The sequence below is a fragment of the Rutidosis leptorrhynchoides genome, chromosome 4, assembly GCF_046630445.1.
Source record: "Rutidosis leptorrhynchoides isolate AG116_Rl617_1_P2 chromosome 4, CSIRO_AGI_Rlap_v1, whole genome shotgun sequence".
NCBI classification, from domain to species: Eukaryota; Viridiplantae; Streptophyta; class Magnoliopsida; order Asterales; family Asteraceae; genus Rutidosis; species Rutidosis leptorrhynchoides.
This window is the reverse complement of record NC_092336.1, coordinates 54,893,274-55,037,452: the sequence shown is the minus strand read 5'-3', so window position 1 is coordinate 55,037,452 and position 144,179 is coordinate 54,893,274. Positions and strand designations below refer to the sequence as shown.

Genomic DNA, 144,179 nt, shown 5'->3' with positions numbered 1-144,179 from the left:
TATATTATGCGTAATATATGTTCATGTATGTTAGGTGCTATGTATGTTGTATGATGTTATCATAAAATATGTATGCATGTGATGGTTATTTCTATAACAATCATAACTGTCATGTTATTACTCATAGTGTTAGTTGACTAATATCTTAATGGTTAGTCTTTTCGTGTTTTGATCTATTCCTTTATGACACTAGTATTATTCTTGGTACTAACGATGTGTTATTCTATTTTGAAGATCATGCCTCCAAGAGAGTCCACTGAAGCGCGTATGCAACGCCTGATCAATGAAGGAATTGCTGCTGCTATGGCAGCAAATGCTAATGTTAACGCCAATGTGAACAACAACGTGGGATGCTCCCACAAAACTTTTATGGCTGGTCGACCTCAAGAATTCAGTGGTACGGAAGGACCAATAGGGCTTACTCGTTGGTTCGAGAAAATTGAATCTATTTTCAGGGTCAGTCGGGTCCGTGAAGAGGACAAAGTTAGTTTCGCTAGTTGCACTCTCAAGGATAGTGTCTTGACATGGTGGAACAATCTGGTTAGTAGTTTGGGAAGCGATGTAGCTTATGGTTTGGCCTGGAATGATTTTAAGGAAAGATTGATCACCCGCTATAGACCTCGGGGTGAGCTTAAGAAGCTAGAGGTTGAGCTCAAGAATTTGAAAATGCATGGCACCGAGTTAGATGCCTATGAACGAAGGTTTTTCGAGTTAACTTTGCTGTGTCCTAGGGTTTATGCGGATGAGGACTGCAAAATTGAGGCTTACATTGATGGTTTGTCCGAGAAGATTGAACACGGGGTTGAGTCCAGTGAACCCCAGACTATTGAGGCAGCTATGTCTATGGCCCACAAACTTAATGACAAGGTGTTGAGAAGAAGCAAGACTACAGTTGTTAAAAGTAGTGAGGAGGTTGTCAAGAAGGTTGATAATGGGAAACGAAAGTGGGATAACAACCGCAATCAAAACCAAAATCAGCAGAAGAAACAGGATACCTCAGGTGCTAACAACAGAAATCAGCGTGTGTGTCCTCGTTGCTATAAAGTTCATGATGGTTATTGCACAGTTACTTGTAAGAGGTGCTCTAAGCAAGGGCACATTGCTAAAGATTGTACAGTGCTTTTTCCGGGGTCTGCTACTCCCGCGACTGGTGGTAATAATAATAATGTTGGTAATAGAGGTGGTAATGGTAACGGTAATGGGAAATCGAATAATGGAGGTAATCCAAGGGTTTGTTATGAGTGTGGGAAGCCGGGGCATTTCCGAGATGCTTGTCCCAACAAGAAGACTGCAGAGACTGCACGCGGCCGAGCGTTCAACATTAATGCTAAGGATGCGGAAGAAGATCCTAAGCTTGTTACTGGTACGTTCTCAGTCAACGATTTATCAGTTTATGTTCTATTTGATTCAGGGGCTGATTTAAGTTTCGTGTCGAGTAAATTAAGTCCGAGAATCAAAACGCCGTTAACTCTCTTAGACAATACTTATGTTGTTGAAGTAGCTAATGGTAAGGAACTTACTGCTAAGACTGTACATCGTAAGTGTAACATTAATCTGGGTGGTAGGGATTTCGAGATAGATTTGATACCGATTGAACTCGGTAGTTTTGATATTGTTATTGGTATGGATTGGTTGTCTGCAAACCGTGCTGAGATCGTGTGTTATGATAAGGCTATTCGAATTACTGATGTGATTGGAGAGCCACTGATGGTCTTTGGAGATAAGAAATGCACACAGTTAAACCTTATTAGCTGTATGAAAGTTCGGAAACATCTCCGCAAAGGCTGTCATGCTATTCTTGCTCATGTTGTTGATCCTTGTAAGGAAGTAAAGAACGTTGATGACGTTCATATTGTTAGGGATTTTCCCGAGGTGTTTCCCGATGACTTACCTGGCCTTCCGCCGCAACGCGCGGTAGAATTTCAGATTGATCTTGTTCCCGGCGCTGCTCCTGTAGCACGTGCTCCTTATCGTCTTGCGCCTTCTGAACTTCAAGAATTGTCAAGTCAACTCCATGAGTTGTTAGAAAAAGGTTTTATTCGTCCTAGTTTGTCCCCTTGGGGAGCTCCTGTTCTGTTTGTTAAGAAGAAGGATGGTTCTTTTCGTTTATGCATTGATTATCGTGAACTGAATAAGCTCACTGTTAAAAATCGTTATCCTCTTCCGAGAATTGATGATCTGTTCGATCAGCTTCAGGGTTCTTCTGTTTATTCAAAAATTGATCTTCGTTCTGGCTATCATCAGTTGCGTGTTAAAGAATCTGATGTTTCAAAAACTGCTTTTCGCACCCGTTACGGTCACTTTGAATTTCTTGTTATGCCGTTCGGATTGACAAATGCACCTGCTGTGTTCATGGACCTCATGAACCATGTGTGTAGACCCTATCTGGACAAGTTCGTTATTGTTTTCATCGACGACATCCTTATCTATTCTAAGAGTGATGAAGAGCACGAAGAACACTTGAGGTTAGTGCTTGTTTTGTTAAAGAAAGAAGAGTTGTACGCTAAGTTCTCTAAGTGTGCTTTTTGGTTAAGAGAAGTTCAATTCCTTGGTCACATTGTTAGCAAACAAGGAATACAAGTTGATCCTGCTAAAATTGAGGCGATTGAAAAGTGGGAAACCCCGAAAACTCCTACTCAAATTCGTCAGTTCTTAGGATTGGCAGGTTACTATCGAAGGTTCATCCAGGATTTCTCTCGTATAGCGAAACCTCTGACTGCTTTAACGCATAAAGGGAAAAAGTATGAGTGGAAGGATGAACAGGAGAATGCTTTTCAGATTTTGAAGAAGAAACTGACTACTGCACCGATATTGTCTCTACCGGAGGGTAATGATGATTTTGTTGTTTATTGTGACGCTTCGCGTCAAGGCTTTGGTTGTGTTTTGATGCAACGAAAGAAAGTTATTGCGTACGCATCACGTCAGTTGAAGATTCACGAGCAGAACTATACAACTCATGATTTAGAGTTGGGGGCCGTTGTTTTTGCACTTAAGATTTGGAGACATTATTTGTATGGGGTCAAGAGTACTGTGTACACAGATCACAAAAGTCTTCAACATATCCTCGATCAGAAACAGTTGAACATGAGACAACGAAGATGGATTGAGACATTGAATGATTACGATTGTGACCTTTTGTATCACCCGGGTAAGGCCAATGTTGTGGCTGATGCATTGAGTCGTAAAGAAAGGACTGAACCTCGCAGGGTTAGGGCCTTGAATATGACAGTTAGATCAAACCTCGCAAGGCAGATTCTTGAGGCACAACAAGAAGCCTTAAAGGAAGAGAATTTTGTGAAAGAGAACGTAAGAGGTATGGCTAAGAAATTTGAGATTCGAGCAGATGGTACTAGGTACTTTGTAGGACGTCTTTGGGTTCCGAAGTTTGGTGAACTGCGACAACTTATTTTGGATGAGGCTCATAAGTCTAGGTACTCTATTCATCCTGGTTCAGGAAAGATGTATCATGATCTTAAGGAGCGGTATTGGTGGCCAAATTTGAAAGGTGATGTGGCTACGTATGTGGCTAAGTGTTTGACCTGTTCTAAGGTCAAAGCTGAACATCAAAAACCGTCCGGATTGTTGGTACAACCAGAAATTCCCGAGTGGAAGTGGGAAGGTATCACTATGGATTTTATCACTAAGTTACCAAGAGTTGCGGGTGGTTATGATGCGATTTGGGTGATTGTAGATCGACTCACTAAGTCGGCTCACTTTTTGCCGATTAGGGAAACCGATTCCATGGAGAAAATCACCCGTTTGTATTTGAAAGAGATTGTTTCGAGGCATGGTGTTCCCGTTTCTATAATTTCCGACAGAGATAGTCGATTTGTATCTAGATTTTGGCAATCGTTGCAAGAAGCCTTGGGCACTAGATTGGATATGAGCACCGCTTATCATCCTCAAACGGATGGTCAAAGTGAGAGGACCATTAAGACATTAGAAGATATGTTGCGAGCTTGTGTGATTGATTTTGGGAATGGGTGGGATAAGTATTTGCCGTTAGCTGAGTTTTCTTATAACAACAGTTATCACGCAAGTATTAAAGCCGCACCGTTTGAAGCTTTGTACGGTAGGAAATGTAGATCTCCTATTTGTTGGAATGAGGTTGGGGATGCTCAACTTACAGGTCCAGAGATTATCCACGAGACTACTGAGAAGATTGTTCAAATTAAAGAAAGGTTGAGAACTGCTAGAAGTAGGCAAAAGAGTTATGCCGATAAAGGAAGGAAAGATGTTGAATTTCAAGTTGGTGATCGTGTTATGTTAAAAGTTTCGCCTTGGAAGGGTGTTATTCGTTTTGGTAAAAGAGGGAAGTTAAGTCCTCGTTTTGTGGGACCGTTTGAGATCATTGAAAGAGTTGGACCGGTGGCTTATCGTTTGAAGTTGCCACAAGAACTCAGTGCTGTTCACGATGTTTTCCATATTTCGAACTTAAAGAAGTGTTTGGCTGAATTTGATCAGACTATTCCTTTGGAGGAACTTCAAGTTGACAAGCAATTGCATTTTATTGAGGAGCCAGTTGAGATCATGGACCGAGAGGTTAAGACTCTTAAACAGAGCAGAATTCCTATTGTTCGGGTCCGATGGAACGCTAGACGCGGTCCCGAGTTTACTTGGGAGCGTGAAGACCAAATGAAGCAGAAGTATCCGCATTTGTTCTCAGATGCCGAGTCAACCCCTGCGCCTGCTTAAATTTCGGGACGAAATTTCCGTAACGGGGAGGTACTGTCACGACCCTACTTTTTCCGTTATCTTTTTCCGTTAAATATTTAACGACCGTTAACTGTTAGTGTGCCACGTCATTTCTATGACCTATATTATTATATTTGTAATAATATATATATATTATTATGTGTTATGTGAATATATGTATTCATATTTTAATTTATACGTTTCTACGTCTCGCGGATTTCCATCCGGCGAATCTTTTCGGTTTTTAAACCAACGGTCGAGCTTTCGGGATTTTTAAATCCTAAATATTTTAAATATGATATTTTAAGGTCATATTATTAATAGGTGTATTTATATTTATTTTTCGTCGCGCGTTTGTTATCTTTTCGGATTTTTAATCGCGTAAACGTGTTTTCGCGTTTCGGGCTTCGTTCGGGCTTTCGGGCCACAAGGAAATTAACTTTTAACAAATTTGGACTCATGGGGCCCACCCCCATGCAAAACTCGGCCGAAGCCAGGGGGGGGGTATCCCCTTTACACTTTGTTTTCCATTTTATTTTTCATATTTTTAGATTAATTCCCTAAAACCTAAATTTTATCTTTTTCTCTCCTTCTCCCTCTCCCTTTGCCGTCGCCATCACCAACCCTAGCATCATCATCATCAAAAATTATTGCTTGATTTAAGAATTGAAGATCATAATCGCGTTCCTTGTTTCGTTCTCTACACGATTCCACTCTTTGATTCTCGATTTGGGTATAAACCCTAACCCTAGAACTTTTTATATTTATTTATATTTCTGTATTTTGAGTTTATATTATTAGTATGATGTATATTAGTTGTTGTAATGTTGTTTGGATGCGTAGAATTACTCGTTTGTACATGTTTTCGGTTTGTAAATTTTGGACAGCAGTTTGATTCGTATATTCTGACTTTGTAACTGATATGAATGTTAAAATAAAGTACATAAATGAGTTCCTCTCATCAAGACATTAATTTTAGACTCCGGATTCATGTCGTTTCGATTCCCGGAGCCCTAGATATGCTTAATTTGGTTTTTGTTAAAGATTGAAAGGTGTTCTTGGCATGAACAAGGTTGGGTCCGACTTTGTGACCATCCTTGGTGTCTTTAGGGTGTGTCATTTGGTTAGGACTGATGGTGAGACGAATTTTTATGTTCGGGTCACCTAAATCCGAGCCACGGTTCACCCGTTGTGCCCGAATTACTGTTTTGAGTAAATTGATTTCCCAAATGTTGTCATGGCTGATATCCATGACCTAGGGATGTTCTTGGAGTGTTCTTGAGTTCATAATTGTGTCGGGTGGTTTGAGTAGGTGAAGTTGCATATGTGGCTTGCCCGAAACCGACACCCGGGGCTCAAGATACGACCCGACGAACTTTTAAACTTAAAACTTATGGTTAATAATTAAACTTATGTTAAAATTTATGGACTTCATTATTAATTAATTACTTACGATAAAAGAAGTAATTATTATTATTTAAAACTTATGATATAAATATTTATTATATCATTTAATTATTAATTATAATTTAATTAACATTTTAATTAGACTTATGATTAATAATACTTTTATTATTAAAGGAAAATACTTATGATAAGTATTAAATTTGTTTTTGAGAAATTATTAAAAGACTTATAATAAATATTAAATAATTATTTAATTATTATAAGACTTAATTATTATTTAATTATGATTTAATTATTAAATACTTATGATTTAATAATTTTAATTAGAAACTTATGATATGATTAATAATTCATTATTAATTAATAATACTTATGATATGATTTAAAATTCATTATAAATTAATAATATTTATATTATGATTGATATTTAATTAAGTAATTAAATACTTATGTTATACTAATTATAACATTTCAACTTATATTAACTTTAATAATTCATTTTATTTAATTAAACTTATGTTAAGACATTATTATACACTTTTGACTTTAAATAACATTATAACCTATGTTATTATTATAACTTACACTTTTAAAATTAAGGTTGACTATGTTTGACCAAGGTTGACTTTTGAGTTGACTTTCGGTTGACTTTGACTTTCAGTTGACTTCTGTTGACTTTCTAAATAAGGAAACTTTCCTAACTTCAAAACTTTCTAAAAATAGAACCTTCTAAATTTGGAAACTTTCCAAAAATAGAAACTTTTCAAAAATAGAAACTTTCCAAAAATAGAAACTTTCCAAAAATAGAAACTTTTCTAAAATAGAAAACTTTCCAAAAATGGAAACCTGCTAAAAATAGAAACTTTCTAAAAATAGAAAGTGTGTGTCCTTATGCTGTTCCAATCAAACCGATGCTTGCTGAGTAATGTTCTATGCCTACTTGCAACATGTACAATAGCTATCATACTAAGACTTGGCCTAAGTTAGTTATTTACTTCGACCTGCTTTATTTATAGGTCGGCGTTGTGATCTTTCTTGATCACTTTACTTTACTTGCTGTTCGCTTGTTTGTGAGATTTCTTCAGTTGCTATTTAAGGTGAGTTATAGTCCCGTTTTTACATACTTTTCAAAGTATATTTTTGGGATGTGATTACATGCAGATTTTTATTTACGTTTAGACACAAGTAACAGTTAAATTTAATTATTCATTGTGAGTTGGACAAAAATATTCCCTAGTCTGGTAACTGTAATCATTGGTTTCTACCGGTGAACGCGAATCCTACGGATAGATCTATCGGGTTTGACAACCCCATTTCGAGCTAGTCGCGCTAGCAATTTATAATCGGAATGTTTAGTACTTCGTAATTTGTTGTAGATACACTGTCCAAGTGTATATTTTTATTGTGTTTGGCAAGGGTAAATAAAGGGTTAAGTGGTTACCAGGTGGCTCATTGATAATGGAATAATGTTTAATGTTTTCTAACATTTTTAAATCTTATGGTCTAAAGTTTACTTATTTATTTAAACCTATAATTCACTCAACCTTTGTGTTGACAGTTTACTTGCATGTTTTCACAGGTACTTGAGGTATTTGATGCTTCCGCTGTCGTTAGAAGAGTCTGCATGCATTTGGGCAGATTTTATGAAACTATTTATGAAACTTAAGTTTGCATTCTATTTTGGATAATTTAAATTGTGGGTTTGTTGGCAATGTTTTGTGTCAACTTTTGGTTCATTACTATGGTTGGTTGATTTTAAACTACTTAATTGGGTTTGTTTCCTTTTTGGGCAACATTTTGAAATAAAAGAATGCAACTTTGTTTATTTAATTCATTTAAGTCCGATCAAGCTGTGGGACCAACTGACGGATCCGTTAAGTGTTTTGACGGGGTCGTCACACCGTGCCCTCCGCTTTCTCCAACTTCTTCATGTAGCGACCCGACCAAATCATGTTTGACGGCGCCGACTACTTCGGTCCCGTTGCGTGGTCATAAGTCTTTATTATGACTTTTGACCAAAATATGTCGCATTTATTTTATAAGAAAAAGGATGTTTCAAGTTAACAAATGTAGTTCGAAAGACTAGTTACATTACAATGTTTAACGTACGAATGAAACCTATGCGACACAATTTAAAGTAGTCAAAAGACGCTCCATCTATGCATGTATACTCGACATCCAAGCAAGTATCAAAAAGAGTGCGGAAGCATGTATCAAGTAGCTTTCAAGGACCTGAGAAAACATATAGAAAACTGTCAACGAAAACGTTGGTGAAATCATAGGTGTTTTAGTAAACGTTGCATTTGAACCACAAGATTTAATATAATATGATTATCTAAATCATTTGCATTCCAAAGTTGTTATTTGTTTCGCGGGCACCCAATTATCAAACTTAACTGTTTTGCACCCTTCGCGTAGTGTTAGAACATACACTAGACCCGAAAATATATTTCATCCGCTAACGGTAGCGAACCGTCCGAATGAGGCTCGTCAAGCCCATGTGATCACATAATATAAGTTCACGTTTACACCCTGCAAGTGTAACTAATGATAGTTGAATTGAGGCTTTTTGTTCAAACCCGTACGTGAAATGTTCATTTTCGTACTTGTGTTCAAAGTGTAAAAGTATGATACGTATATGTTTCTCATCCCATAGTTTAAAGCATAAAAGTTGTTTGAAGGATGGGACTATGATCTCACCTTGAGTGCACGTATGAAAAGTACTTCACAAAGTAACGTGTGCGAAGGATAGTGCTAGTCTTGACCTAAACCAATAGGTCGTATCAATAACGGTAAATACGATAGGTCAAAGATGTTTAATTAGTCCTATGGCTCGTTACGACTCGATTATGTAGCATGTGAATCAAATTGTCAAGTTTCATGCAAGATACAAGTACAGAAACAAGTTAGGAAGGTTGCATAATCATTTGGTTAAGTTTGACAAAAAGTCAAACTTTGGTCGGTCAAAGTCAACGAAAGTCAACACGTTCGGGTCGGGTCCCGAACTATTTTTCTGAGGTTTTTATTCATATATAAGCATGTTAGAACAAGTCTCATGTGAATCGGAGGTCCATAGTGTGCCAAACATTTTTCTTATTTTGACCAAAGAGGTCAGAAACTGGACACGGCTTAGGCCGCGCCGCGGCCCCAAATTGTCGCGCCGCGACAATACACGGGAACTGGTACCTGGTCAGTCTCAAATGTCTAAGTCTCAATTCCAAACACTTTCAAGCATAACTCGCAAACCGCTAATACTTAGAACTCGTATCTTATATCGTTAGAAAGGTAATTTGACAAAGAACACATCTAAATATATTTCACCAACCAAAAATGTTATTTGTAACAATCGGCTTTCCAAAGTAAATGATCAATTAATGCACACATTTAATACACAAATTTGATAAGTGCACATTTATGATTCGGGCATTTAATGCATACATATAACATGCCGTTTTGTAGGTAATCGAGTATACAATACAACTAACTACTTACTAACTACAATTCATGTCATTCAATGCATCAAATATTCATTTCAAGCTTATCAAACCCTAACTCGAATTCACCAAAATCACTAATCAAGTTTATGGAGTTTTCTCAAGCAACCTACACATCAATTTGAAGCTAGTGATACTAGGAACACATTTAATACATGCATTTATAACATTTAACAACATTCAAACAACCAAATCACCAAATCAAACACACCAAAGTTCATACTCAAGCTAGTTACTTCAAATAACGAAATCGAGCATATAAATCATATATTCATGTTAGACTTGAGCCATAGACACTAATTAACAACTTTATAAGTTCAAAAATATCAAGAACACAAAATCTAGTGATTTTAGAAAGTTACCCAAACTTGATGAAGTCGGTATGGAATCGAAGAGGAAGTTGCAAGGATTTCAAATATGTAATTTGTTTTGCAAGACACCCGCTAGCTTGGATTTAGATGATGATTCCTTGTTTGAGAAATTGAGAGAAAATATGGAAGTAGAAGAAGAAAAGGGAAAATGAAAAAGAAAAGATGGGGGTGGGGGTGGGGGTTGACTAGTCAAAGGCTAGTCACCTCTTTGGCATTTTGGCGAAACTAGTCCCTCAAGTTCGGTTGCGGGTGCGTGAATTACCTAGACGAGATATTTTTAAAACACGTATTAACGGGAGATGTTATAAACATATAACGGGATTTAAATAGTTAAACGGAAAAGTAAACGGAAAAAGGCGGGATGTTACATTACCTACTCCTTAAAAGAAATTTCGTCCCGAAATTTAAGTAGGCGTAGTAGTCGTTGTTTCTTCCTCGGAATCCTGCGTTTCCGGAATTGGGAATAAATGAGGGTATTTCTTTTGCATTTGATCTTGCCTTTCCCAAGTAAACTCGGGTCCTCTTTTGGCGTTCCAACGGACTTTAACAATCGGGATTCGGCTTTGTTTCAATGTCTTGACGGAGGTGTCCACAATTTCAACCGGCTCCTCCACAAAATGAAGCTTGTCATCAATAGTAAGTTCTTCGAGAGGGATGACGATATCGGGTTCGGCAAGACACTTTTTCAAGTTAGATACATGGAAGGTAGGATGAACGGAGTTCAATTGAGGCGGAAGATCTAAACGATAAGCAACGTTTCCAATACGCTCCAAGATTTCAAAAGGACCAATATACCGCGGATTTAGCTTCCCGCGTTTCCCAAAACGGATTACACCTTTCCAAGGTGCAACTTTTAACATTACTCGGTCACCGACTTGAAATTCGAGGTCGTTGCGTCTTTTGTCGGTGTAGCACTTTTGACGACTCCGGGCCGTCCGGAGCCTATCTCGGATTTGTACGATCTTCTCGGTGGTTTCGTGAATGAGTTCGGGTCCGGTGATTTGCACATCGCCTACCTCGGCCCAACAAAGAGGTGAACGACATTTTCGGCCGTATAGCTCTTCGAAAGGTGCGGCTTTAATACTCGCATGATAACTATTGTTGTAAGAGAACTCGGCGAGAGGTAAGTGCTTGTCCCAAGCTTTTCCAAAATCAACCACGCAAGCTCGTAACATGTCCTCCAAGGTTTGAATTGTACGTTCGCTTTGTCCATCGGTTTGAGGATGATATGCGGTGCTCATGTCTAAACGCGTTCCCAACGCTTCTTGCAAGGTACGCCAAAATCTAGAAACAAAACGGCCATCTCGGTCGGAGATAATCGATAAAGGTACACTGTGTCGGGCTACGATTTCTTTAATGTAAAGTTGCGCAAGTTTCTCCATTTTGTCGGTCTCCTTCATGGCAAGAAAGTGTGCGGATTTGGTGAGACGGTCAACAATAACCCAAATGGTATCATAACTGCCCGTCGTTTTTGGTAGTTTGGTGATAAAATCCATCGTTATCCTTTCCCACTTCCATTGCGGGATCTCGGGTTGTTAAAGTAGTTCGGACGGTCTTTGGTGTTCGGCTTTGACTTTGGAACATGTCAAACACTTGGAAACATAAGTAGCTACGTCCCTTTTGATGTTCGGCCACCAATATTGTTGTTTAAGGTCGTGGTACATCTTATTGGCACCGGGGTGGATCGAGTATCGTGACTTATGGGCTTCATCTAAAATGAGACTTCGTAGGTTCCCATAACTAGGCACCCAAATCCTTCCGGCGAAATATCGGAGTCCGGTTTCCTTAGTTTCGAATCGAGAGACGAGAATGTTCAAGAGCTCGTGTGAAACGTTTTCATCCTTGAGAGCCTCATCTTGGGCTACCCGAATTTGGCTATTAAGGTTGGTGTGGATGGTGATGTTTAAGGCTCGGACACGAAGAGGCACCGCTCTTTCTTTTCGACTTAAGGCATCGGCTACTACGTTTGCCTTCCCGGGATGGTAACGAAGTTCGCAATCGTAATCGTTTAAGGTTTTAATCCACCTTCGTTGTCTCATGTTTAGTTGCTTTTGATCGAAGATGTGTTGGAGACTTTTGTGATCGGTAAAGATAGTACTCTTGGTTCCATAAAGATAGTGTCTCCACATTTTAAGTGCAAAGACAACGGCTCCGAGTTCGAGATCATGTGTCGTGTAGTTTCGTTCATGAATTTTGAGTTGTCGAGAAGCATAAGAAATGACTTTCGTTCGTTGCATCAACACACACCCAAAACCATGTTTCGAGGCGTCGCAATACACAACAAAATCATCGTTGCCTTCGGGAAGTGACAAGATAGGAGCGGTGGTAAGCTTTGTCTTCAAGATTTGGAACGCGGATTCTTGCTCGGTCGCCCAAATGAATTTCTTTCCCTTGTGAGTTAATGCGGTTAGAGGACGTGCAACCAAAGAGAAGTTTTCGATGAATCTACGATAGTACCCGGCGAGACCCAAGAATTGACGAATGTGAGTCGGAGTAGTAGGAGTTTCCCATTTACTAATGGCTTCGATTTTTGATGGATCGACTTTAATACCTTGGTCACTTACAACATGACCAAGAAATTGAACTTCCTTCAACCAAAATTCACACTTGGAGAATTTGGCATAGAGTCTTTCTTGTCTTAAAAGTTCAAGCACAAGTCGGAGGTGTTCCTCGTGTTCTTCTTCGCTTTTTGAATAGACCAAAATATCATCGATGAACACGATAACGAATTTGTCAAGATACGGTTTGCACACGCGGTTCATAAGATCCATGAACACCGCCGGTGCGTTAGTGAGACCAAATGGCATTACAAGAAATTCATAACTACCATAACGAGTTCGGAAAGCGGTTTTGGAGACATCTTCCCCCCTTAACCCTTAATTGATGATAACCCGAGCGGAGATCGATTTTTGAATATACGCAAGACCCTTGTAATTGATCAAAGAGGTCATCGATGCGAGGAAGAGGATATCGGTTCTTAACCATCAATTTGTTTAGTTCACGATAATCAATGCACATTCGTAGGGATCCGTCTTTCTTTTTAACAAACAAAATCGGAGCGCCCCAAGGTGAATGGCTAGGTTGGATAAAACCACGATCAAGTAGTTCTTGGATTTGACTTTGCAATTCTTGCATTTCGGATGGAGCGAGTGTAGTGACCCGAACTTTTCCATGTTTATATATATTAATTGAGATTGATATTTACATGATTAAATGTTTCCAACATGTTAAGCAATCAAACTTGTTAAGACTTGATTAATTGAAATATGTTTCATATAGACAATTGACCACCCAAGTTGACCGGTGATTCACGAACGTTAAAACTTGTAAAAACTATATGATGACATATATATGGATATATATATAGTTAACATGATACTATGATAAGTAAACATATCATGAAGTATATTAACAATGAACTACATATGTAAAAACAAGACTACTAACTTAATGATTTTTAAACGAGACATATATGTAACGATTATCGTTGTAAAGACATTTAATGTATATATATCATATTAAGAGATATTCATACATGATAATATCATGATAATATAATAATTTAAAATCTCATTTGATATTATAAACATTGGTTTAACAACATTTAACAAGATCGTTAACCTAAAGGTTTCAAAACAACACTTACATGTAACGACTAACGATGACTTAACGACTCAGTTAAAATGTATATACATGTAGTGTTTTAATATGTATTTATACACTTTTGAAAGACTTCAATACACTTATCAAAATACTTCTACTTAACAAAAATGCTTACAATTACATCCTCGTTCAGTTTCATCAACAATTCTACTCGTATGCACCCGTATTCGTACTCGTACAATACACAGCTTTTAGATGTATGTACTATTGGTATATACACTCCAATGATCAGCTCTTAGCAGCCCATGTGAGTCACCTAACACATGTGGGAACCATCATTTGGCAACTAGCATGAAATATCTCATAAAATTACAAAAATATGAGTAATCATTCATGACTTATTTACATGAAAACAAAATTACATATCCTTTATATCTAATCCATACACCAACGACCAAAAACACCTACAAACACTTTCATTCTTCAATTTTCTTCTTCTAATTGATCTCTCTCAAGTTCTATCTTCAAGTTCTAAGTGTTCTTCATAAATTCCAAAAGTTCTAGTTTCATAAAATCAAGAATACTTTCAAGTTTGCTAGCTCACTTCCAATCTTGTAAGGTGATCATCCAACCTCAAGAAATCTTTGTTTCTTACAGTAGGTTATCATTCTAATACAAGGTAATAATCATATTCAAACTTTGGTTCAATTTCTATAACTATAACAATCTTATTTCAAGTGATGATCTTACTTGAACTTGTTTTCGTGTCATAATTCTGCTTCAAGAACTTCGAGCCATCCAAGGATCCATTGAAGCTAGATCCATTTTTCTCTTTTCCAGTAGGTTTATCCAAGGAAATTAAGGTAGTAATGATGTTCATAACATCATTCGATTCATACATATAAAGCTATCTTATTCGAAGGTTTAAACTTGTAATCACTAGAACATAGTTTAGTTAATTCTAAACTTGTTCGCAAACAAAAGTTAATCCTTCTAACTTGACTTTTAAAATCAACTAAACACATGTTCTATATCTATATGATATGCTAACTTAATGATTTAAAACCTGGAAACACGAAAAACACCGTAAAACCGGATTTACGCCGTCGTAGTAACACCGCGGGCTGTTTTGGGTTAGTTAATTAAAAACTATGATAAACTTTGATTTAAAAGTTGTTATTCTGAGAAAATGATTTTTATTATGAACATGAAACTATATCCAAAAATTATGGTTAAACTCAAAGTGGAAGTATGTTTTCTAAAATGGTCATCTAGACGTCGTTCTTTCGACTGAAATGACTACCTTTACAAAAACGACTTGTAACTTATTTTTCCGACTATAAACCTATACTTTTTCTGTTTAGATTCATAAAATAGAGTTCAATATGAAATCATAGCAATTTGATTCACTCAAAACGGATTTAAAATGAAGAAGTTATGGGTAAAACAAGATTGGATAATTTTTCTCATTTTAGCTACGTGAAAATTGGTAACAAATCTATTCCAACCATAACTTAGTCAACTTGTATTGTATATTATGTAATCTTGAGATACCATAGACACGTATACAATGTTTCGACCTATCATGTCGACACATCTATATATATTTCGGAACAACCATAGACACTCTATATGTGAATGTTGGAGTTAGCTATACAGGGTTGAGGTTGATTCCAAAATATATATAGTTTGAGTTGTGATCAATACTGAGATACGTATACACTGGGTCGTGGATTGATTCAAGATAATATTTATCGATTTATTTCTGTACATCTAACTGTGGACAACTAGTTATAGGTTACTAACGAGGGCAGCTGACTTAATAAACTTAAAACATCAAAATATATTAAAAGTGTTGTAAATATATTTTGAACATACTTTAATATATATGTATATATTGTTATAGGTTCGTGAATCAACAGTGGCCAAGTCTTACTTCCCGACGAAGTAAAAATCTGTGAAAGTGAGTTATAGTCCCACTTTTAAAATCTAATATTTTTGGGATGAGAATACATGCAGGTTTTATAAAAGATTTACAAAATAGACACAAGTACGTGAAACTACATTCTATGGTTGAATTATCGAAATCGAATATGCCCCTTTTTATTATGTCTGGTAATCTAAGAATTAGGGAACAGACACCCTAATTGACACGAATCCTAAAGATAGATCTAACGGGCCCAACAAGCCCCATCCAAAGTACCGGATGCTTTAGTACTTCGAAATTTATATCATATCCGAAGGGTGTCCCGGAATGATGGGGATATTCTTATATATGCATCTTGTTAATGTCGGTTACCAGGTGTTCACCATATGAATGATTTTTATCTCTATGTATGGGATGTGTATTGAAATATGAAATCTTGTGGTCTATTATTATGATTTGATATATATAGGTTAAACCTATAACTCACCAACATTTTTGTTGACGTTTTAAGCATGTTTATTCTCAGGTGATTATTAAGAGCTTCCGCTGTCGCATACTTAAATAAGGACGAGATTTGGAGTCCATGCTTGTATGATATTGTGTAAAAACTGCATTCAAGAAACTTATTTTGTTGTAACATATTTGTATTGTAAACCATTATGTAATGGTCGTGTGTAAACAGGATATTTTAGATTATCATTATTTGATAATCTACGTAAAGCTTTTTAAACCTTTATTGATGAAATAAAGGTTATGGTTTGTTTTAAAATGAATGCAGTCTTTGAAAAACGTCTCATATAGAGGTCAAAACCTCGCAACGAAATCAATTAATATGGAACGTTTTTAATCAATAAGAACGGGACATTTCAGTTGGTATCCGAGCGTTGGTCTTAGAGAACCAGAAAATTTGCATTAGTGTGTCTTATCGAGTTTGTTAGGATGCATTAGTGAGTCTGGACTTCGACCGTGTTTTCTTTAAAAATGATTGCTTAACATTTTTGTTGGAAACTATATATTTTTAACATATGAATATTATGTGATATATTAATCTCTTAACGTGTTTGATATTATGTGATAGATGTCTACCTCTAGAACAAGTCCCATTGACTCACCTAATAATAATGAAGAGTCAAATGTAAATTGGAATGATTTGTGGACTGATTCACAAGTTCCCGAAGAGGAACCGGAAGAAGAGTCGGAACCGGAAGAAGAATCGGAACCGGAAGAAGAATCGGAACCGGATGAAGAAATAGAACCGGTAGGGGAAATAATAAAACGGTTAAGTAAAAGAAAATCCTCAACCAACCGACCAAAGTTAATTATGGTCAATGGTGTTTCCGCCAAGGAAGCAAAATATTGGGAGGATTACCAATTCTCCGATGAATCGGATTCCGACGAGAATTCCGATGATGTTATAGAAATTACCCCAACTGAATTTAAAAAGGCAAAAGAAAATAATAAGGGAAAGGGCATAAAAATAGAGAAATCTAATTCCAACCCCGATGAACTTTATATGTATCGTCAACCCCCGAAGTCCTTAAGTTGTAACAATGACCCGGAAACCTCTAAACCACCAGGTTTTTCTAAACCAATGTGGACAACGACGGCTCGTATTAGGGGAACATCATATATCCCTAGAAACTTGGCAAAACGAACCAAAACCGAAGAAGAAGAAACGAGCGAGTCGGAATAAGATAGTTGTATTCGTGTGGTGTAATATATGTAATATAGTGTTCTTATGCTTTATGATATATGTAAAAATTGCTTGTATTAATAAGTATTTTTTTTTATGAAACTAACTCTTGTCTATTTTACAGTTTAAAAACACAAAATGGATAGACAACCCAATATTTTAAGAGACCTACCCGGAGACATGATTGATGAAATCTTGTCTAGAGTCGTCCAGAATTCTTCGGCACAACTATTTAAGGCGAGATCAGTTTGTAAGACATTCGAAGAACGTTCCAAGAATGTCTTGGTTTAAAAGAGACTTTCGTTTGAAAGATGGGGGATATCACATTGGGAAACCCATAAGTTACGATGTGTTTACTTTGACGCATATATTGCGGGGAACCCAAATGCTATTTTACGCAACGGGTTAAGAAATTATTTTGACTCAATATATCCGAATATTGGACTTCGTGATTTAGAAAAAGCGGCTAACATGCAACATAAAGAAGCATGTTATGCTTACGGATTAGTAATGTTCGCTTCTCACCAAAGTGAGAACAAGAACATCGGCCTACAACTATTAAACAAAACGTTCCCACAAGTGACAGAGTCGGTAATTGGGGTAAGAAATGAGGTTTTTAGATTGTTACGGGACTGTTGGACATTACGTAACCCTCGTCCCTTTGACGACGTTACAACACACTGTCTTATCAACGGCCATAACGGTTATGTTCCACAAGACCAAGGATGGGAAGTAGTCCTAGTAAAACCAGAATGCATGACTTGTTTCTGGACGTATGAATTACGTGTCTTTATTGCCTTTGCTGAACGACTTGTGTACTAGCTAGAATTATCTTCACAACTATCTTGTATCAAAGTTATTGTGTGCTATATTTCATGCTTTATGTAAAATAAGCGGTATTGTAAGTTTGTAAAATATTGTATAAAAGTTTGAACGCGAAATATTATTATAATCAGTTTTTCATATAGAATTGTAGTAGTTGAATTGTATATTAGCTACTAAGTATGAACTTAACGGGTAGGTACTACCCGAATTTAAACTTATAAAACGCTAATATGAAGAAAAAGCTTTTATAAATGAGTTCATATTATGCTACGAAATACTATTAACTACTCTTAATATTCTGTATGATTAACTTGTTCCATTTGACTATTTTGAAGGAAATGGCACCGACTACTCGACACACCGTGAATATGAATGAAGAGGAATTCCGTACTTTTCTAGCTTCAAACATAGCCGCAGTACAGGCTGCGCTACATACCAACAATAACCTTGGATCTAGCAGTGCAGGAAATCATGTAGGATGCACCTACAAAGAATTCACTGCCTGCAAACCTTTGGAATTTGATGGAACCGAAGGACCGATCGGATTGAAACGGTGGACCGAGAAGGTCGAATCGGTGTTTGCCATAAGTAAGTGTACTGAAGAGGACAAAGTAAAGTACGCTACGCATATCTTCACAGGTTCTGCGTTAACATGGTGGAATACCTATCTAGAGCAAGTGGGACAAGATGATGCGTACGCACTACCGTGGTCAGCATTCAAGCACTTGATGAACGAGAAGTACCGTCCCAGAACCGAGGTCAATAAGCTCAAGACAGAAATTAGAGGGTTACGAACCCAAGGATTTGATATTACCACGTACGAAAGACGATTCACAGAATTGTGCCTATTGTGTCCGGGAGCATTCGAAGATGAGGAAGAGAAGATCGACGCGTTTGTGAAAGGATTACCGGAAAGAATCCAAGAAGATATAAGTTCACACGAACCCGCCTCCATACAACAGGCATGTAGAATGGCTCACAAACTAGTGAACCAGATTGAAGAAAGAATTAAAGAACAGACTGCTGAAGAGGCCAATGTGAAGCAAGTCAAAAGAAAGTGGGAGGAAAACGGTGATAAGAATCACCAATACAACAACAGCAATTACAACAATAATCGCAACAATTATCCCAACAATCGCAACTCCAATCGCAACTACAACAAACGGCCCAACAACAACAACAACAACAACAACAACAGCAACTACAACGATCATCCCAACAACAATAATAACCACAACAACAACAACAATCAGAAGCAGCTATGCCAAAGGTGTGAAAAGTATCACTCGGGGTTCTGCACCAAATTTTGCAACAAGTGTAAAAGAAATGGTCATAGCGCGGTGAAGTGCGAGGTCTACGGACCAGGGGTTAATAGAACGAAAGGAACAAATGGTGTCGGAACGAGTAATGGCGGAGCAAGTAGTGTCGGAGCAAGTTATGCCAATGTAGTTTGTTATAAATGTGGAAAACCGGGCCACATTATTAGAAATTGCCCGAACCAGGAGAACACGAATGGACAAGGCCGCGGAAGAGTTTTCAATATTAATGCGGCAGAGGCACAGGAAGACCCGGAGCTTGTTACGGGTACGTTTCTTATTGACAATAAATCTGCTTACGTTTTATTTGATTCGGGTGCGGATAGAAGCTATATGAGTAGAGATTTTTGTGCTAAATTAAGTTATCCATTGACGCCTTTGGATAGTAAAGTTTTACTCGAATTAGCAAATGGTAAATTAATTTCAGCAGATAATATATGTCGGAATCGAGAAATTAAACTGGTTAGCGAAACATTTAAGATTGATTTGATACCAGTAGAGTTAGGGAGTTTTGATGTGATAATCGGTATGGACTGGTTGAAAGAAGTGAAAGCAGAGATCGTTTGTTACAAAAATACAATTCGCATTATACGAGAAAAAGGAAAACCCTTAATGGTGTACGGAGAAAAGGGCAACACGAAGCTACATCTTATTAGTAATTTGAAGGCACAAAAACTAATAAGAAAAGGTTGCTATGCTGTTCTAGCACACGTCGAGAAAGTACAAACTGAAGAAAAGAGCATCAATGATGTTCCCATTGCAAAAGAATTTCCCGATGTATTTCCGAAAGAATTACCGGGATTACCCCCACATCGATCCGTTGAATTTCAAAAAGATCTTGTACCAGGAGCTGCACCAATAGCTCGTGCTCCTTACAGACTCGCACCCAGCGAGATGAAAGAACTGCAAAGCCAATTACAAGAACTTTTAGAGCGTGGTTTCATTCGACCAAGCACATCACCGTGGGGAGCTCCTGTTTTGTTTGTCAAGAAGAAAGATGGTACATTCAGGTTGTGTATCGACTACCGAGAGTTGAACAAACTTACCATCAAGAACCGCTATCCACTACCGAGAATCGACGACTTATTTGATCAACTACAAGGCTCGTCTGTTTATTCAAAGATTGACTTACGTTCCGGGTATCATCAAATGCGGGTGAAAGAAGATGATATTCCAAAGACTGCTTTCAGAACACGTTACGGTCATTACGAGTTTATGGTCATGCCGTTTGGTTTAACTAATGCACCAGCTGTGTTCATGGACCTTATGAACCGAGTGTGTGGACCATACCTTGACAAGTTTATCATTGTTTTCATTGATGACATACTTATTTACTCAAAGAATGACCAAGAACACAGTGAACATTTGAGAAAGGTGTTAGAAGTATTGAGGAAGGAAGAATTGTACACTAAATTTTCAAAGTGTGCATTTTGGTTGGAAGAAGTTCAATTCCTCGGTCACATAGTGAACAAAGAAGGTATTAAGGTGGATCCGGCAAAGATAGAAACTGTTGAAAAGTGGGAAACCCCGAAAACTCCGAAACACATACGCCAATTTTTAGGACTAGCTGGTTACTATAGAAGGTTCATCCAAGACTTTTCCAGAATAGCAAAACCCTTGACTGCATTAACGCATAAAGGGAAGAAATTTGAATGGAATGATGAACAAGAGAAAGCGTTTCAGTTATTGAAGAAAAAGCTAACTATGGCACCTATATTGTCATTGCCTGAAGGGAATGATGATTTTGTGATTTATTGTGATGCATCAAATCAAGGTCTCGGTTGTGTATTAATGCAACGAACGAAGGTGATTGCTTATGTGTCTAGACAATTGAAGATTCACGAACAAAATTATACGACGCATGATTTGGAATTAGGCGCGGTTGTTTTTGCATTAAAGACTTGGAGGCACTACTTATATGGGGTCAAAAGTATTATATATACCGACCACAAAAGTCTTCAACACATATTTAATCAGAAACAACTGAATATGAGGCAGCGTAGGTGGATTGAATTATTGAATGATTACGACTTTGAGATTCGTTACCACCCGGGGAAGGAAAATGTGGTAGCCGATGCCTTGAGCAGGAAGGACAGAGAACCCATTCGAGTAAAATCTATGAATATAATGATTCATAATAACATTACTACTCAAATAAAGGAGGCGCAACAAGGAGTTTTAAAAGAGGGAAATTTAAAGGATGAAATACCCAAAGGATCGGAGAAGCATCTTAATATTCGGGAAGACGGAACCCGGTATAGGGCTGAAAGGATTTGGGTACCAAAATTTGGAGATATGAGAGAAATGGTACTTAGAGAAGCTCATAAAACCAGATACTCAATACATCCTGGAACGGGGAAGATGTACAAGGATTTCAAGAAACATTTTTGGTGGCCGGGTATGAAAGCCGATGTTGCTAAATACGTAGGAGAATGTTTGACGTGTTCTAAGGTCAAAGCTGAGCATCAGAAACCATCAGGTCTACTTCAACAACCCGAAATCCCAGAATGGAAATGGGAAAATATTACCATGGATTTCATCACTAAATTGCCAAGGACTGCAAGTGGTTTTGATACTATTTGGGTAATAGTTGATCGTCTCACCAAATCAGCACACTTCCTGTCAATAAGAGAAGATGACAAGATGGAGAAGTTAGCACGACTGTATTTGAAGGAAGTCGTCTCCAGACATGGAATACCAATCTCTATTATCTCTGATAGGGATGGCAGATTTATTTCAAGATTCTGGCAGACATTACAGCAAGCATTAGGAACTCGTCTAGACATGAGTACTGCCTATCATCCACAAACTGATGGGCAGAGTGAAAGGATGATACAAACGCTTGAAGACATGCTACGAGCATGTGTTATTGATTTCAGAAACAGTTGGGATCGACATCTACCGTTAGAAGAATTTTCCTACAACAACAGCTACCATTCAAGCATTGAGATGGCGCCGTTTGAAGCACTTTATGGTAGAAAGTGCAGGTCTCCAATTTGTTGGAGTGAAGTGGGGGATAGACAGATTACGGGTCCGGAGATTATACAAGAAACTACCGAGAAGATCATCCAAATTCAACAACGGTTGAAAACCGCCCAAAGTCGACAAAAGAGCTACGCTGACATTAAAAGAAAAGATATAGAAATTGAAATTGGAGAGATGGTCATGCTTAAAGTTGCACCTTGGAAAGGCGTTGTTCGATTTGGTAAACGAGGGAAATTAAATCCAAGGTATATTGGACCATTCAAGATTATTGATCGTGTCGGACCAGTAGCTTACCGACTAGAGTTACCTCAACAACTCGCGGCTGTACATAACACTTTCCACGTCTCGAATTTAAAGAAATGTTTTGCTAAAGAAGATCTCACTATTCCGTTAGATGAAATCCAAATCAACGAAAAACTTCAATTCATCGAAGAACCCGTCGAAATAATGGATCGTGAGGTTAAAAGACTTAAGCAAAACAAGATACCAATTGTTAAGGTTCGATGGAATGCTCGTAGAGGACTCGAGTTCACCTAGGAGCGTGAATATCAGATGAAGAAGAAATACCCGCATCTATTTCCAGAAGATTCGTCAACACCTTCAACAGCTTAAAATTTCGGGACGAAATTTATTTAACGGGTAGGTACTGTAGTGACCCGAACTTTTCCATGTTTATATATATTAATTGAGATTGATATTTACATGATTAAATGTTTCCAACATGTTAAGCAATCAAACTTGTTAAGACTTGATTAATTGAAATATGTTTCATATAGACAATTGACCACCCAAGTTGACCGGTGATTCACGAACGTTAAAACTTGTAAAAACTATATGATGACATATATATGGATATATATATAGTTAACATGATACTATGATAAGTAAACATATCATGAAGTATATTAACAATGAACTACATATGTAAAAACAAGACTACTAACTTAATGATTTTTAAACGAGACATATATGTAACGATTATCGTTGTAAAGACATTTAATGTATATATATCATATTAAGAGATATTCATACATGATAATATCATGATAATATAATAATTTAAAATCTCATTTGATATTATAAACATTGGTTTAACAACATTTAACAAGATCGTTAACCTAAAGGTTTCAAAACAACACTTACATGTAACGACTAACGATGACTTAACGACTCAGTTAAAATGTATATACATGTAGTGTTTTAATATGTATTTATACACTTTTGAAAGACTTCAATACACTTATCAAAATACTTCTACTTAACAAAAATGCTTACAATTACATCCTCGTTCAGTTTCATCAACAATTCTACTCGTATGCACCCGTATTCATACTCGTACAATACACAGCTTTTAGATGTATGTACTATTGGTATATACACTCCAATGATCAGCTCTTAGCAGCCCATGTGAGTCACCTAACACATGTGGGAACCATCATTTGGCAACTAGCATGAAATATCTCATAAAATTACAAAAATATGAGTAATCATTCATGACTTATTTACATGAAAACAAAATTACATATCCTTTATATCTAATCCATACACCAACGACCAAAAACACCTACAAACACTTTCATTCTTCAATTTTCTTCTTCTAATTGATCTCTCTCAAGTTCTATCTTCAAGTTCTAAGTGTTCTTCATAAATTCCAAAAGTTCTAGTTTCATAAAATCAAGAATACTTTCAAGTTTGCTAGCTCACTTCCAATCTTGTAAGGTGATCATCCAACCTCAAGAAATCTTTGTTTCTTACAGTAGGTTATCATTCTAATACAAGGTAATAATCATATTCAAACTTTGGTTCAATTTCTATAACTATAACAATCTTATTTCAAGTGATGATCTTACTTGAACTTGTTTTCGTGTCATGATTCTGCTTCAAGAACTTCGAGCCATCCAAGGATCCATTGAAGCTAGATCCATTTTTCTCTTTTCCAGTAGGTTTATCCAAGGAAATTAAGGTAGTAATGATGTTCATAACATCATTCGATTCATACATATAAAGCTATCTTATTCGAAGGTTTAAACTTGTAATCACTAGAACATAGTTTAGTTAATTCTAAACTTGTTCGCAAACAAAAGTTAATCCTTCTAACTTGACTTTTAAAATCAACTAAACACATGTTCTATATCTATATGATATGCTAACTTAATGATTTAAAACCTGGAAACACGAAAAACACCGTAAAACCGGATTTACGCCGTCGTAGTAACACCGCGGGCTGTTTTGGGTTAGTTAATTAAAAACTATGATAAACTTTGATTTAAAAGTTGTTATTCTGAGAAAATGATTTTTATTATGAACATGAAACTATATCCAAAAATTATGGTTAAACTCAAAGTGGAAGTATGTTTTCTAAAATGGTCATCTAGACGTCGTTCTTTCGACTGAAATGACTACCTTTACAAAAACGACTTGTAACTTATTTTTCCGACTATAAACCTATACTTTTTCTGTTTAGATTCATAAAATAGAGTTCAATATGAAATCATAGCAATTTGATTCACTCAAAACGGATTTAAAATGAAGAAGTTATGGGTAAAACAAGATTGGATAATTTTTCTCATTTTAGCTACGTGAAAATTGGTAACAAATCTATTCCAACCATAACTTAGTCAACTTGTATTGTATATTATGTAATCTTGAGATACCATAGACACGTATACAATGTTTCGACCTATCATGTCGACACATCTATATATATTTCGGAACAACCATAGACACTCTATATGTGAATGTTGGAGTTAGCTATACAGGGTTGAGGTTGATTCCAAAATATATATAGTTTGAGTTGTGATCAATACTGAGATACGTATACACTGGGTCGTGGATTGATTCAAGATAATATTTATCGATTTATTTCTGTACATCTAACTGTGGACAACTAGTTATAGGTTACTAACGAGGGCAGCTGACTTAATAAACTTAAAACATCAAAATATATTAAAAGTGTTGTAAATATATTTTGAACATACTTTAATATATATGTATATATTGTTATAGGTTCGTGAATCAACAGTGGCCAAGTCTTACTTCCCGACGAAGTAAAAATCTGTGAAAGTGAGTTATAGTCCCACTTTTAAAATCTAATATTTTTGGGATGAGAATACATGCAGGTTTTATAAAAGATTTACAAAATAGACACAAGTACGTGAAACTACATTCTATGGTTGAATTATCGAAATCGAATATGCCCCTTTTTATTATGTCTGGTAATCTAAGAATTAGGGAACAGACACCCTAATTGACGCGAATCCTAAAGATAGATCTAACGGGCCCAACAAGCCCCATCCAAAGTACCGGATGCTTTAGTACTTCGAAATTTATATCATATCCGAAGGGTGTCCCGGAATGATGGGGATATTCTTATATATGCATCTTGTTAATGTCGGTTACCAGGTGTTCACCATATGAATGATTTTTATCTCTATGTATGGGATGTGTATTGAAATATGAAATCTTGTGGTCTATTATTATGATTTGATATATATAGGTTAAACCTATAACTCACCAACATTTTTGTTGACGTTTTAAGCATGTTTATTCTCAGGTGATTATTAAGAGCTTCCGCTGTCGCATACTTAAATAAGGACGAGATTTGGAGTCCATGCTTGTATGATATTGTGTAAAAACTGCATTCAAGAAACTTATTTTGTTGTAACATATTTGTATTGTAAACCATTATGTAATGGTCGTGTGTAAACAGGATATTTTAGATTATCATTATTTGATAATCTACGTAAAGCTTTTTAAACCTTTATTGATGAAATAAAGGTTATGGTTTGTTTTAAAATGAATGCAGTCTTTGAAAAACGTCTCATATAGAGGTCAAAACCTCGCAACGAAATCAATTAATATGGAACGTTTTTAATCAATAAGAACGGGACATTTCAGCGAGTCTATATGGTGTACGTGCTACGGGTGCGGCTCCCGAAATAAGATCGATTTGGAATTCAACCGGTCGATGGGGTGGAAGACCCGGCAATTCGTCGGGAAATACATCAAAAAAGTCACTAACAATAGGCACATCATCGATATGCTTCTCATCGGACTCGACTTTCTTAACGTGGGCAAGGATCGCAAAACAACCCTTACGGAGTAGTTTTCTAACTTTTAAGGCACGAAACGAGGTTGAGTCTGGTGCAACTCTTATCGCCATAAACAATCAAAGGTTCACCATTCTCGATAGGAATTCGGATTGCGTTAAGATCACAAAGGATGTGAGATTTCGTTTTGACTAACCAATTCATACCGATTATTACATCAAAGCTTCCTAGTTCCATGGGTATCAAGTCAATTTCAAATTCCTTACCCAAAATGTTTAACGTACACCCCCGGTAATATGTGTCGGCACTTAATAGTTTCCCGTTAGCCACTTCAATGGTATAAGTGGTATCTAGTGGAAGTGGTGGAGTGCTAAAAGAATGAGTCAAAGTCTTGGATACAAAACTCTTATCGGCACCCGAATCGAATAAACAAGTAACATAAGTGTTGTTGAGGAGAAACGTACCCGTGACTAATTCATTGTCATCTCGGGCTTCCTCGGTGTTGATGTTGAAAGCTCGGCCGCGTGTGTTGGGGTTGGCTTTCTTCTTCGGACAGGCATTTCTAAAATGACCCGTTTGGCCACATTCATAACAAGTACCCGATTTTGGTGCATTGGGCACCTTTTGAGCGACGGGGGCGGCACTTCTACAATCGTTGGCCATATGACCACCCCTTTGGCACCGGTGGCAAAATAGATTGCTACATTCACCATAGTGGTGTTTGTGGCATTTGTTGCAAAAGGGTTTATTTCCGCCATAACTTTTCTTGGCGTCGGAGGTGAAAGGCTTTTTGGTGAAGTTGTTGTTGTAGTTGTTGCTTGATTGAGGGGCTTCCCATTTTCTTTTGTTGTTACCCGACTTGTCCTCGGCTTTAGGCGCCGGTACTACGATTTCGTCAACCGTTTCGATCAATTGGCGGGCCATGTTCAAAGCTTGTTGTAGGTTAGCGGGTTTGGATGACATCACCCCTTGTTTGATGCTCTTTGGAAGACCATACATATAAAGTTCGACCCTTTGAGATTCGGGGTTCACGAGGTTTGGGCACATCAAGGATAGTTCGGCGAATCGTTGATTATAGGCATTGAGATCGTTTCCGACCGCCTCCAAGGTTCTTAGCTCTTGTTCGAGCTTTCGGGTTTCTTCGTGAGGGAAATATTCGATGACCATCTTTTCCCTTAAATCGGCCCAAGAGAGGGCGTGAGCTTCATCGGTACCCACCGATTGTACATAAGTATTCCACCATGTAAGAGCGACACCGGCGAAAGTGTGAGTGGAGTATTTGACCTTGTCTTGGTCCCGACAACCACTTATGCTAAAGACGGCTTCCGTTTGCTCAAACCATCGGGTGAGCACAACCGGTCCCCCGGTTCCATCAAAAGTGTGAGGTTTGCACCCCATGAAGGCTTTATAGGAGCATCCCTCGTTTGAGTTACCGGCTCCATTGTTGTTGTTGTTGTTTTGGTTGTTGTTATTATTATTGTTATTGTTGTTGGATGAGTGACTGGCCATGGCCGCATCTACGGCGGTGGCTATCATGCGTTGTAGAGCTTGTTCGGGTGTTTCACGGCGTGGTGCACGACGAGGAGGCATTGTTCCTTCAAAACAAAAGAATACCGTTGGTTAGTATTCTAAGTAATACTAACCGTGATATGGAATAAAGATAGAGAGAAAATTTTCCTTGACTCGCCTTAAATTCTTTATGTCATAATGTCGGAACGTTCATATGAGTCACCGTAATATAATCCCGGAAATTATATTACCCTGATTCATATGTGCATTCGACATTATTTCATATAGTCAAGGTGGCGTGTCAATCAAATTAAACAACGTGAGATTTAGATGAAATAAGAGTAGATATGAGTAGAAGCGTTCGAGTATAAATGCACAAATAGTCAAGTAATTCCTACTTCAAGTCTATATGCCGGTTGTAGTCTAGACTCACCAATGTACCCTATGACTCGGGGTTGACACCAATGAACTCTAAATCCCTACAACCAACGCTCTGATACCATCTGTAGCGACCCGACCAAATCATGTTTGATGGCACCGACTACTTCGGTCCCGTTGCGTGGTCATAAGTCTTTATTATGACTTTTGACCAAAATATGTCGCATTTATTTTATAAGAAAAAGGATGTTTCAAGTTAACAAATGTAGTTCGAAAGACTAGTTACATTACAATGTTTAACGTACGAATGAAACCTATGCGACACAATTTAAAGTAGTCAAAAGACGCTCCATCTATGCATGTATACTCGACATCCAAGCAAGTATCAAAAAGAGTGCGGAAGCATGTATCAAGTAGCTTTCAAGGACCTGAGAAAACATATAGAAAACTGTCAACGAAAACGTTGGTGAAATCATAGGTGTTTTAGTAAACGTTGCATTTGAACCACAAGATTTAATATAATATGATTATCTAAATCATTTGCATTCCAAAGTTGTTATTTGTTTCGCGGGCACCCAATTATCAAAATTAACTGTTTTGCACCCTTCGCGTAGTGTTAGAACATACACTAGACCCGAAAATATATTTCATCCGCTAACGGTAGTGAACCGTCCGAATGAGGCTCGTCAAGCCCATGTGATCACATAATATAAGTTCACGTTTACACCCTGCAAGTGTAACTAATGATAATTGAATTGAGGCTTTTTGTTCAAACCCGTACGTGGAATGTTCGTTTTCGTACTTGTGTTCAAAGTGTAAAAGTATGATACGTATATGTTTCTCATCCCATAGTTTAAAGCATAAAAGTTGTTTGAAGGATGGGACTATGATCTCACCTTGAGTGCACGTATGAAAAGTACTTCACAAAGTAACGTGTGCGAAGGATAGTGCTAGTCTTGACCTAAACCAATAGGTCGTATCAATAACGGTAAATACGATAGGTCAAAGATGTTTAATTAGTCCTATGGCTCGTTACGACTCGATTATGTAGCATGTGAATCAAATTGTCAAGTTTCATGCAAGATACAAGTACAGAAACAAGTTAGGAAGGTTGCATAATCATTTGGTTAAGTTTGACAAAAAGTCAAACTTTGGTCGGTCAAAGTCAACGAAAGTCAACACGTTCGGGTCGGGTCCCGAACTATTTTTCTGAGGTTTTTTATTCATATATAAGCATGTTAGAACAAGTCTCATGTGAATCGGAGGTCCATAGTGTGCCAAACATTTTTCGTATTTTGACCAAAGAGGTCAGAAACTGGACACGGCTTAGGCCGCGCCGCGGCCCCAAATTGTCGCGCCGCGACAATACACGGGAACTGGTACCTGGTCAGTCTCAAATGTCCAAGTCTCAATTCCAAACACTTTCAAGCATAACTCGCAAACCGCTAATACTTAGAACTCGTATCTTATATCGTTAGAAAGGTAATTTGACAAAGAACACATCTAAATACATTTCACCAACCAAAAATGTTATTTGTAACAATCGGCTTTCCAAAGTAAATGATCAATTAATGCACACATTTAATACACAAATTTGATAAGTGCACATTTATGATTCGGGCATTTAATGCATACATATAACATGCCGTTTTGTAGGTAATCGAGCATACAATACAACTAACTACTTACTAACTACAATTCATGTCATTCAATGCATCAAATATTCATTTCAAGCTTATCAAACCCTAACCCGAATTCACCAAAATCACTAATCAAGTTTATGGAGTTTTCTCAAGCAACCTACACATCAATTTGAAGCTAGTGATACTAGGAACACATTTAATACATGCATTTATAACATTTAACAACATTCAAACAACCAAATCACCAAATCAAACACACCAAAGTTCATACTCAAGCTAGTTACTTCAAATAATGAAATCGAGCATATAAATCATATATTCATGTTAGACTTGAGCCATAGACACTAATTAACAACTTTATAAGTTCAAAAATATCAAGAACACAAAATCTAGTGATTTTAGAAAGTTACCCAAACTTGATGAAGTCGGTATGGAATCGAAGAGGAAGTTGCAAGGATTTCAAATATGTAATTTGTTTTGCAAGACACCCGCTAGCTTGGATTTAGATGATGATTCCTTGTTTGAGAAATTGAGAGAAAATATGAAAGTAGAAGAAGAAAAGGGAAAATGAAAAAGAAAAGATGGGGGTGGGGGTGGGGGTTGACTAGTCAAAGGCTAGTCACCTCTTTGGCATTTTGGCGAAACTAGTCCCTCAAGTTCGGTTGCGGGTGCGTGAATTACCTAGACGAGATATTTTTAAAACACGTATTAACGGGAGATGTTATAAACATATAACGGGATTTAAATAGTTAAACGGAAAAGTAAACAGAAAAAGGCGGGATGTTACACTTCACATGATCACCCCGCAACTCGGGACACTCCGACTTCCTATGTCCTTCTTTGTTACAATTAAAACAAGTGAACTTTGTCGTTGCCGGGTTCGTGCAATCACGGGATAGATGACCGTATTGCCCACAATTATAACACCTATGGTTGAACTCTTTAGAACCGCCCTTCTTTACACTACCAACACTCTCGGAGCCCTTCTTGTTCCTCTTGCTTGAAAAGTTCGATTGGCTCGAACCTTCGAATTTTCTCTTAGAAAAGGAGAAATCACTTTGTCTTGGAACTTCCGGTTTGAAGCCCCGGGCTAACTCAAACAATTCGTCAAAAGACTTAACCATACCCCGACTAATCTTATGCTTTAACTCGTCGCTTAGTGTACGATAAAAATCTAGCATCAACTTGTGGTCATCACCAACATACTCCGGACAAAAACGAGTCTTTGCCAAGAAGGTTGACTTGAGAGTAACCAAGTCCATTGAACCTTGTTGCAAATTGTGTAACTCGTCCCGAATTTTATCAAGGTCGGAAGGAGTTCGGTATTCTTGGAAAAATTCCTTCTTAAACTCCTCCCATGTCAAGCTCATGCATTGCTCTTCACCATATAATTTGATTTTATCGTCCCACCACAACTTGCCCTCTTCGCGCAACACGCTAGACCCATACCTCGTCTTCTTCTCGGGAGGACACTCCGCGGTACGGAACGCCCCCTCGATATCGGAAATCCAACAAGTGCTTTTCAATGGATCCCTCACCCCATTAAACATCGGAGGTTGAGTATCCTTGAAATTCTTGTAGTGGAAGTCCCGCCTTCCACCCCCACCATTACCTTCACCCCCTTCGCCTCGAGGATAAATGTTTCTAGCTTCTAAAGCCTCCTCGATCGCGGCTTTCATTTGTTCATTGATCATTTCGGTCACTTGTCCATCAACCGACTCTTCGAAGACCTTTCGAACATCGTCGAGAAAATCCTTTTTAGCCTTTTAAAGATGGCCTCAACCTTGGCCGTGAGTTCAACGTCCTCACTCGTACTTCCGTCATTGGTGTCGTGTCCATTTCTCATCTTCATTCTATAAAACGAAGTAAAATTAAGCAACGAAACGAAAGGACTTAATACATATGTATATACATGTACACTACACTACCCCATCTTGCTCAACAATCGTAGTACATCGCTTGTTTGACACGATTTGAACCCGTAACAATGGTAGCTAATCATTGTTACGCGAGCACGTCGCATTAACTTGCTAGTACAACGTCTATCTCGCTTGATGATTGCTAACACAACACAAAACAATTAGCGCAAGGTTAGTTCACATAAACCTAAGCACTAATCAACTCCCGGTCTGACCCGTCTCCTACAAGTCCCGCATAAAGCGCATATACAAATAAATCTAAGTCTAGGCACCTATCTCAAGTCGCCTAAATCCCTTAGACCATGCTCTGATACCACTTGTAACAACCCAACCCACTATACAATCGAACACGCATAAGAAATTTTTTTTTTTATTACAGGGGAGTGCGCCACGCGCACCACCTCAGGGTGCGCGGCGCGTGCAGGTCTATTTTCAGTTCTGTCCGATTTTTCAATTTTTCAAATAAAGATCTCCCACTTCCCGACATATTTAGACGAAACGCTTTTCACAACATGTTCTAATATGAAAAACTCATACGATTCAAACATAAAATGAGTTTTACAAAACGGGGCCCACATCGGCCTTTTTACGAGTTTCGTTCAAAAGAATAAAAGTTCGACCATAAGAGTTTAATTTCCAAACGACACTATGAGCATGGTGTTTGGGGGTTAAACTACCCAAATCTCGGTCAAACTCCAAAAGCTATAACATCCCAAAAGCGTCCCCTAAGCAACAAGCGGGATCTCTAATCCAAACGAATGCCCTTACCCTTATCAACACCGGAGCCTATAAAAAGATAAACAACGAGAGGGTAAGCAAAGCTTAGTGAATGCAATAATTATACACATACATATATAATATACCTACTTGCAACCACTCAATACACATACCGAATACATGCTAGCAACACAATTAGCTTATCATCAATACGAGGCTACCAACCTCCAACACCACAAGCTAGCATAATAATCGCATAAATATATATAACTCGAACAATATAATATGCTTTCGCTTACAACACAATAACCATTGTTAACCATAACACACACAAGGGAACGGTACTCGCACAATGACCGTTAGTATGCACTAACCCCCTAGGTGGACGTCCGCACTTACCGAACCACCCTTCACGCATATGTGGTCCCCATCGTACAAAAGAGTAGTGAATCCACACGCCCGGATAACACTATAGTGAATCTACACGCCCGGATAACACTAACCACAAGCCCGCAAGCAAATACACTATATACGCACATATATAATTATTCCACTCACCTTAACGCCTTGGTGAGAAATCAAACTCGTAACCTTCAACGCGACGTACCTATTACATTAGGCATACAAATCAATCACCCAATCAAGTTGGTCAACCAACTTACACACCATTCAAGTGTCATTTTGACCCATTTTAAGATCAACACACCCTTTTGGGTCACCCATATACCCAAATAACACCCATTTACCAATTAGCTAGGTGTGCTAGTAATTTACTAACCAATTGGGACTCATAAACATCAATTAACACTTTGAAACCCTAGGTTAGTTACCATTGAGTCTTAATGACTCAATCTTACCCAAGAACACCCAAAATCATCACATATGGGTTTTATGTTCATCATTAATCCAAACCCTAACCCTTAAACCAATTAAAACAAGGAAATCAAGATTAGAGCTTACCACCACAATCACAACGTAGCTAGTGATGAGACGAACAACTTTAAAGCACGCGATTTAACCCGAAAGCAACTTCTTCCTCTTGGATTTAAGCTTTCTCTCACTTAAGGGGTTTTTCACTCTAGAATTGAATGGGAGAGATGATAAGGTTGGTGGAGTGTTGAATATGCCTTCAACCACCATCCAAGCTGGCCTTTACAGCCCTAACTCGTCCCCATGTGAAAAGACAAGATTACCCCTCATTTAATCTTTGAAACAAAAGCTAGAATTCGTCAACAGTAGCAGTGCGCGGCGTGCACCACTACATGTACGCGGCGCGCACAAAGAGCTGGGCAGAATCTGACTTTGGTTTAATTCCACAAAAGTGTCCATACTTTATGTAACATAATTACACTGCTGTACAATACTGATTAGGGTCTTACACAAAGGTTCTATATTTTAATGTTTATAGACTTTTAAGAAGTTTCTAACGTTTGTGAACTCTCATGATATACTTTGTTTATCTTTTTACTATTCATTCTCATCTCATTTATAATGCAAGTAATATAATAACATTTTACGTTTGATAATGAACTTTTTGAATTTTTATTCAACAATTGTGGAATACACGAGCTCTACAAGGAAGTTTTGGAACACTGTTTTAATATATAATCAAAACTTAAGTTTTTGCACAGTTTTTTACCTACTCGTGTAACATACGAGCTCTAAAACATAATATGTATATATATATATATATATATATATATATATATATATATATATATATATATATATATATATATATATATATATACACATGTACACACAGGGCCGGCCTTAGGGTAGAGCGGGAGGTGCGGCCGCACTGGGCATCACGAAATCAGGGGCATCAAATATTTAGGATCAGTTTTTGGAACATGTAGAAGAAAATTTGAAATTTTAAGTTGAGTTTTAATGGAGGTTGAAGGGTTAGAGAAGAAGATGAATTAGGGGAAAATGTCTTTGTTTTCTAAAGCCGTGGACCCTTTAGTTACTATATTCCAGTACTAGTTCAAGTATAACACAAGTGTGAGCCCTTTAGTTAGTGTATTGGTTTTCTTTTGTTACACCCAAATAAATACTGTAATACAGAGTGCTACTATTTAAAAGTTACTGTGTAGTAAAAAAAATACGGATTACAGCTCATAACTTCATGGGCCTACACTTGTAACTATTTTTTTTTTAGTTCGTATCATTTTTTGTTAATTTTATTATTCTATTGCTTACATATACGGAGTATGATAAATATTTTTATTTACTTCTTATTTAACTAAAATAGCAAATACTAAAATAAATGTTATTCCCTCCGTTTTATTTCTATTGTCCAGCATTTCTTTTTCGAATGTTCCAAATTAATTGTCCAATTTCATAAATAAAAGAGAATAATCTGGTAAAGTTCGTTTGTACCCCTATGTAATACATGTAAAACAAAAAGATAAGTAAAAAGTAAGGGGTAAAGCTGGAAAGTAAACAAAAAAGTATATGCGTCAGTCATTTTTTTTAAACTGTGTGTTTTTGTATAAGGACAATAGATATGGAACGGAGGGAGTAATTTATCGAAACATGAAAAAACCGAATAAAGTACTTTCTATCATTTTAAGTGTAACATTATATGAGATTTTAATAAATATGTCAACACTGCATAATCATATATTTTAAGGTCTATTTATTTACTTTTTTTTTTTACTTAAAACACACAAAAATTTAATTTTAAGCGATTTAATTTTGATTATGTAATTTCAAGTTTATCGTTTAAAATATGAAGGGCATATTTTAGTCTTTCCGCACAGGGCATCAATATTTTCAGGACCGGCCCTGTGTACACACACGTAAAGTGTCTTGTTTATTATACATCCGCTAAATATTTAAAACATATTTCACTCCTAAAAAATGTTTTATATTTGGAGCTCATACAAGTTTACTAGTATTTTGTTTTTACAGTCAACACATATTTAAAAATGAATGTGTATGTCACTCTAAATTGTAATTTTTTTTTTTTTTTTTATATATAATGATCCCCTTAAAAAGTCACTGAAAAAATGTAAAAAATAGACAAATACATATAAATCTTAATTTAACTTTATTTGTATTATTTTAGTTTTTTATAACAAATGAGGATTTTTGTTTCTTTACATTTTTTCCATTAGCTTTATGAAAATACATAGGAATTTAAATTTAAATGACATATAAAATAAGGTTAAAAAAAGATAAGATGCAAAATAAAATTCTCTGTATAAAAACAAGAGATGCGTAATACGGAGTATATTAGAGGTGGATTGATCGCATAAAAATTCTGGACCTTGTTAAAAAAAAAAAATTCAGCCTTTTAAGACGTGAAAGGTTGATTGGGCTAAATGAGGATAAGCCCACAACGCATTAGGCTTTCTTTATACTTTGTTTTTTAAAAATTTGGTCAAAATACCTCATTTTTAAAAGAGTTTGGAAAAATGTCCTTAAAAATAGTATTGCAAAAATGCCCCTTATCAAGCATCACCCACCACGCATGATAGTAACTTGGTGCGTGATGCTTGTTTACGAGATAATGATTGAAAAAGACATTTTTTCCCGCGAACACGCACCACGCACCATGCACCACGCACGGTGCGTGGGAGAACTCTGGATTACCGTATCTTTTGACTCGTGGCTCCGATTTAGTCACCGTTTTTTTGAAAGTGGTGTATTTTTTTCTAGATCAATCCGTTGGAGCGCTTCTGCATTGACAAGAATATTTTTGAAATTATACATGATATGCAACTGCATTTTTTTAATTAACCTATAAAATGCTCGATTTGCATCATATGACGTTTACTTAAATTGATTGAGGGGTATCATATACTTTTTGTCAAAATTGGTGATAAATTTAACGGATCACAAATTAGAATATTCTATAGCAAGTTATGAGCTGTCAAAGTATGTTAAAAGGTCAAAATCAACAAAAACATTAAAATTGAAGGTCTTCGAGGCCGAAGCACCACGTACCATGCACCTAGCAGGCTAGCACCACGCATCGTGCGTGATGTGTGTTCGCGAAGAAAAATGCATGTTTTGGTCATTATCTCGTAAACACGCATCATGCACCAAGTTACACACATCATGCTTGATGCATGGTCAGTAGGCTTTTTTCCAATTATAAATTTTATGAGCATTTTGTTTAACGCTTTTGAAAATTGTGGCATTTTGACCAATTTCTCTTATTTTATTTATTTATTGTGATTTCTTATATTGCATATTTTATTATTATTATTATTATTATTATTATTATTATTATTATTATTATTATTATTATTATTATTATTATTATTATTATATTATTATATTATTATTATATTATTATTATTATTATTATTATTATTATTATTATTATTATTATTATTATTATTATTATTATACATATAATTACCGTTATTTTTAATTTTAATTTACAACATGACAAATAAATTTAACACCATTGAAAAAATAACTTAGTTCCGGCATGTAGTAAACAAAATTGACAGCGGAGAATTACAACAATATTATACAACCCAACTCCTCCTTAAACAGATTCAACATCACTACATGGTTTAACACAAGATTTATCAGCATCATCGCGTTGTTGATCTACTTGTGTCTTGTGATCTTCTACATTTTGGTCCTTGCCCTTACCCCATATGACCAGATATAGCCCAGCAACAATAAATATTGCTCCAATAACACTAAAACATAGTTGAAATAACATTAAGATACATACAAAAGTTCATTCATGATACAATTTTTTACACTAATTGAGGTCGCGAATAAAGTTAAGACAAAATGTATAGTACCTTCCCAAGTTCAACTTTTCGGCTAGAACACAAGACGCCACAATTGCAATAATAACCATCCCAAAAGGGTTAAAAGCTGTCACAAAAACCGGTCCTCGTTGTTGCATTACTAGTCCTGATATGTAATATGCGCATCCAGAACACACTATTCCCTGCCATTCCCAAATACATAATATTCATGAAAAAAAAATCAACTTTTTTAACAGGTTGGGGGTTTAAGTCTCGAGTCAAGACATACGTAAATGTTGCCTTCCAAAAAAAAAAAAAAAAGACATACGTAAATGTAATATTCATAACGTATATATCAATTTTAGAATTCAAATCATTTGGGTTATTTTTGCTCACACTATATAGCGCTGCGAATAATTTGATGTCCCAATCAAGTAACCAGATTGACGCATTCCCCTTTTCGGCAATAAGTGATAGTACAGACCCTTCCAATGAGCCCATCAGACACACGAGCGTTGTTAGTGAGAGTTCAGCTGGGTATGATTTTAATGTCACTGCCTTATTTAACCATCCAACACTCATACAAGGTTAGTTGTTGATTTACATATGGTCACTAAAAAGAATGCTATGTACTTAACAAAAATTCTTGGAAAAACTAAAACAATATATTATGAACGGTCCTTGTGGTTTGTATCAGAAATCATCATGTACTTTTTTCCGTCAAGGATGGTCCCTGTGATTTGCATTTGAATCACCGGAAGTCCTTGTGGTTTGCATTTTTTCGTCAAGAATGGTCCGTGTGGATATGCACCACAGGGACCATCGGTGATTCAAAATGAGAACCACAGGGACCATTGGAAAAAAAGTTCAGGGACCATTCATGATATTTTGTCTAAAATCAATCTTACTTGAACTATGATGAAACTTGCCCACGAAAAACAACCGGCCGTGATCATGAGAGATCCTTTAATCTGATCTTGACTACTAACAGTATTAACGGAAGAATGATGATGAATCGTATGGTGATTTTTCGACCATGGAAATTGAATCACGGGGCCTGTTATTAGTGTCATTATCATCGCTCCTCCAACTGTAACTAACGTCCCAATTATCTTCCCTTGGCTATGTAAACTCGTCATCTTGACCTTCTCAAGTCTACAAAAATAAAGAATCTCAACCCACCCATTTTATCACTTCAGATAGCCATTGTTAACTTCCGATTTAATAGACTCCAATAGCAGTTAAAAAAAAAATTTTATTCTGACATAAAGGGTAATACCTGAAAATCCAAGCTAAAACGAAAGTAATGGCAGGAACGATATTGCACATAGCAGCTGCAAATGTTGCCGTTGTATACTTCATTCCAGAAAAGTACAAATTCTGGTCTATTACAGGCCTATAATATATGCACAAAACTACTCACTGAGTATTCATAGTTGAAAATTTATAACGACCGGCTATAATTTACAAATATGAAGATTTTGCACAAACAAAGTTAAGTTTCCAAAGTTTAGTATGGTGTTGCCTGATATTCATTGTTGATATTCATTGTGCAGACATTATCAAGTCTTATGTCTATGCGCCTGCAGATGTTTTTACTGCAGATTGTTTGTTTTTCTGAAGAAATAAGATAAAATAATGATTTTTTGTCTGCTGCAGACACAAAAATAAACAGTCTTTGATGTTCAGCCAAAAGATCTTGAGACTACATCTTCTTCTCTACAGATTTGGTTTATAGATTTTCGCACAAGAACATTTTAAAAAACAAATAGCACCTATATCTTTTTTACATTGTATATTGTATATAAGCATACATTGTAGAATACGTACTCTAGTAGTCCGAGAAGCATAATTTTCAAGAAGATGGAAACTGTCATTTTGGGCCTAACTTTCCTGTTTGGGTCAAAAAAAGCAATGATCAAGAAACTGAGGACGCACAACTGCACAAGAAGTGAGATAAAGAATCATACCTTTCAAAGAAGAAAGCAAAAGGAGCAAAGAAGAGAGCTGCAAACGCATTCCGATAAACAGCAAAAGTGTAATGATTTAAGCCTTTGTTTAGTGCAGACTTGACTATTAAACCATTAACCGCGTACGAAGTTTGCAAGAAAATCATGAAAATGAAAGGCTCGGTACGAACATACACCCCCTTAAGCCACTCTTTTAACATGCTTTTTGATTTTCGAGTTGTTTATATGAGTACAGAGTGGCTTATGGTGGTATATATACACACATAAAATAGTGGTTAATTCTTATATTGTTTAAAAAGTAGTCATCATGGATGCGTACGTTGTGAATTTCTAATTTGTGCGCCAAATGACTAATTTCATATTCATATATATTGTTCAAATATTATCTGTTTTTTAAATAATTTTAGCTTGAAGGAACTGGCAATGGGTATTTTTTTTCCTAAGGATTGTTTGTTTTTAAATTTGGCCTATATTTTAGGGCAATGGGTATTTTTTTTCCTAAGGATCGCTTTTTTTAGATTCGGCCTATATTTTAGGGCAATGGGTACTTTTTTTTCCTAAGGATTGTTTGTTTTAGATTTGGCCTATGTTTTAGTGTCATTTTAATGATCTAAATATCATTTCGCATGTCTCAAAATAAACTTCACTTTTTAAGTCAAATGTCTGGTATCACTTACTCTTATGGAAATATAACGAAAAGCTATAAGTAGTAAAAAAGTAAAATGATAATCTACTTTTGAACCAGACTTTGTTGAGTGCAAACTCATAAATCACGATTATTTTTTTTAAATGGTAATTTTTGTTAGGATGTTTGCAAAAATAGAAAAAGTAAAATTTTTTTTTTTTGACAAATATGGTAAACCGAAGTTTCAAACTTCGGTTTTGCCAAATCCGAAGTTTGAAACTTCGGTTTGTGTGCTTTTTGACCATGTACCCCAAATCCGAAGTTTCAAACTTCGGTTTGTGTGCTTTTTGCCTATATAATTAGTGGGTGATGATATTTCCATTTTTATTTTTTTATAAATCCACTATGATTATAGTGTGGTTTCCATAATACCCTTGTGTAATTATTTTATATTTTATTATTTTATACCCTTGTGGTTGAGGGTGTTTGTGATAGGGCTGTAAACGAGCTTTCTAAATATTTATAACTATTACTCCGTATAATTGTATATTACTCGTAATATGTTAATTAATATGCTAATGTTAATATTTTGGAGTAATATGTTATTATTAATTATTATTATAAATTTAAATTTGAAATTAAATTGGATGACAGCAAAACTTAAATCATCATTCCTTTTCCCAACTTTACTGACGTTTACGTTTCTCAGGAGGCTTAATGCTTAGACTTTTCAATCTTTTATTCAACCCATGCAGAAAATCAAAGACATTCAGTAGTTATTATCCGTCATTCTCTCCATCTTCTAAAACTCTTTTTCATGTGAAATCACAAATTTCATTCCTAACATTCTGAACAATATATACATGTCATCAAAAATCACGGACATCATCTCCTCGTTTCATAAGTCTAATTGTTTGAAAAAAAAAAAACAAATCCGAAGTTTGAAACTTCGGATTTGGGGTACATGGTCAAAAAGCACAAAAACCGAATTTTGAAACTTCGGGTACATCAAAATCGAAGTTTCAAACTTCGGTTTTACCATTTTTGTAAAAAAAAAAATTAGTTTTTCTATTTAAAAAAAAAATATATCCATAAATCACATCAGAAACATAAAAAGTAAAAGAACGTAGGCATATAAGTCCGATTATTTACACTATGACCTCTATCGCAATTGACTTGAGGGTGAAATATTTATTGGGCTTATGCTGATATGTTGTTTTAGAGTATTCGTCCTAACAAGGGGTATCAATCTACGATTGCAAACCCATATGTGTGACGATCGCTCCAAATTCATATGGACGAACACGTCATTCATTGATTTCATTGCGAGGTATTTGACCTCTATATGATACATTTTGTAACATTGCATTCTTTTGAAAAGGCACACCATAAATGAATATTTAAATCAAAGGTTTTCGACATCTGATGATTTCTACATATAGACAATCACCATAAATAATAGTTTACAACAGTATTTCTGTTGACAATGCAGTCAAAATAAGATACATGGTGATGATTTGGTGAATGCAACGTCTCCTTGAAAAATATGTCATGTAAGACTCCATGCACATAGCTTGTTTAACATCTAAGCAAACAGCGGAAGACTTCTATGAAACCTGAGAATAAACATGCTAACAAGTGTCAACACAAAGGTTGGTGAATTCATAGTTTTAATGTTGCGCATAATCTGTATATAAAGGTGGATCACAAGATTTCAGTTGTTTTATCCAGAAACGTTTATCAAAATATTCTACGAAATTGAGCACCCTGGTAACTAAACTTAACGTATATATAATTTGTACCCTTTGTATAATCATCTTAATAATACACGCAAACTAACGTGTACGCTTCTCAAATAGCATACATCCGTTAAAAGCTAAGGGATTTTCGGTTCAAACTCAGTATAGAATTTAGTATGTACTTGTGTCCATTGTTTAAAATAAAGTGCATGTATTCTCAGCCCAAAAATATATATTGCAAAAGCATTTAAAAAGGGAGCAAATGAAACTCACCTTAGCAGCATATAAAGTCGTTCACCAAAATGTGATCGAAACACGGATTACCAAATAACCGTAGATCTCAACTTAGAGAACATATGTTGGTCAATAAATGTCTATCAAGATAGGTCAGGTCATAGTGTATCACAATCCTAATGCTCGATATTGACATACAAAAGTTATCCAATGTTGTTTCAAAAAGTTAATTTTGACAATAGTTTAACAAAACGAGACGTACCTTATATAAGGATTCATTTACTCGGTTGGTAATATTCAAAAATTTAATTTATCAATCTCGTAAACAAGTTGTTTAAATCTTAATTGTAGATTCAAAAGCAATTTCAATTAACTTCGATCATAATTCAGTTGCTCATATCTTTTAATCCGTTCATCGAAATTATTCGATATCTAAATGAAAAGTTATTGATTTTTCGTCAGCTTTCCAAAAACATGTATATCATATATCTTTTACCAGTAATATATGTATTTAATTCGTGGTACATCATAAACTGTTTAACAAGGAAATTTAGCATACAAGCATGTATAAATATATATACTCGAGCACTAGACATGGATACACAATTATTATTTAAAAGATAAAATATAAGTACTTACATATCAATATTGAGATTCAATATTGTAGAAAAGTACGAAGACGTAACGGAGATGATAACACTAGGTTTGACTTGCAAATAATACCCATGAATATTACCCATAACCTCCTTGGCAATAACCGATAATTTCCTTAGCTTTATCCGGCTCATAAAACTATTTTGAAAGTGACACGCTCATGACCTCGTCGTAGTATTTTATGTATAATACTAATAATAATACAAATACTACTAATAATAATAAGATTAATAATAATATTAATCTTAATAATAATAATAATAATAATAATAATAATAATAATAATAATAATAATAATAATAATATAATTAATAAATATAATACGGAGTAATTTTTAAATTAAAACAGAGGCAGATATCTCGAGCTTTATAGGTGTGGCCTGTCCAGGACTGCCATGCGATCGCATGGCCTCCAAGACCATTTCCCATGCGATCGCATGGGATGGATTTCCAGCTCATGATCTTTTAACTTCTAGTTTGTCGACATATTTTTTAATTATTAATATAATATATTTAATTTATATAATTAATTATATGTATTATATTAAATTCACATGCATAGTTGACTTGTAATTTTTGTTCCGATAAGTCGTACGTCGTCACTCGACTTATGTCCCGGTTCCGATTTTTCAAACGTCCTATCGTATACTGAGAAAACTTGTACTTTACGTTTCGTGAATCGTACCTTTGTCAAAATATAGTCTTAAATCATCCATAAACTATACCACTGTAGCAAAGTTACTGTAGCAAATAGTGATTTTCAAAAACACTGTAGTATTTTGGGTACTGTAGCAATTTGAAAATGTTACTATCGTTTACTAAATAACTTGAAATTATATATATGTATATATCTTTTTAATATACATAAATCAGTTTTTAAATACACATTGGAAGTTATTTATAAATAAATTTTAATAATAAATATTTCAACTTATCATATATATTCAAATAGATATTTAAACCAATAAGTTTAATGTACGGTATCAAATAATTAATACATTGTTACCTTTTCAAGTTATAGTATATATGTATCTATTTACATATAATTGTTCGCTAATCGTCGAAAACAACCGAAGGGTATTTAAATATATAAAAGTAGTTCAAAAATTTTGAGATTCAGTTTTACAGACTTTGCTTATCGTGTCAGAAATGTTAATCATACAAAGATTAAGTTTAAATTTGGTCAGAAATTTTCGGGTCATCACAATATGTGAATAGTGCAATATTGCATCACATTGACACCCCTTCCCCTGATTTGACCTTGCGCCGTTTAATAAAGAGTAGGGGTAGGTTAACTTAAACCACCCGTTACAGTGAGTGTGACATGTTGTGAAATTTTGGGGTTTTTTGGATGAGAGTGAAGTTTTTGACTATGACGTGACATTGTTCAATTTTGAAGTTGTGTTGTGAAGAGTCTCAAAATTGAGTGTTAAATTTGAGTGAAAAGGATTTGAATGGTGTGTTGAGATATAATTGGAAGTTGAGTGAAAAAGATAAATAAATAAAGTATAAATCGCTTGTCGGGGTTTAATTGGTTAAAAAAGTTCCGATGCCTCATTTTTTTGCCCGTTGGGAACAAAACGGAGGGAACAGTCTAAAATGAAACTGTGAAAACTTATTTTGGGACAGAGATTTTGACTTTAAAAGTCAAAGTGTAAGTTGTTTGCTTGTTTTGATCAATTTGTTACAATGTGTTTACCTCAAACTTTCACAGATTATTTCTTTTGAAGTAATTAGGTACATCACTTTTCAGATCAAGATTCGTTAGTATTTCCACTTAGACTTCTGCTATCAGAATTTAATGTTAGTTGAATTGAATTTCTATTTAATAAGCTGTATTAATAGATTTCGAATAGTAAGTCTGAATTTTGAAAGGAATGGTATATGAGCTTACATCCATTTTCACGAGTCATTTATTGGTTATTTGTAACTGTAAGTTTAAATACATATAAATTAGGATAGTATAAACTAGGATTAGTTGTCTACTTTTGTCTAAAGGGTAGGTTAGATATGCATAGGCATTTATATATGCCCATCAATCAATATGTACAATTTCCCTTTAGCATATATATTCTTTAGATGAATTGAATAATATGAGACATACATAAATATTTAAATTACAAAGTTTTTTAGGAGTAAAAATGTTACTTACTTTTCAAAACAATGATAAACAAAAGTTAAACCAGTAAATGCATATAAATGTGTAGATGAATTTGCAGGCATAGTCCAACGATTCCCCCCATATCTTTTGAGTCATGGGATAGGGGAGGTGATAGGTCCGATCCTTAGGGATGACATGATTTCTTTAAAACAATTGAACACCAATAATGGTGATATATATTGACCATATATGGAGGTTTTACCAGATGTCGATCGAGTTCGGGTTTCCGCCCGAATGTGTATGTTACATGCAAATGATGAAGGTCGTTGAAATAAATGATCTACTGATGCCAAAAAAATCGTCATTTAAAAAGAAAAAATGTGCAGATGTGAAAAAAATATTTATTAAATTTCAAAACTTTAAAGCGTACGTATGAAAAGGAAAAATATAACATTAATCTATATCAATATTCACTTGATATTGAATTAATTTAAAAATCAGAATTTGATTATCAAAAACAAAGAATGGAACACAAATCATATATTATCCGAAGTCCAAACCTTGTCTTTTGGGTGGTTCTCGAAAAGGGGTAAAAAACTTTCGTTGGAATGACACCATGGGTTCTAAATCCATGTTTCTACGTCCTAGGATCAAATGATAGAACGGGTGTTGGCTAGAATGCAGGGCTGGACTTTGGGCGGGGCTGAAGGTGCAACCGCACCTGGGCAAGACAATTCAAAGGGCATCTTAGTATTGATCCAGTTTCATATATACTAGGTTCATTAAGCCAACATTTTAGCTCATATAAATAATAAATTGTTTTACAAAAACTAAAAAAGTGCTCACTATCATTGGAGTAAAATCAAATACAGAGTAAAATTAAATACGGATTAAAACTGATTCGTCGTATCATTGGGGCATCCAAACGTCCTCTACTCCTCTGTCTCCTCATCAATTCGACAATTCTCAAATCCCAAATCAAGATAATCAATTTCCTTTGTATCTATTTTATACAATACCATAAATAATCTCCATGACTCCACAATGATTTTATATACATGATTCAGTTTTTCCCCAATTCGTCGTGGACGTCACTTGAGATTATGGAGTTTACAAAGAAGATGGATATTTTTCCAAATATTTTACTTGCATACACGATTTTGCTAACCGTCTTGGTCACTGTAGCATCTACTAAACAAAGTTTTTCACAATTGAAATTGTTGAAGAATTATTTACGAAGTACAATGAATCAAGAATGGTTAAACGGGTTAGCAATTATAAGTATTAAAAATAGATTTATATCAAATGTAGATTATGATAAATTGATTGAAGTTTTTGAATTAAAAAATGCACGTAAACATCATTTTAGGTGATTTGTAGTTTCGAACATGTGCATTTGAATCGTATTTGACTATAGATATATATTGAGTTATGTTCTAATATACGAGCACCACCAAAGATATAAACAGCCAAAACTTTTGAATTACATGGTATTTATACACGTAAACACAACAAATTATATTATATACTTGTAATAATAGTACCTAATGCTCACTATCAAAACTCAAAAGTTAAAAGAGCCACAAGAAAAAGAAGTTAAATATAAGTAAGTGTATTAGTAATTAGTCTTCAACTGATTTGATAAGCAAGTTCGAGTAGTTAGTACGGAGTAGTACATATAACTTATTCTCTTGGTTATCAAATTTCTACTCTTAACCAAATTTTTCTCAACTGATTGAAGTCGTATAGTAGGTAAAATTGTGCTGGTATCGAAAACTTTTTTCGCATTTAGGGTTAATATTTTGTCGATTCGAGAATTAGTGGACATAAGCTCGGTAGTTTGTATTGATACTTAGCTAAGTTACTATGACAAAATATGTGGGGTCAAAGAGGTGGCGACCCAAAACAACAATGAGAATTAAGAATGAGAATTAGCAATATAATCTTAAAAATGATAGGTCTAATGACATCCATATCGGACTAGCATAAACATAAACATGATGAGGGACATGCATTCAATTTGGAACCAAGTAATATTTTTACTGCCCAGCTGAGATTATAACTTTAAATGATGTCCACTAATTGTGATTGAGATTGTAACTTAATTGGTTGGTGCATAAAAAAGCTTCATATGTATGCCTGTATGGTACTGTTGTACTCCTTAATTGTACATTACTGTTCCTACCGACCCACTAACTATGGCTATTATAATTATTATAATATGCAAATGCAACAAGTCATCAGATAGTCATGGTTCAAATATATATTTGAGCTTGGTGGACGTAGAGTGCTCAATGTTTCTAGAATATAATACACTATGATATCAACAAAACATACTAAATAAATATTTCTAAGTGGCTCTAAAAAGCTCCATTTTAAATCATACATACATTCTATAAAAGATTTATGTTTGTCAATGAGCTGTGCATATATTTATCTGTGCTTAGTAACTTATAGCAGTCACGAATTCTAAAAATGAGTTAAAACAGCATATGCAGTTATTCGTCCCAATATAACGTGTCATGACTATTGTACCCAAACCCGATTTAGGGATCCTCAACTCTTCTTGCAATAGAGACGATTATGCACTACTGGATTCAAAACGGTATTGAAATTTATGTTGGAATGATTAGTGTCAATGTCGTGCAAGATGTCGTAGAATCTATTAACGATTCATAAACTTCTGGAATGTTGCTTACTAAGTCATCGCGTGGGGGAATCTTGACAATACCCCATCATACAATGTCCCGATAAGACATGTAACATTATGAAACAAAGCATTCGATGTTTATGCCTGGTTCAAAATAGTTTACTTCAACATGAAAACAATAATAGGATAAACAGTTGCAAATTTTTGAAGTTCTACAAAGGCGTAGAAACACACGAAGAAGGAAAACAAAGTAAATGCAAATGGTCAATCCGTAGGTAAAGCATAGCAAAATCCATAAAAGGAAATCAAATTGAAATACAGTACAAATTCATATTACTTCTGTTAAATCACACAAATATCACATAATTTTTACCTTAAACCACAACACTAGTTCTTGAGAAATAAAATCCGCCCGGTACGCGAGTCATTCATCAGTAATCTACATACCAGAGACAATATAAACATTAAACATAAATGAAGAACAGGGGAATCTCATTTATGCAGAGCTTTAACTTGCTCGGCTTTGAATAACATCGAGCCCAACTTCACTAGCATCTGTTGCTTGCAACTCCACCTGAATACCATCAAGCTCTCTCTTAAACCTGTCCTTGGAACTTGCGTAAATCATCTTGCTCCTCACCCTTGCAGTATCCGGAGACCTGTTACGTGATAATTAAAATACTTCAGTCAAACTTCAAAATTTTTAAAGTACAACAATGGAGACAGGTTATTATGAATTAGTACCATGCGATGAAGAAAATCCTGCTCTTTTGAACACCTTCTGGCGTCAAAAAGTCGTAATCAAAGACGGCGTATCGGCATTCATCAGCTGGTAAGCATGCTGAGAAAGCATCATAAGTCTCGGCTGGTTCTCCAAGTTTTTCCACAATCACCTGCTTTTGCTTCTCTTCGATCTTATAAATGATGAAGCGAAAGGTCCTTTTTGCCTTCAATTCCATAAACTTTAGCTTGCACTCATCATGCACAGCCATTCCTGATGCTGCGTTGGCCTGCAAGTTTAATAGACTATTAATAACACATAAACTTTAGCTTGCACTCAATACCTGGTAGACCATTCTTAGCTATATCTTTGGTTAAAAAAAGGACCTTGTACTAAATGAATCACACACATCCCTATCGACAGGTTTTCTGAATATTCTTACATAAATAGGTTACAAGAACAACAAAAGACTGCTATTTCCATGTATTAACTACATGAGTAACGATAGTACATGGATTAAAATCTTATTAAATTCATCTCAAGAAAGCATGCAGCAACTGAATTTGTCAAAAAACAAACCAAATTTAATCACAATGGACCAGCTATATCACCACCCGGACAAACCTAATATACTCACAATCAGTTGAACACCAAACTAAATTCACTTACGCAAGAGAACAATTAGTCTTATAGTGCCTCTACAAACCACATTACCAAACATCAACATGCACCAAACAATTAACCAACCAGAGTTTAGTAATCAGTTAACTCACAAACACAGGAGCCAGGGCTAATACATATCAAACGAAAGAAAATCAATTATTCAGATCAAGCAACATAAACTGCATCCAAAAACTTAAAGGACCAATCATATAGCTCAAAATTCTCCACAAGCAAGTAAATCATACGCATAATCTACAATTTCACACAAACTTGTGATCTAGCTCAGCATCAAGTTATCAGGTTAGAGTTTGCAATTCATAAGCAACACCGACAGGTAAATCACATATAATAGATGATCAATCAACAAAAACAGATCAGTAATATCAACATCGACATATATACAGTAATCATAAGATCGGGTACAGATCGCGGAAATACATCTGAAATTATTAAAAAAGGAAAAAAAACAGAAATGTAAATATATAAATTATAAATACATAATATTATGTATATTTAAGTAAATGAGTCAACAGTATGTGTTTATGTGAAAAAAGAGCAAAAGGTAACCATGATTTCAGGCGGAGAAGAACGAACGATGGGAGAAAATTTAGGGCTCTGATTGAAAAGTATCTGTTGAGTAGGTTTTTGCTGTAAATGATAAGTCGTGTTTAGATTTGGGCATATATTCTATTGTAGTTATTATATCAGTACCAAAATACCAATTGTAGTTTACACCCCTCATGTTTTTCTAATTTACAAAATATCCCTAAAAGAACATCGGACTCTTTTTACTGATGTTAAGAGGAAAATTTTCAATTTCTTGTTTCGTTTATAGGTAGTCAGTCTTTACTTCACTCGACTCAAACAATGCCCTCCAGCATTGATTCTATGATCTTAAGAGCGCTAGCCACCATGACTAAAACAAAAGTCAAAAGAATTCTAGCTCATAGTTCAATTGGCATGTAGGCTATATTCGTATTAGTTTCTCATGTGGAACCATATAAGGGATTCAAGCACTACTAATTGGTATCCTTATTTATGCAAGCAAGACGAGGTCGCTCTGCTTTGTAGACGAGGCTCGTCCTATACTTTACCTTGCTATTTGCATTCATCCATGTAAAATTGAAGCGAGAATCTCATACAATCACTGAACGGCTACCGACTTGCCATACTCAAGTAACCGGTCTAAGCAAAACTTCTTTTCTTCTTTACTTTTCGATCTTCCCATTCATTCATGTTTCCATTAAGAGGACAAATGGTGAAATGACAAATGAGGCCAAAATAGCTAAAGTTTGAGTTTTAGAATATAAGAGTAATGCTAAGTTGCTCGATGAAGCACACCCCCGGGTTCGAATCTTGGCAAAGTCATTTCGTTCAAAAAGGAGTGTGACCAGAGGATGCGCCTTGTACGCAATTCATCCAGTACCAGATCTCGCACTCAGGGGGTTTGATTACCCGAGGTTTACCCTCTATGAGGATGTCAATGTACTCGTTCATAGGATGTTTTTCTCACTAATCCAAAAACGAATATTAGAGAAATTAAAATTGAACTGACTTATAGAGATTATGTATCATGGAGTACTGAATATGCCCATCAATTCTTGGCCCATCTAGTAGTAAAACACTCTGTACTACTTATTGGAAAACATTAGTCTAAGTTTTTAACAACCAAATTCGATATAGGTTTTAAAGGTTTTTAATGTTCGGGTTATTCGGGTGAGCGGGTAATCTAACCTCATACTCACATTGACTGTTTTCATCCCTTCTCTGTTCACCACAAGATTCGAAGCTAAGACCTTTTGCAAGGATGTCAGGGCCTCAACCATTGAGCTACCTTGTGATGGTTTACTAAATTCGATATAGAACCAAGAAAAACAAAATGTAAATATTGTAAAATATATATAAAAAAAAAATGCTACTTATTGCGCAAAAAAGGAGGATCTGGTTATGATCAAAATCACAAATTGTCGATCAATAGAGTCGTTGGTTACCAATTTAAATTCAAATGGATTCTCGATGAAATGAATTTAAGGATGGTTATACGACATCCGTTTGGTTCACTTACTCGAAGATAATATTTTATAATCAGCGAGATCACCATTTGAGGATGTTTACTTTGTGTTTTAGTTAGGATTGCGGTTGCGATTTTGTTTCGTTTAGGTAGTTTGGGTGATTTCTTTTATCGGGGTCAGTGTGGTTTGTGATGGATTTTGTTGTTTGATTTCGATTGGGTTTTGGTTGATTTAAAGAATTCGATTGTTGGAGCTTCGGTCATGGCTGCTGGTAAGTGATTAAGGTTCTTTGATTGGTTGAATCTTAATGGGCTCGCATCGGTTTGTTTGAATCTTCAATAGTTCGTATTTGTGTGTTCGTTGTTGGTAGTGTATTTTTGCAATGATCTTTATTATTTGTAAAATCTTCTAATTTATTTTAAAATAAAATAATGTATATTTGAAAAAGAAAAAAAAAAACATTATTTCAGTTATAAATCTCCAGTTAACAATTTGGCCGATCTAGAGTAGTTATACGTCTTCGATCAACAATTTAGCCGATACACGGTAGTCGTAGGCCATCAAAAAAACAATTTGGTTTTTCAACGGGTGACCTAGTGATTAGACAATTGGAAATTACCAAAAGAAATTCAGGTTCGATCTCCACCAGCTACACTTTAAGGCCTAGGCTTAAAAAAAAAGTAGATACGAGTCATATTGTTAGTGTTTTCCTTTAGGAAAGCTAACTTTTACTAATACATGTAGGTAGGTGTTGTTTGTTTTTCTGTTTGCAGATTTAATTACACCTTATTTGCGCGACCATAGACGTTTACATTACAAAATGTTTAATTTTCTAAAAATATAAGATAAAATAACACCTTATTCTGTAAACAAACTCACTTGAAAATATGTTTCTTAGTGCTGCAGACATAATTAAGTTATTCAACATGCGCACATTTAGGCCACATCTCAAGAGACATGCTCTACAAATCTTTAGACAAAAACATCTTAAAAAAAATAAACAGCACTGAGAAAATGTATGTTTGTAAAACAAAGAATAAAAGTTTAACAACTGAATATTAAATACTTCAACATTAAAACAAATACTACGTATAGGCTAAGCTTTTTCAGGTTCTACAAACACATAGCAACACATGAAGGAAATCAAAGTAAATACAAATGGTCATTCCATGGGCAAGGCCAAGCAAAGCAAAATCCATAAACAGAAATCAAATTGAAATACAGTACAAATTCATATTGCTTCTGTTAGATCACACAAACATTGCACAATTTTTACCTTAAACCACCATACTAGTTCTTGAAGAGTAAAATCCATCCGGTACGCCAGCCATTCATCATTGATCTACATACCAGGGACACTATAGACATTTAACATAAATGAAGAACATGGGCATCACCATTGATATTTACGCAGAGCTTTAACTTGCTCGGCTTTGAATAACATCAAGCCCAACTTCACTAGCATCTGTTGCTTGCAACTCCACCTGAATACCATCAAGCTCTCTCTTAAACTTGTCCTTGGAACTTGCATAAATCATCTTGCTCCTCACCCTTGCAGTATCCGGAGACCTGTTGCATGATGATTATAATATGTCAAACTTCAAAATATAGAAGTGCATGTAAATAAATGAAGACAGGTTATTATGTATTAGTACCATGCGATGAAGAAAATTCTGCTCTTTTGAACACCTTCTGGAGTCAAAAAGTCATAATCAAAGACTGCATACCGACATTCATCAGCAGGTAAGCATGCTGAGAAAGCATCATAAGTCTCAGCTGGTTCGCCAAGCTTTTCTACAATCACCTGCTTCTGCTTCTCTTCAATCTTATAAATGATGAAGCGAAAGGTCCTTTTTGCCTTTAATTCCATAAACTTTAGCTTGCACTCATCATGCACAGCCATTCCTGATGCTGCGTTGGCCTGCAAGTAAAATGGACTACTAGTCAGGCATACTGAGTGTGCAGTTATTAAATGTGGATTAACAGCCTTATATGTGACAAGAGTGTGCATTTACTGTACGAATAGTCTCATCGGTACATGTTGTAAATAAAGAAGACAGAACTATATCCATGCATTAGAGAATACATATCTTGCAGGTAGTATAAGAGATCAAGTTAGATTCCATTGCAAAGTGTAAGGCCGTAAGGGTACCAATCATTACACGGGCCCATATCACTTTTTCATTAACTAACATATAGTGCAGTTTACATTTAACAGGATACCAAAACTAAAAAACAGCACGTAATGTCGTATAGATTTTCATTTCATCACAGATGACTCCAGGTACTCCAGGTTGTTTGGTGCCAACAATCATTCACATGAGGATACACCAATGACATATAGTCAATACCACGTAAACCATTCCCAGCTATATTTTCGGTTAAATTGAAACATTGTACTAAATGAATGATACATCACTATTGACAGGTTTTCTAGAATAACCACGAACTTATAAACATAATAATCCCAGTAGATATCAAATACAGGATATTCTTACACAAACAAGTTGCAAAAAAACAACAGAAGGTTACAATTACCATGAATCTACTTGGATTAAAATTTGATTCAATTCATCTCAAAAAAACATGTAGCTAATGAACTTTTTATAAAAGAAACTAAATTTGATCACAAATGACCTGCCAATCACCACCCCGACATACCTAACTTACTCACAAGCTGTTAGACAACACAATAAATACAATTAGGCAAGATAATAAATAGTCTAATAGAGCCTCCACAAACCACATTACCTAACATCAACATGCACCAAGCTCTCAGATAACCCAAGTTTTGTAATCAGTTTAATCATATGGATTAACTACATAGACAATAAAATGATAGAAAAGCTAGTTAGATACGTTCATGGAGCAAGTAAGCATCCTTTAAAAATGCTTAGAGCTCCACACATAATTCTTTACAACAGCATGACATCAAGCAACAGATATTGGATTCAAATACAAAAATGACCAATCATATAGCTCAAAAATCTCCACAAACAAATAAATCACACAAAATAATATACAATTTCACACAACCTTCTGATCTATCTCAACATCAAGTTATCAGGTTAGAGTTTGCAGCTTTATAATCAACACCGACACGTAAATCACATAGAGTCTATTATGAATCAAATAAAAAGTAGATCAGAGATATCCACATCAACGTATTTACATAACTCGGCAGATTACATAGAGATCTCGTAAAAATATGAACTTAACTACGGAGTAAAATATAAACAAAAATGTAAATATTTATATTTATATGTGCATAATATATGCAGCAACTTAGTCAAAAATGAGTTTATGTGTAAGAGAGCTAGAAGTAACCATGATTTCAGGCGGAGAAGAACGACGGGATAGAATTTAGGGCTCCGATTGACAAGTTTGTGTAGAGTAGGTTTTTGCGGTGAATGAGAAGACCTGTTTCTGCCTTTCCCTTTAGATTTGGGCATATGTTTTACTGTGGAGATTATCGCTGCTAAATGTAGTTTACTTCCCTCAAGTTTTCGTAATTCACAAAATGTACCCTAAAAGAACATTGGGTTCTTTTTACTAGTCAATTTCATTAGCTTTTTTTTTTTTTTTTTTTGTGCAACTAGTTTATTGGTGTATATAATTGATTTTAATTTTATTTAACTATGTAAACTGGTGTCAAACTCATTTTCATATGTTTTACCTACATATTCATGTTCTTAGTCAGAACATAAAAATGTAAGTTTGGTCTCGATAGATTTCCATATTTGACCGTGTGTTTAATTAAGAAACTAAGGTACGTTTAATTACTTATTAATTTAATTTAATGTTGAACTCTTCAGCATTCAATCCGTTATATTCTCTACGCTCATAGGAGTGCATCTATGTTTCAGCTTTACGGATAAGATATTTTTTGGACATTTGTGATAATATCAAGTCTTATTCTTATTTTGGTATTCTTCATTTCGGAATTTTTTAGTACCGAGTAGCGAAGGAACCTTCACTGCGTTACTGACATATGAATGAAAAAAAGGATGTTGAACCATTCAAAAATCTATGTTGAATCATTCAGAATTGAAATATTTTCTTAACCATTCAATGCCTTCAATTCTTTTAATATATTCCTTAAATTATATCCATAACACTTATTATACAATTATGTTATATTATCATTAATTTTACTGTCATTCATAGAGTTAAGCATCAAGCTTGAAGTTTTCTTTTGGGCCACGGGCCACCTATTACAAACTATGTTTTGAGCATCAATTCTACATTTGAGAGCACACCTTTGATGCTAACTAGTGTGTTGGCCCGCGCTATGCTACGGGTTTTTGCCAATTGGAACACTAACCTTTGAAAATACTATACTGTTAAATCTCAAGATGAATAGTGTCTATAATAAAATCATATAGAAAATGGAATGGTAAGTTACTGTAACTGATCATTTGCTTGGTTAGATATGAAATTTACACAATTAATAGCTTACAATATTACAATACTTTGCTTACAATAAAATAATTTAGAGGACATTCAACTAACCACTAACCGTTATGCTTTACATAGTTGACAGCGAGCACCGAAGACAATTTTTCCTGGTGGTGTTGTCAATGTCGCCACCCTTCCGTTACCTAACCTTCAATAAGGAGAATATCCAACTAACAAATAGAAATCAGACTATCAAACTACGACATTGACTTTGATCAGTAAATTGTCAAGATAAGAACATGATATATAGACTCAAATGAAGAACTATATCAATAAAGAAATACATCAATAAATTGTGAACATAAAAACATGATGATTCCAATATATACAATCAACAACCCTAAATAAAACAACCTATTTAAAAATCTTACGATGAACCTAAAAAAATGTCAAAATACCTATGTATATTGTTGCATTCAAAGCCATATGTAGCGATGGTTAAATGGATTGAATTCTTTGTCTTTGTCTTCGTCTTGAGAAAGCTGCAATTCAAAAATTCGAACATTATTATAAGACCATATACTACTAATAAGCAAGTAGAAATGCCATACAATTACATGTACAATGATTTCCATCATCAGATGCGCCTTAGCCTTTTTACATAACACCCTTGAAAGTGTAACCAACTAAAATAATTCAAGCTTTAAACTAATTTAGTTTATTCTCTTATAACTTCAAGAATAAGTAAGACCCCTAAAAACTTCTTAATTTTCTATAATTACAGGGGGGGGGGGGAAAAAGAGTTCAAGATGCATTTCAGGCCCATGTTATTGATTTGTTAAAAGAAAGTAAAAAAAAAATAAAAAATGCATTCATTACATAGTTAACTATACATAGACCACATAACAATACATATTTGCATAATTATAACTTACAATCCATTCAACAAATTTATCATAACAAATAAGGAGTTACTGACATATTAACTGATTTTGGATTATTACACATGTATGTATCATCAAGAAAGAAAATAAGATAAAAAAATAATTAACTAAATGATAGTTTAAATGCCTATTACCTCTGGATCGTCAAAATTTCTGAGTGGATATTCATTGGTGATAAGAGCTTTGGTGGATGAGTTGTAGCAATTTTAAAACAGAAACGACTCGAAGAATGAACCTGAACCCTTGGAGTTAATTTCAGCATCTTCATAGCAGGTGCGCACCTTATTGTGTAGCGACTAAGTACGAATAAAATTTTCCAAAAAACAAACCTACTGCACCAATTCCAAGTTTATTTTACGCCTTCATTCTTAATTATTAAATTCACACACAAGAACGTGTGTTCATATTAATATATGAATTTGCTGAAACATGTAACAGAAATTAAAATGATAAAAATGACACTCATAATCCTAATTTGTAATCAGAATTTAACCAAAACAAAGTTAAAATTTAACTCATATGGATTCCAATACCGCCTTTGGTGGTGATTGCTCTATTTCTGATAGACATGTTGCAGCTTGCTGCATTACCTAAATTTGATGGCACTAAAACTGCTGAAATTATCTCCATCAAAATTACTATCTTGATTGAATTTAGTCTCACAAATTGTCATTGTTTAACTAATTCATCCCCTTTATGTAAAAGTCCATACCATACCTATATGATGACTAAACTCAATCAAACTGAATTCAAATTGGTCCCCAACAAAAAAAAGAAAAAAATAAAAATAAAAATACCAATTCCCAATATCTAAATATTAACTAAAATGGTCCCCAATTAACACAATCTTTACAATACTTCAATATAACCCCAACACAAAATAAAATTTTCAAAACTGTAGACACTAAAAAAAATTGGAAATCAACAAAATACAATACGGGTCATGTAGAAACCTATGAAATAAAGTGAAAAAGTTTCAAGAATTACAAGAACACAAAGAAAGGTTTAGCCTTTTTTTCACTTGCGACTTTTAGAGTCACCCTGATCCAAGGCAATTTATATCAACCTCTTATAATATCAACTGTTACTATCATTATCATTATTCAACTTTCAACAATAAAAATTAACAACTCCTCCAAAATAAGTGTAGTACGGAGTAATATCATCAAACCTGTTAAAGTTTTTTTTTTTAAAGTGTCTTTCTTACTTACCTAATTAAATCTTCACTGATGTAGTTGAAGAAACTTGTTCTTGTTCTTCACAATCTCCATTCTTTTATCTGTCTTCATGATCTTTACAATTTTCTTTCAAGAAACCTAAAAATTTAGAATCTTTCGAGGTAAATGTAATTACACACTTCTTGATTTTGGGATATAGAAAAATTAACAAATAAAAAATGGGTAATGGATATAAGATTGGTATAATAATTGTAAACTTTCTACACGACCACTACCTATATTCCTCATTACTTCGGCCCTAATTCACACCAATTTTTCACATCTTCAACTAATTCATGAATACTCTCCAAAGTAACTACAAATCATAACAACGGATTATACAAAAGAAAAACAGTCCAATTATAAATCCAAATCTTCAAAACCTTCATTACCATAAATAATACACCGAAATTCAAACGACAACATGACAACCTTTCAAAATTAAAAAAGGTACAATCTCTGTTCACAGTATCAATTAAAACATCTAAAAAACTTTCTAGCAGCATATGAATAAACTTATCATAAAAGAGGCTAAACTATATCTGTACTATCAAGGTCAGATGCTAAAAAAACCATGCCCACGTTAGCCAAAACATATATTCGAATTCTACAAACCTCTAACATCATCATTAAATAATGTTTCAACTTAATTCAAAAACCATTACTAAAAGCAACACTTTTTATTATCCGATGTAGAAAATTTATAGAATTAACAACTATAAAAACCCTTACTGTATAATCACAATCATATAGCTCAACAATCATATAGCTCAAATGTGTAACACATAATAATAAATAAATTAAATTTAAACTTACATTCTGGGAAATCGGCCCTATCAACAATCTTCTCAAGAGTATCATAAACCAATTTACTATCAACCAAAAACTTCAAATAACCCTCGACAGATTTTGTGCTTCTTTTTCACCCTCTTTTGCTAATAAAGCCCGCCAAAAATTAAGGTGACATTTAAGGGGGTTTTATAAAAATATGGAAGTTACCGTTTAGTCCCCTATGAAGTTTCATTTTTTCCCCAAGAAATTTATGATTTTTCCCCTCATTTTAGCCTTGTTGGTAGTAAGTTAGTTAAAGAGTTTGATACGTGTGTTGTTCATATAAAGAGAGTTGGAAAAATGATCCACTTATTTCATCTATACATAAAAAAGATAAATAAACTTTAAAATCAAACCAACACCTGGTAGGTCAACTGGATATAGTTAGCTAAATTCAACAAAATACCTAATCTAGCTCTGAAAAGAATTACCTTAATACTTTAATGAAGATGAGATTTTGCTGACGTTTTCCCTTGTATGCGGGTGAATCTGTCTTGGATAACTCTAATAGCCTTGTTCTTTAAACCATGCTAAACCTTTCGCCAAACATTGTGCCCTTTTTGATATAGTATTTTTAAACTTGGTCACCTGCAATGAAGACGATATTGGCTTTCATGTATCAAACTGGGCGGATTATTGTTTGTGATGATTAGGATTTCGGCGGATATAATATTCTCACTAAAATGGTTTCAAAAGAAGTCATGCACACGTATTCTTTGAACATGATCATAGCACTTAATGGTAGACATGGAACATTTCTAGCAGTATATGAATAACTAATCTCAGGAAATGTTGAACTAAATTTGCGTGAACATCAGATGCTAAAAGCACCATCACTACATTATCCAAAACATCTGTCTTATTTCTACTAGCCACCATCATCACGTTAACACAATGTCACCATTAATTTATAATCCAACTTAAGAACCATTACCAAGATAAAAGGTAACAGAATGGTTTCAGTTGGTACAATAGTTAACAAATATACATTTCCAACATCTAAAATAATACAGTAACCATGCTTACAGTTCACACATATGCAAAAACAAGTGACAAAAACATAATATGTGCTTAAATTCAATTTGAATATTAACTATTAACTAAAAAAATTAAAATACCATTTATTAACAAATAGATGCAGTAAGTATGTACCTGGGTGCCTAAGAATCACGGGTTGAAGTAAAGTCTCCCCATAGAAAACCAAATTCCACAACAACTGGGCTTATCTTTCATTTCTTTACCTTTTGCCTTTCATCAACACACACATACTCAAAACATTAATAAACCACAAATTAATTCTATTTTGACAGCCAAATTAGGTGAAAAGTAACCATTATTACCTAAACTTACGTTTTCAATTATACATACAAACATTCACCCATATACAAACATATAACACGAATCGAAGCCCATGAGAAACTAAAACAACAAATGAACCATATCGTTGATGGCAGACTCCGTATACAAGTTCGTTAAGTCATTTTGTGTCATCATATTGTAATTTAACTTGCAATTCAATACTCTGTATATGTATATGAGGCACCTATTTTTTATGAACTCAAAATACCTAAAAGTGGCCCAAACACCAACAATCAACTCTGTATATGTATATGAGGCACCTATTTTTTCATTTTTTTTATGACCATGACAAAGCTAAACAGCCGTTGTTATTGCCACAATTTAATATACGACGACATCTCATAAATCTGTAAGCCAATGAAAAATTGAATCAATTAACTAACAGACACCAACTTGTACCATAAACCTTATAAATTAAACTCTTAAAAATTTGGAATAGGAAAGTTACCAGCAATAGAAATCTGATGTTGCGGTTGGTAAGCAGTTGTGGGATTCAAACAATCCTTACCATTAGTTGCAACAGATGAAACCCTAACCGTGGAAATCATCGAATACTTATCCATCGAATATAGAACGCAAACCGTCGGTTAAAACCATCGAATAAAACCACCACAAATCGACGATTTTTAAACCACACCATCGAATATTTGGCCATGGAATCCTTTCTTTTTTTTTCTTTACCCTGGAGGCCTAATTTTTGCTGTGACCACAAAATGTTCTTTTTTTTTATGTGTGGTTTTTGTTTGCGAATGGAGGAGATGATTTGGAAGAAGCAGGTGCGGAAGAAGTGGATGGCAAAGTAGAAGAGTGTAGAAGGGGCGAAGAAGTGTGGGTGAAAAAAGGGGAGGGAAAAAAGCGCTTGCGTGAATAGTGTTTATGGATAGTGTTTGTGGAGGTGGAGGACCAATAGGAGAGTGACATAGTTTACCACAATTTATATATATATAAATATGGAGTAGTTACTTGTATTAACTAGGTTCGCATTGTTCTTCAATGTAATTCTCTTACGTTTGTCGGTCCTTTTTGGCCTTACTGTAATTGTTTTTGCCTCCATTGTTTTGATGAAGAAAGGTTTATTTATTTTTCTTTTTTGAAAATCAATATGGATCCCTTGGACTTAACCACTCACGCGTTCATCTCCCGTAGTTGCATAACTCACTCCCAACTACTGCTTTGAAGAAAACTCGGACCAATCCGAGGGCATGACCGGTAAACACACCCCCTCCTCGCTGTCCTAATTCAGGTCAGACCCCTCCTCGCTGCCTCCACACTAAGCAAAAGGCGACCTGAGTGTATATTTCAAGTCAGGGATAACATTGAGTGAAATGTTGCAGTCCAGCGGAGTCGACCTCTCGCTAAGAGAGGCATGCCACTACTAGTTGAGCTACAACTCAATGTTGTTTATTTATTTTTCTGGCTTTTTCGCCGGAAATGTTTTTTCTTTTTTCAAGAAACAAGATATTGTCGTTCATAATTAAATTCATTATAGGGCATTCGATTTTTTATACATGCAACTGATTCAACAACTGCATACTTCAACATGAAAATAGTTATAGGCTAAACGCTAAAGCAACACGTGAAGGAAATCAAAGTAAATGCAAATGATCATTCCTGGGTAAATAATCGCAAATCGATGAACATAAATCATATTGAAATACATTACAAATTAATATTGCTTCTGTTAATTCACACAAGCATCACACAATTTTTACCTTAAACCACCAAACTAGTTCTTGGAAAGTAAAACCCATCAGGTAAGCCAGTCAATCATCATTAATCTACATACCAGGGACACTATAGACTAAACATAATAGAAGTACATGGGCATCTCATTAATGCAGAGCTTTAACTTGCTCGGCTTTGAATAACATCAAGCCCAACTTCACTAGCATCTGTTGCTTGCAACTCCACTTGAATACCATCAAGCTCTCTCTTGAACCTGTCCTTGGAACTGGCGTAAATCATCTTGCTCCTCACCCTTGCAGTATCCGGAGACCTGTTACATGATTAAAATATGGCAGTCCAACTTCAAAATACCAAAGTACTTATAAAACAATGGAGACGGGTTATTATGAATTACTACCACGCGATGAAGAAAATTCTGCTCTTTTGAACACCTTCTGGAGTCAAAAAGTCATAATCAAAGACAGCATACCGGCACTCATCAGCAGGTAGGCATGCTGCAAAAGCATCATAAGTCTCAACTGGTTCTCCAAGCTTTTCCACAATCACCTGCTTCTGCTTCTCTTCGATCTTATAAATGATGAAGCGAAATGTTCTTTTTGCCTTTAATTCCATAAATTTTAGCTTGCACTCGTCATGCACCGCCATCCCTGATGCTGCATTGGCCTGCAATTTTTTAATGGGCTAGTCAAGCATACAGACATTTTATCAAATGTGGACAAACAGCCTGATAAGTAAATAAATATCTAGCAGGTCATATAAAAGATCCAGTTAGACATCATTACAAAGTGTACGGGTACCAATAATTCCACGGACCCACATCACTTGTTCATTAACTCATAGATAGTGTAGTCTACATTTAACTAGATACCAAAATTTCATAAAGAATAAAAACTAAAAACACCAAATGTCATAGATATTTTCATTGCATCACAGAAGACTCCAGGTAATACAAGATATTTGGTGCAAAAAATAGTTACACATTAGGGGTACCAAATATCTCTACTCAATACCACTTAAACCAGTCCCAGCTATGTTTCCGTTTAAATTGAAAAGTTCTGCTAATTGAATCATACATCACCATTGACAGGATTTCTAGAATAACCACGACCTTGTAATCAAAAAAATCCCACTAGATATAAAACACTGGATATTCTTACACAAATAGGTTACAACAACAAAAGACTGCTATTATCGTGAATCAACTACATGAGTAACCATAGTAGTTGGATTAAAATATGATTTAGTTCATCTCAAAAAATCCCGTAGCTATTGAATTTGTCAAAAAAATAATGATAAAATAAAATCAACCACAAAGGACCTGCCAATTCACCACCCTGACATACCTAACTTCCTCGCTATATGTTGAACAACGCATAAAATTCACTTACGCAAGATAACAAATAGTCTAATAGTGCCTCAACAAACCACATTACCTACCATCAACAATTCAATATGCACCAAGCGATCAACTAACCCAGGTTTAGTAACCAGTTAACTCATAAATCCAGGAGCCAGACGCTATACATAATAATGAGTTGACTACATAGACAGTAATATCATTGAAAAGCTAGTTAGATACGTTCATGAGCATGTTAGCATAGCATCCTTCAAAAAAACATAGAGCTCCACAAATAATTCTTACAGCAAAAATGACCTCAGGCTAATACATATCAAAAGGCAGCAAATCAAATAATCAAATCAAGCAACATAAATTGCATTCAATACTCAAATGACCAATCATATAGCTCAAAAATCACCACAAACAAGTAAATCAAACACATAATCTACAATTCACACAAATCTCAGATCTAAAAACAGATCATCGATATCAGCATCAACATATTACAGTAATCAGCAGATTGCGTAGAGATCACAGAGAATATATATTATATTAATTAAATAATAAACAAAAATGTAAATATATTAATTTATATGTGCTTAATATATGTATTCTTAAGCAATTGAGTAAACGGTGTGTGTTTATGAGTAAGAGAGCTAGAGATGACCATGATTTCAGCCGGAGAAGAACGACGGAAGAGAATTTAGGGCTCCGATTGAGAAGTTTTCTGATGAATGATGAGTAGGTTTTTGGGGTGAATGAGAAGACTTGCTTCTTGCTTTAGATGTGGGCATATATTTTACTGTAGTAATTATCACTGCCAATTGTACCTTACACCCCTCATCTTTTCTTAATCTACAAAATTTACCCCATATAATTATGTCCAATTCATTTCATATATTTTTTTTTTTACGGCGATTTTTTGACATCTGTAGATCATTTATTTCAACGACCTTCATAATTTACACGTAACACACACGTTCGGTGGAAACCCGAACCTGATCGACGGTACCCGGGAACACATCCATTCGGGCAGTGTTCCGGCTAGAGGTCCGTGAACGAATCCGGTAAAACCTCCCTATAGGGTCAATTGGTTTAAAGAATATCATGCCATCCCTAAGGATCTAACCCATGACCTCTCTATAGGGTCAATTGGTTTAACGAATCCGGTAAAACCTCTCTATCCCATGACTCAAAGTACATGGGGGGAACCGTTGGGCTATTTCACGTTCTCATTAGGGATATCCCCGAACTCGATTAAGAAACTTCATCCCAAACTCAGACTCATACCCAACGGGGGTTCATTACTTATTAACTATCGGGTAAAGGGTTTTTCTTACGAGTATCTATGTCCCATTTGCTTACTAAATATCGAGTAAACGAATTTGTCCACGGATATATGTGTCTCCATTTATAGTCAATATACATATTGGTTGTTATAAAGAAATAAAAAGGTAAAACCGACCCTCTAGCGGTTCCACACCGACCTGACCCAGCCAACATGTGATAATAAAATCGTGTAATTCATGTTTAAAGGGACATGGGGTGGGTTTGGACCCATGACCTCCCTTTTATATTGCATGTCCCCAACCACTAAGCTACCATCGCGAGGAGAAATTATTATAAAGAAACATGTCATATTTGAGACTGGTCTTATAAGGTGCTATAATTCATGAGTGTATAGTTATTAGTGATCCAGATTTTCTAAGCTATATATGATGTTGGTCCAGAAAACAAATCCACGTGGCAAAAGTCAATTTGTCACGGCTAGTGATAAATCTAACATAAAAATTGATAGATGTATCATTCCTATGCATTGATGAGTTGTACCGTATAACTCATTGATAAATAAAACGGTAGATCTATCAATTTTTATGTTGAATTTATCAACACCCCATCGCCAACAAAGATTATATTTTTCCCTAAAAAAACGTTATAACACTAATAAGGATCAGAAGATCAAAAAGGAAGGAAATCCATATAAAGCCAAAGCAAGCGACAAATGGCAAACGGCATAAATCTAATCAAGCGGTCCCACCAACAGAACAGAATACACGTTTACAAGGACACTAAACCAAGCTAACATTAGATAATCTAATAAGCGAATGCACTAAACAAAGATAAACAAATAAAACTTCAACGGTCGGGATAATGTTGACCGTTCCCGAAAAAAAACACAACAAAAGACTAAAAGATCGTCATCGACCCGCCGAAGAAGCTGCTTGAGATACTGATAAAACAAAAACCAACTCCCTTCAAGAATACCCAAGACCAACACCTCAAAGCGAGAGAACGCCACAAAGCAAATACATCCATCCATCCAGGGAAGCAAACCTGAAGAAAAAGCCAAAACAACAAACTCCAAACTCTAATTAACCCTACAATTTCATTTATGGCTTTATATCTAGAATTTGGTTAACTAATTTGTAAATAAATATAAATGCTGCATATATAACTCTCTACAATTTAATACTACATATATAGAGCTCTCTGTGTATGATAGTTATGGTTTGCACGAATTCATCTTAATTACCTGCAACGTATTACTAGAATTGTGAATTTGAAAATCCATACTTGACCGAATAACACCATTAGAAGTCGATTAGTTAAGACCACTGCCATTGTTCACGTCGTCATGACGTCTCGTGGATCTTCAACACGATCCCATTGGAACACTCCCTTCTTCATGTGCAACATTCATTCACTTATTTTTCTTTTTTAAATATTACATTTTTTGTATGATAACAAAAGTATTGGTGGTAAGTATGATGTTAAAAAAAAGTTCAATTCTTCATCATTCGATATCAGCGTCAAGTCTTTATTCATTAAGTTGAGAGAATGTTGATGTGACGCTAAACTGATGGTCTAGATCTTCGGATGGAAGTCATTTAAAATCAGCTAAAATCATATTCAAATACTTTGAAAATACAATCAACCATTCGATTTATTGAGTTCTTAAATATGTTTGGTTCATGGGTTATGCTTGGTTTTAACGTCACCTAGTTAATAGGTAAGACTCATGATATGCAAAATCAACCATTCCATGGATAGATTCATTCGAGATCGTGATCGAGGACATAGCTTATGATCATCGGCTTTGATCGCATTTGATTAGGACATTGCACAATGATCCGAACACTGTCACATATCACTATTTAGATACGGAGCTTGAATTTGTTCATTGGAGATCGAGAACACAGATTGAACTTGTTCTTTGGAACCAAGATCACTATTACATTTAATTAAGTTTGTTTTTAAAATTTATTAAATATGAATATAAAAGCACTTTTAAGTTACGAACATTTTGAGTTTCGAATCAACTAAATCAGGGTCCGTATGAAAAAGAGAAGACTCACTGAATCTACGAGTTGTCACAGTTTTCATTATATCTTCTTCAAAAGGACTCCAATTTAGTTGATTCAAAAACCTAAACGCTCGTAATTCAAAGGACAATAAATTTCACTTTTGTTCGGGGGAGCAAAGCCCCGTTGTCACAGTTTTCATTATATCTTCTTCAAAAGGACTCCAATTTAGTTGATTCAAAAACCTAAACGCTCGTAATTCAAAGGACAATAAATTTCACTTTTGTTCGGGGGAGAAAAGCCCCTCCCTGTTCTCACTAAGCTTCGTCCACTATTAACAAAACCCATAAACTGATAACAGATCATTCATTTCCCATATAAGAAACAAGAATGCAATGTAAAATCTAGGACACATACATGATGAAATCGCAGAAAAGGAGCACTTGTATTACAATGACTCGTAAAGTAGTCGTAAATCAGGTATTAAACTATAAGTCTCATGCAGTTTTAGGGATTCCAAGCCTCTTACGGAAGTCTTCCTCCATACGCGGAAGGCCATCACGTAACGTGATAGTCGGTTCCCACCCAAGCTCCTCCTTTGCCTTTGTGATAACTGGCTTTCTTTGGCGAGGATCGTCAGGTGTGTTTTCCACATGTATAATTTTCACTTCAGGGTTTATCAACTGCAAATTACATATATTCAGCACCTTAAAAACACATAATTTAATCTAATGTAACCTGAAGAACATATTTCAAGGGAAAAGTAACTACTGAACTGACCTCTTTCACATTCTCTGCAAGTTCAAGCATGGTGAATTCACCTGAGTGCAATAATGAAGAGTTAGCATTCGCTTGTAATAGCTATGAAGCAGTACATAAAAGACAGAATATTATTGAAGTAATCTTGTTTCTGTAATCAGTACTGTCACACTAATTGTTTATAAAAATATAATTATTTGGGAGAGAAGTGTTTCGGGTAAACCCAACCTCTCATTTCAAGTCTGTCCAGTTTCCACTCATTATCTTACTCAACCCACCCATTTGGCACCCTATAGTTTATTCGAATACATCTAGTGACATTAACCTGGATTTCCAATGTTGATTGGGCCTGTGTTGTTTCCTTCCATAAGACGAATAAGACCATCAACCTGATAAAAAGGCAAACAAGCGACACATAGTAAATCAATAGGTCATGGAGAAATTGAAAATACCCGTGATATCTTAGATAAGTGGCTACCATGTCAGAAACATAACAAAAGCTTCGAGTCTGAGTTCCAGGTGATTGAACAGTTAGGGGTTCATTGCTGCATTATAGCGCAATAACTCAAAACATAATTGGTGACCAATAACGAAATAATACTGAGTAATTATAGACAGGAAATATCCTATAACAGCTTAAATCTCAAACAGCTAAAGAAAACATCTTAATTTTCGAATTTTAGAAGTTTGGCACTATAATAATAAACTGTGAGAGACTTTTATCCCATTTGACTTTTAACCCAAAATTGTAAAAGTATCGGGTAAAAATTGCCACCACTACAAGGGAATATGAAGCTATTAATAATCAATCAATACAAAGCAAGCACTGTTGTATTAACAAGTTACCGAATTGCTTGAGCAATAAAATTGCTGACCACACGGCCATCATCAATGTTCATTCTAGGTCCATATGTGTTGAAGATCCTAGCAATCCTTATTTCTGTTACAGACAACGATACGATATTAAAGTTCATCAGTACACATTTGATTTGCACATGATGTGTTGTATGTCTTTGAGTATAACAAAAGGGAGACACCACTCACCGATTCCATGCTGCCTATGATAGTCAAACATCAAAGTCTCAGCTACTCGCTTTCCCTCATCATAACAACTCCTAACTCCTTCAATAGCGCAATACATAAAACAGAATATCCGGGTGTCATCATTTCATAATATCTCACATTCAACTATAACAAGACCTTATAGTTAATATTTCGGATATGGCAGGCCCGTTATTTTTGTGGTCCGTTGCCAAATCAAAAATTAGGGTCCCAAACACGAGAACGTTGCCATTAGATATCATATACGTGTTAATTGAAAACTTCTATATATCTACTATTAATTACAATACGTCTTAATTTTGTTTTAAAAGGGAGATTGTGTTTCAAAACTTGTAACTTCCGCTATTTCAAGATTTCGTATTATTTGTATCCAAAGAACCAGTCGAGATATGGTATATTTAACAGAATCTTTTAAGTTTTATATATAATATATATATTACTCTGTATATATATAAAGTGCACGTGGTAGTTTTACAAAATGTAGTTTTGTAGTTCATAATTCGTATTCTAATAAAATATGATGCAACTACATTTTAGAAAGTGGTGTTGCAATAACTACACTATACAGTTGAGGGGTTTGTAGGATCGATTTTAGGTCCACCACCATGCCATGCATAAAAACTTAAGAGTTCCCTAGTACTCTAAAACCAATTGGTGATAGAAGGAGGTTCTCCTAAGCTTATATACAAGCATTTGTTTCTTTCTCATTCCTATGTGGGACACTCTAACCGATTAGCTCCAACAATCACCCCCTAATCGGTTTGTCCATGCACTCGTATCATATAACGTGGCTTTTTACTCCGGACCCGTTCATTTACATCTCGACTTTTCGAGGACACCCGACCTTTTCCCCTGGTCACGTCCACAGTCACCCCGATATGAACCGCCGCTGCCACAATGATTACACCCGTGCTACCCGCTCTGATACCATTTGTAGGATCGATTTTAGGTCCACCACCATGCCATGCATAAAAGCTTAAGAGTTCCCTAGTACTCTAAAACCAATTGGTGATAGAGGGAGGTTCTCCTAAGCTTATATACAAGCATTTGTTTCTTTCTCATTCCTATGTGGGACACTCTAACCGATTAGCTCCAACAGGGTTAAACTCTAACTATAAATTTTGAAATAAGCAAATAAAGTATTAAAATACGGGTGTAGATTTTAGATGGAAGTAGATATCCAGAGCTCCATTTTATATGTTTGCTTCAAAAATTACTTTACTATACTATATATAACCTATAACCTATATAAGATATTAGATACTAGATATTGTAATTATCGTTTAGGTAGCGGCCCTGTGCGGTCACACAGTTCACACGTGCTCAAATCCGGGCCTGATTTCGAATATACTCAACATATATACAAGACACAAGCGCTCAAATAAAAATCAAGAGAAAATTGGTTGCCATAAAGTTACCAATAGGGTTGACATTTCCCCAATAGCTCTCATCCTGAGGATGCACAAGAGGATCTCCATAAACTTCAGAAGTTGAAGTCAGCAAAATTCTGTATGGTGAAGGAGAAAGAGTTAAAAAAGCTTGAAATACTAAAAAAAAAAAAAAAAAAAAAAAAAAAAAAAAATATTATAAAATGAAGGTTTCGAACCTTGCTCCAACTCGCTTGGCTAATCCCAACATGTTCAAAGTTCCAATCACATTTGTCTTGATTGTCTTTTTGAGATTCATAGGATAGAAAAATAAATGGTAATTAGTTCACATGAAATTAACTACATCATGCCATACAAGAATAAGATATAGCACGATCAAAACCAAGAAAGATAACGGAGAAACACACATTTACACAACTACCTTGATAGTAACTAAAGTTGAGTAATGATAAAAAGCAAAATACCTTGACAGGATTATGTTTGTAGAAAATTGGGGAAGCAGGACAAGCAAGATGGTATATTTGATCGACCTCAACTAACAATGGCTCTGTGACATCTGTATCCAAATAAGATAAATTAAATTACAACAAAGACAGTGTTCATAGTGACATAATGACATGATTTCATACTTGCAATAATATGATAATCAACAGCTGTACAAAGATCACATACCATGACGAATAAGCTCGAATCTTGGGTGACCAATCCATTGTCTTAGATTGTCCTTTGATCCAGTGAAGTAATTGTCTACAACCACCACCTAAGATAAATTGCAAGATGCTCAAATACAAACAAACAATATAATAACACAAATTCTCTATACCTCAAATAGATCATTCAATTAACCAAATAACAAAACTGTGTACCTCATTTTTTTCATTTTGCATCAATCTGTCCACTAGATGAGAGCCAATGAATCCAGCTCCTCCAGTCACAAGTATCCTCATATTCGCCTATCCATGTTACAAGATTTATCTCACTACTGAAAAAAATACATCAAGATCATACACAATTTTCGATCAATGTCAACACTGTACCTGAAAAAACTTTGCGGAACGTAGCGGAGACGGAGTTGGAGGTGGTTTACTAGTAGCATTATTTGTTCCCTGTGTAGCCATTTTCTTCAGATCACTTGCTGTATATAACAAAAAACATAAACCATTAACATATATCATATCAATACGCCTAATTTTCAACACACAGGATAAAATCACCATTTCAGATTACCTAATTAAGTATTAATGCACAACTTAAACCCTAACTGCTTCTTCAACAGCTTACTGAATTTTAGCATGCTAAAACTTCTAATTAAATAGGCGATCACATAAAGTAAATAATCATTATTTAAATTCAGCTACCTAACTAATTGATTAATCTTAAGAACTACGCAAACTCAGATTAATGAAAGCTATGTTGTAGGGAACTCATGAAGCATCATTCACACCAAACATTTTACAGATCTGAATCTAATCAATTCAAATCAATCATTAATATGCATAATTAACATATACAACTATTAATTTAAGCAAAAATGTAAACTAACCAGTTAATTTTAGGCAGAATTGTTTGAGTTTTTATTGAAAGATTGTGAAATGTTCCTCGACCTATATATACACATGCATTTGATGTATTTGTATGTATATGCAGATCCGAGTGTGATTGTGTTCGGCTACGTGATGGTCCATGGTAAGGGTGCAAGGAGAGACGTCATTTATATCCCTGAATATTAGGGATGGCAATGGATACCCATCCATGGATCAACCCGCTTTCACCCGAAATAACTAAATACAGAAATTTATCACTCAAATTAGTATAATTAATGTAGTGATATTTCATTAATTATATTCATATTCATCTTTCTTTATATTTTCTCTAAAAATATAACTTTCTTCTTATATTTTGGTTTGTTTAAATAAGCAAATGCATTTATCGTACTTTGGTGGTTCAAATGTGATTTCATATAACTAAAAGTAAGCAACTTACATGTCGATATCTTTACACATTTAATAGGTTATCTATTGAATATTTGTTATATAGATTAGTAAAATGTGACTTTCGGTCTCATAAACTATTAAAAATATTACTTTTGATCGTATATAGTGAACCACCGCTTATAATTGTTAAAAATAAAATAAATTTAAACGGATATGGATAATTATCCATTAACCCGCTTCATCCGACGGATATGGATATGGATGGATGAAAAGTAAAAAAATAAATGGATATGGATATGGATACGGCCTCACCCGATCCATATCCGATCCATTGCCATCCTAGACGTCAATTAAAAATTCATCGTGGGCCCATATAATTTAAATCGATAAGGTGAGAAGGTTGTATGTTAAGTCATGATGCATGTGATTAATTTTAATTCTGAAAAGTAAAAATAAGGATATATTTGCCACGTCAAGGAATCATCAAGTATTATTGAATTATGAAGCACGCAAGCGGAAAGATCGTGAAAGAGTAATAAAGGCCACGTTTTTTATTTTAGGATAGTTACTTAATCATCATCATCATCCGGGATGAGCTTAACCAACTTTGTGGTCATATGTCATCAGTAGCGGATCCGGGAATTTTTTTTACCGGTGGCAAAAAAAAATTTTAAACGTAGAGATTTTTTGGGGGCAAAATATGGAGATTTTGGGGCAAAATATGGAGGTTTTTGAGCAAAATTTAGAGATTTTTGGGCAAAATACTAGGGTTTTGGAGCAAAATATGAAGGTTTGGGGACAAAATATGAAGGGTTTGGGGCAAAAAAAAATTCCACCGGGGTCAAAATCGAAAAACTGAAAAAATTTACACAAAAAATTGCAAATCCACTGGGGGCGGGCGACCCACCCTGACCCTTCATAGGTCCGCCCCTGTATGTCATTCAATACGTTTGGAGGAAACTCAAATAGCAACAAACTTGCCAGTACGGTTGAATGTTGGAGAAACCCCATCCGAGAAGCTAATTGCCGGCAGTACCAATGTAACAGACTGAAACCCGGACTAGTTGTAAGGGGACTATTTTTGCCCTTAGGGTTTGTGCTTAGTTTTAAGTGCTTTTATTTTTATTACTTTATTAGTGTTTTAATATAATTGTGTTGTGACCAGTTTGTGACAAGGGTCCCAGAACATGTTTGTTTATTTCTATTGGACCTCGTTTGGGTTACCTAATCTTGTGCGAAAGATATCAGATAACTGGTAAATACCCGTGTGTTGTACAGTGTGGGAATTAATCCCAATTATGTGACTAGTGTGCTGTATTTTCCTCCCCATTTCTAGAAAATTCACCATATACACCGTACCTTCATCCCTCCCACCTAACCAAACCTTAATTCTCCATTGTTGATCTTGAGCTCGAATTGATCTTGAAATCATGTTCTTTACACTCTACTGATTCTTTTAAGGTATGAATCATGAGCTTTCATGATCAATTTAGTGTTAAAATGGTGTTTTTAAGTGTATTTGTTCAAAAGCTTGATTTTGTGTCAAAATCCATGAATTTGATGTTGTTATGGTTAAAACTTTGTGGGTTTATATTCTATAACATGTAGTAATTGAGTTGTGGTAAGTTTTGGTGTCGAAAACGAGCTCTATATCGAGTTTTGGTGAATTTAGCTTGAAGTCCGTAGGTTGTGTTCAGAATCTGCAGATGATGAACATAGTCGGTCGACAGTCGACCGACTGGCTAGTGAACCGACCGATTGAGTTTGACTTTCGGCCGATTGTGGAAATACCAAATAAGTCGACCAATTGAGAAAGTCAGTCGACCGGTTGTGTCTACAGTCGACCGACTGTCTATGTCAGTCGACCGATTGAGGAGACAGTCGACCGACTGTGTCCAGGGCAGAAAGTTTTACCAAAGTGCCTTTTTCTAGCCGTTATGCTGCCCGTTTGTATTTTGGTGTTCAGGATGTAAATTTTGAAAGTGCATAAGTGTTGAGCATGAAAATTTTAGCGGACGCATTTTTTTTTACTAATTTTGCTATAATTCGCTGTCAGTGTGTCTAATCTTGATGGGAACACTATTCTAACTTGGTTTTTGCTGTTCTCAGGAGATAAGGACAACGAGGAAGCTCAGAAATAATAATAACTGAGCAGTTGCTGGTAATTGGTGAGTGGGTCTATCTACGGATAGAGTTTAAGTAGCATATCATGCTACTGTGGTTGACTTTTTTACCATGCTTAGTGTAGAAATTGCCATGTTAGAATAATAATATCGTTTGCCTGATGTTGTATGTGAATTTTGTGTACACTGTGTGAATGGCACCAGTCGGGCCTAGGGAGACTGGGGACTCGAGACCGTGCCTAGGAGAGGTTAGAGTCTGTATGAGGTCAACCGTGCCTAGGGGAGGTTGGGTCCATAGGCTACTAATTGTGGAGTATAGTGTGAACGATGCACCCCCTGCATCTGGAGAACTATACTGTGAATTGAGTAGCAGGGACTATCGGTAGACTCAGGCCCGATCAGCTGGGAGTCGTGTGCTCGTACAAGCCGCCGATCCTCGTATTGTCTTATTGTATGCTAGTTGGTGGTTAGCATGTATTGTTGTTCGTATATAGCTTGTGTGTGGCTTAAGCTATATCTGTTAGATAGATTCCATTCACTTAGCGGTGCGCTAATCCCCCACATATTCTCCCCTTGCAGGTTTAGGTACTGCTAGTCGGGATGGGTGCTGTTGCAGAAGACATGTTTGACAACCCAACTCTGATGTGAACTTTTGTATAAATAATGTTTTGTAATAACTTAACACCGTTGTGTAAACTTAAACATAATTGCACGGATTAATGTAATGACGTGACTTATATTGTGTTTATTATTAAAGTCTTCCGCTGTGTATTAAAAAAAAAAAAAAAAAAAAAAAGGCCGGTGTTACAACCAATTAGATCATGGCCCTTGAAATTAAACATGCACCTACTCGTTGAGGACAAATATGTCGCCCCCTCGTATACCACTCAGGCAATGCCTCGGTTGTAGTTTCTTATTCCTTTCTCCAGCAATCTCATTACTTTGACGAACTTTAAGGGTCCTCACGAAGTTGCTCAATATTCGTCGTTAGCCCCTCTGTAATCCCATAGAATTTTCTTCATTGATGATTCGGATAAAGAAACTAGACTAGAATGCCTCAAACAAGTTCTGGGGGATTAAACCCCACATCCACATCACATCTAGTATCAGTCTCCAAGACCTAAGATTCCATAATAATCCACGAGGCACTATCTCACAGTAACATCCTTACATGAAGCATCCTTTCGTGAAGCAGGTGGGGCTTCATCGAGTGATGCTACCCTATTTTGTGGGTATGATTATGAATTAGTTACAAAGATGTTAAGTTAATGTGAGAAAAGCAGTGTGTTAGATCATTCCCATCGGCAAGTGATGGGGAATGTCATGAAGAATGTCATGCGAGGGCACAATTGGCATTATCTTGTCATAGCTTTGCCCTCCACCGCCCTCACCTCTGTCGCCCTCCTTTTTTTCTTCCACAAGCACATTTCAGGACGAGTTGTTTTCTCTTTCTTCTTTATTTTGCATAATAAACTTGTACATATTGCTATTAAAGTTGTAAATTTATTTATTTAATTAATTTTATGGGGTATGTAATGAGATAAAGTTATAAATTTATTTATATAATTAATTTTATGGGGTATGTAATGAGAAGAAGTATGTCATGATTGGTAGTGGTGTGTTACGGGAGTGTTATGAGAGGAAGTGTTGAGTAAGGTGGAAAGAGAAAGCTGATGTGGCGCTGAGGAAATGCTCATGACGGCATCATGGTTGGGATTGGTCTTGTATGACTATTAGACGAAAAGTCTAAAGGTTCTACGGTTCTACCTTAGAAAATGACATATGATTATCACAGGAGTCTTATTAATTTTGAGGTAATAAGTTCAAGTCCCGTCATAAACGAAAATGTGTGTGTGTGTGTGTGTTTGCCGCTAAAAAAATTCACAATATATCATTTAGTAACAGTTTGCCTTTATATAAAGCCACATAATGAACAAAATGAGGAAGCACATTTTGTGACAAAAATCACACATAAAATTGATGACTTGCTTATGTAGGACTTTCATTGTTTAGTTGTCGAAAGATAACAGAACAGAACACAGGTACACAGTATGCGAAAAACCATCTCAGGCCATTGTACGATCCTTTAAGAATGACATTTATGTGTCAAAAGTACAACTTTCAGTCTTTCACTAACAATCTTGCATAAGTTCAAAAAACTGGTGCAGGTCCCTTGAACAAAGCACAAACAGAGTCCATTTTATACCACTCCATAATAACAAGCTCGTCGACTTTTAACAGCGTCTTGAGTCAAAAGATTCACGAGCTAACCAAACAGGATCATAAAAAAATGTCCGAATAATGACATTTTTTAGAACTCTGTTTCACAAGTCATCATAACATACGTAAACAAAAGCAAAACAAGAGTGTAAAACGAATATATGAAATAAGATGCGTAACATGGCAAATCCACAAGGGCCAGATCCGCGATAAGGACTCGCCAGTTCGGTTTCACATAAGTTCTTGTGATTTTCTCACACATCGGCCAACTTTCTTCCTGAACTCGTCTCTTCTGTCTCTCCATTCTTTCTGAAACCCGCAACATTGTATGTGATGAATTTAGGCAGAAATTAGCTTATTTGATGCATCATGGAGTTAGAACAACAATGCATACAAAAGTTTATTACATAAAGAAACATGTATAGTTTAGTAATTTTCTGCAGTATTTCTATCTTCAAAAAAAAGGAATTCTCAAAAGGCATTCACTTCAGATCTTGTAATTTAGATGGTTTTCATGTACGAAGACATCAACATCACATGAGGAAAAAAGTCCACATATTAGTAATGACCGACACATCAGCAGCCACATCATTCAAGCTAGCCAATCTTAAGACCGCGTAACTATGGTTAGATTCCTCTTAAGACCAGTCCCAATGCAGCTCACCAAAAGCTCGCCTTCAAGCTAGCCAATATTGACGCTGTTGACACGGGCTAGCCAATCTTGGCCCGTGGTTGATTTCGTCAATATTTGGCATTTTTGAAGACGACTCTTTGCATTTTTGTTGCACATTTAACTTTAGTACTTATACTTTGTATTATTTAGTTAATTTAATTAGACCAGGCAGATAAGGCCTAAAGCCTCAAAAAGAGGCCCATTGGGTTTACTTGAAGACCCAAATGGGTCCAAGCATATAATAGAAAAAGAAAAAGAAGAGGTCCATTACAAAAACTCATCAAAGCTCAACTTCTTTTAAAAGATTGATGGGCCCTAGGCTTGACCCAATTGGGTCCTACTAAAATTAAATTGAGGCTCGTTATTCGACGCATGTTTTAGACGCGCGTTTTCGACCCGCGTTTTTCGACCCTAATTTATGTGATAGGGTATGTCATGGTTGAGAGGGAAATGTCTTGGACTAGTGATGGGAAGAAAATGGTGAGATGGCGTTGATGTGGCAACGTGTTAATATTAACATGGGTGTCATTGTTGGGAGTGGTCTGAGTAGAAAACTACAAAGGTTGCACCTTTCTATCAAAATATTGAAATTTGGATCCTTCTTGGGATTGAGGTAACTCTATGTTCCTCTACAAAGAAATATGACCCTGCGTTTATGCAATTTGCCAATGAAAAACATATATCTTACCGCGGCCTCCACATTAGCAGGTGATTCGTCGTTAGGGCTAGAAAGCATTGATATAATGCTCAAGACTATGCTCTCTACCTGAAAATAGTGTATATTTAATCAACTAATGAAAAGTCCACAACAATACATCGAAAGACAGATCAAACAAACTGCAGATAACTTAATAGAGTGGTAAGACTTTGTCACTTCGTTAAGAATTTAAACAAAAAATTAAGCATAGGAGGCAATTAGGCACGATGATTGGTTACAGAATGTTTGATAACGGGTCAAATGGGATTGTGTTGACCCGACAATCTTTATTAATATAAAACTCAAATAAAGGTTATAGCTTGTAACCATTTGAATCTACTTTGATCCGCCCAAAGTGACGTGTGTTCTTATAAGGAAACAATTGCATCAAAACAGCAAAAATTTCGGATTGAACCATCGAAAACGTACCGTATGAACTGGTGTCCAGCGCTCACTTGAAAGCTCATAGCCATTAGGATCATCACCAGGTGGATGAAGAATCGATATACAGACCTTGCCATCAGAGTAAACTGTACAACCCAAAGAAACCATCTTTTTAAATAGACTCGATGAGATCTTAGGAATTTATACACGATGAATATAAAAACAAATTGATAATAAAAAATGTGTCACGTATACACCCTACTAACCATTTGGATGCCAAACCTCTGAGGTAAATCTTACAGTTGGAGGGCTGTTTGGATAATTTTGTGGGAAGGTCATTATAGCATTAAAAAATCCACCATCACTAAAACAATAACATTCAGAAATTAATAGTCAGAAACATATCCTACATTACATAATCTTGAAAGTTTCAAATACTATCCTCCAATCACATGATCTGTCACCGGTTAAACATAGAAATCCATTAAATGTAGACACCGCGTCAATGCAAAGAAGCCTGTAATTTGATAATTGATAAACAAACTCCATAATATGTAAGATAGATGTTTGTGATCAAGCTTCGGTGCCCACAAGACATAACATGATGTGCACAGAACAACACCAAATACAGTCATCGTCATATTCATGATTGTTAAAACTCTCACTCAATGCCTTCAATCGATGTCCTGAACTTTATTGGTGATATTCATATTCATGGCAATTGTAGCATAAACATTTCTTGTATGTTTTTTTAGCGATATGCTCTTATGATGTACTATAAAACATTGATTTTACATACAGATTTGAACCTTTTCGAAAATGAAAAAATTCAGATTAAAAAAAAAAAAAAAAAATCAAAGCCAAGAAACATGAACATGATCATGAAGAACTAATTTTACCTATAATACATGGTCATGTAACATCAAGCTTCAATCTTTGTACATATTAAAGAAAAAAATATTCTGAAACTTTTATACAAAACAGTGAATTTGACATTAAAAGAAAGAAATCCAAGTAATAAGCTAAACTAACTAAAAACCCTAACTTTACAACAACTAATCATTCAAAACCCTAATTAACCTAAACCCACAAAATCAATTTCCTAATTGAAGGGCACCACAACACAAAGATTCAATCTTTATAACAAAATATATAAAAAATACTCACTATAATGTATCAGGCGGTCCGATAATAGTGACACTCCATTCAAATAAATTACTTTCATCAACAAGACCAGCGGAGAATCCATCAACAGGGTTTTTACAAAGCTCTGTATTTAAACAAACAAATAACTGGATCAACATCATTGATTAAAATATTAAATATACATAACATAATGTATATTACTATATTTAAATTTATATTATTAAACTATAATATTTATATATTTATATGTATTATGTATTATGTATAATATATAATATAAGAAAAATAAAAGAACTGAAATGATAAGAATATAACCTTTGAGTTGTTTCTGAAGAAGGAGACTTGCTTGAGATGGAGATGCCATGGAAGATAGAAGATAAAAGAATGGAGGCCGATGTGAGGAAATTGAAAGGGCAAAATTCAACGAAAATGAATGTTAGCGTAAGCCCTTGTTTGATTGATTGATTTACAATACATACAATACAATACAATAATGGTTGCAATTTAAAGTGTTTGGGTTGGGAATGGAATATCATTTACATTTACATGATTTATTATTACGGTGTTTCTTTCAATCAAAACAATGAAAAGAGCATAATACAAAGAGAATACAAATAAAGAAACTTTCGAAATACAAATAAAGAAACTTTTGAAACATTGGAGCAATAAAATTAATATCATTTCATGCTAACCATATAGCCCAAATCGTAGTCGGCCAGATTAATCTCCAAAATTTAGTATTGCCAATCCCCATCCCAAAATACTAATCGGCCGAAAACTTAAAATTGTTCCAGAATTACCCACCTTTATTACCCTAGTTCGGTTAGTGGCGCAAACAAACGAAGATTCCACCCTAATTGTTCCTCGCCTAAATTGCCCCGAAAATGATTAACTGAGGCTGATTGATACGAGCACCGTCTAAATAAGCTAGGGAAACGCTACCGAAGTGAATAGTTTCCGACCCCATAATCATTCCAAAACGAGATTTGAGACTTGTCTCCTATTTTCCATTTCCAAGAGTTAACCCCAACAACATTGTGCAAGCTTTCTTCACTCAACATACTTGTAATCTAATCCAAAAATTATTGCTCCAATGTTTCAAAAGAAATTGAGAGAAGTCCATCGGATCAACCACTTGAACTCACTTGTACTCGTTAAAAAACGTATTGTCTCCAATACGAGGATGGTAGTTGATAATAACATAACAAATGTATTGAAAAATTGAGAAATGATGGGATGATGTGTTAAAATATAATTGGAAGTTAGATGAAAATGATATAAAAAATATTAAAATTAGTCCGTACATATAAAGTATAAATAAATAGAAGCACATCACATTTTTTGTCGTGAAGCTACTCAGCACGCCTCAATAATTTGCCGCCAACACGTTGCGTTATGGCGTGTTGAGAGGCGTGTTCTTGAGCTCTAGCACGTGCTTTACAAGTGGTCCAATACTATATAGAATTATTATACGTATATAATAATAACCTATGTGCATATGTGTGTTTTATGTAAAATAAATATAGGGTTGTTATAATAATAATAATAATATAGATATGGATAGTCAATTTTGGTGTATACATATAGTCAATTTTGGTACACAAAGTATGTATTTTTATATTGAGATTTTAGGCTATAAATACTCATGAATGCAAGCATTAAACTTGCACCATTTCTCACACTTACAAAGTGTTTCTTTCTTTCTCTCCATTATCATCTTTGTTCTTACACTTCATTATTAGTATTCTAAATCAAGAATCAAATCACTAAAGGTAGTTATAAGCCTACTGAATTATAACATCAAGAATCAAACCACTAAAGGTAGTTATAAGCCTACTGAATTATAACATCAAGAATCAAACCACTAAAGGTAGTTATAAGCCTACTGAATTATAACACGTTATCAGCACGATAATCTTAATACTAAATATGGTTGGCTCTGCCACCAAAATGATATATGGTCGGTTATACCACCAAAATGATATATGGTCGGTTATACCACCAGAATGATATAGGTCGGTTATACCACCTGAAAAAATATATGGTCGACACTGTCGCCAAATTTTCATTTATGTTTACTAATATTTATATTTTTGTTATATAACATTTATTTATGATTGCTTACACATGGTCGACACTGTCACCTACTTATCATCTATGTTATATTAAATTTATGTTTAATGTTTATATACTTATGAATATAAATTGACTCTAATTTATCATGATGTTTGTTTTAATTTTTGATAATAAAAAATGTCGAATCTGGAAAAGCTTAAATTTACTCCTTTAGAATCAACTGGAAACAACTACATGCCATGGGTTATAAAAGTAAAAATGCATCTTAAATCAATGGGCATTCTTGAAACCATAAATGAAAACAACACTTGTTCTGAAAAAGAACAAGCTACGGCATGTTGCTTTATTCATCAACATATTGATGAATGCTTACAAAATAATTATGTGACTGTAGAAGATCCCCATGTTTTATGGGAAGGTCTCAAAAGCAGATTCAATAATCAAAGAGAAATTTTACTTCCAGCTGCAATGGAACAATGGAGAACATTAAGGTTCCAAGACTTTAAGAAAGTAAATGAATACAGCTCAGCTCTGTATAATACATGTTCACAACTTAAATTCTGTGGACATGAAATTAGTGATGCAGACATGATGGAGAAAACTTTCTCCACAATGAATGCTGCAAACATCACAGTGCAAAGAAATTTGAGAATGCTAAAGTTCAAAACATATCCTGAACTTAATTCATATCTCTTAGTTGCAGAGCAAAATGATGAGCTATTAATGAAAAATCAGCAATCCCGTCCTACTGGTACACTTGCAATCCCTGAAGCAAATACTGCAAATAATTATAAACAGGGACAAGGACGCGGGCAAGGTCGTGGTTATAATAACCATCACCATCATCATGCCAAAAGCCATAACTATGGTAGAAACCATCCTTATGGTAATGGTAATGGGCGTGGACGTGGTCGTGGCCGTGGTGGTCAAAGAAATAGTAATCCACGAAAATATAAATATCAACCACAAAACAAGCCCATTAAACAAGATGTTGAAGAAAATTCTTCTAAAAATTCTGAAGAATCTTGCTACAGATGTGGTAGAATGGGCCACTGGGCTAATACTTGCCGAACATCTAAACATCTTGTTAAGATGTATCAGGATTCGCTGAAAGGTAAAGAAAAGGAAGTAAATTTTGTGGATAATATTGATCCAACAGTCACTGAGAAACCATCTGATTTATATGAAGATTTCTTGAATGTTTAAGTTGTGTGTCTTTTGAAAAATAAACGATTTAATATCGTCTGTCTTTGTCATTATGTTTGCTAAATGTTTCAGTACTATCTATTTGCGTTTAAAATATTGTGTAATATTAATGTACTCACTATTTATTTCTTATATATGAAGTTCAATATGAATTTTGCTGGAATACAACATCAATCAAGTGGTGGAGATCTCTGTATAGCAGACAGTGGAACTACACACACTATACTTAAATCCGAGAAATATTTTATTGATCTAAAACCAACGGAAGGAACTATACATACAATATCAGGACCTGCTAACTTGATAAAAGGGATAGGAAAGGCAAATTTCATACTACCAAATGGTACAAAATTTTTAATAAATGATGCCTTATTTTCTCCCAAGTCAAGCAGAAATTTATTGAGTTTCTCCGACATATACCTTAACGGGTATGATTATCAGTCAGTGACAACAGAAAATGAGAAATATTTAAGTATCACTGACAAGAGTCATGTGGTTGAAAAACTGCCAAGACTTAGTTCTGGATTACATTATACACATATAAATGTACCAGAAATACATATGGTAGTTAACGAAAAATATATTGATCCTGGTGTATTCAGTTTATGGCATAACAGATTAGGCCATCCAGGATCAACAATGATGAAAAGGATTATTGAATGTACTCATGGACATCCACTAAAGGATAGAAAAATCCATCATGATACAATGGTTCCATGTACATCTTGCTCTCTTGGAAAATTGATAACTAGACCCTCACCACTTAAGGTTGAGAAAGAATCACCAATGTTTCTTGAAAGAATTCAAGGTGATATATGTGGACCAATTCATCCACCATGTGGACCATTTAGATATTTCATGGTTCTAATAGACGCATCTAGCAGATGGTCTCATGTTTGTCTGTTATCAAGCCGTAATGTGGCATTTGCAAAATTTCTTGCCCAAATTATTAAATTGAGAGCTCATTTTCCTGATTACACCATTAAAAGGGTGAGACTTGATAATGCTGGTGAATTTACATCTCAAGCATTTAATGACTATTGCATGTCTATAGGAATTGTTGTTGAACATTCTGTTGCTCATGTGCATACACAAAATGGTTTAGCCGAGTCATTGATTAAACGTTTACAGTTAATCGCTAGACCATTGATAATGAGAACAAAACTCCCTGTATCTATATGGGGTCATGCAATTTTACATGCTGCTGCATTGATTCGCATCAGACCAAGTGCAAGTCATAAATATTCCCCCCTACAACTTGCTTTTGGTCAAGAGCCAAATATTTCCCATCTTAGAACATTTGGTTGTGCAGTGTATGTTCCAATTGCGACACCACAACGTACAAAAATGGGTCCTCAAAGGAGGTTGGGAATATATGTTGGATATGAAACATCTTCAATATTAAGGTATATTGAACCTATGACAGGTGACGTTTTTACAGCACGTTTTGCTGATTGTCATTTTAATGAAACATTGTTCCCTAGATTAGGGGGAGAAATGAAAAATAAAGAAAATGATGTTTCATGGTGTGAACCTCAATTAAAGTATCTTGATCCTCGCACAAAAGAATGCGAGACAGAAGTTCAAAAGATAATGCATATACAAGAACTTGCAAATCAATTGCCTGATGCATTTACAGATACAAAAACGGTGACAAAATCATATATACCAGCAGTAAATACTCCAGCTCGAATTGAAATTCCAAAAGCTGGCAATAACGTCACTCATGAATCTTTGCCACGTCAGAAACGTGGAAGACCAATCGGTTCAAAGGATAAAAATCCTCGAAAAAGAAAATCAGCTGATAATGAAGTAAAAGAAAGTGTTCAAGAAGAACCACAAATCAGTACTCCTACTGCAGAGGAGATTGATGATGTCAATACAGAAATTGCAATCAATTATGCATATTCAATAATATTATGGAACCGAAATGAAATGAAAAATCTTGATGAGAAATTTTCATTTAATGTTGCATATGACATCATGAATAATGATGATGATCCAGAACCAACATCTATGGTTGAATGTCAAAATAGACATGATTGGGCTCAATGGAAAGAAGCAATACGAGCTGAATTAGAATCACTCAATAAAAGAAAAGTTTTCGGATCCATCATTCTCACTCCTAAAGATGTGAAACCTGTAGGATACAGATGGATTTTTGTCCGAAAAAGAAATGAGAAAAATGAAGTTACAAGGTATAAAGCTAGACTTGTAGCTCAAGGTTTTTCTCAAAGACCGGGAATTGATTATGAAGAAACTTATTCTCCTGTTATGGATGCAATTACTTTTAGGTACTTAATCAGTCTGGCAGTTTCTAAAAATTTAGAAATGCATCTCATGGATGTTGTGACTGCTTATCTATATGGATCACTTGATAGTGATATATATATGAAGATACCTGAAGGATTTAAGGTACCAGAAGCATCAAATGAAAAACCTAAAGAAATGTATTCGATTAAATTACAAAGATCTTTATATGGGTTAAAACAATCGGGACGTATGTGGTATAACCGATTAAGTGATTACTTGATAAGCAAAGGGTATACAAATAATCTTACTTGCCCTTGTGTTTTCATTAAGAAAACAACATCCGGATATGTGATCATAGCTGTTTATGTTGATGATCTTAACATCATAGGTACAAATAAAGAGATCCATGAAGCCATTCAACTTCTAAAGAAAGAATTTGAAATGAAAGATCTCGGAAAAACCAAGTATTGCCTTGGTTTACAAATTGAGCATATGCCTAATGGTTTACTTGTACATCAAACAACATATACTGAAAAGATTTTGAAACGTTTCAATATGGACAAGGCAAAACCATTAAGTACTCCTATGGTTGTTAGATCACTCAATGTTGAAGCTGATCCATTTCGTCCATGTGAAGATCAAGAAGACATTCTTGGACCAGAAGTACCATATCTTAGTGCAATTGGAGCTCTTATGTATCTTACAAATTGTACAAGACCTGACATTTCTTTTGCAGTTAATTTGTTGGCAAGGTTCAGCTCTGCTCCTACCAAAAGACACTGGAATGGGATCAAACACATATTTCGATACCTTCGAGGAACTACTGATTTAGGATTATTTTATTCTAACGAATCAAAACAAGATTTGGTTGGTTATGCAGATGCAGGTTATTTATCTGATCCACATAAAGCTAAATCTCAAACTGGATATGTATTCCTAAATGGAGGTACTGCAATATCATGGCGTTCTCAAAAACAAACACTTGTTGCTACATCGTCAAATCATGCCGAAGTGATTGCATTACATGAAGCTACTCGAGAATGTTTTTGGTTGAGATCAATGACACAACTCATTACTGATTCTTGTGGACTAGAACGCGATAAAAGTCCAACAACTATCTATGAAGATAATGCAGCTTGCATAGCACAGATGAAAGAAGGGTATATCAAAAGTGACCGAACAAAACACATACCACCTAGATTCTTCTCATACACTCAAAATCTCATTAAGGACAACCAGATTGAAATGAGATATGTGCAATCTAGCAAAAACTCTGCTGATCTTTTCACGAAAGCACTTCCAACTGCTATTTTCAGAACACACGTTCATAACATTGGCATGAGACATGTTCAAAAGATGTAACAGCTGAAGCGATGTCTACTTGAGGGGGAGTCAACTCCATGCTGCACTCTTTTTCCCTTAGCTAAAGTTTTTTCCCACTGGGTTTTCTTTAGCAAGGTTTTTAACGAGGCAGTAATTTATAGTTGATCTTCAACAAAATAAAATTGCTATCCAAGGGGGAGTGTTATAATAATAATAATAATAATATAGATATGGATAGTCAATTTTGGTGTATACATATAGTCAATTTTGGTACACAAAGTATGTATTTTTATATTGAGATTTTAGGCTATAAATACTCATGAATGCAAGCATTAAACTTGCACCATTTCTCACACTTACAAAGTGTTTCTTTCTTTCTCTCCATTATCATCTTTGTTCTTACACTTCATTATTAGTATTCTAAATCAAGAATCAAATCACTAAAGGTAGTTATAAGCCTACTGAATTATAACATCAAGAATCAAACCACTAAAGGTAGTTATAAGCCTACTGAATTATAACATCAAGAATCAAACCACTAAAGGTAGTTATAAGCCTACTGAATTATAACAAGGGTAATAATCCTTACACCAATAACTCTTATTTATATGATTATTACCCTATATTTGGTGGTGTAATTTTTACTTTTCAATTTTATAATCTGATATTCTATATTGTCATGTTTGAAATTAAATATTCATTTACGTAAATATTTAATAATAATGATGTAGAGTTATTTTATAGATTTAATTTATATACAATAAATGATAAAACTGTAAAGTTAATAAAAGTATTGTTTAATAATAATATTTTTAAAACTAATTATTTGTTTGAAAACAATTAAAAATGAGACATAAAGGGTGTATTTTGTACAAGGATATAATAGTTTGTGGAGGAAAAATCTACATCAACATATATTATATATATATTATATTATTAGAGGTGTCCCAACGGTTCGCCCAGCCCACCCGCCCACACCCGTCCAGCCTGGGCGCCGATGGCACGGAGGCCGCCCAGCCCCTCGCCCAGCTACTTCTGCTTCGATTTCGTCCGTTTTCAGCATATTTGAGGACGATCAAAATGATCGTTGCAAAAAAAAAAAAAAAAAAAAAAAAAAAAAGCCAACGGCTATTTTAACTGCTATATGCCATTTTCTTTTTTTTTTTATTTTTCTTTTTTACTCTATTTAAACACAATCCATTTACTTCATTTTACACACACAAATTTCATATTACTTCTCTCATTCCCATCTTTTTTTTATAAACTTTTCTCACCTTTTTACCACAAAAATGAGTTCCAAAAAAACACCAAACAAAGAAAAAGCGAAACAACGTCCGGTAGTTCATGATCCAAATGCGGTGAGTCGAGATATGATGCAAAATTTACTCGATAACTCGTAACAAACTACCAGGTTTTCTCGATTTGCAAATACTAATCCCTTTTCCGGTATATTCGGAAATATCCCACAAGAAAGTCAACAATCTCAACATATTCCATACTACCCGAACCAACAAACTCAACAACTTCCATACTACCCGAATCAACATTCTCAACAACGTCCATACTACCCGAACCAACAATCTCAACATTCTCAACAACTTCCTTCATACCCGAACCAAAAACAAACTCAACAAACACCTTATTATCAAAGTCTACGTGACGAATCGTTCGACGAAGAAGTTCCCGAAACACCACTCCAAAATGAACCCGAATCCGATCCCGAGCCCGAACCCGAACCCGAACGTGATACGGAAAAAGGAAAAGGAAAGAAAGTGAGGTGTCCAAAGGTTCCTTGGACGGACTTGGAGACAAAAATTTTAGCCGAGCGTTTTGTGTATGTTTTCGAACATCTGAGTGTGGGAAACGACCAAAATCATAATTCATTTTGGGGTGAAGTCTGAAGACAATATAATTCGATTGTTACGGAGAAAAGACATGCGGATCAAATAAGTGGAAAATGGTCTAAAATGCAAAGGAATGTCAAGATATGGATTGCGCTTTACAATAAATACGAAAAAATGTGGCAAAGTGGTTGTAATAACGAAGACATTATGAACGCGACCCGAACCGCTTTCAAAGCGCAAACAAAGGGCCGCACTTTGCGTTTGAGGATGCGTGGCGAGTGTTAAGGATTGCCAGAAGTTTTTAGAAGGTGAAAGTATATCGAGTAGCAACAAACGAAAACAAACCGATGATATACCAATCAATGTTCCAACCAAGGGAAGTTCCAACCCGAACACAAGCACGCTCCCCGACCCAATCCAAATGGAAAATTTGTTAAAGGATACCGACTCATTCCGACGTCCTCCAAGTCGAGCTAAAAGTCAAAGAGTCTCTTACTCATCCGATGCCGCGAGCCGTATGTCTTCCGATGAAGTCCGCTTTAAAATTGCTCAATCGACCCAAGCTTCACAAGAAATGGCGAATCAAACAATGAAAAAGCTACAACAAGACATCGACATGCGGACTATGTTTAAAGGGTTGAAGCTTCTTTCCAAACCGGTTTCACGAGATTTGCCTCCCGATGACTACGATATGTTAATGCGGGCTCGAGAAAAAATTAAGAAAAAATATGCGAAGCAATTGGAAAACATGGACGAGGAGGAAGAGTAGTTTGATTATTTAGTTTTCTAGTATTTTATTTTAATTGTCGTAATGTTTTAATTTTTAATTATTGTAATTTTTTTAATTTTAATGAAATGGTAGTTTTATGTTGTTTTTTTAAATTTATAATATAAAAAATAATAATTATTTGATAATATAAAAAATTAAAAAAGAAAATAAAAATATGGAAGGAGGATTGTCATTGTTGGGAGTGTTTAGTCCTGAGTTTAGTCCTGGAAAGGAAGTAAGATGAAAGTACTGATGTGGCATTGAATGGTTGGTTAGTCCTGGAGAAAATTCTGTCATGGTTGGGACATCTCTTATAGATCACACAATACATTTTTTCTTCTGAAAATACATTAAATAAAAGTAGAGTGATTCAAAGGTCTCATGAATTACAATTAATGGAGACTATACAATTCTTGTTAAAGTGATCCGACTATCACCCACTCAAAACAACCACAATTGAACTAACATAATTCAAACAAACTACAAAACCAACCACAAAGCGATTAAACTAACTTAAACAAGATTTAGCACAAACAAAAAACAAATAGCATTAAAGTCACCGAACCCTACATTTTCTTGCATATGTAAATTAGCAATAATTTACTATTCATTTTGACATTGTAAACCATCCCAATACTTTATGTATGGCAAGAAAAAAGGCCAGATAGATCACAAGATACTCGGATAGATTGTATATAGGGATTTTATCACATATCTCCCTCTTAAGGACCAAAATCACATATAAATCCACTTAAATTGGATAATATCATATAAGCCCATATTAAATGTTTAAATCCATCAAATATATCTTCTTAGATCACATATTTACCCACCTAAACTATATAATTTTAAATAAGCCCATTCTAAACCCTAAATCCATCGTACGTATCCATTCAATCCATCCTAACCTAAAAACCTATTACGTCGTATGTCATGTAGATGGCGCCAAATAATCCCGCCATTTATTTTCTCAACAGAGTGGAAACTATATTAGGCGATGATAACTTTGATGATCACTACTCTGTATCATTCATCTATTTTTCCTTGCATCCAGAAGGTAACGATTCTTATTCTTTTTTATTTCTTCTGTTGAAACATATTGTAGTCATGAATTCTAATCTATTTGTTAATTAAATAAAAAGGTACCAGATGATGATAATGCTCTTCGTAGCTTGAAAATTGTATCTTACTCCGTATTAATTATGTGGTCTGATTTATGTGACTTATTTGAGTTTTAAACTATGGCCTAATGTATCGAATTTTAAGCCATATGCACTTTAAGTTTACATACATTACAATCTGTTTGTATATCCATTATTTATTTTTATTTTTATTTTTGTAGAACTTGGGTGAATATGAGGTTCATAGAAGTAGCGATAATCGAGCTGAAGTGAAATTCAAGGGAAGACAATGGGAGGTTGTATTAAATGAGCGAACATGCACTTGTCGAGTTTGGCAAATTAAAGGCCTTCCATGTAAACATGCAGCAGCTTTCATTGGTAGCATAAGTGTAACAGACTGTAACCGGGGTTAGAAGTAAGATTACTTAATTACCCTTAGGTTTATAATTGTGGTTAAAATATGCTTTTATTTTATTAATATGTTTATTATTATTTGATTAGTTGGTTAAGACCAGTTTGTGACAAGGGTCACAGAAATGGTTTGTTTGTTTAATTTGGACTCCGTTAGGGCCTCCTAACGAGGTACGAAAGATATTAGATAACTGGTAAATACCCGTGTGTTGTGGGGTATGGGTTTTAATACCCACTTAAGAGTGTAAACTGCTTCTTTCTATCCATTTCTAGACTTTTCTCAAAAGCAAGTACGTACCAAACTTCTTTTCCTCTCAAACCCTAAATTAATCCAAGCTAGAAATTGGATTGTAAGGCTTTAAGGATTAATTCATATCATCCTTGTGATCATTAATCCAGGTTTGTTTGCTTAGATTCGTGGCTTAATTCATAGATATTGGGTTTGAGGTGTAAAATGGGTTTTAGGCATTTTTGAGCTTGAATCTTCATGTTTTGTGCTTGTTATGCTTAATTGATGTTAGAAATAGTTGTTATATGGTTTATATGATGTTTTTCAAGTGGTTTTGAGGTTAGAACTTGCAAAAATCGAGTTTTTGGGCCAAAAATGCGAAAATCAGCGTGTAGGAGTTGTTCTTCAGCTCCCACACGAGTGACAGGTCACTCGTACGAGTGACCACACTTTTGAGGGTCAACCGCGCGTGTGAGGCTCACTCGCACAAGTGAGGCCTCAGTCACTCGTGAGAGCCCTGGTCAGATTTTGTGGAAACTTGTTTTGGTCATAACTTTCTAACCGTAACTCCGTTTTTGATGAATCAAGTATCGTTGGAATCGTAATGAAAAATTATTTCCAATGGTAAACTTTTTATATGCTATATCAGAATGTATTTGGGTCATAAATAGAGATATTAGCGTGTGTGTCTAGTGTGCATGCGTTAATATGTTATTATGGGTTGAATTCTTGATATAGGCTTATGAATGATTGAATATATGATGAATATAGGTTGGGAAAATGTTATTACATGTTGTTATTGATGTTCCTTATCACTCGTATAAGTGAGCCTTGACTCGCACGAGTGAGCTTTCACTCGTACGATTGAGGCGGTCAACCGCATGGTGAACCGCACGAGTGAGTGACTACTTAAACTAGTACATTTGAAAGTCGGATCGTACGGTTGAGATGTGACTCGTACGAGTCATATGTCACTCGTGTGGTCAACCGTACGGATCCACTGTTGTTTAATTAGATATTTGGCCAAGGACCAAATGTACGAGTGAGGTGTCAACTGCACGGTTGAGGTTCCTCAAACGTGCAGGTGATTGTCACTCGTACGGTTGACTGGTCACGTGGTTAAGTGTTCAAGTGTTTATATATTGATGTTATTGTCTTGTTGTTGGGATTATATCAAGACATGATTACTGACTTGATTATGTTTATTCTCAGGTGGAAAGGATAAAGAGAAAGCTCAGTAGTTAGAATCTGAGCCGTTGCTGGTAATTGGTGAGTGGGTCTATCTTCGGATAGAGTTTAAGTAGCAAATCATGCTACTGTGGATTACTCTGGTTACCTTGTGTAGTGTAGTGATTGCCATTCTAGATAGATAGTTGCATGCTATGTGAGCTATATATGCTGTATATGTGCACTGTATTTGACACCAGCCATGCCTAGGGCGGTTGGGGGCTTTCAACCATGCCTAGGGCTGTTGAAGTTCGTGTGAGGTCAACCATTCCAAGGGAGGTTGAGTCCAAGTCCTACAGTATGTTAGTATAGCATAGAAGAATTCATGTGTTGCGTTTGGATAGTTATGCAGAGACTTGGTAGGAAGGACTATCGGTAGACTCTAGTTCGATCGGCTAGGAGTCGTGTGCCCGTACAAGCCGTCGAGCCTCATATTGTCATTGTTTGTATGCTTGATGGTTGTAAGCATGTTAGTTGACTGTTGTATGATGGATTGCTTAAGCTTAATCTGTAGATAGATTCCATTCACTTAGCGGTGCGCTAATCCCCCACATTCCTCCCCCTGCAGGTTTAGGTACTGTTGATGGGATCGGAACTTGATGTAGAAGACATGTTTGACTAGCAACTCTGATGTGGACATTTGTAACCGTGTTTGTAATAAAGTAACACCGTTTGTGAAAGTTAAACTTAAGCTTTTGTACTAATGTAATTAATGTGGTGTTTTATTAAGTAAGACTTCCGCTGTGTTAAAAAAAAAATGGCCGGTGTTACAAGTTGGTATCAGAGCGTAGGTTTGACAGGAAGTACATGCGTGTATCTTGTTCTCAAACCTTGAGTGAAGTAAAACATGTTCGTGGGTAGGGCTAAGTGAATGCATGGATACATGTACGTTAGTTGTGTTGAGCTAACCCGTTATCCACTAAGCTTTTGTGTGAGTTGTTTTGTAGCACAGGTATGGCTTACAGAGATGCAAACGCTACTGGCCCGACTGAAATGTCCCGTTCTTATTGATTAAAAACGTTCCATATTAATTGATTTCGTTGCGAGGTTTTGACCTCTATATGAGACGTTTTTCAAAGACTGCATTCATTTTAAAACAAACCATAACCTTTATTTCATCAATAAAGGTTTAAAAAGCTTTACGTAGATTATCAAATAATGATAATCTAAAATATCCTGTTTACACACGACGATTACATAATGGTTTACAATACAAATATGTTACAACAAAATAAGTTTCTTGAATGCAGTTTTTACACAATATCATACAAGCATGGACTCCAAATCTCGTCCTTATTTAAGTATGCGACAGCGGAAGCTCTTAATAATCACCCGAGAATAAACATGCTAAAAACGTCAACAAAAATGTTGGTGAGTTATAGGTTTAACCTATATATATCAAATCATAATAATAGACCACAAGATTTCATATTTCAATACACATCCCATACATAGAGATAAAAATCATTCATATGGTGAACACCTGGTAACCGACATTAACAAGATGCATATATAAGAATATCCCCATCATTCCGGGACACCCTTCGGATATGATATAAATTTCAAAGTACTAAAGCATCCGGTACTTTGGATGGGGTTTGTTAGGCCCAATAGATCTATCTTTAGGATTCGCGTCAATTAGGGTGTCTGTTCCCTAATTCTTAGATTACCAGACTTAATAAAAAGGGGCATATTCGATTTCGATAATTCAACCATAGAATGTAGTTTCACGTACTTGTGTCTATTTTGTAAATCATTTATAAAACCTACATGTATTCTCATCCCAAAAATATTAGATTTTAAAAGTGGGACTATAACTCACTTTCACAGATTTTTACTTCGTCGGGAAGTAAGACTTGGCCACTGGTTGATTCACGAACCTATAACAATATATACATATATATCAAAGTATGTTCAAAATATATTTACAACACTTTTAATATATTTTGATGTTTTAAGTTTATTAAGTCAGCTGTCCTCGTTAGTAACCTACAACTAGTTGTCCACAGTTAGATGTACAGAAATAAATCGATAAATATTATCTTGAATCAATCTACGACCCAGTGTATACGTATCTCAGTATTGATCACAACTCAAACTATATATATTTTGGAATCAACCTCAACCCTGTATAGCTAACTCCAACATTCACATATAGAGTGTCTATGGTTGTTCCGAAAAATATATAGATGTGTCGACATGATAGGTCGAAACATTGTATACGTGTCTATGGTATCTCAAGATTACATAATATACAATACAAGTTGATTAAGTTATGGTTGGAATAGATTTGTTACCAATTTTCACGTAGGTAAAATGAGAAAAATTATCCAATCTTGTTTTACCCATAACTTCTTCATTTTAAATCCGTTTTGAGTGAATCAAATTGCTATGGTTTCATATTGAACTCTATTTTATGAATCTAAATAGAAAAATTATAGGTTTATAGTCGGAAAAATAAGTTACAAGTCGTTTTGGTAAAGGTAGTCATTTCAGTCGAAAGAACGACGTCTAGATGACCATTTTAGAAAACATACTTCCACTTTGAGTTTAACCATAATTTTTGGATATAGTTTCATGTTCATAATAAAAATCATTTTCTCAGAATAACAACTTTTAAATCAAAGTTTATCATAGTTTTTAATTAACTAACCCAAAACAGCCCGCGATGTTACTACGACGGCGTAAATCCGGTTTTACGGTGTTTTTCGTGTTTCCAGGTTTTAAATCATTAAGTTAGCATATCATATAGATATAGAACATGTGTTTAGTTGATTTTAAAAGTCAAGTTAGAAGGATTAACTTTTGTTTGCGAACAAGTTTAGAATTAACTAAACTATGTTCTAGTGATTACAAGTTTAAACCTTCGAATAAGATAGCTTTATATGTATGAATCGAATGATGTTATGAACATCATTACTACCTTAAGTTCCTTGGATAAACCTACTGGAAAAGAGAAAAATGGATCTAGCTTCAACGGATCCTTGGATGGCTCGAAGTTCTTGAAGCAGAATCATGACACGAAAACAAGTTCAAGTAAGATCATCACTTGAAATAAGATTGTTATAGTTATAGAAATTGAACCAAAGTTTGAATATGATTATTACCTTGTATTAGAATGATAACCTACTGTAAGAAACAAAGATTTCTTTAGGTTGGATGATCACCTTACAAGATTGGAAGTGAGCTAGCAAACTTGAAAGTATTCTTGATTTTATGTAATTAGAACTTGTAGAATTTATGAAGAACACTTAGAACTTGAAGATAGAACTTGAGAGAGATCAATTAGATGAATAAAATTGAAGAATGAAAGTGTTTGTAGGTATTTTTGGTCGTTGGTGTATGAATTAGATATAAAGGATATGTAATTTTGTTTTCATGTAAATAAGTCATGAATGATTACTCATATTTTTGTAATTTTATGAGATATTTCATGCTAGTTTCCAAATGATGGTTCCCACATGTGTTAGGTGACTCACATGGGCTGCTAAGAGCTAATCATTGGAGTGTATATACCAATAGTACATACATCTAAAAGCTTTGTATTGTACGAGTACGAATAAGGGTGCATACGAGTATAATTGTTGATGAAACTGAACGAGGATGTAATTGTAAGTATTTTTATTAAGTAGAAGTATTTTGATAAGTGTATTGAAGTCTTTCAAAAGTGTATAAATACATATTAAAACACTACATGTATATACATTTTAACTGAGTCGCTAAGTCATCGTTAGTCGTTACATGTAAGTGTTGTTTTGAAACCTTTAGGTTAACGATCTTGTTAAATGTTGTTAACCCAATGTTTATAATATCAAATGAGATTTTAAATTATTATATTATCATGTATGAATATCTCTTAATATGATATATATACATTAAATGTCTTTACAATGATAATCGTTACATATATGTCTCGTTTAAAAATCATTAAGTTAGTAGTCTTATTTTTACATATGTAGTTCATTGTTAATATACTTAATGATATGTTTACTTATCATAGTATCATGTTAACTATATATATATATATCCATATATATGTCATCATATAGTTTTTACAAGTTTTAACGTTCGTGAATCACCGGTCAACTTGGGTGGTCAATTGTCTATATGAAACATATTTCAATTAATCAAGTGTTAACAAGTTTGATTGCTTAACATGTTGGAAACATTTAATCATGTAAATATCAATCTCAATTAATATATATAAACATGGAAAAGTTCGGGTCACTACACCGACAAACCCCGGAACATACAGAGCACCAGACGAGGGTGTAGAGACTGACGATGATGATCAACAGAGTTATATTCATGAGTTAGAAAGTAAACTGAAAGAAGCTCAGGATAAGATTATTGAGCTTGAGTTGGTAAATCCTGCAGGAAATGATGATACGCCACCTGGGTTTCCGATAGCACAATCTCAAACTGTACCCAACATGAACCAGACTCAATTCCAATACCCATTGCAAAATCAACCACCTCAACAGTACTACATGCCACCACAAAATACTTTTCCATTTCAAAATCCAATGTTAATGAACCCGTACCAAACACAGATGTTCCAACAATCCTTTGTTCAGCCCCATAAGAAATGTACTTATAAACAGTTCTTAGATTGTAAACCCCCAGAGTATTCGGGAAGTTCTGATCCGACAGAAACTATGAATTGGTTGATGGAGGTTGAAAGGGCTTTGGAAGCCTGTCAATGTGAACCGGAGTTGCGGGTTATGTATGCTTGTAGATTGTTAAAGGGTGGAGCAATGGTTTGGTGGAATGCATTGACGTCAAGTATCCCGAAGGAGTATGTTAATCAGATTACTTGGGAACAGTTCCAAGGGAAAGTTTGTGAACAATATTGTTCTTCGTTTGATCTTAACCGAATGAAGGCTGAGTTTTTAGAAATGAGAATGACGCCTCAGATGTCAATTGATGAAGTGATTGGTCAGTTTATGGATAAGTTGAGATTTGTCTCTCAGTGGGTACCAGATGAAGCATCAAGGATTCAACATTTTGTTAATGTGATCTTGCCAGAATACAGAATGTCAGTGAGGATGGCAGCTAGTTTGTCTCAGGCCTTTGTTATAGCCAGAATGGTGGAAAGTGATTTGAAAGCGGCAAGAGGAATGATGACAGGGAGTATGATGAATCCGAGTGGTCAAACGGGTGGTCAATCCAGTGGTAAGTCAAAGAAATCGTTTGGGTTTAGACAGAAAGGTAAGAGTCGACAGAGTGGTTCAGGGTCTGGAGCAGGTAGAGGGAATTGGTGCCACACTTGTAAGTCTACACACAGTGGTCAATGTTCAGAAGCAACAAGATGGTGTTTGAGGTGTGGTGTTACCGGGCATGAGTCCCAAGCGTGCTCATTTCCAGGAAATGTATGTTGGAGTTGTCATCAATCTGGGCATCGTGCTATAAATTGTCCGTCCAAGAGTGTGAATTCTGAGGTAGGGTCAGGTGTGCGTTCGGCATCAGTTGGAGGGTCTACTACCTCGAGTGGGCAGAAGAGGAAGAACCTTCCCACAGCAGAGGCCAGAGCTTTTCAGATGTCAGTTGAGAAGGCTACAGAAACTGACGAAGTGATCACTGGTATGTTTTTAATCAACTCAATACCTGCTCGTGTATTGTTTGATTGTAGTGCAAATAAGTCGTTTATGTCATTAGACTTTTGTGCTAAGTTGAATTTACCTGCTACTGTGTTGCCTGAACCTGTTAGAGTATGTGAAGACCTCGACCTTATCCTCCCGGAAGAAGTCTTCAACAGTTGGTCCCATTGCGATGATCAACTCCAAGTAGTATCCTTAATTTGAGCTAATGCACAGCGGAAGTCTTAATTCGTACCTGAGAATAACATGCTTTAAAAGGTCAACATAAAGTTGGTGAGATATATAGGTTTGATGCTAGCAGCGTAATAACAATGGACCACAAGATTTCATATATAAACATTTTAATAAAAATATTCTAAGTGGTTGAGCACTTGGTAACCATACTTAACATTTAATCACGTCGCATATTCCCTTTATTATGAAATCTTACTACACTGTACCAAGTGTAGTCACGAAACGAAGTACTGTGCAACCGTTGAATACTGGCCGTCCAGTCCGGTTGGGGTTGTCAGGCCCGATAGATCTATCAACAGGATTCGCGTTTACAATACCGCTGTAAATATTAGTTACCAAGCTACAGGGAAGTATGCCAGTGGTACAACTCAACGTAGAATATATTTTTCAGTTACTTGTGTCCATAACGTAAAATATAAAATACATGTATTCTCATCCCGAAATATTTAGAGTTTAAAAGTGGGACTATATACTCACCATACTGTATTTTGTAGCAAAAATACATATAACACCATTGATAACTTATAAGGTTGGCCTTCGATTCACGAACCTATATCATTTGTTTATATATTAATACGCATAATCATAATCAAATAAGCTTATAACTTATTAATTATCATTTTTTTATAATAATATATTTATGTTAATAATAATAATCCTTATTATTTATAAAATGATAATAAATCTAATATTTATGAGAGTACAAGTAAATTGTATCATTTTTATAATATTGTTAATAATACCAATCATAATCAAAATACAAAAATGGTAAGATTTATAATATTAATATTACTTTTAATAATACAAATGATAATATTAATAATAATATTATTTAATAATGTTACTAATAATGATAATAATATTAATTATAATAATAATAATAATAATAATAATAATAATAATAATAATAATAATAATCAAAAATTGTAGTTTTTACTTGTGTTAATAATAATAATAATAATAATAACTGGTAACTTTTATTAGTAATAATGTTAATAATAATGATAATAATTATAATACAAAAGATAGTAAAATGTATACCCTTTAATGTGTTTTCTAAAAAAAAATTTGCCCGCAACGGGACTCGAACCCACGACCTCTTGTTAATCATAAACACTGCTAACCACCCTTCTGAAATTTCATTTCTGATGTTACCACACGAATTAATTTGTTTAAACCGTTTCTGTTTCCTAATTCTCATCGTGTTACCCATTTTTCCACCGCAAGCACAACTGGGTCTCGGCCCAAGGTTCCAAAATATTAACGGCCCAAGTTGATGTATCATGGTTACGGCCCAACAGATAATTATGGACCAAGACTCCATTAGCAAGTTATCAGCCCAAAAGAAGTTTAAACAAAAATCGAATAATCGTTTTAATAGGAAAGTGAGTCACGGTTTCATTAAACCGACAATCTCAATAGGGTTTGGGAAAAAAAGGAAACAAAACAACCCCACATCTTTATCATCTTCCAATTATCTTTATCATTATCGTTATAAAAAAAAATATGTATCCTGCAATCATCGTTTTCGATCATTATCATCTCTGTATTCTCAATCATCACAAGTTACCATCTTCATCATCTGTATTATTGCTAATTAACAGAAAGAATATAGAGTCGAAACAACAATTAATTGTAGCTGCATAGGTTGGAGTTTTCGAACAGGAATTGGATTGAACCGGTGCAGTGGTCTGTGATGGTGTTCGAATAGAAAGAAACAGGAAAATACATGTTGCAGTACAGCAGCCTGGTTGTCGTCTTCGTACAATAATCAAGAGACTAGTAGCAGGGTTCGTGGTTGGTTTGTTTATGGTGTTGAACAAGAAGAATAGTGGTGGTTATACATGGTGATTGATGTGAGGGTGAAGATGACGGTTTAATCGTAGAAGAAAATATTCAAGTGTGGTGGATTGAGGTTCATTCGTTTAGCAACTTCTATGGTGATGGAAGGTGGTGATATTTGATCATAGTGGTATTGATTTGGTCATCGAAACCGATACAGATAAATGGTGTTGGTCGTTCCGGTTAAAATCAGAAAAAGAAAAAGATAAGCATGACGGCGGTTCAAGGTGGTTGTGCGATGGTGTTTGGTTTCCGATGCAAAAGAAGAAAAGAATTAGAAATAGAATCATATCGAGCTGTGGTGGTATTAAGGTGATAATTGAAGATTTGTTAAACCAAAGTGCCTTGAGGGTGATAAGGGTTTTATGGGTTTCACTAGGTGTAAGAATCCGTTTTCTTTAAAATTTCGCAGAGGTAGGTTGATAATTGATATCAATGTTTGAAGAATCAAATTATTGGGTGTAGAGGTTATGAGATAATCGATTGATGTATTGTAGTGAAAGAGGAGATGAATTTGTTTCACGGGTTTAATAGAAAAGGAATAAAATATAGCAGATAGTGATAGGTAGATATCTGATCTATTTTAATATATTCATATATACCAGTACAAATATATCCGTTTCTATTAATCTTTATCTATCTGTGTTTTATAGCGAGACAGAGGAGGACAGAAATAATCACGAGCAGTTGGGAGGACAAAAGAAAAAAAAATCAGATAAAGAACTGATATTACGCGCACATATATATTTATATCTTATATTTATTTGATATGGATAATTAATAAATATCATTGTATTAATAAAATTACTATTAATATTAATAATTAATATTCACCATTACATTAAGGATAACTATAACAAGTTGTATTATAAGGTTAACAATTTTTATGATAATGTTAATAATTTTAGTAATAATGATATTGCTATTATATTAATAATTATAATTATATTAGAAATAATATCGGTAATAATTATTAATAATAATATTATTAATAATAATAATAATGATAATTATTATTGATAATAATTATTAATGATATCAATAATAATAATAATAATACCAATATAACAATCTAAGATTAATACATAATGAAATATTATAAATCTCTATATATAATATTTATAATTTGTTTTATATTACAATATGCATATGAATAACTTAGGTATACAATTTATATATATATATATATATATATATATATATATATATATATATATATATATATATATATATATATATATATATATATATATATATATATATCTACATTTATATATATATGTGTCTATTTAGAAGTAATTGTTCGTGAATCGTCGGAAATGGTTAAAGGGTAATTGATTATCCGGATATAGATTTCAACTTTCTAAACTTGAAATTAAGGTTTTTTGCTTATCGTGTCGGAAACATATAGAGTTAAAGGTTTAAATTTGGTCGGAAATTTCCGGGTCGTTACAGTACCCACCCGTTAAAGAAATTTCGTCCCCGAAATTTGATAGAGGTTGTCATAAATAACAATAGGAATGTTTTCATGACGAATATGAGGTAATAATAGAGTTTTATCATTATTGGAAGATATGGATAAAACGATTCGATCATATGAAGCGTACGAGTGAAGCTATCATAAAAGATTGAAATGAGTAAATATGGAGTCGTTTTAACCGGTGACGTGGTTAGGATAGATTTCCGGGTTTTAAGGGATTTAAAGAAAATCTTACGTAATAAGATTTGGTTCTTCGGCGATCAGGATCTTCTTTGATTTAATACGGCAAATCTGTTTTGATTTCATTGTCGGATATTTCCTTATAAAACTACTCCCTTCGTTTCTTCTTTCTGTCCTCGAGTCAAGCGAGCAATAATCCGGAATTCGTAGGTATGAAATTTGGAATGAACATAGCTAATGCTCCTAGAAAGAAATGGTAATGACACGATTTTGATTTGTCAAATTACCAGTATATCCAGAAAGATAGAATTATCAAGATGATATCTTCTTGATATATTTGGAGATTGGATAGAATGTAAGAGCCGTGTAACATGGCACATGATGATGGTACTGTGAATCATCACATTCTATTAGAAACTCAACATGACTTATTGTAATATAATGAAGTTGATCAAGTTTCATTATATTATACTAATTCATGCATCAGTTCCCAACACTACTTCAAAACATTCATATTTTAACTTCAGAGGTTTCAGAATTTAGAAACTAACACAGTTTCTTTTATGTTGTAACACAGATATTACGGAAGGATGAATGATTTCAGATAAAGATAATTGTGAAAATATCTCCAGAATTATGGAGAATATATATAACGGAAGATTTGAAGATATCTTATAATATCTAAGATAAGATGATGATGAAGAATATTTGTCTGTGAAGGTTTAGAATAAGAAGTGGGGTTCCTACTGACGGTTTCAGCAGATACTGAATCATTTGGATTCTTTAAAAGCAGATTCAGTCCTTGTGATTTATCCACAGCCTCCTTCATACTTTGCTCAATCCGTTTTTCAGTTCCAAACCTCCTCTGTTCTGAGCTTTATCAATACATTATACTTTATCGTCAACTTTTGACTGCTAAATTCATTTACAGTTTTTGCTACTTCATCAGCATTTCAAGGACTACTTCATAGTTTAGGGTGTTTTTCAGAAATTTCACATTCGAAATATGAAATTCTTAGGATAGATGTTATAGATATAACTGGAGAGGTTCTGCGAATTTTCAAAATATTGATTGCAGGTTCCGCCAAAGAGATAACAAGCTGCTGGTTCATCTGTTGATGATGTCGCGGAATATGAAAGGTTCTCCGGTAACAACGGTGAAAGGACAAGGTATAAATATCGAGATTATAATAGGTGTAGTCTCACTGAGAAGTCGAAGTGGAGCTGTGACAAAATTAGCTTCCTAAGAAGAAATTGTAGGGTTGTTTTTGCTAATAGATGACAAAGGATTCAACACGATATGTGTTAAACTATGAATTTGGATTCGAGAGTTTTTCAGGTGCATAAATCTTTTCTTCCATAGATGAAGTGCGGTTGGTTCATCTTTCCGATCGAGGTGTTTTCAAGAATCATGAAAAGTTGTGAATGCGAATTATAATTCGTTAAGAGACGAATGAGATTTAAGATAGAATCAAGTGGCAACTTGAAGATTAGTTTAGTTTCATATATTATAATCATCATTTTTACTCAGTTTACTTGTCCATAGTTAGCAGTCTATTAGTCCGATTGTCCAATGATCCAATAGTTCAACAGTTCAATATATTCATATATAATTTAATATATAATATTCGAATTAAATAATACGTATCGTGACCCGTGTACCGGTCTCGGTGTCGATCACAACTCAAAGTATATATATATTTTGGAATCAACTCCGACCCTGTATAGCCAACTCCCGCCTTCACATATAGAGTGTCTACGGTTGTTCCGAAATATATATATAGATGGGTCGATATGATAAGTCGAAACCTTGCATACGTGTCCCGTTATTTAAAGTGCGTAAAATAAATAACAGAAATTAAATGACGATAAATAAAATTGTGAGAATGTAAATTGCGATAAATTAAATGTTAATCAGTTAGCTGGGAACAGTTAGCCGGAACAGTTAGCGTGGATTCCTAACAATATTTCAATTTAGTTAATTCGTCTGTTTCTAACAAATTTTTATTTTGTTCAATGTTTTCTTCTTTATGCCACTTGTTGGATTCGGATAGGTAAAAATCCAAATATGAAATTTGAATAGAACTGATTGTTCTGTGGTGAACGGATACGTATATCGGTAGTTGTAAGTAGGATAGTAAATGATCGTTGAATCAAATTCGAAGAATGTACAGTGTAACTTATTAATGTGACTTCTAAATATTCCTCGGGTACTACCCACCCGTTAAAATATTTTTATCATTAATAGTTTGTACAAAAGAATTTTTAATTACAATCTTTATGAAAATATACTTGCATATATATTTTCATCGGATGAAATCATGGATTTTAATGAGTCAAAATCTCCTCTGATTTATCGTTAATACTAGATTACATAATCTCTAAAACTTTAGAAATTACATAATCACCATGTCGAACGAGGAAAAATGAGGTAGAATGATACTCAAAGCGAAGATAGTCGATGTTGATCGATGTGTAGAACGAAGTTCATATTCAAAGTACAGATGGTGATATTGAGGCGTATAATGTTGATATTCGAGGTACAGATTGTGATGTCGAAAGTTACGGCGCGGTTATGGTTTAGGGATGATAAGGGTACTGTCAGCGTTGATGATGGTGGTCCTGATTATGCTGCTGGTGCTGCTGCTGATGTTTGTAACCTTCGCACCAGGTTCCCCAAAGCCGTCACGCGAGCACGAAGTTTGTTAACTTCTGCTAGTACACCGGAATGATTGGCGGTTGGAACGATCGAATGAACAAGATTCGAAATATGGGATAGTATGTAATCGTGACGAGATACTTTAGAAACGAGAGAGAAAATGGTTTTCCGAACAGGTTCGCCGGTAAATGCTTCAGGTTCAACGCCAAGGGGCAATTTGATGGATGAAAAGAATCTTTGAGATGAAACGATTTCCGAATATAGGATGATATTCTATCTTCATAGAATACCTATATATATAGTACTAAAGATTCCGTAGACTACAGAGGAATTTACGACATGTGTCAGGCAATTCTATAGTAATAGATACGCTAAAATATGAACTTTGTCTATACACTATCGATGCACTAAATGCAGTAGAGCGTGTCTAGACTTGAGAATGATAGGCAGGCAATTTCCTAAGGATGATAAGCAGATGATTTCCGACTAGAAATGATAAGCAAAACTTTGGACAGGCAGACACGGTCAAAGTCCAGACTCACTAATGTATCCTAACAACTACCAGTTAGACACACTAATGCAAGGCCTGGTTCGCTAAGACCAACGCTCTGATACCACCTGTGAAGACCTCGACCTTATCCTCCCGGACGAAGTCTTCAACAGTTGGTCCCATTGCGATGATCGACTCCAAGTAGTATCCTTAATTTGAGCTAATGCACAGCGGAAGTCTTAATTCGTACCTGAAAATAACATGCTTTAAAAGGTCAACATAAAGTTGGTGAGATATATAGGTTTGATGCTAGCAGCGTAATAACAATGGACCACAAGATTTCATATATAAACATTTTAATAAAAATATTCTAAGTGGTTGAGCACTTGGTAACCATACTTAACATTTAATCACGTCGCATATTCCCTTTATTATGAAATCTTACTACACTGTACCAAGTGTAGTCACGAAACGAAGTACTGTGCAACCGTTGAATACTGGTCGTCCAGTCCGGTTGGGGTTGTCAGGCCCTATAGATCTATCAACAGGATTCGCGTTTACAATACCGCTGTAAATATTAGTTACCAAGCTACAGGGAAGTATGCCAGTGGTACAACTCAACGTAGAATATATTTTTCAGTTACTTGTGTCCATAACGTAAAATATAAAATACATGTATTCTCATCCCGAAATATTTAGAGTTTAAAAGTGGGACTATATACTCACCATACTGTATTTTGTAGCAAAAATACATATAACACCATTGATAACTTATAAGGTTGGCCTTCGATTCACGAACCTATATCATTTGTTTATATATTAATACGCATAATCATAATCAAATAAGCTTATAACTTATTAATTATCATTTTTTTTATAATAATATATTTATGTTAATAATAATAATCCTTATTATTTATAAAATGATAATAAATCTAATATTTATGAGAGTACAAGTAAATTGTATTATTTTTATAATATTGTTAATAATACCAATCATAATCAAAATACAAAAATGGTAAGATTTATAATATTAATATTACTTTTAATAATACAAATGATAATATTAATAATAATATTATTTAATAATGTTACTAATAATGATAATAATATTAATTATAATAATAATAATAATAATAATAATAATAATAATAATAATAATAATCAAAAATTGTAGTTTTTACTTGTGTTAATAATAATAATAATAATAATAACTGGTAACTTTTATTAGTAATAATGTTAATAATAATGATAATAATTATAATACAAAAGATAGTAAAATGTATACCCTTTAATGTGTTTTCTAAAAAAAAATTTGCCCGCAACGGGACTCGAACCCACGACCTCTTGTTAATCATAAACACTGCTAACCACCCTTCTGAAATTTCATTTCTGATGTTACCACACGAATTAATTTGTTTAAACCGTTTCTGTTTCCTAATTCTCATCGTGTTACCCATTTTTCCACCGCAAGCACAACTGGGTCTCGGCCCAAGGTTCCAAAATATTAACGGCCCAAGTTGATGTATCATGGTTACGGCCCAACAGATAATTATGGACCAAGACTCCATTAGCAAGTTATCAGCCCAAAAGAAGTTTAAACAAAAATCGAATAATCGTTTTAATAGGAAAGTGAGTCACGGTTTCATTAAACCGACAATCTCAATAGGGTTTGGGAAAAAAAGGAAACAAAACAACCCCACATCTTTATCATCTTCCAATTATCTTTATCATTATCGTTATAAAAAAAAATATGTATCCTGCAATCATCGTTTTCGATCATTATCATCTCTGTATTCTCAATCATCACAAGTTACCATCTTCATCATCTGTATTATTGCTAATTAACAGAAAGAATATAGAGTCGAAACAACAATTAATTGTAGCTGCATAGGTTGGAGTTTTCGAACAGGAATTGGATTGAACCGGTGCAGTGGTCTGTGATGGTGTTCGAATAGAAAGAAACAGGAAAATACATGTTGCAGTACGGCAGCCTGGTTGTCGTCTTTTTACAATAATCAAGAGACTAGTAGCAGGGTTCGTGGTTGGTTTGTTTATGGTGTTGAACAAGAAGAATAGTGGTGGTTATACATGGTGATTGATGTGAGGGTGAAGATGACGGTTTAATCGTAGAAGAAAATATTCAAGTGTGGTGGATTGAGGTTCATTCGTTTAGCAACTTCTATGGTGATGGAAGGTGGTGATATTTGATCATAGTGGTATTGATTTGGTCATCGAAACCGATACAGATAAATGGTGTTGGTCGTTCCGGTTAAAATCAGAAAAAGAAAAAGATAAGCATGACGGCGGTTCAAGGTGGTTGTGCGATGGTGTTTGGTTTCCGATGCAAAAGAAGAAAAGAATTAGAAATAGAATCATATCGAGCTGTGGTGGTATTAAGGTGATAATTGAAGATTTGTTAAACCAAAGTGCCTTGAGGGTGATAAGGGTTTTATGGGTTTCACTAGGTGTAAGAATCCGTTTTCTTTAAAATTTCGCAGAGGTAGGTTGATAATTGATATCAATGTTTGAAGAATCAAATTATTGGGTGTAGAGGTTATGAGATAATCGATTGATGTATTGTAGTGAAAGAGGAGATGAATTTGTTTCACGGGTTTAATAGAAAAGGAATAAAATATAGCAGATAGTGATAGGTAGATATCTGATCTATTTTAATATATTCATATATACCAGTACAAATATATCCGTTTCTATTAATCTTTATCTATCTGTGTTTTATAGCGAGACAGAGGAGGACAGAAATAATCACGAGCAGTTGGGAGGACAAAAGAAAAAAAAAATCAGATAAAGAACTGATATTACGCGCACATATATATTTATATCTTATATTTATTTGATATGGATAATTAATAAATATCATTGTATTAATAAAATTACTATTAATATTAATAATTAATATTCACCATTACATTAAGGATAACTATAACAAGTTGTATTATAAGGTTAACAATTTTTATGATAATGTTAATAATTTTAGTAATAATGATATTGCTATTATATTAATAATTATAATTATATTAGAAATAATATCGGTAATAATTATTAATAATAATATTATTAATAATAATAATAATGATAATTATTATTGATAATAATTATTAATGATATCAATAATAATAATAATAATACCAATATAACAATCTAAGATTAATACATAATGAAATATTATAAATCTCTATATATAATATTTATAATTTGTTTTATATTACAATATGCATATGAATAACTTAGGTATACAATTATATATATATATATATATATATATATATATATATATATATATATATATATATATATATATATATATCTACATTTATATATATATGTATCTATTTACAAGTAATTGTTCGTGAATCGTCGGAAATGGTTAAAGGGTAATTGATTATCCGGATATAGATTTCAACTTTCTAAACTTGAAATTAAGGTTTTTTGCTTATCGTGTCGGAAACATATAGAGTTAAAGGTTTAAATTTGGTCGGAAATTTCCGGGTCGTTACAGAGTAGAGGTAGGTGATGGAAAGATCACACCCGTCACAACATTTGTGACTGGGGTTAGTATTGATATTGAAGGAAAGTCATTTCCTATGACTTGTTTAGTATTACCCATTCCTAGTTTTGATTTAGTATTAGGAATGGATTGGCTAAGCCCACTTAGAGCTAGTATTAAGTGCGATAGGAAAATGATTTCCTTTTGTTTAGCTGATGGAACCCGTGTTATAGCCCGAGGGGAACGGGGTGGGTATAATTTTCCGTGGATATCAATGATGAAAGCCAGGAAATCGTTATCTAAAGGGTGTGAGTCATTCCTAGCTTATGTAGTAGATGGTAAGAAAGAAAAGAAAGCGATAACCGATATTCCGGTAGTTTCAGAAATTCCGGAAGTGTTTCCAGACGAGTTACCAGGGTTACCGCCGGTAAGAGAAGTAGAGTATAAGATTGAATTGGTGTCGGGAGCCACTCCAGTTGCCAAAGCCCCGTATCGTTTAGCGCCGTCAGAAATTCGTGAGATGATGTTACAAATTCAGGAGCTATTGGATCGTGGGTTTATTAGACCGAGTTCTTCTCCTTGGGGTGCACCAGTATTATTTGTTAAAAAGAAAGATGGTACCATGCGTATGTGTATAGATTATCGGGAGTTGAATAAGAGAACAATAAAGAATAAGTATCCGTTACCTAGAATAGATGATTTATTCGATCAGTTGCAGGGTGCTTCATACTTCTCGAAGATAGATTTACGATCTGGGTATCATCAGGTTAGAGTTGCAGAATCTGACATCCCAAAGACAGCGTTTAAAACTAGGTATGGTCATTATGAGTTTTTGGTCATGCCGTTTGGGTTAACGAACGCGCCAACAGTCTTCATGGATATGATGAATAGGGTGTGTCGTCCATTCCTAGATAAATTCGTGATTGTGTTTATAGACGACATATTAGTGTATTCAAAGACAGAGGCCGAGCACGTTGTACATTTAAGACAGGTGTTGAATGTGTTGAAACATGAGCAGTTATTTGCAAAATTTTCTAAGTGTGAATTCTGGTTAAGAGAAGTGCAGTTTCTGGGTCATGTAATTTGTGCCGAGGGTATATAAGTTGATCCATCAAAGATTGATGCAGTTATGAATTGGAAATCGCCAAGAAATCCGACATAAATTAAGAGTTTTCTGGGATTAGCTGGTTACTATCGAAGGTTCATAAAAGATTTCTCGAAAATAGCAGGTCTGTTGACTAAGTTGACTCGAAAAGACATAGCCTTTCGATGGGGTGATGATCAAGAAAAGGCTTTTCAGACTTTAAAACAGTTATTGTGTCAGGCTCCAGTATTAGCATTACCAGAAGGTTTAGATGACTTCGTGATCTATTATGATGCGTCCTATGCCGGGTTGGGTTGTGTATTGATGCAGAGAGATAAAGTGATCGCGTACGCCTCTAGACAGTTGAAAGTTCATGAAAGAAATTATCCTGTACATGATTTAGAAATGGCTGCTGTAGTGTTTACTCTAAAACTATGGAGACATTATTTGTATGGGACACATTGTGTAATATGTACAGATCACAAAAGTTTGCAGTATATTTTCTCTCAGAAAGAACTAAATATGCGTCAGAGACGGTGGCAAGAGCTGATTAAAGACTACGATTGTGAAATCAAGTACCATCCGGGTAAAGCAAATGTCGTAGCAGATGCGTTAATTCGTAAAAAGTCAGATGAGAATGTGAAATTTCTGCGTTTGAGTATAACTTCAGATTTGATCGATCAATTACGAACTGTTCAAGCCTGTGCTTTGGAGGATGAACATATTAAATCTGAACTTATGACTAAACGAAAATTTTACCTAATTGATGATTCTCGTGGACTTAAGACTTTAAATAACCGTATTTGGGTGCCTATGCTTGGAGAATTGAGGGATTTGATCATGACTGAAGCTCACAAATCCAGATTGACAGTACATCCATGCAGTAATAAGATGTATCATGATTTGAAATCAGTGTATTGGTGGCCGACTATGAAAACAGATATCGCTCGTTTTGTTAAAAAGTGCCATGTTTGTGCGCAAGTAAAGGCAGAACACCAGAAACCGTATGGTTCGTTGCATCAGTTACAGATTCTAGAGTGGAAATGGGAGCATATCACGATGGATTTTGTGACAAAATTACCTAGAACTCAGAGAAAACACGATATGATTTGGGTAATAGTTGATCGTTTGACCAAGAGTGCTCATTTTCTTGCTACTCGTGAGACAGCGTCATTAAGTGAACTTGCTGATTTATATGTGAAATAGATAATTAGTCGTCATGGTGTGCCATTATCGATTGTGTCAGACAGGAATTCTAGATTTGTATCGAACTTCTGGAACAGTCTATAACAGAATTTGGGTACACGTGTGAATCTGAGTACAGCTTATCATCCTCAGACAGATGGTCAGAGTGAACGAACGATACAGACACTAGAGGATATGTTGAGAGCATGTGTATTAGAATATGGTGGTTCGTGGGATACACATTTGCCGTTGGTTGAATTCGCGTATAACAATTCTTATCATTCGAGCATAGGAATGCCGCCTTACGAAATGTTGTATGGTCGTCGTTGCAGAACTCCGACTTATTGGTTAGAAGCTGGAGAGAAACAGTTTGCTGGTCCAGAAATTGTTCAAATGACAGCCGAAAAGGTTGCTATTGCGCGAGAAAAGTTGAAAGCTGCCAGAGATAGACAAAAGATGTATGCAGATCCACGTAGACGTCCAATAACTTTTAATGTGGGTGATCGTGTGTATCTTAAGGTTTCACCGTGGAAAGCGGTTATCAGATTTGGTAAACGTGGTAAGCTTGCACCAAGGTATATTGGACCGTTTCCAATTAGTGAGATTCTGAATGAACAAACAGTGGTACTGGATCTTCCGCCAGAGTTAGCTGGTATTCATAATACCTTCAATGTGTGTTACTTACGTAAGTGTAAGGTGGACGATGAAACACAAATTTTGTCAATTAAGGATCTTAAAGTTGATTTGAGTAACAAGTTGGTCGAGGAACCAATTCGAGTGGTCGATAGAAAGGTTACTGAGTTAAGAAAGAAAGAGATCCCGATGGTTCTAGTAGAATGGAAACACAGCTTAGGGTCTAACTTGGCATGGGAGACAGAAGAATTGATGAAGACCCGTTACCCTCATCTGTTTGACCAAGACCAGATTCCGAGGACGGAATCTATTTAAGGGGGGTGGATTTGTAACAGACTGTAACCGGGGTTAGAAGTAAGATTACTTAATTACCCTTAGGTTTATAATTGTGGTTAAAATATGCTTTTATTTTATTAATATATTTATTATTATTTGATTAGTTGGTTAAGACCAGTTTGTGACAAGGGTCACAGAAATGGTTTGTTTGTTTAATTTGGACTCCGTTAGGGCCTCCTAACGAGGTATGAAAGATATTAGATAACTGGTAAATACCCGTGTGTTGTGGGGTATGGGTTTTAATACCCACTTAAGAGTGTAAACTGCTTCTTTCTATCCATTTCTAGACTTTTCTCAAAAGCAAGTACGTACCAAACTTCTTTTCCTCTCAAACCCTAAATTAATCCAAGCTAGAAATTGGATTGTAAGGCTTTAAGGATTAATTCATATTATCCTTGTGATCATTAATCCAGGTTTGTTTGCTTAGATTCGTAGCTTAATTCATAGATATTAGGTTTGAGGTGTAAAATGGGTTTTAGGCATTTTTGAGCTTGAATATTCATGTTTTGTGTTTGTTATGCTTAATTGATGTTAGAAATAGTTGTCATATGGTTTATATGATGTTTTTCAAGTGGTTTTGAGGTTAGAACTTGCAAAAATCGAGCTTTTGGGCCAAAAATGCGAAAATCAGCGCGCAGGAGCTGTTCTTCAGCTCTCACACGAGTGACAGGTCACTCGTACGAGTGACCACACTTTTGAGGGTCAAATGCGCGTGTGAGGGCTCACTCGCACGAGTGAGGCCTCAGTCACTCATGTGAGCCCTGGTCAGATTTTGTGGAAACTTGTTTTGGTCATAACTTTCTAACCGTAACTCCGTTTTTGATGAATCAAGTATCGTTGGATTTGTAATGAAAAATTCTTTCCAATGGTAAACTTTTTATAAACTATATCAGAATGTATTTGGGTCAGAAATAGAGATATTAGCTTGTGTGTCTAGTGTGCATGCGTTAATATGTTATTATGGGTTGAATTCTTGATATAGGCTTATGAATGATTGAACATATGATGAATATAGGTTGGGAAAATATTATTATATGTTGTTATTGATGTTCCTTGTCACTCATATAAGTGAGCCTTCACTCGCACGAGTGAGCTTTCACTCGTACGGTTGAGGCGGTCAACCGCATGGTGAACCGCACGAGTGAGTGACTACTTAAATTAGTATATTTGAAAGTTGGATCGTACGGTTGAGATGTGACTCGTACGAGTCATATGTGTCATAACCCGTCCTTAACCATAAGAACGAGTTAGATAACGTATGATTTCATTGCGAGGTATTGACCTCTATATGCGATATTTTTAAAAGAACAGCTGCATTTATTTTACATTACAAACCATAACTCTTATTTTAATACAAGCTTTAGACAATATAAAGATGATTATCGTTTAGCGATAATCTTAGACTTACAAACTTTACATGTGATGATAACAGTACGATTTCTAGCATATTTTACATTACAATTCCTCGGATATGCAGTTTTATTTTTGACACAAATATGCATACTCAAGATCTTGCTTAAATTCAACATGTTGCAGCGGAAGCTTTTAGTTATCACCTGAGAATAAACATGCTTAAAACGTCAACATAAAGTTGGTGAGATATAGGTTTAATGCCGGCAGCAATATATATATATATAGACCACAAGATTTCATATATAAACATTTTAATAAAAATATTCTAAGTGGTTGAGCACTTGGTAACCATACTTAACATTTAATCACGTCGCATATTCCCTTTATTATGAAATCTTACTACACCGTACCAAGTATAGTCACGAAACGAAGTACTGTGCAACCGTTGAATACTGGTCGTCCAGTCCGGTTGGGGTTGTCAGGCCCGATAGATCTATCAACAGGATTCGCGTTTACATTACCGCTGTAAATAATAGTTACCAAGCTACAGGGAAGTATGCCAGTGGTACAACTCAACGTAGAATATATTTTTCAGTTACTTGTGTCCATATCGTAAAACATAAAATACATGTATTCTCATCCCGAAATATTTAGAGTTTAAAAGTGGGACTATATACTCACTTTTGTCTTGAAGATATGTAATTTCGACTTGGTCTCCGATTGATATCACGAACCTATCCATATATAATATATCAATACCTTTTCTTTTTAAAACAATCGTCACATATATATACTTATTATACTTTTAATACTTTTAATAATTTCTTAGTCCGTAGTTAGCAGTCCGATGTTAGTAATTCAATTTTAATGGTTCATTTTTAGGTGTTTAATAAACCCCCAATGAAATAAATAAAACCCCCATCGTATATGTATTGGTCGAGATTAATCTTGACCCACGGTACCGGTGTTGTCAAATGACGTGTTGCGTACATAAAGTACCGGTGTTGTCAAATGACGTGTTGCGTACAATCATGGGATCTTATGATTAATCTTCTCGTATTGTTTACGGGTGATCCTGAACCATATAAAATTAAATTATGAGTACATATATATAAAATATCATGTTATTTTAAAAAGATGTGATTTATTTAATTTTCTCCAATTATTTTCGTAGCTAAACTAGTCTTAGATATCCGATCTCGTTTTGGTCATAGTTTCTTCGTTACAACTCCGTTTTCGTTGATTCAACTTGCCACTTCCTTGGATCGAGTCCCTCTTTAAGACTATGAACTGTAAATACCTTAGTTTGTATTCGAAATCACAGGTCATAGGTCAAACTTTAGTGAAACTTATGAAGTTAATCATTTTCCATCATGTAAACAACCTTAAATGATTATTTTTCTAAAAATACTTATACTTTGAGTTAAATCATGAAATTTTTATGTGTTATCATATTCATAGTAAAAATCATTTTTCCAGAAAATAAACCTCCAATTCAAAGTTTAAGATGGTTTTTAATTATCCAACCCAAAACAGCCCCCGGTTATACTCCGACGTCGTAAATTCAGTTTTTAAGGTGTTCTTTGAAAAACCAAGTTATACCTTGTTAAATTAGCATATATTTATGTTATATTACAGGTCTTGAAGTATTTTAAAAGTTAAGTTAGAAGGATCTATTTAGTTTGCAAACAAGTTTGAAAACATTCAAACTATGTTCTTGTTGTTAAAATTTTATACCACAAAATAAGATAGCTATATATATATGAATCAAATAAGGTTAAGAACAAAGTTACTACCTCAAGTTACTTGGACAAGATTTCTGTAAAAGAGGAGTAAGAACCTAGAACCAAAAGGGTGATGGAATTGGATGAAAGATTGGAAGTAAACTTGTGTTCTTGGAAGGATTCTTGAAGTGTTTTTGTAAGAGTTTTCTTATGGTGATTAAGTAATGTTTTTATGGCTAGATCTTCATGGATATTAGCTGAATGGTTATGGAGGTTAAGGCTCTTAAAAGTGTGTGTGTTTTAGCTAAAGGAAATGTGTAGTAAAATGAAAATGGAATGGAGTATAAATGGTGGTGTAAAAGGTGTATAAGTTTGTAATTTTGTGAAAAAATCTTTTAATCATGTGAAATTGTCATACTAGATAACAAAAGTAGTTACCTTATACATAAGGCATTGAACAAGGGCTGGTTGGTGGTGATTTGATGTGTATATACCAATAGTAAATACGTATAGAGGTTAGGTATGATACGAGTACATGTACTCTAGATATACGTATAGAAATCTTGTGAAAAATGGAATGAGAATTCAAATATAGCTATCTTTTGTGAATATACTTATATTGTTTTATGTATTTAAGTCCTTAAAAGTGATTAAATACATTACTTATACGATATATGTATAAACATTATAGGTCATAAGTATTTATGTCAAATAACGTTACGTATGGTTATCGTTTTGAAAACTTAAGTTAGTAGCTTCAAAATATACTTGTAACTTATTGTTATTAATACAAAATGAGGTATTAAAACATTCTTAGATCATGTTAAATATGTATATATATATATATACACAAACGTATAATTATCATATATTGTATAGTTCGTGATATCATCGGTCAAACTAGACGGTCAAACGTTGTGTAAAACTCATTTCAAAAACATAAGTCTCAACAATTTGGATTGCTTATCATGTTGGTAAGGTTTAATTTATGTAAATATTAATCTTATAAGTATAGAACGATCGAAAAAGTGCGGGTCATTACAGTACCTACCCGTTAAATAAATTTCGTCCCGAAATTTTAAAATTGTACCTATTTTGCGTCATCGGGAAACAAGTGTGGATACTTTTGTTTCATTTGATCCTCTCGTTCCCAAGTAAACTTGGGACCTCTTCGAGCATTCCAACGAACCTTAACGATCGATATGTTGCTCTGCTTAAGCCGTTTAACTTCACGATCCATGATTTCGATTGGTTGTTCGATGAATTGTAGTTTCTCGTCGACATGGATTTCTTCAAGAGGAATGGTGAGATCTTCCTTTGCAAGACACTTCTTAAGGTTTGAGACGTGAAATGTATTATGTACTCCAGCGAGTTGTTGTGGTAACTCGAGTCGATAAGCTACCAGTCCAATGCGTTCGATAATCTTGAACGGGCCTACATATCTTGGGTTCAGTTTACCCCTTTTTCCGAAGCGTATTACACCTTTCCACGGTGACACCTTTAACATAACCATGTCCCCAATCTGAAATTTTAATGGTTTTCTTCGGACATCGGCGTAGCTCTTTTGGCGACTACGGGCCGTTTTCAATCTCTCCTTGATTTGTACTATCTTTTCAGTAGTTTCATGTATGATCTCGGGACCAGTTAATTGTCGATCTCCTACTTCATTCCAACAGATAGGAGATCTACACTTCCTTCCATACAGTGCTTCGAATGGTGCAGCTTTAATGCTCGCATGATAACTATTATTATACGAGAATTCTGCTAATGGTAAATACTTATCCCATCCGTTTCCAAAATCGATCACACATGCCCTGAGCATGTCTTCAAGAGTCTGAATTGTTCTTTCACTCTGCCCGTCAGTTTGCGGATGATATGCGGTGCTCATATCTAAACGAGTTCCTAGGGCCTCTTGTAGTGATTGCCAGAACTTTGAGGTAAATCTACTATCACGATCAGATATAATGGAAATAGGTATTCCATGCCTTGAAACAATTTCCTTTATATACAATCGTAATAGTTTCTCCATTCTATCCATTTCCTTTATAGGCAAGAAATGTGCAGACTTGGTGAGACGATCAACAATCACCCAAATGGTGTCGTATCCCCAGGCAGTCTTTGGTAACTTCGTGATGAAATCCATGGTAATACCATCCCATTTCCATTCTGGGATTTCTGGTTGTTGAAGTAACCCTGACGGCTTCTGGTGTTCTGCTTTGACCTTGGAACAAGTTAAACACTCCCCAACATATGTTGCAACGTCCGTCTTTAAATTAGGCCACCAATAACGTGTCTTAAGATCTTGGTACATCTTTCCAACTCCAGGATGTATCGAGTATCTTGTCTTATGTGCCTCATTCAATACCAACTTCCTTAATCCACCCAACTTCGGTACCCAAATACGGTTTGCAAAATATCGAATTCCGTCTTCCCGTATAACGAGTTGCTTCTCATACTTCTTCATTATTTCATTTCTTATGTTTTCTTTAGTAAGTGCTTCTCGTTGAACTTCTTTGATTTGTGAGTTGAGATTCATACGAATTTTTATGTTCATCGCTCGTACTCGAATTGGTTCTCGTTCCTTTCTGCTTAGTGCGTCAGCCACCACATTCGCTTTCCCTGGATGATAACGAATTTCACAATCATAGTCGTTTATTAACTCGACCCACCTACGTTGCCTCATGTTCAGCTGTTTCTGATCAAAAATATGTTGAAGGCTTTTATGATCAGTAAACACAGTGCATTTAACCCCATACAAGTAGTGTCTCCATATCTTCAATGCAAACACGACTGCTCCCAATTCTAGATCACGCGTCGTATAATTCCGCTCATGAATCTTCAATTGTCGGGATGCGTATGCAATAACTTTCTTTCGTTGCATAAGAACACAACCAAAACCTTGTCGCGAAGCGTCACAATATATTTCAAAATCATCGTTCCCTTCAGGTAACGATAAAATAGGCGCCGTAGTTAACTTCTTCTTCAGTAATTGAAATGCGTTCTCCTGCTCCGAGGTCCATTCGTATTTCTTCCCTTTTTACGTTAATGCTGTCAACGGATTAGCTATTCGGGAAAAATCTTGAATAAACCTTCTATAATAACCGGCTAAACCCAAAAATTGGCGTATCTGCATTGGTGTTTTAGGAGTTTCCCATTTTTCAATGGCTTCAATTTTTGCTGGATCAACCTGAATTCCTTTGCTACTAACAACGTGGCCAAGAAATTGCACTTCTTTCAACCAGAAAGCACATTTAGAAAATTTAGCATATAGCTGTTCTTTTCTCAACAACTCTAATATCAACCTTAAATGTTGCTCATGCTCTTGCTCACTCTTGGAATAGATAAGAATATCATCAATGAAAACGATAACAAACTTATCTAAATATGGACTACAAACTCGATTCATGAGGTCCATGAATACAGCTGGCGCATTTGTCAACCCAAACGGCATGACCAAAAATTCGTAATGACCATAACGTGTCCGAAAAGCAGTTTTCGGAATGTCCTCTTCTTTGACACGTAATTGATGATAACCCGATCTTAGGTCGATTTTCGAATAAACACATGATCCTTGGAGTTGATCAAATAAGTCGTCAATTCTCGGTAGTGGATACCGATTCTTGATAGTTAACTTATTTAATTCACGGTAATCTATACACATCCTAAAAGATCCATCTTTCTTTTTAACAAATAGAATCGGAGCTCCCCACGGTGAAGTACTTGGTCGTATGAATCCACGATCCAGTAATTCTTTTAACTGACTCTGAAGTTCTTTTAACTCGGACGGTGCAAGTCTATATGGAGCACGGGCAACTGGTGCAGCTCCTGGTACTAAATCTATTTGAAATTCTACAGATCTAAATGGAGGTAATCCCGGCAACTCTTCCGGAAATACTTCAGGAAAATCTCTTGCCACAGGCACGTCATTGATGCACTTCTCTTTTTCTTTCTTTTCGACTTTATTAACATGTGCTAAGATAGCATAGCACCCTTTCTTCAAGCACTTTTGAGCTTTCAAATAACTAATGAGTTTTAGCTTTGAGTTACCCTTCTCTCCATAAATCATTACTGGCGTTTTATTCTTACGAGGAATGCGAATTGCCTTCTTGGCGCACACAACTTCAGCTCCTATTTTGGACATCCAGTCCATGCCGACTATTACATCAAAACTTCCTAATTCTACGGGTATCAAGTCAATTTTAAACGTTTCTCCGGCTAAATTTATTTTACAATCACGGCAAATTTTATCGGCTTTAATTAGTTTACCATTAGCTAACTCAATCATGTACTTAGCATCTAGAGGTAATGATGAACAATTCAATTTAGCGTGAAAGTCTCTACACACGTAACTTCTATCAGCACCAGTATCAAATATAATAGATGCGGATAAGTTATTAATGGTAAACGTACCCGTAACAAGCTCCGGGTCTTCACACGCCTCTCTAGCATTAATAACAAATGCTCTCCCTCGTGCAGGTCCGATATTCTTCTCTGGATTCGGACACTGGCTCTTATAATGACCCCGTTTTCCACACCCATAACAAGTAATGGTAGCCAAAGCAGTTCTATTTGCATTGGTGGCAGGAGTCTTGGTACCATTTGCATTTGTAACGAGAGCCCTACAATCTTCAGCAAGATGACCCTTTCGATTACATTTGTTGCATACCACATTACAGTAACCAGAGTGATGTTTGTGGCATCGGTTGCATAAAGGATTTTGTCCTTTGTAACCAAAGCCTGAACCACTACCCGCACCTTGCGTGGTTTCTTGTTTCTTAAAAGATTGTTGTTGATTACCTCGATCATAACTTCCATTCCACTTTCTTTTGTTACCTGATACCTTCACATTAGTATTGGATGCTTTCTTATCCAAGATGACCTGATCCATTAGCTCGTTTGCCATGGTTATAGCTTCATGAATTGTCTTAGGTTTCGATGCTGTAACATTTGCCTTGACCTTTTTGGGCAAACCATCTTTGTACATTTCAATCTTCCGTTCTTCGGTTGGAACCAATTCAGGACATAGCAAAACTAATTCCATGAATCGCTGATTGTAGTTGGTGATTTCAGTACCAACAACCTTCAGACTTCGTAATTCATCTTCCAACTTCCTAACCTCGTTCCTTGGACAATATTCGTTGATTAACATTGTTTTGAATTCTTCCCATGGAGTATCATAAGCTACATCTCCTCCTACAGCCTTCACATAATTTTTCCACCACGTGAGTGCACTATCTTGTAAAGTGCACGATGCATACTTGGTCATGTCCTTTTCAACACAACCACTGATTTTAAACACAGTCTCCATCTTTTCTATCCACCGGGTTAAACCGATCGGTCCTTCCGTTCCACTGAATGATGAGGGCTTGCAAGCTTGAAAAGTTTTGTAAGTGCACCCCACACGAGGATTTGGGTTAACTGCAGCACCTCTTGCAGCCTCGACCCATAACATTCTGTCGTTCACTCGCTGATTGATGAGTTCCTGGATTTCTTGTTCCGTCATTCGGTTCAATCGCGCCATAATCTTCAATAAGAATGAAAAAAAAAAAAATAATTATTCACATGGAATATTATAGATTTAGTATGTATTTACAGTACATCGTAGCTTATTAATAATATGAACCAGTTATTATTATAAAAGCCTTTTCTTCTTATTAGCATTTTATAATTATATCTAGGGTAGTACCTACCCGTTAAAGTTCATACTTAATAGCTTAGTACGAAAATCATTTACTACCACCCAAATAATACTTAACCATGGAAAATTATTGCATTTCACACTTCACTATTTTACATATGCTTATCTTACATCGAACATTAAGCAAACCACACTAATAATATTATACAAAACATTATATGATCCCATGGTTTAATACGGCAGCGCATCGTTTGGTCTATTTTCTAGGACGTTTAGGTTCAAAGAATCGCTTAACGGTTATCCTGGCTGTCTGCCTATATTTTGGCTGTGGGGCTGAAGAACTGGATGCCGGGATAGAACGAATAGGAATATCGGGAATAGGGGTGGTAGTGTCTAGTGGAGTTGGTGCCACATCATCCTTACTAAACTCGGGATTTGAATTTTCTAATTCATTAGCCTTTCGTTTCTTTCCTAGTTCGAACTTGTCTTTTGTAATTTCCTGTATTTCTTCCTCGGGTTCACTTTCCTCCTCGGGTTCACTTTCCGGGTTCTCTATAGTTGGTTCATCCGGAATTTGTGAGTCTTCCCCAAAGATATTATTTTCTTCATCGGATAGGTTAATGACTGAAACACCATCTGAAGATTCTGATTCGGAGTCGCTGAATGTGATAATAAGTTTCGAGCCCGACATCTATCACATAACAACTAACCCATTAGTACTACATAATATTTACATATAAATTTTAACCAACAATGATAAGCAATGGTTTTTAAATCAGACCCGGTCAAAGTCCAGACTTACTAATGTATCCTAACGACTTATCAGTTAGACACACTAATGCAAACCTGGTTCGCTAAGACCACCGCTCTGATACCACATGTCATAACCCGTCCTTAACCATAAGAACGAGTTAGATAACGTATGATTTCATTGCGAGGTATTGACCTCTATATGCGATATTTTTAAAAGAACAACTGCATTTATTTTACATTACAAACCATAACTCTTATTTTAATACAAGCTTTAGACAATATAAAGATGATTATCGTTTAGCGATAATCTTAGACTTACAAACTTTACATGTGATGATAACAGTACGATTTCTAGCATATTTTACATTACAATTCCTCGGATATGCAGTTTTATTTTTGACACAAATATGCATACTCAAGATCTTGCTTAAATTCAACATGTTGCAGCGGAAGCTTTTAGTTATCACCTGAGAATAAACATGCTTAAAACGTCAACATAAAGTTGGTGAGATATAGGTTTAATGCCGGCAGCAATATATATATATATAGACCACAAGATTTCATATATAAACATTTTAATAAAAATATTCTAAGTGGTTGAGCACTTGGTAACCATACTTAACATTTAATCACGTCGCATATTCCCTTTATTATGAAATCTTACTACACCGTACCAAGTATAGTCACGAAACGAAGTACTGTGCAACCGTTGAATACTGGTCGTCCAGTCCGGTTGGGGTTGTCAGACCCGATAGATCTATCAACAGGATTCGCGTTTACAATACCGCTGTAAATAATAGTTACCAAGCTACAGGGAAGTATGCCAGTGGTACAACTTGTAACGACCCGGATTTTTCCGATCGTTTTACACTTATAAGATTAATATTTACATAAATTAAACCTTACCAACATGATAAGCAATCTAAATTGTTGAGATTTATGATTTTGAAAAGAATTTTACACAACGTTTGACCGTCTAATTTGACCGATGATATCACGAACTATACAATATATGATAATTATACGTTTGTGTATATATGTATTTATTTATATTTAACATGATTTATGGATGTTTTAATATCTCATTTTGTATTAATAACAATAAGTTATAAGTATATTTTGAAACTACTAACTTAAGTTTTCAAAACGATAACTATACGTAACGTTATTTGACATAAATACTTATAACCTATAATGTTTATACATATATCGTATATGTAATGTATTTAATCACTTTTTAAGGATTTAAATACATAAAACAATATAAGTGTATTCACAAAAGATAGCTATATTTGAATCCTCATTCCATTTTTCACAAGATTTCTATACGTATATCTAGAGTATATATACTCGTATCATACCTAGCTTCTATACGTATTTACTATTGGTATATACACATCAAATCACCACCAACCAGCCCTTGTTCATGCCTTATGTATAAGGTAACTACTTTTGTTATCTAGTATGACAATTTCACATGATTAAAAGATTTTTTCACAAAATTACAAACTTATACACCTTTTACACCACCATTTATACTCCATCCATTTTCAATTTTTGATTCATTTTTTACCTCAAACCTCTAGCAAAAAACACACACACTTTTAAGAGCCTTAAACTCCATAACCATTCAGCTAATATCCATGAGGATCTAGCCATAAAAACATCACTTAATCACCATAAGAAAACTCTTACAAAAACACTTCAAGAATCCTTCCAAGAACACAAACTTACTTCCAATCTTTCATCCAATTCCATCACTCTTTTTGTTCTAGGTTTTTACTCCTCTTTTAAAGCAATCTTGTCCAAGTAACTTGAGGTAGTAACTTTGTTCATAACCTTATTCGATTCATATATATATATATAGCTATCTTATTTTGTGGTATAAAATTTTAACAACAAGAACATAGTTTGAATGTTTTCAAACTTGTTTGCAAAATAAATAGATCCTTCTAACTTAACTTTTAAAATACTTCAAGACCTATAATATAACATAAATATATTCTAATTTAACAAGGTATAACTTGGTTTTTCAAAGAACACCTTAAAAACTGAATTTACGACGTCGGAGTGTAACCGGGGGCTGTTTTGGGTTGGATAATTAAAAACTATCTTGAACTTTGAATTGGAGGTTTATTTTCTGGAAAAATGATATTTACTATGAATATGATAACACATAAAAATTTCATGATTTAATTCAAAGTATAAGTATTTTTAGAAAAATGGTCATTAAATGATGTTTTGTAACAAAAATGATTAACTTCATAAGTTTCACTAAAGTTTGACCTATGACCTGTGATTTTGAATACAAACTAAGGTATTTACATTTAATATTCTTAAAGAGGGACTCGATCCAAGGAAGTGGTAAGTTGAACCAACAAAAACGGAGTTGTAACGAAGAAACTATGACCGAAACAAAATCGGATATCCAAGACTAGTTTAGCTACGAAAATAATTGGAGAAAAATTAAATAAATCACATCTTTTTCAAATAACATGATATTTTATATATATGTACTCATAATTTAATTTTATATGGTTCAGAATCACCCGTAAACAATACGAGAAGATTAATCATAAGATTCCATGATTGTACGCAACACGTCATTTGATAACACCGGTACTTTATGTACGCAACACGTCATTTGACAACACCGGTACCGTGGGTCAAGATTAATCTCGACCAATTCAAATACATCGGGGGTTTTATTTATTTCGATGGGGGTTAAACACCTAAATATGAACCATTAAAAATTGAATTACTAACATCGGACTGCTAACTACGGACTAAGGAATTATTAAAAGTATTATAAGTATATATATGTAACGATTGTTTAAAAAGAAAAGGTATTGATATATTATATATGGATAGGTTTGTGATATCAATCGGAGACCAAGTCGAAATTACATATCTTCAAGACAAAAGTGAGTATATAGTCCCAATTTTAAACTCTAAATATTTCGGGATGAGAATACATGTATTTTATGTTTTACGTTATGGACACAAGTAACTGAAAAATATATTCTACGTTGAGTTGTACCACTGGCATACTTCCCTGTAGCTTGGTAACTATTATTTACAGCGGTATTGTAAACGCGAATCCTGTTGATAGATCTATCGGGCCTGACAACCCCAACCGGACTGGACGACCAGTATTCAACGGTTGCACAGTACTTCGTTTTGCGACTACACTTGGTACGGTGTAGTAAGATTTCATAATAAAGGGAATATGCGACGTGATTAAATGTTAAGTATGGTTACCAAGTGCTCAACCACTTAGAATATTTTTATTAAAATGTTTATATATGAAATCTTGTGTTCCATTGTTATAACGCTGCTAGCATCAAACCTATATATCTCACCAACTTTATGTTGACGTTTTAAAGCATGTTATTCTCAGGTATGAATTAAGTCTTCCGCTGTGCATTAGCTCATGTTAAGGATACTACTTGGGACCTTTTAAGCCATGATACAAAGACGTTGCATTCGAGTCATTGGAGTTCAATAGAGAATATTAATAAGTAAATGACAGATTAGGTCATTTGGATATTATGAAATGTTAGACGAAAATGTCAAATATTGATGTAATGATAGTTTTCCTTTTAAGAATAAATGCAACGTTTGTAAAATGTATCATATAGAGGTCAAGTACCTCGCAATGTTATCATATGTTATTTTATTCTTCCCTATGGATTGGGTCGGGTCATCTCATGTGGTATCAGAGCGTTGGTCTTAGCGAACCAGGCCTTGCATTAGTGTGTCTAACTGGTAGTTGTTAGGATGCATTAGTGAGTCTGGACTTTGACCGTGTGTACATGTCAAAAGTTTTGCTTATCATATCTAGTCGAAAATCATCTGCTTATCATCCTTAGGAATTGCCTGCTTAGTATTCTTAAGTCTAGACACGTCTTACTGCATTTAGTGCATCGATAGTGTATAGACAAAATTCGTATCCTAGCGTATCTGTTGCTATAGACATTGCCTGACGAATTTCAAAGATTCTCCGTAATTCACGGGATTTTGAGTATTATAAATACATATGTAAATTATGTATTGAAGAATACCAAACCCAACTCCTATAATCTATTCCAAACCAAAAATCCATTTCCCCGACTATACAAGATGAACTCCGCGTCCAGTTCGAATTCTTCCGACTCCGACAGCTACGCTGATATGGATTTCCATTCGGGCTCCGAAGGCAGCGTCACTGGAATGGATCAACCAATTTCTCATCATCTATTCTGGATGAATTGGGGATGGGTTCGTAGTATACTAAATTATTGGAGACAAGAAGAAGGTGATCCCTTTCACCCACCGAATTGCCCCATTGGCGACGAACCTGAAGCACTTACCGGCGAACCTGTTCGAGAAACCATTTTCTCTCTCATTTCTCGAGTATCTCGTCACGATTATATCCTATCCCATATTTCGGATCTTGTTCATTCACTCACTCCAACCGCCAATCATCCTGGTGTACTAGCAGAAATTAACGAACTTCACGCTCGTGTGACGGCTTTGGAGAACACGGTGCGAAGGTTACAAACACCAGCAGCAGCACCAGCAGCATAACCAATACCGTTAACAACATCAACCTCGCAATCTGTAGTACCAGTAGCATCATCGACGTCAACGGCATCATCAGCATCAACACCAACCGTATCATTACCACCACCAACAATCACATCCGCACCACGTACCTCAACATCATCATCTGAACTTCGAATATGATCTTTGTTCTACATATCATTCTACACCGATTACCTCTTCTTTACGTATCGTTCTTCGTTCGACATGACGATTATGTAATCTCTAATGTTTTGGAGATTATGTAATCTAGTAATAACGATAAATCAAATGAGTTGAATATTTTATTGACTCATTAAATTCATAGTTACATCCGAAGAAAATATATATGCAAATATATTTTCATAAAGATTGTAATTAAAAATTTCTTTCGTACAAACTGTTAATGATGAAAATATTTTAACGGGTGGGTAGTACCCAAGGAATATTTAGAATTCACATTAACAAGTTACACTGTACATTCTTCGAATCTGATTCAACGATCATTTATTATCCTACTTACAATTACCGATATACGTATCCGTTCACCCCAGATTAACCATTTCCATTTAAATTTCATATTTGGATTTTTACCTATCGGAATCCAACAAGTGGCATAATGAAGAAACATTGGCAAAATAAAAATTGTTAGAAACAGATTGTGATAGGATTACACGCTAACTGTTCCGGCTAACTGTTCCCAGCTAACTGATTAATATTTAATTTATCGCAATTTACATTCTTGCAATTTTAATTTCTGTACTTTACATACCGTCGGGACACATGTACAACAACACGTCGGATTAATTCTGAGACAACACGTTGTATAATGGGTCATGATATATATTTATTTATTTTACGCATTTTAAATAACGGGACACGTATACAAGGTTTCGACTTATCATATTGACCCATCTGTATATATATTTTGGAACAACCATAGACACTCTATATGTGAAGGTGGGAGTTGTCTATACAGGGTCGGAGTTGATTCCAAAATATATATATACTTTGAGTTGTGATCGACACCAAGACCGGTACACGGGTCACGATACGTATTAAGTAATTCGAATATTATATATTTAGTTCATATATGAATTTATTGAACCATTGGACAATCGGACTATTGGACTGCTAACTTTGGACAATTAAAAATGAGTTAAAATGATGATTATTACATATGAAACTAAACAATCCTTCAAGTATGCCACTTGATTCTATTTTAAACCTCATTTATATCTTGACGATTACAATTCGCATTCATAACTTTTCATGATTCTTGAAAACATCTCGATCGAGAAGTTGAACCAGCCGCACCTCGTCTACGGAAGATAGATTTATGCATACAATTATGCACCTGAAAATTTTCGAACTCGAAGTTATAGTTAAAACGTATCCGCATCGAATTCCTTGTCATCCATTAGCAAAAAAAATCACGCGATTCCTTTTCAATTAACTAATTTTGTCACAGCTCCACTTCGATATCTCAGTAAGACTACTCTTATTACAATCTCGATATATATACGTTGTTCTTTAGCCATCGTTACCGGAGAACCTTTTATATTCCATCATATTACCATCAGCGTTTAATCATCTAAAAATACAATTCTCCTTAAACCATCTTGGTTTGATAACCAATGACCCAGATCCGATAACTTTAAAAATACTGACGAAGCAGCATGTTGTAGAAGGTCTTAATGACCAAAAGTTGATGATAAAAGAAGGAAGTGTTAGGAACGCTCGATAGAAAATTAGTACTTAAAACCGGATTGAGCAAACCATGAAGGAGACTCTGAACAAGTTACAAGGACTAAACTTGTACATAAAGAATTATGACGATTCTATAGCAAACACCTTGCTTCTGAATCTAAACTCTTACGGGTCAATCTTCATCATCATCCTTCGACATTAGAAATTCCAAGATATTATCATATCTTTCATTATAAATATCCTCAATATTTCTGAAGATATTTTCACCACTATCCTTATCTGAAATCATTTATCTCTCTGTAATATCTGCGTTACAATATAAAGGAAACTGTGTTAGTTTCTAAATCCTTCAAGTTTAAAATAGGAATGTTCTGAAGCAGTGTTGGGAACTGATGCATGAATTAGTATAATATAATGAAACTTGATCAACTTCATTATATTACAGTAAGTCATGTTAAGTTTCTAATGGAATGTGATGATTCACAGTACCGTCATCATGTGCCATGTTACACGGCTTTTACATTCTATCCAATTCCGAAACGTATTAAGAACAAATCATCTTGATAGTTCTATTTTCCTGGATATTCTGGTAATTTGACAAATCAAAATTGTGCCATTACCATTCCTTTCTTAGAGCATTAGCTATGTTCATTCCGAATTTTATACCTACGAATTTCGAACTATTGATCGCTTGACTCAAGGACGGGAAGAAGAAACGAAGGGACAAAGTCCCAAAATAGAAAGTGGGGTATAGATCACAGCAAATAGAAGAGAGTATTAACTTTGAATGACAATGATTATGGAAAACAGAAGCAGGAGCATTGAAATATAAGGAAAGATATCAAACCTAATAACCACCCAGAAACTACAAACCGTGTATATCAATACGTATGGCGACGTAGAGACACGGGAGAATTAGAAACATTATAATTCCAAGAAAATCATAAAAGTGAATAGATTCTTCTAGCGGTAGATGAAAGAGAAGAATGAAAGATATGAAAGTTAAAAGTATAATAAAAATCAGAACGGGATGAAGCATTTTAAAGGATACTTTAAGGTATGAATTAGAGGAGGAAGAGTAAGAGATGTGAGGTATGGAAGTAAGAAAGGGAAGGAGGTGGATTTATAGTGAAATATCCGACAAAGAAATCGAAACAGATTATCGCATTAAATCAAAGGAGATCCTGTTTTCTAAATCATCGAAGAACCAAATCTTATTACATAAGATTTTCTTTAAATCCCTTAAATTCTGGAAATCAATCCTAATCTCGACATCGGTTAAAACAATTCCATATTCACTCATTTCATTCTTTTGTGATAGCTTCACTCGTGCGTTTCACATGATCGAATCGTTTTATCCATATCTTCCAATAATGATAAAACTCTATTAATACCTCATATTCGTCATGAAAACATTCCTATTGTTATTTATGACAACCTCTACCAAATTTCGGGACGAAATTTCATTAACGGGTGGGTACTGTAACGACCCGGATTTTTCCGATCGTTTTACACTTATAAGATTAATATTTACATAAATTAAACCTTACCAACATGATAAGCAATCTAAATTGTTGAGATTTATGATTTTGAAAAGAATTTTACACAACGTTTGACCGTCTAATTTGACCGATGATATCACGAACTATACAATATATGATAATTATACGTTTGTGTATATATGTATTTATTTATATTTAACATGATTTATGGATGTTTTAATATCTCATTTTGTATTAATAACAATAAGTTATAAGTATATTTTGAAACTACTAACTTAAGTTTTCAAAACGATAACTATACGTAACGTTATTTGACATAAATACTTATAACCTATAATGTTTATACATATATCGTATATGTAATGTATTTAATCACTTTTTAAGGATTTAAATACATAAAACAATATAAGTGTATTCACAAAAGATAGCTATATTTGAATCCTCATTCCATTTTTCACAAGATTTCTATACGTATATCTAGAGTATATATACTCGTATCATACCTAGCTTCTATACGTATTTACTATTGGTATATACACATCAAATCACCACCAACCAGCCCTTGTTCATGCCTTATGTATAAGGTAACTACTTTTGTTATCTAGTATGACAATTTCACATGATTAAAAGATTTTTTCACAAAATTACAAACTTATACACCTTTTACACCACCATTTATACTCCATCCATTTTCAATTTTTGATTCATTTTTTACCTCAAACCTCTAGCTAAAAACACACACACTTTTAAGAGCCTTAAACTCCATAACCATTCAGCTAATATCCATGAGGATCTAGCCATAAAAACATCACTTAATCACCATAAGAAAACTCTTACAAAAACACTTCAAGAATCCTTCCAAGAACACAAACTTACTTCCAATCTTTCATCCAATTCCATCACTCTTTTTGTTCTAGGTTTTTACTCCTCTTTTACAGCAATCTTGTCCAAGTAACTTGAGGTAGTAACTTTGTTCATAACCTTATTCGATTCATATATATATATAGCTATCTTATTTTGTGGTATAAAATTTTAACAACAAGAACATAGTTTGAATGTTTTCAAACTTGTTTGCAAAATAAATAGATCCTTCTAACTTAACTTTTAAAATACTTCAAGACCTATAATATAACATAAATATATTCTAATTTAACAAGGTATAACTTGGTTTTTCAAAGAACACCTTAAAAACTGAATTTACGACGTCGGAGTGTAACCGGGGGCTGTTTTGGGTTGGATAATTAAAAACTATCTTGAACTTTGAATTGGAGGTTTATTTTCTGGAAAAATGATATTTACTATGAATATGATAACACATAAAAATTTCATGATTTAATTCAAAGTATAAGTATTTTTAGAAAAATGGTCATTAAATGATGTTTTGTAACAAAAATGATTAACTTCATAAGTTTCACTAAAGTTTGACCTATGACCTGTGATTTTGAATACAAACTAAGGTATTTACATTTAATATTCTTAAAGAGGGACTCGATCCAAGGAAGTGGTAAGTTGAACCAACAAAAACGGAGTTGTAACGAAGAAACTATGACCGAAACAAAATCGGATATCCAAGACTAGTTTAGCTACGAAAATAATTGGAGAAAAATTAAATAAATCACATCTTTTTCAAATAACATGATATTTTATATATATGTACTCATAATTTAATTTTATATGGTTCAGAATCACCCGTAAACAATACGAGAAGATTAATCATAAGATTCCATGATTGTACGCAACACGTCATTTGATAACACCGGTACTTTATGTACGCAACACGTCATTTGACAACACCGGTACCGTGGGTCAAGATTAATCTCGACCAATTCAAATACATCGGGGGTTTTATTTATTTCGATGGGGGTTAAACACCTAAATATGAACCATTAAAAATTGAATTACTAACATCGGACTGCTAACTACGGACTAAGGAATTATTAAAAGTATTATAAGTATATATATGTAACGATTGTTTAAAAAGAAAAGGTATTGATATATTATATATGGATAGGTTTGTGATATCAATCGGAGACCAAGTCGAAATTACATATCTTCAAGACAAAAGTGAGTATATAGTCCCAATTTTAAACTCTAAATATTTCGGGATGAGAATACATGTATTTTATGTTTTACGTTATGGACACAAGTAACTGAAAAATATATTCTACATTGAGTTGTACCACTGGCATACTTCCCTGTAGCTTGGTAACTATTATTTACAGCGGTATTGTAAACGCGAATCCTGTTGATAGATCTATCGGGCCTGACAACCCCAACCGGACTGGACGACCAGTATTCAACGGTTGCACAGTACTTCGTTTTGCGACTACACTTGGTACGGTGTAGTAAGATTTCATAATAAAGGGAATATGCGACGTGATTAAATGTTAAGTATGGTTACCAAGTGCTCAACCACTTAGAATATTTTTATTAAAATGTTTATATATGAAATCTTGTGTTCCATTGTTATAACGCTGCTAGCATCAAACCTATATATCTCACCAACTTTATGTTGACGTTTTAAAGCATGTTATTCTCAGGTATGAATTAAGTCTTCCGCTGTGCATTAGCTCATGTTAAGGATACTACTTGGGACCTTTTAAGCCATGATACAAAGACGTTGCATTCGAGTCATTGGAGTTCAATAGAGAATATTAATAAGTAAATGACAGATTAGGTCATTTGGATATTATGAAATGTTAGACGAAAATGTCAAATATTGATGTAATGATAGTTTTCCTTTTAAGAATAAATGCAACGTTTGTAAAATGTATCATATAGAGGTCAAGTACCTCGCAATGTTATCATATGTTATTGTATTCTTCCCTATGGATTGGGTCGGGTCATCTCACAACTCAACGTAGAATATATTTTTCAGTTACTTGTGTCCATATCGTAAAACATAAAATACATGTATTCTCATCCCGAAATATTTAGAGTTTAAAAGTGGGACTATATACTCACTTTTGTCTTGAAGATATGTAATTTCGACTTGGTCTCCAATTGATATCACGAACCTATCCATATATAATATATCAATACCTTTTCTTTTTAAAACAATCGTCACATATATATACTTATTATACTTTTAATACTTTTAATAATTTCTTAGTCCGTAGTTAGCAGTCCGATGTTAGTAATTCAATTTTAATGGTTCATTTTTAGGTGTTTAATAAACCCCCAATGAAATAAATAAAACCCCCATCGTATATGTATTGGTCGAGATTAATCTTGACCCACGGTACCGGTATTGTCAAATGACGTGTTGCGTACATAAAGTACCGGTGTTGTCAAATGACGTGTTGCGTACAATCATGGGATCTTATGATTAATCTTCTCGTATTGTTTACGGGTGATCCTGAACCATATAAAATTAAATTATGAGTACATATATATAAAATATCATGTTATTTTAAAAAGATGTGATTTATTTAATTTTCTCCAATTATTTTCGTAGCTAAACTAGTCTTAGATATCCGATCTCGTTTTGGTCATAGTTTTTTCGTTACAACTCCGTTTTCGTTGATTCAACTTGCCACTTCCTTGGATCGAGTCCCTCTTTAAGACTATGAACTGTAAATACCTTAGTTTGTATTCGAAATCACAGGTCATAGGTCAAACTTTAGTGAAACTTATGAAGTTAATCATTTTCCATCATGTAAACAACCTTAAATGATTATTTTTCTAAAAATACTTATACTTTGAGTTAAATCATGAAATTTTTATGTGTTATCATATTCATAGTAAAAATCATTTTTCCAGAAAATAAACCTCCAATTCAAAGTTTAAGATGGTTTTTAATTATCCAACCCAAAACAGCCCCCGGTTATACTCCGACGTCGTAAATTCAGTTTTTAAGGTGTTCTTTGAAAAACCAAGTTATACCTTGTTAAATTAGCATATATTTATGTTATATTACAGGTCTTGAAGTATTTTAAAAGTTAAGTTAGAAGGATCTATTTAGTTTGCAAACAAGTTTGAAAACATTCAAACTATGTTCTTGTTGTTAAAATTTTATACCACAAAATAAGATAGCTATATATATATGAATCGAATAAGGTTATGAACAAAGTTACTACCTCAAGTTACTTGGACAAGATTGCTGTAAAATAGGAGTAAGAACCTAGAACCAAAAGGGTGATGGAATTGGATGAAAGATTGGAAGTAAACTTGTGTTCTTGGAAGGATTCTTGAAGTGTTTTTGTAAGAGTTTTCTTATGGTGATTAAGTGATGTTTTTATGGCTAGATCTTCATGGATATTAGCTGAATGGTTATGGAGGTTAAGGCTCTTAAAAGTGTGTGTGTTTTAGCTAAAGGAAATGTGTAGTAAAATGAAAATGGAATGGAGTATAAATGGTGGTGTAAAAGGTGTATAAGTTTGTAATTTTGTGAAAAAATCTTTTAATCATGTGAAATTGTCATACTAGATAACAAAAGTAGTTACCTTATACATAAGGCATTGAACAAGGGCTGGTTGGTGGTGATTTGATGTGTATATACCAATAGTAAATACGTATAGAGGTTAGGTATGATACGAGTACATGTACTCTAGATATACGTATAGAAATCTTGTGAAAAATGGAATGAGAATTCAAATATAGCTATCTTTTGTGAATATACTTATATTGTTTTATGTATTTAAGTCCTTAAAAGTGATTAAATACATTACTTATACGATATATGTATAAACATTATAGGTCATAAGTATTTATGTCAAATAACGTTACGTATGGTTATCGTTTTGAAAACTTAAGTTAGTAGCTTCAAAATATACTTGTAACTTATTGTTATTAATACAAAATGAGGTATTAAAACATTCTTAGATCATGTTAAATATGTATATATATATATATACACAAACGTATAATTATCATATATTGTATAGTTCGTGATATCATCGGTCAAACTAGACGGTCAAACGTTGTGTAAAACTCATTTCAAAAACATAAGTCTCAACAATTTGGATTGCTTATCATGTTGGTAAGGTTTAATTTATGTAAATATTAATCTTATAAGTATAGAACGATCGAAAAAGTGCGGGTCATTACAATATGTCACTGGTGTGGTCAACCGTACGGATCCACTGTTGTTTAATTAGATATTTGGCCAAGGACCAAATGTACGAGTGAGGTGTCAACCGCACGGTTGAGGTTCCTCAAACGTGTGGGTGATTGTCACTCGTACAGTTGACTGGTCAGGTGGTTAAGTGTTCAAGTGTTTATATATTGATGTTATTGTCTTGTTGTTGGGATTATATCAAGACATGATTACTGACTTGGTTATGTTTATTCTCAGGTGGAAAGGATAAAGAGAAAGCTCAGTAGTTAGAATATGAGCCATTGCTGGTAATTGGTGAGTGGGTCTATCTTCGGATAGAGTTTAAGTAGCAAATCATGCTACTGTGGATTGCTCTGGTTACCTTGTGTAGTGTAGTGATTGTCATGCTAGATAGATAGTTGCATGCTATGTGAGCTATATATGCTGTATATGTGCACTGTGTTTGACACCAGCCATGCCTAGGGCGGTTGGGGGCTTTCAACCATGCCTAGGGCGGTTGAAGTTCGTGTGAGGTCAACCATTCCAAGGGAGGTTGAGTCCAAGTCCTACAGTCTGTTAGTATAGCATAGAAGAACGCATGTTTTGCGTTTGGATAGTTATGCAGAGACTTGGTAGGAAGGACTATCGGTAGACTCTAGTTCGATCGGCTAGGAGTCGTGTGCCCGTACAAGTCGCCGAGCCTCATATTGTCGTTGTTTGTATGCTTGATGGTTGTAAGCATGTTAGTTGACTGTTGTATGATGGATTGCTTAAGCTTAATCTGTAGATAGATTCCATTCACTTAGCGGTGCGCTAATCCCCCACATTCCTCCCCCTGCAGGTTTAGGTACTGTTGATGGGATCAGAACTTGCTGTAGAAGACATGTTTGACTAGCAACTCTGATGTGGACATTTGTAACCGTGTTTGTAATAAAGTAACACCGTTTGTGAAAGTTAAACTTAAGCTTTTGTGCTAATGTAATTAATGTGGTGTTTTATTAAGTAAGACTTCCGCTGTGTTTAAAAAAAAAAAAATGGCCGGTGTTACAATAAGGGGTAATAACTGGGATAAATATGTTGATCAATATTTCACAATTGAGAAATTCAAGAAGCCTGTGAATTAGAAATTGCTTCGATGCAGGGAAAAGATCACTGGGTGCGCAAAACAACATTGGAGAAGATATACCCACCAATAATAAAACGTCCACCCGGTCGACAAAAAAAAAAGAGAATTGTAGCATCTAACGAGCCTAAAAGAAGACAACGATGTGCACGATGTGGTGAATATGGCCATCGTGATAAGACATGCAAAAATACCCCCCAAGAAGGATATGATCCATATCAATCATCAACGAGTAAAAGGTTTGTCAATTTCTCATATCTTTTTATTTACATTTCGAAAAACCAAACATTCAAGTTATATGTAATTCTAATATGGATTTCATTGTTTTAGGAGATGTAGAAAGAATACAACTCATTAAAGTTGGCGAGAATGAAGTATGAAGAGGAGAAGGGTTATAGTTTGATTAATTTTTGTTTTTGTTTTTTTTAGTGATGGTCATTAGTATTTGAACATTTGATTGTGTTGAATTAGAATAAATGAGAATTTGGATGTAATCGTCTACAAATATTAGTGTAAAATGAGATTTTAATTGTGTGAAATTGCTTTTATTAAATATTTTATTAATATGGGTAAATATGGAAGTTTTACTATTTAAATTGATTGTATTTGATATTATGGTATTTAGATGCTATATTCGATTTTTTAAGTGTTAAAATGGACGTATGTGATATTATTCTCTTTAAATGGATAAATATGTGAGTTTAAGTGTTTAAAAAGGGTTTATATGATATTATCATTTTTAAGTGGATAAATACGTAATATTAGAAGTTAAGAGGGGGATATATTTTAAAACCCCTTGTATATATGAGTAAAAATTATTAAAGGAATCTTATCTATATCTATTGTAGTTAGTAAAACATTTTAAGAAGAGCTATAGCTCTTTAATATTATGTGTAAAACTAAATAAAATAAAAGAGCAATCATAATTAAAGGAAACCTAACGTTTTAAGGATGTTTTCTCCTAATATATTTAATTTTAATATAGATAAATTTCAAATGTGAAGAATAAAAAGTCGTTAAAATTTGCCATCAAATATTTTCAAGTTTCTTTTAATGAAATAATTGTTGGGTTATTGGTTTTCAATTAATGTGAAAGGCCCAAGCCCAACAAAATAGGTCCAAGATGAAGTTTGACTTGGTCAACATCTGGGTGCATTATTTGAATCAGTTGTGTGCAGCTGTTCTTTGATCTATCAAGAGGGAGAGAGATCAAAAAGTAATCAAGAAAAAGAGAGAAACCTCAAATTCTTGTTTTTATGTACAGCAGCTCAGAAAAGAGACGATCCCCGGAGATCCGACCGTTGAATCTTCTCCAATTTTGGACTGTGTCTTCTTGACATCAGTGCCAAGGTTTTCAACCGTTGAATTCATCTAAAAAGGTCTGTAGCTCGTATTTTCGCTGCTGGAACATTAGCAGTTTTTGGGGTAGTGTTGTTCATCTTTTGTCTTTAATTTCTTCATATACTTGTTGATTATTGTTGTTCAAGAGTATGATGATGTTGTATACCTCTAGTTGAGCTAGAGAAGGATTATTGTATTGCTCTCTTGTTGATGATAGTGGAACATTAAGTGGCTTACGAGTCCCGTGGTTTTTACTCTCGATTTTGAGAGGTTTTCCACGTAAAAAGTCTCGTGTGTATTGTGTGTGCTCAATTATTTTGTATTTGCTGATTTGGGACAGAATTGGGGCTGATTTGTGGTGATTGTGGTATACCTTATTTGTTAGTTTTCTCACAGGTTCATATGGGTCGGGAAATGCTTGTCAAACGGATGTTTGTTTCTGTTTTGTAGATTGCCCGTTGTGACCATTTTCCCATCAAATTGGTATCTAGAGCTAGGTTATTTGATTTGACTTGTGTGAAAGATGGAAGCTAATACAAGTAAAATGATTAGTTTAAATGGTTCAAATTATCATGTTTGGAAAGGTAAAATGGAGGATCTTCTTTATGTGAAAGATTATTATTTGCCTGTTTTTACTGAGGATAAACCTGAGGAAAAATCTGATGCTCAATGGAAAATATTGCATAGACAAGTATGTGGGTATATTCGGTAGTGGGTTGATGATAATGTTGTGAATCATATTACTGGGGAGACTGATGCTAAAGCCTTATGGAAAAAGCTTGAGCAGTTATATGAACGAAAGACTGGGAATAACAAGTTGTTCTTAATTAAGCAGATGATGGCTTTGAAGTATCATGATGGGACTCCTATTACAGATCACCTAAATGCATATCAGGGTATTATAAATCAGCTTGCAGGTATGGGTATCAAGTTTGAGGATGAGATTCAGGGTCTCTGGTTACTTGGTACATTACCGGACTCTTGGGAGACTTTTAGGACATCTTTGTCCAACTCTGCACCGAATGGTACTATCACCATGGAATTGGCTAAGGGTAGTATTTTGAATGAAGAGATGAGAAGAAAGTCACAAGGTTCCTCTTCACAGTCAGATATCTTGGTCACAGAAACGCGGGGGAGAAGTCATAGTAGAGGTCAGGGTAAAAGAGGCAATCATCGTAGCAGCTCACGCAAAGGAAAATTTGCTAACGTTGAGTGTTATAATTGTCATGAAAAGGGGCACACAAAGTGGTATTGTCCAAAGTTGAAGAATGAGAAGAAAAAGGCATATGACAAGAATAAACAAAAGAAAAGTGATGGTGGTGATGATGATAAGGTTGAAGTTAACGCTATCACAGATGAGTTCTTTGTTTGTATTGATTATGATATGATCAATCTTACTCATGATGACACGAGTTGGATTGTTGATAGTGGTGCTACATGTCATGTTGCAATTTGTAGAGATCACTTCTCATCTTACACTCCAGGTGACTATGGATTTGCTAGGATGGGTAATGCCGGGTTATCAAAGATCGTTGGTATTGGAGATGTTTGTTTGAAATTTGACACGAGAATGGAGTTAGTTTTGCATAATGTAAAACATGTTCCGGATATGAGACTTAATGTTATTTCAACAGGCATTCTTGATGATGATGGTTATTATAACGGTTTTGGTAATGGTATTTGGAAACTAACTCTTGGTTCTATGATAGTGGGAAGAGGCAAGAAAGACTCAAGATTATACATCACGCGTCCGAAGATCATCCAGAACATTGTTAACGCAGTGGACAATGTTGATTCTACTGAGTTGTGGCATAAAAGACTTGGCCACATGAGTGAAAAGGGGATGTCTATCTTGTTCAAGAAGAATGTGTTGTCGGGTGTTAGTGGTATTGATTTGAGTAAGTGTTCTCACTGTTTGGCAGGGAAACAGACCAGAGTTACGTTTAAGAGTCATTCTCCTTTTCGAATGGAGAACATACTTGATCTAGTTCATTCGGATGTTTGTGGGCCTATGAAGACTAGGACACTTGGTGGATGTTCCTACTTTGTTACATTCATCGATGATCATTCCAGGAAGGTGTGGGTTTATACCTTAAAGTCAAAGGATCAAGTATTTGAAAAGTTTAAGGAATTTCATACACTAGTTGAAAGGCAAACGGGGAAGAAACTCAAGTGTATTCGGACTGATAATGGCGGTGAATACATTGGCAGATTTGATGCTTATTGTAAGGAGAATGGTATTCGGCATCAAAAGACTCCACCAAAGACACCTCAGTTGAATGGCTTAGCAGAGAGGATGAACAGAACTTTGGTTGAGAGAGTTAGATGTTTGCTTTCACATGCAGGGTTGTCCGATTCCTTTTGGGGTGAGGCTTTAAATACGACAGTTCATATTATTAATCTAACCCCTTGTGTTCCTTTGCATTTTGATGTTCCTAACAGGGTTTGGAGCGGCAAAGATGTTTCTTACCGTCATTTATGAGTTTTTGGATGTAAAGCTTTTGTTCATGTTCCCAAAGATGAGAGGTCAAAGCTTGATATGAAGACTAAGCCATGTGTATTCCTCAGCTATGGTGAAGATGATTTTGGGTACAGGTTATATGATCCAGTTCAGAAGAAACTCGTACGAAGCCGAGATGTTGTATTTACAGAAGATCAGATGTTAAAAGATGTTGATAAGACAGATTCAGTTCCTCAACCTAGTGCTGATCTTGTTGATTTGGATCCAGTTACTCCACAACATGTTAGAGATGATGTTCATAATGATGAACATGGTACTGATGATGATTATGCTCCGGAGCAGGTAGAGATTTCAGTACCAGATGTGCCCCCATTTGTCCCACTTAGGCGGTCTACCCGAGACCGTCATCCTTCTGTTAGATATTCTGCTGATGAGTATGTATTAGTTACTGATGGGGGAGAGCCAGAATGTTATTCAGAAGCAATGAAAGATGAGCATAAGAAAGAGTGGGGTGAAGCTATGCAAGATGAAATGAATTCCTTGCATGAGAACAATACTTATGAGCTGGTGAAGTTACCTAAAGGCAAGAGAGCTTTGAGAAACAAATGGGTATTCAAAGTGAAGACAGATGAGCTTACTTCACAACCAAGGTACAAAGCTAGGTTAGTCGTTAAAGGATTCAGCCAGAAAAAGGGTATTGATTTTGATGAGATTTTCTCACCGGTTGTGAAGATGGGATCTATTCGAGTGGTTCTTGGATTAGCTGCTAGTCTTGATCTTGAGGTTGAATAGATGGATGTCAAGACTGCTTTTCTTCACAGTGATTTGGATAAGGAAATCTACATGATGCAACCTGAAGGTTTTCGGGTTAAGGGTAAAGAAAATTATGTTTGTAGACTTCAGAAAAGTTTATATGGGTTGAAGCAAGCACCGAGACAGTGGTATAAGAAGTTTGAGTCGGTTATAGGAAAGCAAGGCTACCGAAAGACAACTTCAGATCATTGTGTTTTCTTTCAGAGGTTTGGTGATGATGATTTCATCATATTGTTGTTATACGTTGATGATATGTTGATTGTTGGTAAAAATATTAAAAGAATTGCGCAGTTGAAGCGAGAATTGAGCAAGTCTTTTGCTATGAAAGACTTGGGGCCAACAAAACAGATTCTTGGCATTCGAATTTCTAGAGATAGAGGTGCTAAGACGTTACATATATCACAAGAGCAATACATTGAAAAGGTGCTAAGTAGATTCAACATGAAGAATGCTAAAGTGGTTAGTTCCCCTCTTACAAACAACTTTAAGCTAACAGAAAGAGATTGTCCTACTTCAAAGGAGGATGTTGAGGAGATGGATATAGTTCCATATGCGTCAGCAGTTGGTAGCTTGATGTATGCTATGGTGTGTATTAGGCCAGATATAGCTCATGCGGTAAGTGTTGTTAGTCGATTTATATCAAATCCGGGTAAGAAGCATTGGGAAGCGGTTAAATGGATTATGAGATACTTACGAGGTACTTCAAAGTTAGGTATCACATTCGGAAATGGAGAGCCGGTGCTTGTTGGTTATACAAACTCAGATATGGCAGGAAACAAAGATAACATGAAATCCACTTCTGGATATTTGATGACTTTCGCAGGGGGAGCAGTTTCATGGCAATCAAGGTTACAAAAGTGTGTTGCATTGTCTACAACCGAGGCTGAGTATATGGCAGCAACAGAAGCGTGCAAAGAACTATTGTGGATGAAAAGGTTTCTACAAGATCTTGGGTTTAAGAAATCACGATATGTGGTTCTTTGTGATAATGAGAGTGCGATTCATTTAGCTAGAAATTCTATGTACCATAAGCGGACAAAACATATTGATGTGAGGTATCATTGGATTAGAGAACGTCTTGAAGATGGTTCGTTTGAACTTGATAAAGTTCATACCGATGATAATGGTTCCGACATGTTCACAAAGGCTTTAGCAAGTGAGAAGCTCAAGGTATGTTGCTCGATCGCCGGGATGGCGATTCCTTCCTCATAATTGGAAAGGGGGAGATTTGTTGGGTTATTGGTTTCCAATTAATGTGAAAGGCCCAAGCCCAACAAAATAGGCCCAAGATGAAGTTTGACTTGGTCAACATCTGGGTGCATTATTTGAATCAGTTGTGTGCAGCTGTTCTTTGATCTATCAAGAGGGAGAGAGATCAAAAAGTAATCAAGAAAAAGAGAGAAACCTCAAATTCTCGTTTTTATGTACAGCAGCTCAGAAAAGAGACGATCCCCGGAGATCCGACCGTTGAATCTTCTCCAATTTTGGACTGTGTCTTCTTGACATCAGTGCCAAGGTTTTCAACCGTTGAATTCATCTAAAAAGGTCTGTAGCTCATATTTTCGCTGCTGGAACAGTAGCAGTTTTTGGGGTAGTGTTGTTCATCTTTTGTCTTTAATTTCTTCATATACTTGTTGATTATTGTTGTTCAAGAGTATGATGATGTTGTATACCTCTAGTTGAGCTAGAGAAGGATTATTGTATTGCTCTCTTGTTGATGATAGTGGAACATTAAGTGGCTTACGAGTCCCGTGGTTTTTACTCTCGATTTTGAGAGGTTTTCCACGTAAAAAGTCTCGTGTGTATTGTGTGTGCTCAATTATTTTGTATTTGCTGATTTGGGACAGAATTGGGGCTGATTTGTGGTGATTGTGGTATACCTTATTTGTTAGTTTTCTCACAAGTTCATATGGGTCGGGAAATGCTTGTCAAACGGATGTTTGTTTCCGTTTTGTCGATTGCACGTTGTGACCATTTTCCCATCAATAATTATAACAACGTTTTTAGTAATAAAAAAAAAATAAATGCATATTTGTACATTATGTTTTCATACACGTTAAATTTATATATAAAAGAAAATATGATTAATAGATAGACACATGTCATATCGATACGTAGATAGATTATTAATGTAATTTAATTTACATATTTTTTTTAGCTAAAACGATAAAACTTTCATAGAATGGAATCCTTCATAAAAAATGGAATAACTCTTAAAAAGAACATGCAACAAAACCAACCCAAAAGACATATCTCGCAACTAAACAAGCAACAACCAATAAACCTAAACGAGAACATACTACTAGCTATGAGGAACAACTACCAACAACCAAACTACCAAAACTGAAGTAACCTAAATAGACGGCTAAAGAAACTAATACAAATCAAAAAGGCCAACATAACCGCAAACATGACCAAAAAAGCATGAACAACACAAAATCAACGTAAAACAAACATTGAACAGATCCACGAGCTAGACATGTGTCTTATCCATTGCCTTGGACGATTTTCTACCCTTCTTTTCTGGATTTTCTAACTTAAACGACATATGTAGATTATATAATACAACATTGCCTAAAAAAAGAACTTTAATGAAAAATAAATAAATTATGGGTATTAACTACGTACTCTTGAATCTTGATACAATTTGTTTACCTATTAAAAAATTTTATGTTACACACAAAGACAATTTGGCTAATCTTTGCACTAATCGCCCATTTCCATATATTCTTAATTAGCATTGTTTCTCTCAAGTTGATTTAAGCATATTTGTTGTTTCCCACATTTTAACCTAGCTCATATCACACGCATAACCATTTGATGGCTAACGATAGCAGAACTTTTATCGAAATATATATTCTTCTCCTTCTTATCGCATCGGGGGCTCTCATAATCGCGTTATACCATTGTATCTCGATGTTATGGTGGGATTTGCAACGATATAGGAGAAGACGAGGGCCTAGAGAGATACAATCACAAGGTAACGATGTAAGCATTGATAACTCGGTGGTTGGACTCATTCCAGCCCATAGACATAAAAAGGTCACGGGCTTGGAAGACTATGAGCCCATGTGCGCGGTGTGTCTAAGTGAATTTGAGGAAGGTGAAGAGCTACGCACTTTGCCTGATTGTATGCACTCTTTTCATGTCGCGTGCATTGACATGTGGTTGTACTCGCATCGTAATTGTCCCATTTGTCGAATGGATACAACACCTATAGGTACACCTTTGGTTGAAGTTATTTATATAGTTGAGCCACAATCACAACATGATGATGTAACAAGACCACGAATTCACGATGTGCCACAAGAGTTAGTGCCAAGTATGGCATAACCAATTAAGTTATTAATTTTAGAATACTCGATGTAATTAGTTTTCGTTTTTTGACTTTTTTGGTAGTTTTGAGTTTGTTTTGTTCATTATCGGTCGTTCCCAAATCCTTTTAACCAACAACTGTGTATTTTGGGTTTGATCGAAAGTTACATCTTGTAAGTGGTTTGATCGATTTTGAGTTGGATGTGTTTAATTAACGATGTTTAGTGTGCGACATGAAATGTTAATTAATAAATGCGTTGACCTTTTCTTCTTATATTCGTGTTGTTAGACTCCTGAGTCCAAGATCCTTTGTGGGTATGGTTCGAGCCACGGGTACTTCGTTATTTCGGTAGTAAGACTAATGCTTGAAAACGGGTTTACATGATGGATAATAAGCTAACGGCGGAGCTTAATAAGAGCAAGGAGTCTTGCCCCTCCTAAAAATTGAGTACTTAAATAATAAAATTAATAGTTATATGAGTTAGGTTTAAACTTTCCAATTTACTAAATCAATATCTATTCAAAAGATACGATTAAAATGGTGAACGATTGCAAAAAGTTGCATTATCAACACTTCACAAAAATTCTTAGTATCCAAATTTCACTAACAACATATCTTGCAATGTTCGAAAAAATGGTCAACAATAATCATGGAATAATTCAGTTAAGTCGTATACATCAGAATAATCATACTCCTACCACTGGAGTAGTCTTAAACAATAAAAAAATCTAATTTATTTACTCATATATTGATTTGAATTTTACACTGATAATATATGCCTCCAAAAAATTATTAAAAACTATGCTTGTGATAAAATAAATTTAAAAAAGCGAGTAATATTATTTTGGAGGCTTTTACTCAGTTATAATATATAATTTATTTAAATTATGATAGCATTATTTTAAATCTTTATTATTAATGAAATAAAATTATAATTTTTATTAAATAGTTAAATAAGAAGTTGCATTATATCTTAAGATAATAATGTTTATTTAATTTATGTTAATGTTAATAATACGAATTTTTCTAATGACAGCTCTAAGAGTTGTCATTAAGAATTAAAATGTTGCACAAAATGATGGTACATGAATGGTTATTTTTTCATAAAGTGATTGAATTTTATATGTACTAGTAATTCTATCATGTCTTAATCTTTTAATGACAATGTAACACCCTAATTTTAAGGTAATATTATATTAATATTTTGTATGAATAATCAAAGGTAAAAAGGACTAATCATGCAATGTTAGAATAAGTAAATGTTAGGACCATCTTAGATAAGTTTTGGTGGGGAGGGACCATTGTTGACAACATGTAATTGTTGTTATATTATAATAAAGATATATAAGAGTGCTAGTTGATTCTAGATTTCATTAGAAGAGTGGAGAAAAGAAAAGAAGGAACGGTTTTGGAAGCAAAGGAGAATTAGGGTTTTCAAATTAAGTGATCCAAACTCAAGTGGGTTATGAATTGAAGCAATCAAGAGCTTTAATAGGCTGAGGGAAGTAATGTAGCGACCCGACCAAATCATGTTTGACGGCGCCGTCTACTTAGGTCCCGTTACGTGGTCATAAGTCTTTAAGACAAAGTTTGACCAAAATATGTCGCCTTCATTTCAAAATAAAGATTGTTCCCAAAGTTTACAAGAATTGTTCAACCAATAGTTAAGTTACAACGTTATAATACGAATGAAATCTAGGCGACACGGTTTAAAGTAAAGTCAAAAGACGCTCCATGAAATGCACATATACTCGACATCCAATGCAAGTATCAAATAATGAGCGGAAGCATGTATCATGTATCGTTCAAGGACCTGAGAAAAACATAGAAATCTGTCAACGAAAACGTTGGTGAAATCATAGGTTTAAGTAAGTAAGTACAAGTGAACCACAAGATTTGCATCAATGAAATAATAGTAATACATTCCAAAAGTTTGTTTCACGAGCACCCAATTATCAATGCTTAACATTTCCTTCCATTGAACCCCATCACTTAGTGCTAGAACATACACTGTTTCTCGAAAATATATTTCATTCGTAAACGGTAGCGAACCGTTTGAATGAGGGTTTGTCAAACCCATATGGATCCATACAACATAAGTTCTCGCTTACACCCGGCAAGTGTAACTAATGATAATCGAATTGAGGATTTTGTTCTAAACTCGTATGTAGAATGTTTGTTTTCCTGTACTTGTGTTCACTTAGTAAAGAAATGTTTATGTTTTCTCATCCCAAATGTAAGTTCAAAAAGAGTAAAAGTGGGACTATGATCTCACCTTGAGTGCACGGGTAGTAAAGTACTTCAACAAGTAAACGTGTGCAAAGAACAATGCTAGTCTTGACCTAAACAATAGGTTTGTATCAATAACGGTAAACACGATAGGTCAAAGATGTTCAATTAGTCCTATGGCTCGTTAAGACTCGATCCTAATAGCATGTGAATCAAATTGTCATGTTTCATGCAAGGTACAAGTATAAAAACATGTTAGAACGATTGCACAATTATTTGGTTAAGTTTGATTAAAAGTCAACTTGGTCGGGTCAAAGTCAACAGAAAAGTCAACGGGGTCGGGTTGGATATCCGACAATTTTTCTAAGTTATATAATCATATATGAGCATGTTGGCCAAGTTTCATGTTAATCGGAGGTCCGTAGCATAGCAAACATTTTCATGTCAAATGACCAAAACAAACAGCCAGTTTTAGCCAAATGGGACGGCGTCCCAAATGGCTAGACGGCGTCCCGGTTTTAAGGTTGGGACGGCGTCCCGAGAAGCTAGACGGCGTCCCGGTTCAAAAGGTGGGACGGCGTCCCGAGAAGCTAGACGGCGTCCAGATCGTTTTCCAGGCCCTGTTTGCTGTATTTCCTAAGTGCACGAACCAAAACACAAACCAACACATTTCATGATCCGTAAACAATCAAGATATGTATCTTATATCATCAGAAAGCTCTTTCGACAAGGAACGCAACTAAGCACTTTTCATCAAGCAAAAACATCATATACTATAACCGAAATCCCGACAAGTGATCAATAGAGGTTTATTTTCAAGTTTCAAGTTTATCAATTGCA

The 144,179-nt window shown here is 34.9% G+C and overlaps 6 protein-coding genes and 1 long non-coding RNA gene across 11 annotated transcripts; all 7 read right to left on the bottom strand.

The window, feature by feature from the left end:
• Positions 1-31,917: 31,917 nt before the first annotated feature.
• LOC139840640 (WAT1-related protein At2g39510-like) lies at positions 31,918-39,425 on the bottom strand. Its single transcript, XM_071830895.1, has 8 exons — positions 39,226-39,425; positions 39,086-39,148; positions 38,535-38,651; positions 38,164-38,410; positions 37,652-37,813; positions 37,307-37,458; positions 37,129-37,198; positions 31,918-31,956 (listed from the first exon to the last, which is right to left on the bottom strand). The coding sequence occupies exons 1-8, from the start codon at positions 39,423-39,425 to the stop codon at positions 31,918-31,920; spliced, it is 1,050 nt and encodes a 349-aa protein (XP_071686996.1).
• Positions 39,426-47,518: 8,093 nt separating this feature from the next.
• On the bottom strand, positions 47,519-49,292 carry LOC139839562 (actin-depolymerizing factor 2-like). The gene is made up of 3 exons (XM_071829655.1): positions 49,179-49,292; positions 47,972-48,237; positions 47,519-47,886 (listed from the first exon to the last, which is right to left on the bottom strand). The coding sequence occupies exons 1-3, from the start codon at positions 49,179-49,181 to the stop codon at positions 47,736-47,738; spliced, it is 420 nt and encodes a 139-aa protein (XP_071685756.1). The 5' UTR covers positions 49,182-49,292; the 3' UTR covers positions 47,519-47,735.
• A 2,470-nt stretch (positions 49,293-51,762) lies between these two features.
• On the bottom strand, positions 51,763-54,084 carry LOC139839561 (actin-depolymerizing factor 2-like). The gene is made up of 3 exons (XM_071829654.1): positions 53,951-54,084; positions 52,279-52,544; positions 51,763-52,192 (listed from the first exon to the last, which is right to left on the bottom strand). The coding sequence occupies exons 1-3, from the start codon at positions 53,951-53,953 to the stop codon at positions 52,042-52,044; spliced, it is 420 nt and encodes a 139-aa protein (XP_071685755.1). The 5' UTR covers positions 53,954-54,084; the 3' UTR covers positions 51,763-52,041.
• Positions 54,085-56,163: 2,079 nt separating this feature from the next.
• LOC139843226 (uncharacterized) lies at positions 56,164-60,197 on the bottom strand. 3 transcript variants are annotated; one of them, XR_011757488.1, is made up of 5 exons: positions 59,821-60,197; positions 59,166-59,261; positions 58,445-58,601; positions 57,177-57,281; positions 56,164-56,682 (listed from the first exon to the last, which is right to left on the bottom strand). It is a non-coding gene; the product is annotated as an uncharacterized lncRNA (long non-coding RNA). The 3 variants fall into 3 exon arrangements; XR_011757486.1 differs by having other exon boundaries at positions 56,164-57,281; XR_011757487.1 differs by lacking the exon at positions 59,166-59,261 and having other exon boundaries at positions 56,164-57,281.
• An 805-nt stretch (positions 60,198-61,002) lies between these two features.
• On the bottom strand, positions 61,003-63,181 carry LOC139843563 (actin-depolymerizing factor 2-like). 3 transcript variants are annotated; one of them, XM_071833670.1, is made up of 3 exons: positions 63,065-63,181; positions 61,456-61,721; positions 61,003-61,368 (listed from the first exon to the last, which is right to left on the bottom strand). In XM_071833670.1, exons 1-3 carry the CDS (start codon positions 63,065-63,067, stop codon positions 61,218-61,220), a joined length of 420 nt encoding a protein of 139 aa, XP_071689771.1. In that variant the 5' UTR covers positions 63,068-63,181; the 3' UTR covers positions 61,003-61,217. The 3 variants fall into 3 exon arrangements, with proteins under 3 accessions (XP_071689771.1, XP_071689772.1, XP_071689773.1); XM_071833671.1 differs by having other exon boundaries at positions 61,459-61,721; XM_071833672.1 differs by having other exon boundaries at positions 61,528-61,721.
• A 2,774-nt stretch (positions 63,182-65,955) lies between these two features.
• LOC139843562 (UDP-glucuronic acid decarboxylase 6-like) lies at positions 65,956-70,587 on the bottom strand. Its single transcript, XM_071833669.1, has 13 exons — positions 70,452-70,587; positions 69,946-70,043; positions 69,775-69,861; positions 69,581-69,668; positions 69,373-69,464; positions 69,127-69,191; positions 68,939-69,027; positions 67,503-67,580; positions 67,305-67,398; positions 66,937-67,003; positions 66,784-66,847; positions 66,480-66,520; positions 65,956-66,382 (listed from the first exon to the last, which is right to left on the bottom strand). Exons 2-13 carry the CDS (start codon positions 70,024-70,026, stop codon positions 66,197-66,199), a joined length of 1,032 nt encoding a protein of 343 aa, XP_071689770.1. The 5' UTR covers positions 70,027-70,043; positions 70,452-70,587; the 3' UTR covers positions 65,956-66,196.
• A 4,661-nt stretch (positions 70,588-75,248) lies between these two features.
• Positions 75,249-78,578, bottom strand: LOC139839560 (ubiquitin-conjugating enzyme E2 7). Its single transcript, XM_071829653.1, has 6 exons — positions 78,401-78,578; positions 78,107-78,209; positions 77,206-77,303; positions 76,985-77,085; positions 76,547-76,624; positions 75,249-75,494 (listed from the first exon to the last, which is right to left on the bottom strand). Exons 1-6 carry the CDS (start codon positions 78,447-78,449, stop codon positions 75,417-75,419), a joined length of 507 nt encoding a protein of 168 aa, XP_071685754.1. The 5' UTR covers positions 78,450-78,578; the 3' UTR covers positions 75,249-75,416.
• Positions 78,579-144,179: the final 65,601 nt, after the last annotated feature.

Excerpts from the sequence above, each read along its gene's own strand:
- LOC139840640 (XM_071830895.1), bottom strand. The coding sequence starts at position 39,425 with ATGTTAAAAGAGTGGCTTAAGGGGGTGTATGTTCGTACCGAGCCTTTC. Across the intron at positions 38,652-39,085 it reads ATGCTTCTCGGACTACTAGA|GCCTGTAATAGACCAGAATT; the intron begins GTACGTATTCTA and ends CATATATTATAG. Across the intron at positions 37,199-37,306 it reads GAAAAGTTGAACTTGGGAAG|TGTTATTGGAGCAATATTTA; the intron begins GTACTATACATT and ends ACTATGTTTTAG.
- LOC139839562 (XM_071829655.1), bottom strand. Across the intron at positions 47,887-47,971 it reads AGGATTTTCTTCATCGCATG|GTCTCCGGATACTGCAAGGG; the intron begins GTACTAATTCAT and ends ATCACGTAACAG.
- LOC139839561 (XM_071829654.1), bottom strand. Across the intron at positions 52,193-52,278 it reads AGAATTTTCTTCATCGCATG|GTCTCCGGATACTGCAAGGG; the intron begins GTACTAATACAT and ends ATCATGCAACAG.
- LOC139843563 (XM_071833670.1), bottom strand. Across the intron at positions 61,369-61,455 it reads AGAATTTTCTTCATCGCGTG|GTCTCCGGATACTGCAAGGG; the intron begins GTAGTAATTCAT and ends ATCATGTAACAG.
- LOC139843562 (XM_071833669.1), bottom strand. The coding sequence starts at position 70,026 with ATGGCTACACAGGGAACAAATAATGCTACTAGTAAACCACCTCCAACT. Across the intron at positions 69,465-69,580 it reads ATTCGAGCTTATTCGTCATG|ATGTCACAGAGCCATTGTTA; the intron begins GTATGTGATCTT and ends ATTTGGATACAG. Across the intron at positions 69,192-69,372 it reads ACAAACATAATCCTGTCAAG|ACAATCAAGACAAATGTGAT; the intron begins GTATTTTGCTTT and ends AATCTCAAAAAG.
- LOC139839560 (XM_071829653.1), bottom strand. The coding sequence starts at position 78,449 with ATGGCATCTCCATCTCAAGCAAGTCTCCTTCTTCAGAAACAACTCAAA. Across the intron at positions 78,210-78,400 it reads TCTTCAGAAACAACTCAAAG|AGCTTTGTAAAAACCCTGTT; the intron begins GTTATATTCTTA and ends GTTTAAATACAG. Across the intron at positions 77,086-77,205 it reads AGAGGTTTGGCATCCAAATG|TTTACTCTGATGGCAAGGTC; the intron begins GTTAGTAGGGTG and ends TGGGTTGTACAG.